This window comes from Mus musculus, chromosome 10 (genome assembly GCF_000001635.26).
Source record: "Mus musculus strain C57BL/6J chromosome 10, GRCm38.p6 C57BL/6J".
In the NCBI taxonomy this organism is placed as follows: Eukaryota; Metazoa; Chordata; class Mammalia; order Rodentia; family Muridae; genus Mus; species Mus musculus.
This window is the reverse complement of record NC_000076.6, coordinates 19659481-19803659: the sequence shown is the minus strand read 5'-3', so window position 1 is coordinate 19803659 and position 144179 is coordinate 19659481. Positions and strand designations below refer to the sequence as shown.

Genomic DNA, 144179 nt, shown 5'->3' with positions numbered 1-144179 from the left:
AAATATTGGGCACATTTTTCCCAACTGGTTCTACTGATGAAAGCTAAGGTTTTGCCAGGAAAAGCCATTGCTGAAGTCAAGTGAGTATTCTGGCGGTGAGAAGCTGACACCCTAGAATAATTTGATGAGTAGCTAGAAACACAACAGATTTTCTGGAGTGATAGGTCTGGGAGATTGTAAACAGAACAAAACAAAGGAAAGGGTTGAGATCCAACGTGGAAACATTGTCTCAAGCCAGGACTTGCCCGTGTCTACTCAGTGATAGCTCCCGATGCTTATCTGCAATTCTAGAAGTGTAGCTTTGCCGCGTGGCCAGGGTCTATCTAGCCTAGTGGGAATTGACTGTCCATCCCAGGAGTTTGTTCTCCTGGGAGAGCAGAGAACTATGCAGCGGTGTAGATGGCCGGGTTCCGTCTAAACTCCCAAGAGGAGATGATCTCTCCTAGACAAAAGGTCTATACTTAAGAGCCTGTGCCCGACTGATTATGTGACCTGGCATAAACCCCGCCCCTTCTGCCCCAGCTTCCTCTTTCTGTCTAGCCCACCCCACCCCCCACCCCCCTGTGTCCTCTCCTCATTTTCACTCTCAGCACTCTCCTCCTTTCTCTTGCTTCCTCCCATTGACTTTTTTCCTTCTGTCCCAGGGACAAAACAAATTCTTCAACTTATCTCTTAGATCTTAGTTTAGCATTTTCTCTCCTGAAGCACAATGTCAAAATCTTAACTTCAATCCTAAGGAGCCGATCAAAGAATTTTTTTTCCCTGTGACTGTGCAGTACTTCCTGTATTACTTTTTTTTTTATTTTTTATTCTTAAGGCAAGTTTCTCATGTAACCCAGGCTGGTTGCAAAATGTGCTGCATAGAGCAGGCTATCCTTGAACTCACAGTCTTCCAGCCTTAGCTTCATTTTACTAAGTTCACAAACGTGAGAAGCTCTCATTACATGTTTTGTTTTGTTTTGTTTTGTTTTGTTTTGTTTTGTTTTGTTTTGAGACAAGGTTTCTCTGCATGGTCCTGGACTTGCTTTGTAGACCGGGCTGGCCTCGAAATCATAGAGATCCACCTGCCTCTGCCTCCTGAGTGCTGGGGTTAAAGGCGTGTGCTCTCATTACATTTTTGATAATGGTGTTATTGAACTTGCAAAGGCTCATCATCTACTCAACGCTTATGCTGATGCAGTAAGCAGGTCCTGGGACTCTTCAGTGATTTTCTTTTCCCTCCCTCCCTCCCTCCCTCCCTCCCTCCCTCCCTCCCTCCCTCCCTCCCTCCCTTCCTCCCTCCCTCCCTTCCTTCCTTTTCTCCTCTCGAAGAGGTCACCACTCACCTAGGAGGCCCTGATGGACCTTGGGTTTTGAAATAGATGTTAGGCGTGTTAGATCTGTAAAATACGCTTGGAACCAGTCCCTTAGAAAGTTGTATTCGTTAACTAGTCTCCATGTGAGCAACTGCTTTTTACTCAAGATGTAAAATAGTAAGGCACAGTGATTCTTAAATTTAGGTCAGAGTTTTGCCTTCCAATTAATTCAGAAATCAAAAGGAAACTGGAGTGGGTGGGCGCTGCATACACATTGTCCAACTTGCCCCTAGCACAGGTCTCAGCTACATGGTCTAAGAAACTTTCTCTCTCTCCCCCTCTCCTCCTCTCCCCCTCTCCCCCTCTCCTCCTCTCCCCCTCTCCCCCTCTCCCCCTCTCCCCCTCTCCCACTCTTCCCCACTCTTCCCCACTCTTCCCCATTCTTCCTTTTCCCCCTGCCCCCTGTCCCCCTCCCTCTGCTCCCCTCCACCCTCTCGCCTACTCCCCATCCTCCTCCCTCCTCTCCCTCTCCATCTTCCCCTCCCCTTCCCCTCTTCTTCTCCTCCCCCCCCCCGTCCTAGTCCTATCCCTCCCCCTCTTCCCTTCCACCTTCCCCTCTCCCCCTCACCCTCCCTATTCCTTCCCTTCCACCTCTTCCTCTCTCTATTCCTCCCTCTCTACTTCCCTCCCCTTCCCTCTTCTCACCTCTGTGTATTCCTATGATATTGTATGCGCAGTGTATGCATGTGAATGTGTAGCTGTGTATGCATATGGAGGCAAGAATGGCATTTGGGATGTCTTCCTGTATCTCTTTCAGTCTTGCTGTCTTGAGACAAGGTCTCTCACTGAATTGTTATTAGACGCGTTCTCACGACCGGCCAGGAAAGACGCAACAAACCAGAATCTTCTGCGGCAAAGCTTTATTGCTTACATCTTCAGGAGCCAGAGTGCAAGAGAGCAAGCCCGCAAGAAGCAAGAGAGCAAGCCCGCAAATGGCGAAACCCCATCCCTTTTTAAGGAGAATTATCCTCCACCTAGGATGTATTACTCCCTGATTGGCTGCAGCCCATCGGCCCAGTTGTCATCACGGGAAAGGCAGAACACATGGTGGGAAAACTGCCCCTGCATGTGTGCAGACTATGTTTACCACTTAGAACACAGCTGTCAGTGCCATCTTATAATGGCAAATGTGAGGGCGGCTCCTCACAGATCCCCCTTTTCTTTTAATAAGAGCAATAGGCCACCCATATTAATGAGAGTGGAGATAGAGGTCAAATCCCCAGTGTGCAGGTAAAGGAGCCGTACACATAACCTCCTCCCAGGCTCATCACCCAGAGGGGTCCTGGTCTGGTCCCGTGTTGTTTTTCCTGGGGGAAGGACACTTGAACACTCAACCTTCTTGAAAGATGACATGTCTCCCTAGAATAGGCTCATATGTGCCGCAGAGCCTTTCTACTGCAGTGCTTAGCCTTGCAACTCTCTCGGGCTGCTGAAGCACACTCACTCTATCCCGTGCAATGAGACTAGCCTCATGGGATATAAGAGCTGAGTGGCCAGCGACCTATTGCCTAAGCATAGATAACCATATATCAGGGGAAGCACCATGTTCTAGTCCTGCAAGCGCCTGGGCAATAACCACCTTGTCTCTCCTAGTTTGGGCCTTAAGCTTACAGACCAACCAAAGAAGCAACACTAATCCACAGCGAAGTGTATCTCCAAATAATCCCACCCCCATCCATTCTTTAAAGAAGGAAAATGCTGAGGAGATCCAATTGGGTAATCCTTTGATCAGGGACAGGTCCAAGCGCTTGGAGTTGACCTGAATGATGGCAAGTCTCAATTCCCGAAGGGTCTGTTCAAATTCAGCCGTCCAATTCTGTAACATATACTGAGAAAGACTTTTTGACAAATTAGCTGCCCTAGTAAATTTAACATACTGAATGGAAATAACACACAATCCCGGAAACTTTTGTTCACAACCCTGCTGAGTTATTTGTCATAATACATCTAGTTGTATCTGGACAAGATCTATGAGTTGATTAACCAGCATGAGACCTCTCTGTATCTTGACATTAGCTGAGGCCTGTTTATCTATGACTGTAGTCACTGAGGCTGACAAAGTGTTAATGGTGTCAGTCATCTGGACCTGTCCAGACAGAGCCAAGGCTGTCTGAATTAAGGCCAAACCCAGTTCCCAGTTAGTGGTAAAAAAGCAAGAGAATACTTGAGCATTATACATCACCGTCATTGGGAGTGGAAATATCGACATTATCCCCCAACGCTGCTCTCTCATTGGACAAAATAAGGCCCAAATGCTGCATAATATCCCTTCCCCAGAGGTTAACCGGGAGTGGGAGCACATAAGGTATGAATTTCCCTTGCTGTCCTTCAGAGGATTCCCACGTCAAGGCAATGGAGCTTATAGTGGGACATGATTGATATCCTAGGCCCTGTAATGAATGAGATGACTCTGTGGTGGGCCATGCTTTGGGCCACCAATGTGTAGAAATTATACTTTTATCTGCTCCGGTATCAAGGATGCCTTCAAACTCTTTTCCGTTGATCTTAAGGCAGAGCTTAGGTCTATCATTTAAAGATACAACCAAATAGGCAGAATCATTTCCTGAGGAGCCCATTTTCTTTATCTCAGGTCCTGCAGATTTTTCCCTGGTATTATCAGGGAGGAGCAGCAGCTGAGCTATCCTATCTCCTTTACTAATAGAAAAAACGCCTTTAGGGCTTGAGCACAGGACCTGTATTTCAGGGGAATGTTGACAATCCATAACTCCAGGGTGGACTACTAAGCCCTGCAAGGTGAGTGAACCCCGGCCGAGAATAAGGCCCATGGTTCCAGGGGGCAAGGATGGTATAGGCTCCACCCTTGTGGGTCTTCCTGGGTCGCCTCTCTGACTGCGGAGGAAGGAGTCTGCCCTTTATATCCCTCACAGAGCGACACTGGTCGGCTCTATGATAACCCTTGCCACACTTAGAGCAAAGAGTGAGAGTTCCCCCCTGTTTATCTGGAGCTCTGCAATCTTTCTTAAGATGCCCAGGCTTCCTGCAGTTAAAACATGTCCTCCGATCATTTCTGCCCATGGAGCATTTTTGGGATTGAAGGATGGCAGCCGCTAAGCCTGCATTGGTGAGAGGTCCCCCAAGCTCCCGACAAACCCTGAGCCAGTCTTGTAAACCTTTGTTCTTTCTTGGGGCTATGGCTGCTCGGCACTCCTTTGTGGCTTGCTCATAGATTAGCTGTTTTATCAGAGGCGCAGCTTGCTCTGACTCTCCAAAAATACGCTCTGCTGCCTCTGTCATTCTGGCCACAAAATCTGAGAAGGATTCCTGAGGTCCCTGGATTATCTTTGTTAACTGACCAGTGGTTTCACCTGCTCGAGAGAGCGCCTTCCAGGCCCTAATAGCCGTGGAAGAAATCTGGGCATAAGCTCCCCAATGGTAGTTTGTCTGATCAGCAGAATAAGCTCCCTGACCCGTTAACAAGTCAAAAGTCCAATCTCTCTGCTCTGGAGTCAAAGCAGCTGCGTTTGCTCGGGCCTGCGCTTGTGCAGCTTTGTGCCAAAGCGCTCTCCATTCCATATATTTGCCCATACTAGGGAGAGCGGCTTTTACAACCGTTTGCCAATCACCAGGAGTCATAGCGTGATTCGCAAGCCTTTCCACTTGTGCTATAGTGAAATTAGCACTGACTCCATAGTTACGGACCGACTCGGCAAGCTCTTTAATCTGTATATACGCTACCGGAGCGTGGACACGCCCACCCTCGGCTCCTTCAAAGACCGGAAATGCCTGTTGTATTTTCCTTTGTTCCTCCTTTGGAATGAACGAGTCTGTGCATTGCCTCTCTGTCCATTGCCTCTCTGCGCAGGGCTGATGCACTACGCAGGGCGGGGGCTCAGCATAGGGTGGAGGCGCACTATGACCTTGAAGCCGACTGCCAAGAGGCCAAGCAGCAAGCTGGCCTTTGCCAGCCGCTTTTGGCTTCCTTAACTGATTAGCTAGCACTTTACCTGGCTGGTACCCTTTTTTCTCATAATGAGCTGCTTCTTCCTCCCAGTCTGTTTCCTCAGAGGAGAATTCTTCATCTGCTTCAGAGCTACTAAGAACTAGCTCCTTAAACTCATCTAGTGATGAGCACAGGCTCCTTTTCCTAGAGACCTCCGCTAATTGATCTTTCTTCTTTTCCCTTTTTCCTCTTTTTCTTCTAATCTCTCTCCAGGTATTCCTACCTGACCTTAACTTTTCCTCGGGTTCAAGACCCTTGGAAAGGCCTGTATACTTATTTTGTGCACCATGTTTTCTCTTTGCTCCTACTCTCTCTCCCCGCTTTACTTCTGATAGCTTGTCCTGAATTTCCTCTAGAATCCGCCCTGCCTTAACCACTTGATAACATGTGAAAAGGAACAAAAGGGCTTTTAACACTAGAAAAAGTTCAAGGCCAAACATACCTTATAAAGCTATTTTCCACTTTACTTCTGATAGACTGTCTTGAATTTCCTTAGAAAGTTCAAGGCCAGGCTTACCTCGTAAAGCTATACTCACTGGTACTCTCGTTCCCCAGCTGAAAAGTTCTGAATTCATACAGTTGAATCCTTCTTAACAGTCTGCTTTACGGGAACCTTTATTACCGCGACCCGCAGTTCTGGTTCTGGAATGAGGGATCTTCCTTGCGCCAGTCCCGAGTTTTTTCTCGTCCCGGGTTTCGGCACCAATTGTTATTAGACGCGTTCTCACGACCGGCCAGGAAAGACGCAACAAACCAGAATCTTCTGCGGCAAAGCTTTATTGCTTACATCTTCAGGAGCCAGAGTGCAAGAGAGCAAGCCCGCAAGAAGCAAGAGAGCAAGCCCGCAAATGGCGAAACCCCATCCCTTTTTAAGGAGAATTATCCTCCACCTAGGATGTATTACTCCCTGATTGGCTGCAGCCCATCGGCCCAGTTGTCATCACGGGAAAGGCAGAACACATGGTGGGAAAACTGCCCCTGCATGTGTGCAGACTATGTTTACCACTTAGAACACAGCTGTCAGTGCCATCTTATAATGGCAAATGTGAGGGCGGCTCCTCACACTGAATGGGAAGCTAGCCATTTTGGGTAGGCTGGCTGGCCAGCAAGCTCTAGGAATCTGCCTGCTTCTACCTAGATACTGGGATTACAGGCACACACAGTCATGGCTACCTTTCTATTCTATGCAGGTGTTGGGGGCACAACTCAGGCCCTCAGGTTGCACATCGAGCGCTCTTATCCTCTGAGCCATCAGTGTAGCTCCCAGACACACAGTTCTAATTACATACTCGAGTTTCTTCTTAAACTCTCTGCCTTCTCAATATTATTTCTTCTAGCTCCAACCCTCTGAACTTCTAGGGAAAATTCTATTTTGTCTTAGTTTCCTTTCTTGTTGTGATAAAATATCCTGACAAAGCACCTCAAGTGAAAAGGGATTTATTTGGTTCACAATTGCAAATTATAGTCCATCTGTTGCTTCCTGTGTGTGTTGAGTCCACAAAGGTGTAGGATGTTCATGAAAATAGGGTAATTTTTTTTTCTGTTACCAATCACTTTCTTTTATATCCCAATTCTCCTGGACATCAACCATGTATGTATCATCCTGGGGAAATCTGGGTTTTGGTTTCTGTGGGCTGGCTGGAGAGTCAGTGAAACCAATCTCTCAGCTCCTTGTTCAGTGAGAGACCTTGTCTCAAAAAGTAAGGTGAAGTAGAGAATGATCGAGGAAGACACCCATCATTGACATCTGGACTCTACACGTGCACACATGAGTGCACATCTGTGTGCACAGGGACACACACTCATCCACCTACGCATGCACATACACACACACACAATGCACATTCACATGCACATATACACACATAAACACAAGGGGAATAAAAAGTATTACTCTCAGAAGACATGACTTTATGGGTATAAGATCTTCAAATATGGATAAACAAGGTGTCAGAATGCATAAAGTGTTTTGGCATGCTTGTTAGATACATACATGTGTATGATTTCTTAGAATTCATACACTAAGCTACATACCTAACTCTCCTTTAGTTTTCTAAGAGTGTCTCACTAAGTTCAGGCTAGCTTTGAAATTATTGTGCAGCCCACACTAGCCTTTTATTTACTACGTAGCCCAGGATAGCCTTGAACTTTCAGGCCTGTCACAGCTCCCTAGTAATTTTATGTTTCAGCAATAATGAATTAAAAATGGATTTAAAAGCCCTCTCTGTGTGGTGTTGGAAAAGGTGTTGGAAAAGGAGCTCAAATATGAAAAATTAGCAATAGCTTTCAGCAACATCCTAGAGGGAAGGGGAGGGGAGGGGAGGGGAGGGGACAGGAGGGGAGGGAGGGGAGGGGAGAGGAGGGGAGGGGAGGGGGGGGAGGGGTTCATTGCAGGGTCTGTGTTCATACTACCCTGAACACATCTGATTTCATCTAAAATCATTGCAGGAGACTATGTATTTAATCTATACAAACCACGCTTAGAAGTTCACATGGCTTTTATTGTCAACTACTTGGGTATTAATCTCTCATGAGACTTTTTCTTTGTGTATGAATAATGATCTCACATTCTCCATCCAATTTTTCCACTGAAAGCTAATAAGATAAACTTAGTATCTTGTAAGAATTCTTTCTATGCTAAAGCTTCTAATGTCTTGTCTATCACACATTTTAATAGACTTACAATTTGCCTTTTTAATGGCACTTTTAGACAGACATGAATAGCTATTGAATTCCATCCAATATTTCATTGGTATCTATTGATAATCTTCCTTGTTTTAAAACCCATAGCTGTGTTATACTGTTGCAACAAAGATAAATGATATGCTGAACTAGTCTTTTATTAATAAACTCTAGTATACTCCACACGATATAATTCTGTTTGACAGTATTTTCAGGAAAATAAACCATCTAAGCCTGTCAAGTTGTCCATTGCTTTCTGTCACAGAGATTGTTGGATGTTAAGTGGCTCTCCTTTTTCCAGCAGCTGGCATCAGGTGGCCGATAGGACTGAGCTCCTGACCGGAGGGTAGGGAGCCAGTGCCCAGGTTGGCACAACATGAGTGAGACCAATTAGGTTTTTCTCTTGAGGGTTTAACTTATCCAGTCAGTACGTGATGCTCTCTGGAGCTGAGATCTCACGCCAGGAAGACCAGATGGCAAGCGTGTTGGGCCATGTGCAAGATGAACGTGCAGATATGCAGGAAGCCCTGGTGTTCCTGAGTGGGGCAGAGTGCTCGTGGCTTCCTGAGGGCTTTTAAGTTTTTCACATTTCCAGTGACTTCACAAGTACTCGTTGTCCCCAGATTCTCTGAAAAACTGCAGGGTCATTTCATTTGCACTGTTTCCCTTTCTTTATTTAGGGTACCTGGAGTCAGTTTCTGATAGTGCAATAGAAAGCCTTCACTGGGAACACAGCCACCTTCGTATTCACTATAGATCAAGGCAAAGTGTGCGACTCTCTGATCTCAGAACAGCAAGGAGAGGCACGCGGGGAGCGGGGGGGGGGGGTCTCTTGCCTCTTTTAAAAATCAAAAGCATTGAGCTCAATATTAAATGAACCCGAGGTGGAAGTTTCCTTCCAGCTACATAGTTCAGTGAATCTTTAAAATTAATGAAGCTTTCTTTTATATTGGACTTTTTTCTAAATGTAGCTTGGAGGAACTCTAAATTAACAAAAGATTCAATAAAAAGTAGGAACCACAAGGCAATGTATTATTGAGAAAGATATCTTAAGGCAGGAAGAACTTTTCAATATTAAGAAAATCATTTCTTCTTCAAACCAGGAGTATGTCACCCTTCCAGGATTGAATTCAGAGGGTCTCTTTGCTCCCTAAGAGGTGTCTGTGTGTCTTTTCACACCCACCAGGCTCCTGCCAGTGGGAGGGAATCAAATCTCCTCAAGGGAGGATGAGTCTTAGGTCCCCATCTCAGGTCTCGGTTGGGCACTGCAGCCAGGGCCCCGGGGGCTCAGTTTGGTTGTTCTGAGTTTCCATGCCAGAACTGGGCAGTATTTTCAGTGAGAGTATGGGTTTAGGTCTTTAGACACAGTTACCAGCTTCATCAACATCAAGATATCTTACCACATCACGATAAGACAGATTCACTCTGTGAATAAAACTGTTTTCTCTTATATGTAAAACAGAACTCTGAAGTGGATTTCTTATCACCAGCAGAAAAGAACTGCCTGCCTGCTGGGACTTCAAGATCCTATCTTTGGAGGTGACAGGAGACTGAGGGTGTCAAGCCATGCTCCTGTAGGAGCAGGTTCCATGCCAGTAACCTTTAGTAACCCTGCTGTCCCTCAGGTGTGAAAAAGTCCCTCAATGAATAAATATATGTTTTGTATTCTTTGTATTTCTTTTTTCTTGCTGGCATCAAGCTGGGGCCGTCTCCTGAGAGTAAGAGCAGTTCCAGTCTACTGAAACCAACGAAACATTTGAACTTTCTGAAGGTTCCTGGGATGGTTTCAGCTGGGATGTGTGATGAGAGAGGAAGATTTCTTCAGACACGGGACAATCATTTAAACTAACTGGCTTGCCATCGGGGTATGGTAATGACACCTTATGACCCCACCATTTGCAAAGATGGAGGAAGAAAGATCATAGCTACCTAGACAGACTCTGTCTCAAAAACTAAACAGAAAAGCAAGGAGCCACAAAGATGATTCTTTTAAAAATTATCTTTGGTCAAACCCTGGGAACACCTGTGCTACACGGTGTCTCAGATTGTGGTTTAGGTTGGGTTTCCAATAAGTGATTCAGAAAATGAGGCCTCCCTCAAGAACAATCTACAGGGTATGCACCCACAAGAGTGTGGTAGGAGGCAGGGAATTAGGAAATCAAGCAACTGTGCGAGGTAGTACAAAATGTAAGTAAGGCTTCATCCTTAAGGACTCCTTAACTGAGGAAAGGAGTAAGACTATCGGGCAGAGGACGGACATCCTGCTGGTCCACAGCCTGAGGCCATTCCTACACTAGAGAAGGGTAGGTATTGATGGGCAGGACTGGAAGCACGAGGAGAGAAGGCACTGACAGACAGAAGTGATGTCATAGATAAGGTGAATGGAGACAAACCGTAAACTGTAAGGGTATCCGAATTAACACCGCGTTTGCCTGCAAGGAATAGATACCTGAGGGAGAGAGTGGCTGAGATGTCTCCAGTGCAACATCAAATGCACAGACTGATTGGCAGCTTAGACTTTGCATCGCAGCTTCACGATGCTCTCAATGTACTCTGTTTCAGCTCTGTCTTCTCACGGTGGAAAGATGACCCTTCAATGTCCAGCCTTTCGTCCTCAGAAGAGGAAAGGGAACGGGAAGAAGACAAAGATTTTCCAACAGCTCTAGCAGACCTCTGGACTTCTGCTTGAACTCTCTATAACTAACAATAATCACATACCTTTGAGGTAAGGCATTCGGGAAGGTGGCACTTGCCCCTTGAGAAGAACCACATTTTTTTAAAAAGTGAAGATGAGAGAATGGGTAATTACTGGGTAGATAGTAGTAGCTAGCTATCCAACAGGGGAGTCCTCTCGTTTTCTACTTCCTTTCTTCTTTTTAAAAGGACAGTAGGCTATTTTTATGAGCTTACAATGAAGAAGACAGGAAGGGAGCTTGGGATGATAGGAGCCCTGGCCAATCAGAAGTAGAGAAAAGACAGTCATAAGAGCAATGAATTCAGAAGGGACTCCTTGTTTGTCTGAATATCTGAATCTTAAAACAAAGAACCACTTCATCTTTGAGCTTCTGTTTCGTAAGTGAATCTGATTGGACAGTTGGGTAGAGGAGCATAAGTCACATGATGAGGCTTATGCCTGTGGCTCTGTGTAGGCAAAGAAAAACTTATTTCATGTTCTGTTTGAGACAGGGTTTCATGTAGCCTAGGGCCAGGCTCGCTGTGCAGCTAAGGAAGGACAAGATAATCTTGAACTCTTGAGCTTTCTGCCTCTGTCTTCCAAATGCTGGGACTTCAAGTGTGCGATACCAAGCCTGATTCAGTATACTTACTGGGTTTGGTTTTTACAGTTTTAGGTATAATACACTTCTCTCCCCCTAGAACGGCCTCTTCCCAGTAGTGGGATCCATGGACTTCATTCATGAGGCAAGGGCTCAAGAACTCTCTCTTCTCATATTTTGAGACAGGGTCTCACTAAGTTACTGGGTCGTGGACTTGAATTTATGCTGAATTCCAGGTAAGTCTTGAACCTTTGATCTCCTACCCCACCCTTTCACACTGCTGAGATTAGAGGCCTCTACAACCACATAGAGCTTCAAAATATATTTTTAAGAGAAATAGTTTCATTTTTGCCTCTAAAAAAGAACAGTTGCTTATACAACCGAATGTTTTTCAAAGGAGAGAGAGAGACTGAGATTGATTGATTGAAGGGACTGTCTGAACATGGAAAACATGGCTCCGAAAGGCTTTGCCCTTCTCCCACACTTCCCCTGCCTTGTTAAAAGCCATCAGGTTACATCCCAAAAGGTGGCCACGAAGCTCTGTTCCCTTACTTGACCACTTCTTCATCCTGAGGCTAACCACTAAGGTCCAGCTATTAAAGTATTGAAGTCCAACAATCAAAAGCCACCTTTGTCTGTCCTAATTATCATGCCCAATTAAATTAAACAACCTGTCCTAACACAAGGATTCCCCCTTTACCTTTATAAGCCACCATCTTTCTATGGGCCATGTTTGTCTCCTCTCTATCCAGAGGCACCTTTTTGATCTTCTATCCCTTGCCCCCTTCTCCTTCTTCTTCTGTCCCCATCTTTGTTCCTTATCTCTGCCTTTTGTTTCTCTGGGGCAAATAAATCTCTTTTGGGTGGAGAGCTTGGTCTTAGTGTGTTTTGAGATGACTCTGAGGTCCCTACAAGGAAGTAATGGTCTAATGAAAAGATAATAATTCATCTGTGAAGACTGAATTACAGCAGGCTTAAAATTTTGTTGGGAACACACCAGAAATACTCTCTAATATAATCAAGAGGAATGTGAATCAAACAATGATTAATCATTATGATGCTTAATTTTAATTGTCAGTATGAAAAAAATCTAGAACAATCTGGGAGGATAGCTTGGGTGAAGCTATCTTTCTTATGTTAATTGATGTGTGGGAGACAGTCCACGGTGGGTGGCGCCACTCCCTAGGCATGATGTAATGACCATTTAAGTGTAGAGCTCAAACTGAACATGAATACTTTCATTCTCTCTGAGCTCTTGACCATAGACTAGCTTTTGTATGTTCTTGCCTTGACTTCCCCACGATGAAGGGCATAACCTGGAATTGTGAGCTAAATAAATACTTTCTGCCTTAAAGCTGATTCTGTCAGTATATTTCAGACAAGCAAGGGAAATGAAACTAAATCATCTTTTCAAGTCTTTGAGGGTTTTTTAAAAAAATTTTTATATCAAATTTGTTAAGTTTAATATGTTATCATTTTCAATCTTTGATATACAAATATATTTTCTTTAGATTCAAACAAAAAGCAAAAGAATTCAACAATGCAAGAGCTCCACAAAGCCAAGACTTTTGCCCTGACTCAGGTTGGTGATGATGACAGTGTATCATCATCACAACCACCACCATCAGCAGCAGCAGCAGCAGCAGCAACAGCAACAGCAATAGCAAGGAGAAGCTTTTTACGCTGGCTCTGCTAAGACCCTGTCCAGAGACCAGTTTACCAGTCGATCCCTAGTGCACATTCATATATATTAATTCTTGGTAGCCAATAACTGTTCCTTCTTAGCAAGTAAAAATTTGCTAGCAAATTATTACAAAATAAAAATGTATACATTGATGTTGGGTAACGTTTTTCTTTTGAGATTAAACTTCTGGCTTTGATAATTATCATAACATTTTGAAAGACAAATATTCACAAACTTTATAAATGGGCACCAATTTTAATTAATTAATTTATATGAGTACTCTGTCTACATGTATACTTGCATGCCAGAAGAGGACACCAGATCCAATTACAGGTGGTTGTGAGCCATCATGTGAGTGCTGGGAATTGAACTCAGGATCTCTGGAAGAGGAGCCAGTACTCTTAACTGCTGAGCCACCTTTCCATCCTGAAATCACTTTAGAGATGAGCTCAACTGATGGAATAGAACACTGTTTACATATGAAGGCTCAGATGACTCAGTCACTAACAAAACATGCCATTTTAAATTCAATTTTCTCTTGCAGTTAATGACTTAGTGATAGCAGATAAACAGACGTCTTTGTTATACACTAACTGTGGAGTCAGTTTTGTGAAGTCTCCTGAAGGCAGAGAAAATGTAAGAGGAAACATTAAAATACAATTGTACAAATTTGCATTTAAAATCAAATTCAGGCTGATGTGAAACTGGTTTGTTTATAAAATCAAATCTTTGTAGCATATTCTTCTGTAATAACGATCAGTGCAGGATCTACTGGTATTTATATTTAAAAATAATTCATCAGAAATTTATTTAGTATGGTACATAACTCATAAAATACTCTTAATGGTCGAATCAGCAAAAATATCTTCCCCAAAATTACCAAAAAATGCTTGCAGTCTTTATTTTCCAAGAGAAACTCTCATTACTTTTAATTACAGTGATTGAAAGTGAAGCTGCCAGACGAATACATTTTGATGACTTAGTGTTTACCTATGCAGAAATTAGAGAGAAATGTGATGACCAATCAATATCATAGAAAGTATTACTTAGTATACAAGCCTGTGACACTGAATGCTTTCCTTCATTGATTATGGATTAGTATCCCCTCTTGTGTGTGTTAGCACAACCACGTTGTGACTGGTCTGGAGAGGGGGTCTTTAATGAGGTAACCAGGGTTAAATGATACAGGGTGCGGTCTCTGGTTCAGTAGGACAACTGTTCTTGTGATGGGCAGAGGAAAACTCGAGATCTTTCTCTAAGTGAGCAATCGGGACAGCTGTGTGAGCATACTGTGAGATGGGGAATATTGTCTGTGAGCTGGGAAGAAGGGTTACAAAGCGATCATCCCTGTAAACTTCTGTTCTCCAGAATGGTGAGAAGTCTGTTGTTTAAGTCATTTAGCTTGTTTGTTGTATTCATTGTGGCAACCCAATCTAATGAACTTGTAGTGTGTATTAGAAATAAGGCAAACTATTAACTGTAGGATCCCTTGGAGAGTTTTGACAGAACAATATAAACGTTTACTCATTTTTAGTTAAGGGTGTCTAAATTCACTTTGTGTGAGTGAGTGAGTATGTGTGTGTGTGTGTGTGTGTGTGTGTGTACGTGTGTGACTGGAGCCTGAACCCAGGGCTGGGCACATGCTTGTCATAAAAATATAGTAAGACTAGTGGCTGGTGTGATAGATCTGCAGACACAAGCCCGACAGTCTGAGTTTGTTCCCTGTGACCTACATGGAGATGGGAGGCTAGAACTGACTCCACAAAGTTGGTCTCTGACCTCTGCATGCACACCATGGCATGCACAGGACAATAATAATGAATAATAAAACTGTAGTAAGCCCAAGACTCTTGCTATGTATTTTTTCAGGCAGATTTAGAAGATTTCTGTTAAAACAAAAGTTAAAAATTAGAATCACTGATTACTAAAAATCTCACATGGAAGCTTACTTTAATGACCTAGAAGTGAGTGTCAACTGCAGCCTGGACCAGAGCCACAGAACAAAAACTCCCTGAGCCACTGAGACATAAAATAAAATTGCATAAAATCAATGCCCTGGAACTCTCCAGCTTTGCTGTATGAAGAAGAGGGACTCACAGAGTTCACATTCTTGATTTAAATGTTATTGAAATAAGTGTGCTGATTTGGTTTGCTAGCTCATGGCAGATGAAATCAACAGTTTCTTAAGTAACAGAGTGCTTTTAAAATATTGAGATGGATTATGGATAGCTTTCAAGGAAAAAAAATCACAATAGTCTGGAGACAGCTAATGACCCATGTATCCATTCACAACTCTTGAACTTGTATTAACCCTGAGTTAAGGATGTCCCTAGTCGATCACAGAGCACACTTCAGGATACAACAGTCAAAAACTTGGTGCTTAAGGCAGAGAGTTACAATGTAGCCTATATACTATAATAATGTAAATGGAGGTTGACTGGGGTTATACAAGTCTCTAGACAGCATCAGGAAGCTGGGTGCTGGAACAGCAGGTCAGTTTAGCATCTTTGAGAATGAATTTGTCAAATTTGTACATTCTGTAATATGTGATTTCACAACCAAAAATTTAGTACCATTAAGATATTCGTATGGATTGTGCAAGGTGCACAGATCAGTTAAGGGTGAATTTTTCTCCTAGTTTGAGCAGGTGAAAGACAACTGTCATTTATGTGATTTAATTTGATCAATAACCAATTGTGATAAATCTTCATTCATGCCATATGAAGAAAGGTACAGTGAATCTTAAGGATCCCATAACCAACAAGATTTATTGTCTAAGTTTAGCTGAAGGTTTAACTAGAGACATTTTTATGTCTAAACCAGTTATTGTGCTATTCCCATGTCGAGGAATTAGCAGATTAAGTTACCTGTCTTATTTGATTTTCTCGAATTTTTTTAAGATCTTCATGTGGTCTTCCCCTGTCATATCTGATCCATATCACTCTGGAAGAGGTCCAAAGCCTTTTCTCCCTTCCTACCAACCCAAATATAGAATCTCTCTCCCAATATAGCATGTCATTGGTCCAGTAACTGGAAATCATGATCTCTCGCCCAGGAGGATTTTAATCACCAAGTTCATAACCACAACATGCATTTTGATAATTAAAGCAATCCAAAACAATTAAAGCAAGCTAAACAAATATTGGCCATTGAGACAGTTCTTCACCACCTCCTACTTTTTGACCTATGATTTAAGATCAAAAGCCTCAATGTTTTATACATATGTATACTTTTTTTTTTTTTCCATTTTTTATTAGGTATTTAGCTCATTTACATTTCCAATGATATACCAAAAGTCCCCCTTACCCACCCACCCCCACTCCCCTACCCACCCACTCCCCCCCTTTGGCCCTGGCGTTCCCCTGTACCGGGGCACACAAAGTCTGCGTGTCCAATGGGCCTCTCTTTCCAGTGATGGCCGACTAGGCCATCTTTTGATACATATGCAGCTAGAGTCAAGAGCTCAGGGGTACTGGTTAGTTCATAATGTTGTTCCACCTATAGGGTTGAAGATCCCTTTAGCTCCTTGGGTACTTTCTCTAGCTCCTCCATTGGGAGCCCTGTGATCCATCCATTAGCTGACTGTGAGCATCCACTTCTGTGTTTGCTAGGCCCCGGCATAGTCTCACAAGAGACAGCTACATCTGGGTCCTTTCAGTAAAATCTTGCTAGTGTATGCAATGGTGTCAGCATTTGGAAGCTGATTATGGGGTGAATCCCTGGATATGGCAGTCTCTACATGGTCCATCCTTTCATCTCAGCTCCATACTTTGTTTCTGTAACTCCTTCCATGGGTGTTTTGTTCCCACTTCTAAGGAGGGGCATAGTGTCCACACTTCAGTCTTCATTTTTCTTGAGTTTCATGTGTTTAGGAAATTGTATCTTATATCGTGGGTATCCTAGGTTTTGGGCTAGTATCCACTTATCAGTGAGTACATATTGTGTGAGTTCCTTTGTGATTGTGTTACCTCACTCAGGATGATGCTCTCCAGGTCCATCCATTTGGCTAGGAATTTCATAAATTCATTCTTTTTAATAGCTGAGTAGTACTCCATTGTGTAGATGTACCACATTTTCTGTATCCATTCCTCTGTTGAGGGGCATCTGGGTTCTTTCCAGTTTCTGGCTATTATAAATAAGGCTGCTATGAACATAGTGGAGCATGTGTCCTTCTTACCAGTTGGGGCTTCTTCTGGATATATGCCCAGGAGAGGTATTGCTGGATCCTCCGGTAGTACTATGTCCAATTTTCTGAGGAACCGCCAGACTGATTTCCAGAGTGGTTGTACAAGCCTGCAATCCCACCAACAATGGAGGAGTGTTCCTCTTTCTCCACATCCTCGCCAGCATCTGCTGTCACCTGAATTTTTGATCTTAGCCATTCTCACTGGTGTGAGGTGGAATCTCAGGGTTGTTTTGATTTGCATTTCCCTGATGATTAAGGATGTTGAACATTTTTTCAGGTGCTTCTCTGCCATTCGGTATTCCTCAGGTGAGAATTCTTTGTTCAGTTCTGAGCCCCATTTTTTAAGGGGGTTATTTGATTTTCTGAGGTCCACCTTCTTGAGTTCTTTATATATGTTGGATATTAGTCCCCTATCTGATTTAGGATAGGTAAAGATCCTTTCCCAGTCTGTTGGTGGTCTTTTTGTCTTATAGACAGTGTCTTTTGCCTTGCAGAAACTTTGGAGTTTCATTAGGTCCCATTTGTCAATTCTCGATCTTACAGCACAAGCCATTGCTGTTCTGTTCAGGAATTTTTCCCCTGTGCCCATATCTTCAAGGCTTTTCCCCACTTTCTCCTCTATAAGTTTCAGTGTCTCTGGTTTTATGTGAAGTTCCTTGATCCACTTAGATTTGACCTTAGTACAAGGAGATAAGTATGGATCGATTCGCATTCTTCTACATGATAACAACCAGTTGTGCCAGCACCAATTGTTGAAAATGCTGTCTTTCTTCCACTGGATGGTTTTGGCTCCCTTGTCGAAGATCAAGTGACCATAGGTGTGTGGGTTCATTTCTGGGTCTTCAATTCTATTCCATTGGTCCACTTGTCTGTCTCTATACCAGTACCATGCAGTTTTTATCACAATTGCTCTGTAGTAAAGCTTTAGGTCAGGCATGGTGATTCCACCAGAGGTTCTTTTATCCTTGAGAAGAGTTTTTGCTATCCTCGGTTTTTTGTTATTCCAGATGAATTTGCAAATTGCTCCTTCTAATTCGTTGAAGAATTGAGTTGGAATTTTAATGGGGATTGCATTGAATCTGTAGATTGCTTTTGGCAAGATAGCCATTTTTACAATGTTGGTCCTGCCAATCCATGAGCATGGGAGATCTTTCCATCTTCTGAGATCTTCTTTAATTTCTTTCTTCAGGGACTTGAAGTTTTTATCATACAGATCTTTCACTTCCTTCGTTAGAGTCACGCCGAGATATTTTATATTATTTGTGGCTATTGAGAAGGGTGTTGTTTCCCTAATTTCTTTCTCAGCCTGTTTATTCTTTGTGTAGAGAAAGGCCATTGACTTGTTTGAGTTAATTTTATATCCAGCTACTTCACCGAAGCTGTTTATCAGGTTTAGGAGTTCTCTGTTGGAATTTTTAGGGTCACTTATATATACTATCATATCATCTGCAAAAAGTGATATTTTGACTTCCTCTTTTCCAATTTGTATCCCCTTGATCTCCTTTTGTTGTCGAATTGCTCTGGCTAATACTTCAAGTACTATGTTGAAAAGGTAGGGAGAAAGTGGGCAGCCTTGTCTAGTCCCTGATTTTAGTGGGATTGCTTCCAGCTTCTCTCCATTTACTTTGATGTTGGCTACTGGTTTGCTGTAGATTGCTTTTATCATGTTTAGGTATTGGCCTTGAATTCCTGATCTTTCCAGAACTTTTATCATGAATGGGTGTTGGATCTTGTCAAATGCTTTTTCTGCATCTAACGAGATGATCATGTGGTTTTTGTCTTTGAGTTTGTTTATATAATGGATTACATTGATGGATTTTCGTATATTAAACCATCCCTGCATCCCTGGAATAAAACCTACTTGGTCAGGATGGATGATTGCTTTAATGTGTTCTTGGATTCGGTTAGCGAGAATTTTATTAAGAATTTTTGCATCGATGTTCATAAGAGAAATTGGTCTGAAGTTCTCTATCTTTGTTGGATCTTTCTGTGGTTTAGGTATCAGAGTAATAGTGGCTTCATAAAATGAGTTGGGTAGAATACCTTCTACTTCTATCTTGTGAAAAAGTTTGTGCAGAACTGGAGTTAGATCTTCTTTGAAGGTCTGATAGAACTCTGCACTAAACCCGTCTGGTCCTGGGCTTTTTTTGGCTGGGAGACTATTAATAACTGCTTCTATTTCTTTAGGGGATATGGGACTGTTTAGAAGGTCAACTTGATCCTGATTCAACTTTGGTACCTGGTATCTGTCCAGAAATTTGTCCATTTCGTCCAGGTTTTCCAGCTTTGTTGAGTATAGCCTTTTGTAGAAGGATCTGATGGTGTTTTGGATTTCTTCGGGATCTGTTGTTATGTCTCCCTTTTCATTTCTGATTTTGTTAATTAGGATTTTGTCCCTGTGCCCTTTAGTGAGTCTAGCTAAGGGTTTATCTATCTTGTTGATTTTCTCAAAGAACCAACTCCTCGTTTGGTTAATTCTTTGAATAGTTCTTCTTGTTTCCACTTGGTTGATTTCACCCCTGAGTTTGATTATTTCCTGCCGTCTACTCCTCTTGGGTGAATTTGCTTCCTTTTTTTCTAGAGCTTTTAGATGTGTTGTCAAGCTGCTAGTATGTGCTCTCTCCCGTTTTTTCTTGAAGGCACTCATAGCTATGAGTTTCCCTCTTAGAAATGCTTTCATTGTGTCCCAAAGGTTTGGGTACGTTGTGGCTTCATTTTCATTAAACTCTAAAAAGTCTTTAATTTCTTTCTTTATTCCTTCCTTGACCAAGGTATCATTGAGAAGAGTGTTGTTCAGTTTCCATGTGAATGTTGGCTTTCTGTTATTTATTTTGTTATTGAAGATCAGCCTTAGTGCATGGTGATCTGATAGGATACATGGGACAATTTCAATATTTTTGAATCTGTTGAGGCCTGATTTGTGACCTATTATGTGGTCAATTTTGGAGAAGGTACCATGAGGTGCTGAGAAGAAGGTATATCCTTTTGTTTTAGGATAAAATGTTCTGTAGATATCTGTCAGATCCATTTGTTTCATCACTTCTGTTAGTTTCAGTGTGTCCCTGTTTAGTTTCTGTTTCCATGATCTGTCCATTGGTGAAAGTGGTGTGTTGAAGTCTCCCACTATTATTGTGTGAGGCGCAATGTGTGCTTTGAGCTTTACTAAAGTTTCTTTAGTGAATGTGGCTGCTCTTGTATTTGGAGCATAGATATTCAGAATTGAGAGTTCCTCTTGGAGGATTTTACCTTTGATGAGAATGAAGTGTCCCTCCTTGTCTTTTTTGATGACTTTGGGTTGGAAGTCAATCTTATCAGATATTAGGATGGCTACTCCTGCTTGTTTCTTCCTACCATTTGCTTGGAAAATTGTTTTCCAGCCTTTCATTCTGAGGTAGTGTCTATCTTTTTCTCTGAGATGAGTTTCCTGTAAGCAGCAAAATGTTGGGTCTTGTTTGTGTAGCCAGTTTGTTAGTCTATGTCTTTTTATTGGCGAGTTGAGACCATTGATGTTAAGAGATATTAAGGAAAAGTAATTGTTGCTTCCTGTTATTTTAGTAAAAATATGGAACGCTTCACGAATTTGCGTGTCATCCTTGCGCAGGGGCCATGCTAATCTTCTCTGTATCGTTCCAATTTTAGTATATGTGCTGCCGAAGCGAGCACACATATGTATACTTAAATCCTCCCTGCTATGGAGATTACTATCTCTGTGGGCCCATATGGCAGTTCATGCGGCCCCTTTCTCTCTATGTAGCTTTCCAGGCCTAAGTCGCTAAGTCTGAGATAGGTTAGGCTCCCTGTCCCCTGCTTTCGACCTAATTTTTAAAGATCAAATGCCTCAATAGTTATCATCTATGTCTACTTACTGTATGAGCCTATTTCCAGGCTCTATTTATATTATACCAGACAGACGGAATCCCAGAAATCCCATGTGAACCATGTTCAGAGATTTTGAGAATTTGCCTTTTAGGTTGTTTTAAAGCATTTTTTTTTCTTTTAACTTTCCTAACTTCTCCCTTCTATGGTGCTTAATATCTCTGTATACTTAAGATCATTTAAACAATTACATTATATTCTCTTCTATTCTTAAAAGGAATTAAATCAAAATTTAAAATCTCTATCTTTTATTTATCTGTTGGCTGGAGGCAGGCAGCTTTTATGGTCTGCTTCTCACTGCCTTTCTCCTAGCACGGGGTTAGGGAATCAGCCAGCCTCTTTGGACAGCAGGGGCTCCCAGAAGCTCTGAGCCGAGGTTCTCTCTGGCAGCTGTGTTCTTCTATTCTAGTTTCATGGCTTGTATGTGATCCTCATAGCTAGCTGAGAAACCACTTCTCCCCTCCTCCTAGACTTATATCAAGTGTGTGTGTGTGTTTGTTCCATCCAAGAATCTCTAAATTATTTTTAATAGTGAGTTCTTGCTTACCACGTTGGGGCCATTTGTAGAGGTAGTTGGCTACACTGCTTTGGCTCCAGGAGGGTCACATGACCTGGCCAGGATCTATCTGGATTCTGGAATTGAAGACACACACACACACACACACACACACACACACACACACACACACCAATAAATTTTAAAACGCCTTGGCTAGCTCCAAGGTTGGGCAGTTCGAATTCTGCCTGCGGCTAGCACACATTTTCCTCCTCTAATCCTAGCTTAAAGCCCTCTAATTATGTATTTTATCTTTGTTGTCTTGCCTTCTTCTGGGTTGCTCTCTAGTCTTTGCTGCCCAAGACACTTCTGGGCAGCCCTTTGGGGGCCTCATTCCTTCTCACCTATATTTTGGATGATTTTTCATCTGCAGCTCTAAGTCTGATCCATCTTTCTCCAAATTATGGCGATTCTGTCTCCCTTTTTTCTAGTTCCTAGCCTTCGCACATCTAAAGGTTCCGCTCAACCTTCCTCCGCCCAGTCATTGGCTGTGTGGCAATTCTTTATTACCAATCAGAGCCAGCAGGGGGCAGGCTTCCTTTAGCCTACATGCAGGACACTGCAAACAAGTTTTTGGGTAACACAATTAGCAAGTTTTTGGGTAACACCAGCCACTATGCAAAGCAGTGAGAAGGAGTCTTTAAACTCATAAATCCTGTCTCCAGTGACATATTCCCTCCAGCAAGGCTACTCCAAAACTTCCTCTAACACCAACCGCAAGTGGAGACCAAGTCTTCAAATACACAAACCTGTAAGGGAACGCTTCTACTCAAGGCGTCGAAGTGAGTAGGACTTGAAAGATCAAAGAAGTGAACAGGATTTCTCGTGAGGTTGAGAGACTACATGTGAGGAAGGAGAAAGCCGAGGACATAGCTCAGAGTTGAGATGGAGACTTGGAAATCGCCAAGTAAACGTCAGAGAAGCCCAAACCTGTGTAGTAGTGACTTTCCTGCCAGGGAAAGAAAGCTCATTTTAAGTGGCTGGCGCACAGAGAGCCTCGTAAGTTCCTCGAGGGCAGAACACACATCATTTTGTTCCCCCATCCTCCGTACCCAAATGCGGTAGATTCTTAATAATAATAATGCATTTATTTGATTCCTAAAAACCAATCAAAGTCAGTTTGATCTTTTGTCATCTCCCAGTAGCAAGTAAAAAGAAAGACAGAAATATGCAGATGTCTTTGTCCCTCAGCCCATAGCTGCATCCTTGTACCATACAGGATCTCATGAGCTCGAACTGGCTTCCAAGTTGCTACACAGATAAGGCTGGTCTAGATCTCCTCCTCTTTTGTCCACATCCCGAGTCGAGGTGTATACCACCACACTTGATCAGAGTATGTCTTTCAACATGCTTCTCTTCAAGGAGTCAAAAGGTCTATATTGTCTAACGGGATGAGTTTGTGACAGCACCTTTTCCACCTCTTAAGGCTCCAGCTGGCTTAGTTTTTTGCATCTACCTGGCTCAGCAGGAGCGAGGGAGACCTTCGGATCTCAATCTCCATGTGCTACTGGCACTGTATGCTTACAGATCTAGGCAAGGGTTGTCACTCCCGCCAAGAAAGGAAGTTTTCCTCTTCCAAACTGCGGAGCAAAATGTCCACCCTAAAACTTTCCTGATCACTAGTAAGTTCCTGGGGAGCAGGGAGAGGCCATCTTTGTCTGGAAAAGAATTAAGATGTACTCAAAGGAAAAGATCTGCATTAGGTCAGGTTTGGATATAAGAAAAGAACACTCCAGATGGATTACAGAGCTTCTTGTAAAAGAATGCTTTCATGGTTTTAATTACTGCCCTTTATTGTGGCAATCATGTTAATTCCCCCCATCCCCCAATTTGGATGTTCAGTTTTCAAGTCTGGGAAATAGAAACATTTTATCCTTTATCAAATAGTTCTGAGGCATGAGTGATGAGTATGGGGGGGAAAAGACAACTTTAAAATATTAGTTGGCTAGAGAGCAAGAAAACCAACAAACAAGAATCTCACAAGAAAACAAGACCCAATCGCGCTCCCAAGCGTGCTCATTCTTGCATGAGACGTGTAGTACATCAGATCACCAGATCTCTGAGGTTAAACCTCAGCTTTCGCACTCCCCAGTCTCTGGTTGGCAGCATCATGTGCAAGCTGTTAAACTACAATGAAAGCATGGCAGTGGGCTTGTGTTTGTTGGCCAGAGACCATTCTTGCTTTATCTGTTCTCTTCTGAATCTTTCAGAAATAGTAGTGATTTTTTAAAAAACAAACCTAAGGTGAGCTATTTTCACCTTAGCTACATCTCACAGCAGGGAGCTCATTGTGAAAGCATTTAGCAGAGAGTAGGCTTCTAAGGCTGTGCAGGGCAGACAGAGGTGTTGCAGGAGCTAGGACACTTGGGTCGCTCTGGTTTTTATCATACTCCGGTCCCCAGTGAGGAACCGTGGTGGTAAGATAAGGCTTTCCTTTAGACCAAAACTGACCCAGAGTCAGGAAGAGAAGCAGAAACCATGGTGGGAGGGTGGGTAGCAGGTGGGCGGGTGGGGCAGTGACTAGACTCTATTCCATTTCTGAACTGAGGAGGGGGCACGGGCATTTTCATCTCCATATTAGGAAAGGCTCCAGGTGATCAGGACTTGGCAGAGATTTCTGAGAAGTCTGTGCAATCCGATGGAGTCATTTTTGGATATAAACGCCCGTGGCTTCCCCTGTGCACTTCAGGGAAGACTTAATTGCCGCGTTCTGCCTTTCTGCACTCCTCTCCCCTCATTTAACCACCCACCTTCCAATAGCACATCTGCAGGCTCTGCAGAGACGTGGCAGGCAGCCACGGATCTGTCCCACACTCAGCACTGTCTCAAATGCCAGACTTGCCGGGATTCTGCATGAGAGCAGAGGCTACTGAGCAGTTAAAGGAACGTTCTGTCAATGACTGCGCGCTCCAACGTCCTAGGAATAAATCAAAACTAGGGCCCTTCTGTGCTACAGAGAGAGACTGAGTCTGTGCATTTTACAATAAAGAAAAGGTAGTGTGTGTGTTGTTGTTCTCAAATTTTACGTATTTTTGGTGCTGGGGATTAAGTCCAGGACACTGTATGTGCCTCTTCATGGGGCTGCAAACAGCCCGTCTGTTTCCAAAGCTTAATTCTAAAGCCCAGTGTTCCGTACTCAACCTGGAAATGCAAATCCAAACCAGAAATGGCCATATTTACTCTCTCACTGGGCATGGCAGTTCATTTGAAAATCTGTGCAAACTCTGGATCCTTAGTAACTTTGTTTTCTTTCATGTATAAGGGGTGGCCTCAAACAATATTTAATGGGTTAAGACATTTGCTTATATAACTATACATTTATGTATCAGGTTATAACTAAGTCCGGCACAGTTTTCCGAAGAGAACTTTTGTTCCATATTTAACTTTAAAATAGAAGGAAATTTGTATTACTACCTGGTTCACTTGGGCTTATTGACACATTTATTTAGAATGATAAAGATCCAGTCTATGGTGCAGGGACACTAGGCAAGCTGTCTGTCACTGAACTACATCTTAGCCCCTCCAGGGCTTTTAGACCAGTGGTTGTCAAAATGTGGGTCACAACCCCCAGGCTCACATGACCCTTTCACAGGAGTGGTCTAAGACTTCCAGAAAACAGAGATATTTACGTCATGATTCGTCACAGTAGCACAATTACTGTTATGAAGTAGCAATGAAAATAATTTTATGGTTGGGGGTCACCATAACGTGGAGACCTGTATTGAAGGGTCGCGGCATTAGAAAGGCTGAGAATTGAGAGAACCGGACAGCTTCTGGGACAGGCGGAAGCACAGAGCCGCTGAGGCAGCACCCTTGGCGGGCCGCAGACAGCCGGCCACCGTCCGGACCAGAGGACAGGTGTCCGCCTGGCTCGGGAGGCGGCCTCAGCCTCAGGAGCAGCGGTCGCCATCTTGGTTCCAGGACTCCCTGGAACTTAGGAATTTAGTCTGCACAGGTGAGAGTCTGCACCACAGAAGCTGACAGCTTCTGGGAACTGCCAAAGCAACACAGCTTCTGAGAAAGGCCCTGTTTTGGGCCTTCTTCTTTGGCCAGGAGGAGGTCCAAAAACAAGATATCTGCGCACCTTCCCTGTAAGAGAGCTTGCCAGCAGAGAGTGCTCTGAGCACTGAAACTCAGAGGAGAGAATCTGTCTCCCAGGTCTGCTGATAGACGGTAACAGAATCACCAGAAGAACAATCTCTAAACAGAGTCAACTATAACTACTAACTCCAGAGATTACCAGATGGTGAAAGGTAAACGTAGGAATCTTACTAACAGGAACCAAGACCACTCACCATCATCAGAACCCAGCACTCCCACTTCGTCCAGTCCAGGACACCCCTACACACCCAAAAACCTAGACCTAGATTTAAAAGCATATCTCATGATGATGGTAGAGGACATCAAGAAGGACTTTAATAAATCACTTAAAGAAATACAGGAGAACACTGCTAAAGAGTTACAAGTCCTTAAAGAAAAACAGGAAAACACAAACAGGTAGAAGTCCTTACAGAAAAAGAGGAAAAAACATACAAACAGGTGATGGAAATGGACAAAACCATACTAGACCTAAAAAGGGAAGTAGACACAATAAAGAAAACTCAAAGTGAGGCAACACTGGAGATAGAAACCCTAAAAAAGAAATCTGGAACCATAGATTTGAGCATCAGCAACAGAATACAAGAGATGGAAGAGAGAATCTCAGGTGCAGAAGATTCCATAGAGAACATCGGCACCACAATCAAAGAAAATGGAAAATGCAAAAAGATCCTAACTCAAAATATCCAGGAAATCCAGGACAAAATGAGAAGACCAAACCTACGGATAATAGGAGTGGATGAGAATGAAGATTTTCAACTCAAAGGACCAGCAAACATCTTCAACAAAATTATTGAAGAAAACTTCCCAAATCTAAAGAAAGAGATGCCTATGAACATACAAGAAGCCTACAGAACTCCAAATAGACTGGACCAGAAAAGAAATTCCTCCTGACACATAATAATCAGAACAACAAATGCACTAAATAAAGATAGAATACTAAAAGCAGTAAGGGAAAAAGGTCAAGTAACATATAAAGGCAAGCCTATCAGAATTACACCAGATTTTTCACCAGAGACTATGAAACCCAGAAGAGCCTGGACAGATGTTATACAGACACTAAGAGAACACAAATTCCAGCCCAGGCTACTATACCCAACCAAACTCTCAATTACCATAGATGGAGAAACCAAAGTATTCCATGACAAAACCAAATTCACACATTATCTCTCCACGAATCCAGCCCTTCAAAGGATAATAACAGAAAAAAACCAATACAAGAACGGGAACAATGCCCTAGAAAAAACAGGAAGGTAATCCCTCAACAAACCTAAAAGAAGACAGCCACAAGAACAGAATGCCAACTTTAACAACAAAAATAACAGGAAGCAACAATTACTTTTCCTTAATATCTCTTAACATCAATGGTCTCAACTCCCCAATAAAAAGACATAGACTAACAAACTGGCTACACAAACAAGACCCAACATTTTGCTGCTTACAGGAAACACATCTCAGAGAAAAAGATAGACACTACCTCAGAATGAAAGGCTGGAAAACAATTTTCCAAGCAAATGGTATGAAGAAACAAGCTGGAGTAGCCATCCTAATATCTGATAAGATTGACTTCCAACCCAAAGTCATCAAAAAAGACAAGGAGGGGCACTTCGTTCTCATCAAAGGTAAAAATCCTCCAAGAGGAACCCTCAATTCTGAATATCTATGCTCCAAATACAAGGGCAGCCACATTCATTAAAGAAACTTTAGTAAAGCTCAAAGCACACATTGCACCTCACACAATAATAGTGGGAGACTTCAACACACCACTTTCACCAATGGACAGATCATGGAAACAGAAACTAAACCGGGACACACTGAAACTAACAGAAGTGATGAAACAAATGGATCTGACAGATATCTACAGAACATTTTATCCTAAAACAAAAGGATATACCTTCTTCTCAGCACCTCATGGTACCTTCTCCAAAATTGACCACATAATAGGTCATAAAACAGGCCTCAACAGATTCAAAAATATTGAAATTGTCCCATGTATCCTATCAGATCACCATGCACTAAGGCTGATCTTCAATAACAAAAAAAATAATAGAAAGCCAACACTCACGTGGAAACTGAACAACACTCTTCTAAATGATACCTTGGTCAAGGAAGGAATAAAGAAAGAAATTAAAGACTTTTTAGAGTTTAATGAAAATGAAGCCACAACGTACCCAAACCTTTGGGACACAATGAAAGCATTTCTAAGAGGGAAACTCATAGCTCTGAGTGCCTTCAAAAAGAAACGGGAGAGAGCACATACTAGCAGCTTGACAACACATCTAAAAGCTCTAGAAAAAAAGGAAGCAAATTCACCCAAGAGGAGTAGAAGGCAGGAAATAATCAAACTCAGGGGTGAAATCAACCAAGTGGAAACAAGAAGAACTATTCAAAGAATTAACCAAACGAGGAGTTGGTTCTTTGAGAAAATCAACAAGATAGATAAACCCTTAGCTAGACTCACTAGAGGGCACAGGGACAAAATCCTAATTAACAAAATCAGAACTGAAAAGGGAGACATAACAACAGATCCTGAAGAAATCCAAAACACCATCAGATCCTTCTACAAAAGGCTATACTCAACAAAACTGGAAAACCTGGACGAAATGGACAAATTTCTGGACAGATACCAGGTACCAAAGTTGAATCAGGATCAAGTTGACCTTCTAAACAGTCCCATATCCCCTAAAGAAATAGAAGCAGTTATAAATAGTCTCCCAGCCAAAAAAAGTCCAGGACCAGACAGGTTTAGTGCAGAGTTCTATCAGACCTTCAAAGAAGATCTAATTCCAGTTCTGCACAAACTTTTTCACAAGATAGAAGTAGAAGGTACTCTACCCAACTCATTTTATGAAGCCACTATTACTCTGATACCTAAACCACAGAAAGATCCAACAAAGATAGAGAACTTCAGACCAATTTCTCTTATGAATATCGATGCAAAAATCCTCAATAAAATTCTCGCTAACCGAATCCAAGAACACATTAAAGCAATCATCCATCCTGACCAAGTAGGTTTTATTCCAGGGATGCAGGGATGGTTTAATATACGAAAATCCATCAATGTAATCCATTATATAAACAAACTCAAAGACAAAAACCACATGATCATCTCGTTAGATGCAGAAAAAGCATTTGACAAGATCCAACACCCATTCATGATAAAAGTTCTGGAAAGATCAGGAATTCAAGGCCCATACCTAAACAAGATAAAAGCAATCTACAGCAAACCAGTAGCCAACATCAAAGTAAATGGAGAGAAGCTGGAAGCAATCCCACTAAAATCAGGGACTAGACAAGGCTGCCCACTTTCTCCCTACCTTTTCAACATAGTACTTGAAGTATTAGCCAGAGCAATTCGACAACAAAAGGAGATCAAGGGGATACAAATTGGAAAAGAGGAAGTCAAAATATCACTTTTTGCAGATGATATGATAGTATATATAAGTGACCCCAAAAATTCCACCAGAGAACTCCTAAACCTGATAAACAGCTTCGGTGAAGTAGCTGGATATAAAATAAACTCAAACAAGTCAATGGCCTTTTTCTACACAAAGAATAAACAGGCTGAGAAAGAAATTAGGGAAACAACACCCTTCTCAATAGTCACAAATAATATAAAATATCTCAGCGTGACTCTAACTAAGTAAGTGAAAGATCTGTATGATAAAAACTTCAAGTCTCTGAAGAAAGAAATTAAAGAAGATCTCAGAAGATGGAAGGATCTCCCATGCTCATGGATTGGCAGGATCAACATTGTAAAAATGGCTATCTTGCCAAAAGCAATCTACAGATTCAATGCAATCCCCATCAAAATTCCAACTCAATTCTTCAACGAAATAGAAGGAGCAATTTGCAAATTCATCTGGAATAACAAAAAACCTAGGATAGCAAAAAGTCTTCTCAAGGATAAAAGAACTTCTGGTGGAATCACCATGCCTGACCTAAAGCTTTACTACAGAGCAATTGTGATAAAAACTGCATGGTACTGGTATAGAGACAGACAAGTAGACCAATGGAATAGAATTGAAGACCCAGAAATGAACCCACACACCTATGGTCACTTGATCTTCGACAAGGGAGCTAAAACCATCCAGTGGAAGAAAGACAGACAGCATTTTCAACAATTGGTGCTGGCACAACTGGTTGTTTTCATGTAGAAGAATGCGAATCGATCCATACTTATCTCCTTGTACTAAGGTCAAATCTAAGTGGATCAAGGAACTTCACTTAAAACCAGAGACACTGAAACTTATAGAGGAGAAAGTGGGGAAAAGCCTTGAAGATATGGGCACAGGGGAAAAATTCCTGAACAGAACAGCAATGGCTTGTGCTGTAAGATCGAGAATTGACAAATGGGACCTAATGAAACTCCAAAGTTTCTGCAAGGCAAAAGACACCGTCAATAAGACAAAAAGACCACCAACAGATTGGGAAAGGATCTTTACCTATCCTAAATCAGATAGGGGACTAATATCCAACATATATAAAGAACTCAAGAAGGTGGACTTCAGAAAATCAAATAACCCCATTAAAAAATGGGGCTCAGAACTGAACAAAGAATTCTCACCTGAGGAATACCGAATGGCAGAGAAGCACCTGAAAAAATGTTCAACATCCTTAATCATCAGGGAAATGCAAATCAAAACAACCCTGAGATTCCACCTCACACCAGTCAGAATGGCTAAGATCAAAAATTCAGATGACAGCATATGCTGGCATGGATGTGGAGAAAGAGGAACACTCCTCCATTGTTGGTGGGATTGCAGGCTTGTACAACCACTCTGGAAATTTGTCTGGCGGTTCCTCAGAAAATTGGACATAGTACTACCGGAGGATCCAGCAATACCTCTCCTGGGCGTATATCCAGAAGATGCCCCAACGGGTAAGAAGGACACATGCTCCACTATGTTCATAGCAGCCTTATTTATAATAGCCAGAAGCTGGAAAGAACCCAGATGCCCCTCAACAGAGGAATGGATACAGAAAATGTGGTACATCTACACAATGGAGTACTACTCAGCTATTAAAAAGAATGAATTTATGAAATTCCTAGGCAAATGGATGGACCTGGAGGGCATCATCCTGAGTGAGGTAACACATTCACAAAGGAACTCACACAATATGTACTCACTGATAAGTGGATATTAGCCCCAAACCTAGGATACCCAAGATATAAGATACAATTTGCTAAACACATGAAACTCAAGAAGAATGAAGACTGAAGAGTGGACACTATGCCCCTCCTTAGAAGTGGGAACAAAACACCCTTGGAAGGAGTTACAGAGACAAAGTTTGGAGCTGAGATGAAAGGATGGACCATGTAGAGACTGCCATATCCAGGGATTCACCCCATAATCAGCATCCAAACGCTGACACCATTGCATACACTAGCAAGATTTTATCGAAAGGACCCAGATGTAGCTGTCTCTTGTGAGACTATGCCGGGGCCTAGCAAACACAGAAGTGGATGCTCACAGTCAGCTAATGGATGGATCACAGGGCTCCCAATGGAGGAGCTAGAGAAAGTACCCAAGGAGCTAAAGGGATCTGCAACCCTATAGGTGGAACAACATTATGAACTAACCAGTACCCCGGAGCGCTTGACTCTAGCTGCATGTGTATCAAAAGATGGCCTAGTCGGCCATCACTGGAAAGAGAGGCCCATTGGACACACAAACTTTATATGCCCCAGAACAGGGGAACGCCAGGGCCAAAAAGGGGGAGTGGGTGGGTAGGGGAGTGGGGGTGGGTGGGTATGGGGGACTTTTGGTATAGCATTGGAAATGTAAATGAGCTAAATACCTAATAAAAAATTTAAAAAAAAAAGAAAGGCTGAGAATTGTTCTAGACAATCACAGCTGAAGCATTCTAGCAACACTTTTCCTGTGGCAGAGCTGAAGAACTTCCATTGCTCTTATTGACAGTGGGAAGCTGGTGTTTAGTTCAGGATCATTCATGTCAGCTGTTCTCATCTGGCATCTTTATTCTAATGCATTTTGAATGTTCCTATCTGAGCTTCTGTGACATGTTATCCCTCATGTTGCTGCAAAGAGACACTCATTTAAATATCACTACTGTGTCTTCACAACTTTTGCTAGGGGCTTTGGTCCTTAAAGCTGCAGTAGCCCAAAAGCTTCTCTTCCTGAGGGTGGTGCCAATCGCAGATCAAATGTGTTTGTAATAAAATTTCCACCATTTCCATTTCAAATGATTCCAAATTTCAGTAGATAAGAATGTTTGCTTCAAAACTTCTAGTGCACTCATGAAAATCTAGGTGTGATTTTGTGTGTCTATAACATTGGTCGTGTGTCTATAATATTGATCTCGTGTGTCTATAAAATTGATCGTGTGTCTATAATATTGATCTTTGGTGCTCATGGAATTCTACGTGTAATCATCTTATGTGTCCGTCACACTGGCACTATGGGACGGGGAGGATCGAGACAAGATGGTCACTGGGTTTGTGTAAGTGAGAGCCTCTGTCTTAAGAAAATAATGTATAGTGAGAGAACTGTAAGCCAACATCCTCCTCTGGTCTCCATGATTATTCCTGCATGCAAACACACACACATGCAAAACACACAAACGCCAAATTAAAAAATTTCCAATGTCACCGGTGATGCATAAAAATGGAAACAGAAACAGCATGTGTATATTTAGAAATATGTATTTTAAAAATACACATATTTATAAAATATATGTCCCATTGCTTTGAAACATTTTTCTATTTAATGTATGGTGATTATTTTCCTCAACTCAGTGGTGGCCTCGTTCTGCCTTTGTAGATATGCAGTGGAATTGATTTAATTGTTCTTTTTATGCAAATTCCTTTTCAGATCTTTGCTACTGTGGATACAGAGATGGGCATCTTAGAGTTTCGTTTCTGAGCAATTGCCCAGTCCTTTTCATAACCTGAGTGGTGAGACAGCTTCCGTTTTACCACAGCTCTGTTCATGGCCTCAACCTGTCTGCTTCAATGTGAACTGATTTTGCTGATTCGGAAGATGGCGGTGCTTTTCTGGATTCTGCATATTAGCTACTCCGGAGGAGACTCTTCATTTGAGTTGCTCAGCTCTCTGAGCTCGAGGCTGCCTGAAGTGGCCAGAGTTATCTCGATAATCTCAAGTTTCCTGTCATCTCTCATCTCCTGCCCATCCTTGTCCTCTCTTTACACATCTCAACGTTTATCTTCCCTGCACATAAACCATGCGTTACTCCAAAATTCCAGCAAAATGAAAACAAATACAGAAACAAACAAACAAACAACAACAACTTCCCAAAACAAAACAAAGGAAAAAAAAAAAAAACAAAACTCACTTCCCGAGAAAACCCCCAACTCATTTTTCTCTTTTTGTGTAACATTTCAGAATTTTTTTTTGTATCTGATTATTTTTGTGGGTGTGTATGTGTGTGTGCATGTATATATTTGTGTGGGATATGTGTGTGTGTGCACGCGTGTGCGTGTGTGTGAATGTCTGGCACAGAGCACATTCAAAGTTCTGAGCACAACACGCAGAAGTCAGTTGTCTCCTCCACCTACCCAGGGTGCCAGGCATGGTACTCAGGCAGCCTCTCTGAGCTGCTGGCTGGCCCATGCTATCTTTTCTAAAGTAAAGACACTTACTCTTGTACCACCACAGTCAAATTGAAGTTAAGTAGCCCTTCACTGACCTCAGCACATGTGTCAGTCTCTGTGAAGGGCTCCAGTGTCTTCTCCCAGGGATGAGAGGCTAGCCTTGCTCCCACAGTTCCTCTCTCTGCCCCTGCCCCTTAGCCCAGCTGGCTTCTCTTGCTTCACAATGACTAGTTGCCATTCTCTCACACCCTCCCGAGCATGCAGAGAGGAGCCAGGAACTGAGCATGTCTGTCGCCTGACACTTCCCTTGTCCATGAATCCCTGCTTGAATTATGCTTTGGTATTGTAACTCAAAACCGTTGCCAAACCCAAGGAAGTTAGATTTTCCTTATGTGGTATTCTTTTACACATAAAATCATCTTATGAAAAACACCCAGTTAAAAAACTCTTTTTAACTTTCTTGCCTGGAGACACATCACTACCTAAAGAATATACAGTGTCCTTTTTCTATTGAACGACTTGTATCATTGTCAAACTCCAATTGCCTGCATTTGTGTGGCGTTATCACCTGACACCAACTCATATAATTTGAAGATTTATTTATTCATGCATTCTATTTGCACATATTTAACTGAAGGGCTATGGTGTGATAGCTATTATTTTAGGTTCTCGACACATGAGTGAAAAAGAAAAGATTCAAACCCTTACCATTTTCATATTGAAAAAGAATTGCCACACACAGAAAAGGACAAGAGTCGTTCTTTTGATAAAATTAACATTGTAGAAGTCAAGTGATGTGTTATATATTGAAATAATTTTAGTTACAGCTGTGATTTATAACTGTTGCTCAGCTAGGCATTGCACCTGTGAACTCAGGCCGGCTGTTGCACACTGTGTAAGAAACAAATGCTATGAACACAGAGCAGTAGGAAGTACAGGTGCTGTGAACACAGAGCAGCAGGAGGTACAGATGCTGTGAACACATAGTAGGAGGTACAGATGCTGTGAACACATAGTAGGAGGTACAGATGCTGTGAACACACAGCAGGAGGGGGACACAATCCTATCACCTTTGACTCCACTTTCACTTTTTTAATCTATAGAGAAAACGCAGAAAGACAAAGGGTCAGGACTGCTCACACTCTTGAAAGCCATGACCCCAGTGACCTCCTTCTTCAAGCCAGACCCCACCTCCTCAGCAGCCCCCTCGGTGTGAACTTAGTGCATTAACTCATTGACGAAACTACCACCATCTTGATCCAGTTGCCTCTCAGTACTGTCACTACCTGGGTACCAAGCCTTCTGCACACGAGCCTTTGGGGAAACATTTCATATGCAAACTATAACTGCCTTTAGGGGGTTCTGAACAACCGAGGCAAGAACAGGAAATGTTCGTCAGACTGAGGGGACGCCTCCGATTTATTTGTACTTCCTGGATTGTGGCACGGTTCCTGTAACGCCTAGACTTGGTATAGAGTTTGCAGATTTGTAGGGACACAATGGCTTCTTTGCCAGTTCATGGTCTTTCCTTTTTTTGATAACCCAACATTTTCTTTGAGAAGGGAAAATAGCTAAAGGAACACGCTCAAACATGGCAGATGCTGGGGCAGGGAGGGAAAGGGGTAGAGGGCAATGGTTTCTAGATGTTTCCTTGAGTCATACAAAGTTCTCGGAAGGCAACTACTGAACTGTCATGAAGTACATGCAAGGAGAGGGACTGGTTGGCTCTTTGTAGGCAAGTGTCCAAGGACAATTTCATGGTAGTTTATGGGAAACACACTTTCAAACATGGGAATTGCTTAGAAAAAAAAGAAGGAAAAGGAGAAATAAAGATCATTCCAATAATCCCATGTATGTTTTTTCATGTTATATTAGATATTTAGAGATGGGAGATGGATTAGAGACCATCTAGTTTAACCCTTTACCCTATGGGGGGTGCCTCTCTTCAAAAGTTTTAGTACAAACCAGTCAAAGTTTCATCCATTCAGTGGTGGAAAACTCAGTCTCCTGTGGTTAAGAGTCACAAACTGCCACTTAGTTATTGAAAGTTCCTCCAGACATGGAACTCAACTCTGTCTTCTAGCAACTCCTATGTGTCCTAATTCCATTCTATGATACATCAGGCTGGGTCTAATGTCCCCTTCACTGGAGAGTCTTTGCCTGTGGCACCTGTCAGAGCTTCACTAAATCAGATTCCATTCTTCTCTGTACAACTTAGACTCTAGATCCCTTTGAAACAGCTTTTGATTACCTAACAATCTCGCTGAAGTATAATGTTCAGAAAAACAAAACAAAACAAAACACAGGACTCCTAGGTTTTTAAAAATTAGGATGTAGTTGAATGCCAATAAATGTCTTACACTTAATTGTACTTTTGCTAATACAAATATCTTAATTATACTTGTTTTTATTTTTATCCTTTCTCCATTTGTTTCTGCAAATTTTCTAAATTTCTTTATTATAGGTGGGTTAAAGATGTTGTGTAGACTTAACAGTGCTGTTTAAATCTGTAATTCTGTACTCTTTCATTTTGGAAGTTAGTGGCAGTAAGCTAGCAGGAAATTTGAAATACAGGAAAACTCAAGTCATGCTCCTCAATAATGGTCACCAAGCCTTTGTACCCCAGGCCAACTTGGCACAGGAAGGGACAGCTCCCTGTATGTAAAGGTTGAACATTTCGGTATCGCTCTTCCTTGCACACTTAAATCTGTTAACAGAGATCAACTGCTAGCTCCTTTAGAAAGAAGGGATGGTTGTGTTGGTCAGTGGGACTGGAAGCTTGAGTGCCTGGAATTTTTTACTTGCTAACCTATCAATGCCTGTGAGAAGCAAAAAGGTCCCTGCATATCAAGTTTGTGTGAATCGCCACTCTCATTTCCTGCAGGGCTCAGTGCTCCTTTCTTGAATATCAATAGTTCTTAGGAGAGCCCTGATGCTCAACTTGTTCTTCAGAACAGAAACTCAGCTAACCAAATGGTCCACAGCTCTTTCTCATGTATACTTGGTCAAAAGCTTTGCAAGTACACCACCACCATAAACACACTTGTTTCTGATTAAGGAGTAAAAACAGCAGCCTTGTCATCATTCCAACTGCCTTGAGCAACACTACGGAGCCAGTAGCTAGTAATGGAACCTACACAAATGCCATTAAAGCACACCAGGGGCTTTGGGGTTCCATTCTTGTTTTACTCAAGTAAATATGCATGTATTAGGACATATAACATGTTAACATTGAAGAAAAAATAATAAAAGGAACACTCTATTTATACTTCCATAAGGAGATTATCACAATTCTGATTCCAAAGGAGAAATTGTGTTTCTGCACGTTGCATTACTCAGTTGTCCATCTTTCTTTATAGCTTTGCTGCTATATTCTTTTAGAAACAAACCAGTGAGTTAGAGTCAACCTCATACCTCTTTTTGTGGTGTTGGAATGGAAGTCTCTGTGTTTCCCTGTTCACATAAAATATTCTGAAATGTCTACCTATCACATCAGCCTAAGTAGATTTAAATAGTCCATCAATCTCTATCTAAGTCCTTGGGAATATATGGAGAGGAAGCATAGTATGTAATCTATCACAATTATATAAGGTCCTCCAGAGCAGCTTTCCGTGGAAATAAGTTTCAGAGATGCAAATGGATGGTCATAGTCCTCCCCACCAGGAGGACTGGTCTCAGTGCTCTTTGCATGAACATGAGCCAGATGTCTAACCCTGCATGCATGCACGCACGCACAACGGCATGCCGGGACGCATGCATGTGCATTCATCTGAGTACTGTCTCATGCAGAGACCACAGATTCAGAAACAGAGAGACATCTATTGAGCAGTATAAGATGGCTCATATTTCCTATGCTTCCTTGGGCAGTAAAAGGCAGATGTTATTTCCTTCTGACAGAAGGAGCCTCACCTACTGACACAGATACTAACATGAAGTTGTCTTATGATCCAAAGATGCAGCTGACATTAAGTGGGTAGCCATTCAGGAAGAACCTTCATCTGGGTTTTACTAGAATTAAAATCAAAATGAAAACCAACGGGGAATTTTACTAAATAGTCAAATGAGACTGTAGTATCAAAACCTTGTTTGCTGCCCCAGTCAGGGAGGCAACGGGAACAGCCGTACAGACATGGCTGCCTTCAATCACCCGCCCATCATGACGGTCAGCTGTCCTGAAGAAGAGTGTAGCAGGACCAAAGCTAGCACGTGTCCAGTACTTACAGGAAAAGATGCAGCCAACAGGAATCAGGTCACTGGAGAAATGTAGTGACCACCAAGAAACTATGTTTTTAGAGACTCAGTCACAGCGAAAGCACACATCCTTTGTGTTCCAGAACAACCAGGTCCCAGTGTTTGAGAATGGATTCATGTCTGAGAGCAAAGAAAATGAGACAGGCAGATTCAGGATTGATGCTGTAATGGACTTAGGGACTTACTGACATAAGCACAGTCCTGGGGGAGCTGCTCCGGGTGTTCCGATGAGAAGTAAGGGACTTATAAAGTGGTTGAGACAAGCTGACTTCATCCAAGCTGGAATGTACCTGGGTTGTCTTAAGATAGTATCAAGGACATGAGACACATTCCAGGTATAGACAGAAATAATCTCTATCATGTGCAGGGTAGTCATTAAGTTCCAGTTGTTATAGTTTGAATGTGAAATGTTCCCAGAAGGCTCATGCATGTGAACATTCAGTTCCTGGATGTGGTGCTGTTTTGGGAAGTTGTGAAACTTTCGAGCGTGAGCCCTGGAAGGCAGTCAAGAGGTGGTAGAAGTGTGGCTAGGGACCTGTCTGACTGGGCTTCCTGATCAAGGGGGCTGTAACAGGCCACACCACAGTTTTCAGCACCCTAGTTAGAGACCCTGTTCCAAGTCTCCTCTGCCATGGACCTGTGAGCTAACATAAATTCTTACTTTGCTAAGTTGCTTCTGTCAGGTGTTTTTGTTCCAGAGGGGGAGGGGAATGTTAAATACATTATTGGTTTGCTTCTTTATATTGGGAAATTATGTGGTAAATACAATCAGGCATATTGCAGGCAGTGATGACAGTTACAGCTCAGATTGCTGCAGAGAGGTCAAACCGAATCCTTACAGACTCTATAAAGGACCACTCCTCTCTGAGAACATGGCCTCACATGACCAAAGCTGGCTTCAAATTCATGTAGCTATGGTCAGTCTTGAGCTCCTGATTCCTCCACCTCTACTTCTCATGTGCTGGAATTACAGGCATAACCACTATGCCTGGCTTATGAGGACTCTAAATATCTCCAAATTTTGGTCACCATTTTTGCCATTATAAAACTAAAGTATTATGCACAGAGGAAATAATTCTCACTATACGGTCATATTCTGCTATTAGTGATACTGGTATATCAAAATGTAATCGTTGGTTAAAATAAAATAGTGCATTAGACTTTCTTGGGTGAAAGGAGCAAGTGGCAGGATAATTAAACATGGTCTCCATCTGGGGGTATAAAGATGAAAGTGTCTGGAAAGTTCTATGGCATGACTAATTTGGGTTGGGCAACTCTTTATTACAGGGGCTTCTTTGTACAGAATAAGATATTTAGTGATATTCCCTGATTCTATCTCCACTGGAAGCCATTAGCTGCCTCCCTCTGAAGCATAGCAATATGAAGATGTCTCCCAGCCAGGTGTGATGACACTGACACTTGCCTGGAGGGAGAGCACTGAGGGAGCCTATGGCATGGGGACCGCTTGAGCCCACATGCCTAACAGCAGCTTGGGTTCCGAACCTATTTCCAGGTAAACCTGGCCTGCATAGTGAGACTCCAAGATTTAAAAGCAAAAACGAAGTCTCCAGACATTATCAGTGTTCCCCATGGGACAACATGGTCCCCAACTGAGAATAATTTTTCTTTTCTAATACATGTAGAGTGGTTAAATCTATGTTGGATTTAATTACCAATAATTAAAACTATTTCCATTTCTAGTTGGTCTATGATCAATATATATATATATATAAATGTGTGTATTTTATATAATAAAAATAAAAATTATTAAAATACCCATAATCATTCTATTATTATAAATTATAGACTTAAAAAAGCTTTTTAAAAACAATTGTACATAGAAGTTAATATTGATGTAATATATGAAACCAAAGAGGGAAAGAGAGAAAAACAATCCTAAGATAATTTAGCTTCAGTTCGTCTGGAAGATGTGGGGGTGGTAATGTGCGGGCCAGAGAGAATATGATTTATGACCCAATGCACCCGGCCATGATGATCAGCTTGGTTTAATGGTCTCATTATGTTTATCACACTGGGCAGGCTTGTGCTCTGGGCTGTACAGAGAGCTTTTCCTTGCTTTCCTGATTTCCTTGGAGTGGAGCACAACCCAGGACATCAAATCTTTCTCCTGTTGCTGGCTGGGAGACAAGTTCTCTTTACCCATTCTCACCCATGGGCAAGATATGACACTTGGCTTCACTCACTTACCAGCAGTAGAATTTTTTCTTTTGTCAAAACTGTTTATTTTATTTTTTATGTGTATGGGTGTTTTGCTTCTCTCTATGTCTGTGTACCACATATTTGCCTGGTGCCTGTGGTAGACAGACGAGGGCATTAGATCCCTGAAACTAGAGTTACAGGTAGTTGTGAACAGCTGTGTGGGTTCTGGGAATTGAACCTGGGTCCTCTGGATGGACAGCTAGTCTTCTTAACTCTTGAACCATCTATTCAGCCACAGTGGTGGCATTTTGATGGATCAGTTGTTTAGAAATTATGAGCTGTTTAGTATAGATTCAATGATGAATGTTTTCATGAGTAAAAGAAATCTAATGTAGAAGCAATACATAAATCCCTGGGCTTGAGTGATGACTAATGATAAGAGTAATAGCATTGGTCAACAACTCTGACACTTCACAGCTATACTTGGTCTTCTGGGATAGACTCCCATGAGGATTGTAGAGAAGATGGCGGGGCCTGCCTACAGAAGAAATGACACATGACAGTTGCCTCCCACATCTGAGTAGTGATTTTCTCCTATAAGACTTGTTTGATTGTATGAATATGATTTAACTAATTAATCCATCACAGATTGAACATATAACTTGAAAATAATTTAATATACTGTAATACTTTCACATCCTCATAACAACAGTCTTGGCACAGGCTACTCACAGAGTAATGTTGATCTTTGGTTCACAATTCTGGGGTTTGAGTTAAAAACTGGACAACCTCTTGGTTCTGGGCCTCTTTAAGGGTAGCATGCTAGGTCAAGAGTGCACAAGAGAACCCATGGACCTAGGTCTTACAAGTCCCTTCAAGGGCATATTGCCAATGATCAAAGCCCCTCCTACTAAGCCCCAACATCTTGAGGCCCATAGCTCCCTTTAATAGCACAACCCTGGAGACCATTTTTTTTAACATATGCACCTGAGGAGACACTCACTCGAAGTTTAGCATCACGAACATAGCTAACACAGCAGCTCCGTCCACCATAAAGATGTTTCCGCTTTATGACTGCAGGGCTGACTGTGAACTGTGACTCCCTGTTATTCCCCAACATTAACAGGAACAGTGACAACCCATACCACTAGACAAGAGATCAATAAACTCTCAATATAGGAGGTATACAGTCTCTATAGAATGTATATCCCCATGAGCAAGTTGAAAAATCTAAACTGAATCCTTGTTAAGTCAGGAACTCTTGTTTCTCTGTATCTGTCTCTCTGTCTTTGTTCCCCTCTGTGTGTATGTTCACATGTTGCAAGATACTGAAATGCTGAGTACTTCAGATGTGCTTAGAGTGACAAGAGACAGAAAGACAACCCAGAATTAGAATCCTCTTCACAAAGGCAGAAAATGTGGTTCAACACAGAAAGATTTCAGCAAAGGCATGGAGTAGGAAGCAAATTGCTATTGTACTTTCAGGTGAGAAAAACAGAGTTAGGCAAAGCATACCTCTGCATCATTCTCCTACACCAAGATGGCTTTCGTCTTCGATGCTAAGTACATAAACCAGCAGAGAATAAAGACGATGCCACACAGCCATGCCCTGCCACACAGCCATCCCCTACCACACAGCCATGCCCTACCACACAGCCATGCCCTACCACACAGCCATGCCCTACCACCAACCATGCCCTACTACACAGCTATGCCCTACCACACAGCCCTGCCCTACCACACAGCCATGCCCTACCACACAGCCATGCCCTACCACCAGCCATGCCCTACCACACAGCCATGCCCTACCACACAGCCATGCCCTACCACCAGCCATGCCCTACCACACAGCCATGCCCTACCACACAGCCATGCCCTACCACACAGCCATGCCCTACCACACAGCCATGCCCTACCACACAGCCATGCCCTACCACACAGCCATGCCCTACCACCAGCCATGCCCTACCACACAGCCCTGCCCTACCACACAGCCCTGCCCTACCACACAGCCCTGCCCTGCCCTGTTCTAAGTGTTCCTTATTGTCTAGGTCTTTTCACTCTTATAACAATGAAAAGAAAATTTTTCTTTTGTATTTCACAGATAAGGATATCAAAGGACGTACTAGGCACCACAGAAATAAATAAATATTTGGTGAATAAAATTAATAAGCCAAACTATTAATTATTTTCCTCTTTGCTCTTAAAAAACAACCTATACTCTCCTACTCCTGAATTTCATTTCCAGTTAGTATCATAAATCTGTTCTTCCAAGCCACCAGATTCATTTCTACAAAGACCAAGTAGAACAGAACACTCTGATTAATAAAATTATGGTCTAAATTAAACCATTAAATCAGAAACTGTTTGGATTTGTGAATAATTTCAAAAGACCATGACCCCAGAATCCATCTCTCTTACCAGAGCTGTCTGCTTCTGCCAAACCATGACTAAGGGAATAGAATGGTATCTGTCTTCCTGAAAGAGTCTCTGTGGATTGAGTTCATAATTACACAAATGCATAAAACACTGTTGTTTCTGTAGGTCTAAAACATTGAGACATCTTTCCTTTTACAATAGTTCAACTTTATAGTCTGTCATGTTTAATGTGGTGTGATATAGAATTCCATTAAATGCTGACGAAGGTGGGAGTAGTTACTGGAATTACTAGGAAGGTGTTGCTTTATGATGTACTTCAGTTCCCACAGTAAATGGTGTCAAACTTTAATAAACCCTTCCTTACGTATTCATTTAATCTGCTTCTTTTCTATGCCCCATGTTCACTTACTACTTATTTTACTACTATATGGAGGCAGTATTCATTCATACATTTTCTTAAGAGACTTTGCAGTGTTGCCTTTCTCTGCAGAATAGTTATTAATTCAACACTTCAGCTGTGGGACATTCCTTAGTTTACAGTTACTTAACATATTTCTAGCAATATACCTCCCCCAATAAACATGGTGTTCTATTATAAAACATGACAAGTTTTTTTTAGACAACAAAGCCCCCTACTAAATTATTGACAGGGCATATTCCTGGCTACAAAAGAATAGCCACTTAAGCTCATATTCCAAAACTGCTCAAAAAATGATAAACACTGCCTCATACAAAAGACAAAAGCATGACCGTGAAACCTGAAGGACTATGCCTGACTGACTAACTCTAACACTCACTGTCACATCTGAACAATATGTTGCCCTTTACATGTAAACCACTCCATATTTTTAAGTGTCTTAATATCCTCATGATCAACTGAAGAGGAAACTTCTGGTTTGTTTAGAAGACCAGTTATGTCAAATGATGTTTTGCTGGGGCACACATTTGAAAGGATATCTTACTAAAGCAAACAGGTGAAAAAAATGTTTTCCTGAAGCAGACACATGTCAAAGGATGCTTTGCTATAGCAGAGACGTGAAAGGACATATGATGAAGGAATATAAATATTAGCCTACAGACAGTAGGAGAGGAATATTGGTTTGGTTTGCCTCACCTCTCTATTATTCAATAATGACACACGTATATTGGTTCACCTTACATAGCATTGCTAAGAACTCCACTTGTGGTAACACTGCCATTGGGAGAAACTCACCCAAGAACACCTTGTAAGGTTCCTGTGGACCCTTGCCCCTTCCAAGGACTTGGGCCAGTTGACAAGCCTTGTGGTTTCTTCTGGATTGAACTACAGATGCTGGTTAGTGTGTGGTGTCTGCCTGCCTAGAGGACTGTGCTGCAGCTGCTGAGTCATATTTGGTGTTTGCTCTGGGACTGAACTGCTGAGACCAAGAAGACTGAGCTTGCCCCCAAAGAACTATTGCTAAACAGGTTCACTTCCCCCATATCCTAATAACTTTTCTCTTCCACTACCTCTGCTGGGTGGTGGGCTAGAGCAGAGGTTGAACCCTTATTAAAAGTAAGTTGCAAAAAATTTATGCCAACAATCAACAAATTCTAGAAAAGGGTTTTATAAAATAAATGATTTTTATGAAATATTTTGAAATATGATTTGAAATATTTTTACATATATACAGTAAAAATTCAGAAAATAACTGTTAGAAAATAATAAACTGGGATCATGGTGAGCTCTTCTGTATAAAGTCCCCACCCAACCTGCAAATCTTACTCTGTCTACAACAAAGCTCAGGGCTCTGCATTTCAGAAAGTTCCTCTAGGACTCTCTGTGGATTGGGAAGAAGGTTGGATGGAAGCCAATCACATGGATGAGGCAGGGCTGACAAAGTTCATGAACAGAGAGAACAGTCTCATTGCTGACACTGATAACCTGAACACTGTTCACCCCCTGGGATGGTTCCTTCATTTGTTGGCAGTCAACAGAAAGCCTGGCACTAGCTTTCCATTTGTACATGTAACCCCCATTCCTCCATAAACCGTGTGAGACAGTTTTCATTTTCTTTCTCTGGCTTGTCAGGTGCCTGGTTCTCATAGAGTCTAGACAAAAGGCCACCCTCTAAGAGCTGGTCTCTCTCATAATGACCATAGTTCTCAGGATCACGGCCAAAGATAGGTAAGGAAGGGATACACAGCCTGCCAGTTTGAGGGTCCCAATCCACTACTGTTATAGATGTCTCTTCCTCTGGCCCATCCTCGGAGACAGTATGCTCCTGACCCAGGTGATGTAGGTCTTCAAGCTGTGGGTCCAAGTTTGCTGAAGTCACCAGTGGCTCAGATATTTTCTCTGTTCTGGCCGCCTCTTCCGGCTCACAGGACAGTTGGATTTCACCCTCCCCGTAGAAGTCACTTAGGACTTTGTATTGAGGCTCAGTGTCTGTCTCTCCTGTGGGGATGGTGCTGTTAAGCCACCCATGCTGGGTTAGGGAGGTGTCTCCGTCTCTTTGCTCAGCACCACAGACAGCGTCCATCAAATGCGAAGAGCATCCTAAATGTTGCCCCTCCACCTCCTCCCAGTGCGGCTCCCAGGCCTCATTGTGCTCAGGGTCATTAACACTGATGTCATCACTGCTTTTGTCCAGTAAATTCATATCCTTTGGAGAAATTTTAGTATCATCCAACATACTGAAGGTGATAAAATTAAGTGTGATTGTTTCAGTAGGTTCAAAGACTCTTGTGCCAATTTCATTTCTATAAATCAGTACCTGCAGAGAGAAGAGAACGGGCTTCAACTTTTCACTTTAGAAAGACATTACTAATAGCTGCCAACTTCTAGTGTCACTAGATAATGTGCAACATTTTCTGACCATCCAGTGATGGGGTTATGTTTGGCACGTAGAGAAAGCTTCGTGTAAGACTAGAGATAGTCCATTGAGTTTCCAGTTGTTATTAGACTGAGGCTGCCTGGATGACTTTCCTGGATATACTGTGGACATGAAATGATCACAGGCATAACAATGGTCATGGGAAAGGGAATAGGATAGCTTCTATTGTTACATTGACACAAATAGAGTCACCAGAGGAGAAATTCAATGAGTGCCTCTTTATGCTTAGATGAGGTTGAACTGTGGGCATGCTTGTGAGAGATTTTCTTAATTAAACCAAGGGAGGTAGGGGGGCACACTCTGAATATGGGAAGAGTCTTCCCAGACTGGGCCTTGGGGGCATTCATTCATTGTTCTCTGTGATACTTTGCTTTAAGCTCCTACCACCCTTACCTCCACCCCAAACCCACTATGGTGGGCTGTAACCTGAAACTGTGAGTGGAAACAGGAAACCAGCCCCTTGTCTCATCAATGGATTTAGTTAAGTTACTCTATCACAACACCAGAAAAAGAAATGGATACAAGGTTGTAGTCTTCAAACTGTGCTAGAAAAAAAACTCCAAAAATATAATAAGGTAAAAACAAACAAACAAACAAACAAAAAAACAACAAAAAGAGGCAATTCATCTGCTAGTTTTTTAAAATATGTATTTCTTATATTTTTTATTAGATATTTTCTTCATTTACATTTCAAATGGTATCCCCTTTCCTAGTTTCCTCTCCTAAAATCCCCTATACCTCCACCCCCCGCCCCCGTCCTGCTCCCCAACCCACCCACTACTGCTTCCTGGCCCTGGCATTCCCTTGTACTGGGGCATATAATCTTCGCAAGACCAAGGGCCTCTCCTCCCATTGACAGAAGTGGATGCTCATAGTCATCTATTGGATGGAACACAGGGCCCCTAATGAAGGAGCTAGAGAAAGTACCCAAGGAGCTAAAGGGGTCTGCAACCCTATAGGAGAAACAACAATGTGAACTAACCCCAGAGCTTGTGTCTCATCTGCTAGTTTATGGGATATTTTAAAACATCTAAATCATGTCAGAGATGCCCAAGAATGAAGAAAATTGGTAAGACCCCTGTTGGTATTCTGCCTGGACTCCATCCCAACAGTTACCTGGAGGTAGCCAGCTCTGCTCCTCCTTACAGTTCTGGTAGGCCTGGCTCACTATAAAAGGGGCTGCTTGGCCCCTTCTCTCCCCTTATTCTCTTACTCTTGCCTCTCTCTTGCCTCTTGTCCCCTTGCTTCCCCTCTCTCCCCATTCTCTTCCCCACTCGCTCCACATGGCCATGGCTGGTCCCTACTTTTCTACTCTCTCCTTCTCTCTGCTTTTCTCTGCCTCTACTACTCTCTTACCTCTCCTCCCCATGCCTTAAATAAACTCTATTCTCTACTATACCGTTGTTGTGTGGCTGATCTCTCAGGGGGAAGGGATGCCTTGGCATGGGCCCACCAAGGTACCCCCTTCCCCTACACCCAGATAAAACATATTCTTATAGCTCATTCTCTTTTTATGATCACAACAACCCCCATAGTCCAGCTACTCTGGGGGATAAGAGAGGAAAGGCCAGCTGGGACAATTTAGCCAGACCTTGTCTCAAAAGAAAAGATTAAAAAAAATTGAGAGCATAGCCAAGGAGTGGATGCAGTCCCTGTGTGAGGTCCTAGGTTCCATCTTGAATACCACAGACATGATTTTTGTTCTGTTTTGGGGTACACAGAAGGCACCTGTTATAGAGCAGCATCAGTGATGGGGTACAATCTTCTTGCCATCCAATGACATGATTTTATTTAACACTGCACAACAGGGCCTTTCACCCCATTGTTTGACAGAATTATAGGCTTTAAAAAAAATCACATGCAGCCAAATCTCTGTGTGAAGTTTCCTGCAAGAAAATTAGCTACAAAGAAGCTAACCCCAGCATCTAAGTGGAGCAGGATAGCAGAGAACTGTATGAATGGGATCAACAGGAACAGATATATGTATTACATGCATTTATATGAGAATGTATCTTTTAGTAATTCCCAAGGGGAGTAGTTTGATATTAAACATACAATGGACTGTCATCTTTTTCCCCCTAGATGGCTTCTTAGTTGCCTTTATTTTTCTAGAACAAGAGTCCAATTGGACCTAAAACATAATGGTGATCATGATGTCACAACCCAGAACCTTACTGAAATTTCTGTAGACCAAAGCCAAGCTCTGACAACAGCACCATGTTCTCCCACGACACAGCTCTCCAGTGTAGCCCCTCATGGAGAACATGGTAGACTGGCCATACAACAAGCTTTCTGGCCAGTCCACTGCCCCACCTTGCTCTGCTACTTTTTCTGCTTGTAGTAAGTGTCCTATCTCTTACTTTCATACCTGAGCTTGAACATGAGAACAGATGCCCACAAAAAGTTTCAGAGATTCCTCGTACCCCATGAGTCCTCAAAACTTATTTTTATTTTTAGCCTTCACTTATTAACTTTGACTTAATTTTTCTTTGGCTTGAACTTTGAGAAAGGCAGTGTGATCATGACTTAGCTTATCCGTTTATTCTACAACCTTATCTTCTTATAAGATTATTTCAAACTTAGGGAACTTTTAGTGTTGTATGCTCATGAGTGAGTTCAGTACAGAGACTGCTTTGTCTGGTTTTGGGGCACAGGGGGTCACACACAGGACTGCACACATTCTATGTAAGCATTCTCCTACCAAGCTACTCTCAGCTCAGAATGTGTTTTAGAGTTCAACAGCTTAAGTCCACTCTGCTCATTTAGGAAACTATCTGTTCTACCCCTCCTCTTCTCTCTTCCTGTTGTCCTGACAGTCTTGGACCAAGACAAGTACTCACCAAATTTGCTGGGTGTTTTTCCTTGCCAACATGGATGTAACGGTAAACCAAGTAGCCAATTGCGGAGAAAAGAAACACGATAACAGATGTGAGGAAGACATACCAGAAGATGACTTTAGCCTTCCATGCTGATGTTTGAACTGTTATGGAAAAAATCATGGGTTAGGATTGCAAAGTTATGATTTAAATATGGTATGAAACCTGGGCAGTGTCAAGAGGTTGTGGGTGGGTCACCTGCATCATGGGCTCAGTTTTCTCATCTATACACTGAGAAACTGAGAATTCGTCATCTCTCTAACAATGAAGTTCTTAAGGCACTGTCTACATTCACTCCCCAATCTTTACAGTAAGGATACATTAATATATAAGTCATTGGGTATTCCAAACCTTATGCCAGGCTTTGAAACTCATCCTGGCTCATGTATGTGAAAAAAAAATGGGTCTGTCACCTTAGTAATTCATAGCTCTTCAAACCCAAAAGTAACACTCTTTTTTAACAAAATCCTAGTTCCAGGCATGGGAAACTTCCCTTTGAGTTATTAGTCAGAGAAGCCCTCAAATACTATAGGCTACTCCCATTGCCCTTTGTTGCTCCCCAGAGCTTGAAGGCAAGATCCAGTTGCTGCAGATATCACACACTTTGAAAGTAGACATTAGAGAAACTGATGTTGAATTAGGTGCCTCTCTCCCGAGGACCAGTTCTCAGTATTTAAGGTACAATATAAGCTACCAAGAGAGAAAATCGATCAATGGCCCTCCCCTACTATACATCCTGCAGACCACAACAATGATCAGCATGTGACAAGTTATAATCAAGGGAGCATTGGTGGCACACCCCTCCTGGAGTATCCAACAGCCATCTAATTGGGCCTTACATTGGCTCAGTAGGGGGAATGCCTGCCTGGTATTGTAAATCTAGGTAACAAGCTATAGCTGGTAAGGTCATGGACCCTAGAGGAGAACCTGCTAATATCACTTTCTTAAACCAATATACTTTCTAATTATACTCCAAATACATACTTGTATCCTTATACCCAAAGGTAAGTGCTCTCACCCCTCACTGATCAAATAAACTTGTTTTTATAGTAGAGACCATTACAGAAATTCACGGCTGGACATAATTCATAAAACAACAGAGTGTGGAGTTCCCAACCCAGCAGATCCATATAACTAACTGATCATTATATCTAAGGCCCAGGGAACATGTTTGAAGTGGGGTGAGACAATTGTAAGAACAGAGGTCCAGGATGTGTCCTGTGAAATAGTGTCTTCTATATATGACAGGGAAGCTACACCCATGAAATCTCAAAGATATGGTCACTGAACAAGACCAGTGGACATGGAAATGTGGGTGAGGACATGTCACAAGTCCTCACCCATAAAGAATTACAGACAATCAACGGCTCCTGAGAGAGGGGTATTCAGTTTTCTCCAGGGACAAAGACCTTGGTAGCTTATTTATTCTAAAGTGGTCAGCCCTAAATATGTGTACACAGAAACAATAGTAAACTGACTCAGCAGTGTGTGTGTGTGTGTGTGAGAAAGAGAGACAGAGAGAAAGAAAGACAGAGAGACACACAGAGAGAGACAGATAGTCAGAAACAGAAATAGACACACAGAGATAGACAGAAAATGAGAGACAGAGAGGTAGAGACAGACAGACAGAGAGAATAATTTTAAAATATGATATCATTAATTTGAGAAGGAATCCTGCTGTGTGACTAAAAGAATGTCCAATAATGAAAAGGCTCAGTGAATTCTGGCTCACCATTGACCAGACCACAGAGCTGATACAGGCTCTCTCCACTGTGTCTGACACACTTGTGAAGCTTGTGTGAACTACCTGGAGGTTGGACTGGTTAACTTTAAATGTCAGCTTGTGTAGGGCATAGATATTTGACTAAACACTATTCTAGGTATTTCTTTAGATGTACAGTTTTTAGATGGATTAACATTTTAATGAGTAGAGTCTGAGCAAAGAAAATTGCTTTCTATAATGTGGATGAGTTTCATCTACTCACCGACACTCTTAGGAAAAAGAGACTGATAAGCCCAAGGAAAATGGAGTTTTGCTTCCACATGGCCTTTGGGATGAACTACTTGCTAGTTGTCTCTAGGGTTCCCAGTCTGATGCCTACCCCCTCCCCGCTTTTAAGATTTATTTATTTTATGTATATGAGTACACTGTAGCTATCTTCAGACACAGCAGCAGAGGGCATTAGATCCCATTACAGGTGGTTGTGAGCCACCATGTGATTGCTGGGAATTGAACTCAGGACCTCTGGAAGAGCAATCAGTGCTTTTAACTGCTGAACCATCTCTCCAGCTCCTGATGCCTACCCTTAAGAGTTCATGTATCTGGTTTACACAATGATGAGAGCTGACTTTAAAATCTTTGAATCTGGTTTTCAGGAGAATTGCAAGAGCTGCAGAAAGAAGAGGAAGAGAGGAAGAAAGGAAGGAAGGAAGGGAGGGAGGGAGAGAGAGAGAGAGAGAGAGAGAGGGAGAGAGAGAGAGAGAGAGAGAGAGAGAGAAAGAGAGAAAGAGAGAGAGAAAGAAAGAAGACATGTAAATGTAACACAAACCACGATCCTCTCCCCACAACATTCTTTATACACCAATAAAGTCAGGCAGTATTCGTGTCACAGGAACATTCTAATCCATGTGGATGTTGGATGCACTCGCTGTCAGACAGAGATGAAATAGCGTAGTTTCTATCCCCCTAACTACCAGCTGTAGATGGGAAACAGATGTATTATGATAGTGATAGTGAATGTGGGCATTCCCTGAAGAACTCTTCTACCCCATCAATAGTCCCCAGAGAGAGTGCTTGTCTGCCTACACAGTAATGAGGCTCTGATGCAAATACTGGGACGCACCTGTCCTGCTTTAGATGGCAGCTTAGTTCAGGTCCCAGTGTAGCCCCAGAGCTTACCAGTACACAGGGGTTATCCTGACTAAGAAGTTGGTGACAACATCAGCTGGTAGTTAGTGTGGTCTGTGATAGCACATTTGGTTCAGTGAACCAATCCATTCCATTTTCATTTGGGGGGGTAAGAAACTGCAGGAAGCAGAGATATTTTCAAGGCATAGTCCTTAAAGAGATAATATTTTTTTTTATTTTTTAAAGAAAGTAGTGTCTTAGGAGGTTTCTCTGGTGAGTGACTAGGTGGGATATTGTGGGAAACGTCAACACTAGAAATGGTGTACTTTTATCTGTCCCCTTTCTGCACGGGTGAGGAAATGCACTTTATCTTCTTGCTGGGAAGAAGCTTGTGAGATCCGTACCTAGTTGACTGAGTTGCATTGGAAATTCACTCCTACCACTTGGCACTGATCAAACTGTTAGGAAACCCAGCACTAATTCCAGACACAAAGCTGATCAACTCAGTCTGCTCATGTCCCTTCCCTGCTTGCTTGGTATTTGAGTTTTATTTGCATTATGGTAGAGAATGCTTTCTTTTCAAAGAGACGGCATGATAAAGTAACTCAGAAGGAAAGCTTTTCCTTGTTCAAATGTGTTTCCAACACTCCTCTCCTTTTCCTAGGGACTGTTTCAACTTGAAAGAAAAGAGGAAAGTAGAGTGGGAAGGGGTGGGGATAGGGGTGAGGCTGGGGCTGGGGTGGGAGTGGGGTTGTGGCAGGGGTGCAGTTGAGACGGGTGGGGGTGGAGCTGGGACTGTGGGTTCTTAGCTGGAGATGAGGCAGAAGATTGTGAGCATTTGTTAGAAGGGCGAGTCAGAGTAATGATGGATGAAGACCATTCGATAATACAGGGGACTTGAGGGTCTATCTTTTTTTCCATTTTCAGGGTTTAAGTTGAAGTTCTTACTGTGGAGCAGCCATATTAAATTAACACAAGGCAATTTGAGTGGCTGTAATTTGTATCAAAGCAGCTGTGTTTCAAAGTGTTCCCAGGACAATGCTTCACTTCCTGCCTTTGAGCTGTTGGGTGTTCTCAAAGCCTGATGTTGTTACAGTGACTATGGCTGGGAAAAGAAAGAGGCTGTGTATGAAAGTTCTTCATTGTATTCCCAAAGTAGGAAGCTATGTTAACTAGGGAGGATTGTTGCCATGAACTCCTGGGCCTTGCTGACAGTTTCTCGGTGGTGTGATAGCCTTTAATACTGACCAAGCTCAAAGGCAGAGTCCCGGATAGTTCAATGCATTTAGACCAGTAGATGTTTTTGTCATAGTTTCAATGTATTAAAATTAAAATGATTTTGATAGACATAGATTTGTTAAAAACATGATCTAAGCTCTTATTTTTTTTTCTGTTTTATGAGATCTCTCTCTTCAGATTAGCTGGAACCTCTTGCAGCTTCTCTTGCAGCTTACCTTCCAAAGTACTGATGCACTGCTTCTGAGAAGGCATCGGGAGGCGAGGGGGCCCTGGGACAAGGGACTCCACGTGGACACAATACAGAGTGTTGGGCTCCAGCCAGCTGAGGACCAGTGTGCTGTTGGTGACACACTGGGACCACTGGGGCAGAGAAGCACAGACAGAGGTTAGAGCCAAAGAGAGCATGTGCTCAGGACGGCTCCACAGAAAAGTGAAATGCAGAGATACAGCTGGATCCTTCATATCACTGTAAGCTTTCATTTTTTCCAGCAGTTTCCAAACATATTTTTAGCTGAGCAGAACACAGTTAGAGATGGACTAATTTTAGGAACACTTCTAAATAACAACTCAGGATAGAGTTCTTTCTTAGATCTGTCCTGTGTTCCTCTTGCTCATATATATATATATATATATAAACAAACATATGTTACAAATATATAACACATATGCAATATATACATATATTACAGATATATATGTATTTAGCACACATATGCATACACATATATTATATATATAATTTAAATTCCTGGAAAGTGTCTGGTGGATGATGTATAAGCACAGAAACTTCATCAAGTGAGATGTCCAATAGTGACATCATGAGTTGTGGACAGAGTGCTTGCCTTGTATCTTGTGTGATATCTCTCTTGGATAGTATAAGCTGCCATATTCTCACAAAGAGAACCAAAGCACCAGGACCACCCATGCCCATGGAAGTACAGAAGGGGAAGCTCAGAGGATAGACCCCATCCCAGGCCAGGCTCACCGTTCTTCTCGACTTAGTGTTATACACAGACACATTGTACTTCAAATTGGGGTATATCTGTTGCATAGAAACAGTGTGGTCTTGTGGATTTCTTTTCCACTTCTCTGGTGCTGTCAGGGCAATAGAGATGGACTTCTCGCCAGTTGTCAGGGCAACCTCTGGTGGGCTGACTTGAGCTTAGAGGACAAGAGGGTATAAACATCTTTAGGTGTGAACCCCTCCTCCCCTGAGGTAAAGCTATAGGACAATTCTACTGGAATCAGAGAATTAAAACCACCCTTTTATGGATGATCCTTTTACCATAAAAGCCCAGCAGCTTTGCAGGGCACATGAATTGCAAGGACTCAGTTTGTCTTGGAAAATCAGCCATTGGCTGTAGTGTAAGTAAGTGAACAGGGTTGGTGTTCTGGAAAACTTTATATACAGACACTGAAACTTACAAAATATTTTCTAGATAATACTTATGGATTACAATTTATTTTTAAATGTATTTATTTTTATGCTTGTATGGGTGGTTTTCCTGCCTGTATGTCTGTGCAACAGATTGCATGCATTGCTAGTGGAGGGAGGCCCAAAGAGGGTATAAGATCCTGTGAAACTGGATTTTGATGTGGTCGTAAGCCATGTGGGTGCTGGCAACCAAATCCAAGTCCTCTGCAAGAACTACATATTCTCTTAACAGCTGAGCCATTTCTCTAACCCTGACACTGAAATTTAAGTTCATATCATTTTCAAATGTCAAAAATATTGTTTTGATTAAAAACTATTTTAAAAATCTAAATAGCATTCTCATCTCATGACCTTTAGAAAAATAGACATAGGAGCTGGACTGACCTGAGGGCATAGGTCACCAGCCTCTGATCTGGCAGAGCACTGGGAAAGTCAACACCTCCCGGGGCCTCTGCAGCCCTTAAGCATTTCATTATGGTGGCCCTGCCAGCATCCTTCATGGTTGGGTCAGTCACATATCAGGGAATGGAAAATTATAGAAGCAAATAACAGTAAGATTCTTGTCTTAATTCTGAGTTACATCTAGAAACAAAACACAATACCAAGTTTAATGAAAAGGAGACTTAGTTGTGTGATCAGGACACCATATAAACTTCTGGGCAAACATCAACAATTTACTAATCTACAATATTTTTTTAATGCAAAGTCCCCATCAAATGATGAAATGAAATAAAAATCTGGTATTATTGGCACCTGTCTTTAATTCTGAATCTGAGAGAGACCTTAAAGTCCTTTGGCCAAACCTATCAGTCTATATATTTGACTCTGGGGTTCAGTCACACGAAGCAGCAGGTCTGGTTATTCAACTTGATGTACAGACAATAGTCAAGGAGACCCCTTCTTCTGGGAAAAGTTGCCTATGAGGACAGAATATCATACCAGAAATCCAGCCTAGCAATGCTGGAGAACGGTATTACTCACTTTCCAAGAAAGGATAGAAGCGTTCCGTCTCGGCCCATTCGGAGCACCTGGCTTCCCAAATGGCCTTCACTTTGGCATAGAACTGGTGTTCATAGTCTGAGGTCTCAACAGAAAGGTCACAGTAGGTCCTGTTGATACTCCCGCATTTAGAGGCATTCAGCCATTTCTTCTGCCCATATCTGTTAAGAAAGAAACTATGAATTAATAATGAAGTCCTTTACATGCTTTACAATGAAAAAAAAAGTCATTATATGAAATTGAATGGAAGACTTTGTCTTCAGCAAAACACAGATGCCTGTCATTCTGATATAATCAGATCCACTTTTGCTGTTGGTGATATTTTCATTAGCTGTCGGGAACATGAGTCAGAGTTTCTATAAACACCTTGCTTTTATGAGAATGACAGTGTGGATAGTGCATCCTTCAGCTACAGTAAAATGTTTACATACTGTGTGATCCGTCTCCAGTAATTAAACCTTCAGTCTACTATATACATATATGAGGCCAGTTTGGTGGAAACAAACTAAAGGAAAGTCAACCATTTTGTTTATTGGAAGAAAAATTACTTTGACATTCTCAGAAAATTTAAAACTTTACCAAGTACTAAGAGTCTAAGGGAAATTTACTAGGACGTAGAATGTGAGGGTATACCATAATCACATCGCTATTGAACTGACTACAGTGTTCATACTAATTTGTTGTTGTTGCTGCTGTTAAAATACAACATCCCAAAGAAAATGGGGAGGGAAAAATATTTTCTGCACTTCTCAGGTAAAAGAGACCTTGGCATAAAACATCCAGGCAAATGATAAGTCAGTGGGGCAAGACAGAGTTGTACTGGATGCTATTGAAGAAATTAAAGCAGGGCTATTGGGGAACAAGATGAAAGGAGTGGTTTAGGAGGTTGACCAGTAGTCTGCAGAGAATGCAGTGTGTTGGTAGTAAGAGCAGTTTGTGCGCATTGCTGTGATCCAGGTGGACGAGTGCTATGTACAAGGATGATGGCAAGGCAGTGAAATGAACCAGGACACCACAGAAACAAGAACCGGGTGACTGAGTGCATGCAAGAGATCACACAGGTAAAGATGACGCAATATCTCTTTCTGTTTAGGGCAAGTGTGTGGAATGTGATACTGTTTGCCAGGATAAAGATCACCAAAGAAGAGTGGGCTTTTGAGATTGGGGGAGGGAAGGATGGGAGGAGGGTAAACTAATACATTCAGCAATATTGGGCTGAGTTTAAGATATGTAAAAGTTCTCCAAATGCAGGAGCTTGATAATCAAGAAAGAGGGTGGAGTGAGATTTTTGAGTAAATACACAAATTGCTCATAGAAGGTTTAGTCATGGATACCCAGAGCAAAGCTCGGATCAAAACTTCAGGAGCATCATAGACTTGAGAATATCAGCAAAAGGTCACGTGGCAAAACATCAATCACAAAAGTCCCAGGAAGACCAAGTCTTGACAAGGAAGATGTGGCAACATTACTGACTATCACCAAAGTCGTTGAAGGATGTGGTAACAGAGGTCTGAAGCAAATCTCTTTCATTTCATAAGTGCCACATCTGTCAAACACGCTACAAATACAGTCAGATCTTAATCAACTTCTTGCAGATTCTCAACACTGCCTGGGGACTTTCTGATCAATGATCAAAAGAAAAATGGATCTGTGTTTACATCTACAGTTACATTTTGATTCCATTCAGGAAACATACTATCTAACACAGAGAAACAGGATTAACCAGATCACAGCCAAACTTCTCTGTTCCTTGTGAATTTAGTTACTTACCAGTCCATTCCATTATGTTTCTTTCCATAAAAGATAATATTTTTGTTACTCAAAAGCAATTTGCTTCTCAACTTTATTTTATTTTATTTTTTCTTGATCTTTTGAGGTGTGTGTGTGTGTGTGTGTGTGTGTGTGTGTGTGTGTGTGTGTTACATGGTCCAGGCTAGTCTTGAGCTCTCTGTGTAGGTGGCAATGACCTTGAACTCCTGATCCTCCTGCTTTGGGCTCATGGTTGGTTTCTTGACCTGTTAACAGGTCTTGACTTGAAGTTGGAAAAGTGTTGTCATTGTTTGTTTCTTTTGTCTTCCCCGTCTTAAACTGCCTCACTCTGCCAAGGGTAGGGCACCTCCTTACCATGCAACTGCTGACCAAGGGGAAAATTCCTGTTACTGATATTTGAATAGAAGAGCTGACAAATATTCCAGTAACGCTAATCTCCTGTGGAACAAGTCCTGTGGAGTCCTCACTGGTCTCCGGCTCTTTCTAGTGAGCATGATTAGAGGTGACATTGAGGTGACATCTTCTGGGAATTGTTTTCTGAAAGCACAAAGAGGCTGTGTTCCAGAGATAGCCAAGGTTGTACTCCTGCTGCAGTGGGACTTGGTAACATGTAAGGGTCACCCAGGTGGTACTGGTTTTGAAGGCATGAAGGGGTCATGCAGAGCAGCTGAGGCTTAGCACTGTGAGAGGCCATGGAAGGCCATTGGTGAAGGTGCAGCTTCAGTTGCAATTGAAGGCCCAGGACTGAAGGGGTCACGCAGTGTTTTGGAGATGCCAGTACCATGAGATGACCACCAAGAGCAAAAGCAGCAGTGGAGTACAGGCATCTGGAGCCTAGAGGACGATGTGTGTGCTACAAAGGGCATGGCTGGAGAAGTGACCCAAGCCCTTGGAGGAGCCCAGAAGATCATGAGTTGGATCCCAGACATTGGACAGTTGGAGATTGATTTTTGCTTTTGATTGTGACTGTGCCCTGATATTTTCCCTCTTGAAGGAAGAAACTGTTTTAGTGGAGTCCACAGTTAAGAAACTTTTAATTGTAAAAAGACTTTGAATTTTAAAAGAGATGGATATTTTAAAGAGATTGAAATTTTAAAATTATGTAAAGACTGTGGACTTTTAAAGTTATTTAGACCTAAAAGTGCCTGTGATGAGCTGAGGCTAGCACGACAGGCTTACATTTCCCACCTCACTGAATTGCATAGCAGCCCCAGGAAGTGGATGTCATTGCTTTTTGCCCAATTTTTACTGAGAAGGAAATTGAAACTCAGTAAGATTAAGGGATCCAGTCAGGTTTGCAGAAGTAGTAGGTTTATCTAAAATTGGAATCACTTCTGCCAGCACCAAAGCTGATGTTTTGGGTGTTATACCATTTTCTACATTAAAATATTTTGTGGGTGCAATTCAAGCTTTAAAAATTTTACTCTGGAAAGAAACCTTACTAAAAAGTATAGAAGCACGGAACCTGCTCAGGGTTTCCCAGTTAGGCTCACAACCTGGCCATGATCCCAGGACTGGCTGACCTCATCCAGCACTGTGCCCTGTATTCCTGTCCACCTAGTGCAAACCCAGGCATGCCAGAGCTCCTACAGGGCAAGTATCTTTTAAAGTAGTCATTTAAAAGTTGCACAATACAACTTTTTTGTTCCCATTCAACAATTTATGATTCTGGTTATTTTTAGAGCTCTTTCTGAAGCACTGAAAGTTGAAAGGAGAAAGCAAGCTCTTTGCCCCACCTAATGGAAGGAAAAGTGAGGACATGCTGGTGAGCTCTTTCTCTCTGCATGGCTGAAGCTCCTGAGATCATCCTTGGAAATGAGAATAGGGTTCAAGACAATGAGAAGGAGACGTTTTCACCCTCCTTTAGTGGTCAGAATTCATTTTCCAAGCACAAAAATGGTCATCCTATTTTGCAAATGTGCAACAAGTTTCTAAAGTTCGAACTAGCAAACATTTCAGGAAGTATAAGGGAGAAATAAATTACCCTTCAGCTCATTAACCAGAAGTATTTGGGGTAAATGATGGTGGGCATTTTATCCTACTTATAGACAGAAGGCTGATTAGGCAGCTACATAGACAGAAATCAGGTGAGACCTGATGCAGGTCAGACCTGATGCACATGTTTGTCATAAAGCAACGACTCTTACTTGGTTTGAATCTTAATAAAAAGACATGAGGTAAGATGAAATGAATTGATAAGATTTAAGTGTTCCATAATTGTGAGGCATATTAGTTCTTTATGAACCTTTAAGTAAGGAATAGTTTTGAAAACCACCGAAAAGTTAGTTATTAAAATAATGATGCAAGTCAGCCCTTTATATCCACAGTTTCCCCTCTGTGGATTCAACCAATGGTGGATGGAAAACATTGGAGACAGAATTGCATCTTTACTGGACATCTATAGTCTGGCTGCCCTTCAGCGGTATTTACCTTGGTAGCATGTATTATAATAACCTAGATATAATTTAAAGTGTATAGGAGGGTATATGTATATTATAAGCAAAGTCAGTGTCATCCTACAGAAAGGTCTCATGCATTTGTGGGGGGTCCAGAATCAATTCCTCATGGATGCCAAGAAAACAGGGAAGCTCTACAGTCATATCTACAGTCACTATTCGAGCTAGAAAAATCCTACATAGAACCCTGTTTTTCAGTACATGCCTATAATCTGATCTCTTGCGTAGTAGATAGAAGAATGTGGAGTTCAAAGCCACTGTCAGCTATATTGAAAGTCAGAGGCTAGCCCAGGCTATATCACCTCAAAAACAAGAGCAAGCAAGTAAGCAAGCAGAAAAGATTATGTTGTTTATCCATTTAATAAGACTACCCAGACCATTACTCTATGAATTCTTCTCTTCCTTCCATGGGAAAGCCACTTTCCTCTATCACTGTCAATAATTATGGGTAGGTGCTAGCCTAATTTCTTACCGTGCTTTGAATTGCCTGTTGGCTGAATGTTAGGCAAGCCTCATCTGTCACTGACTAAGAGCTGCATGAGAACTCCCAAGTGAAACCAGCAGAGGCGTCCACCCGAACCTAAGAAACCCTGAGAACTGGGAAAGAATAAAATAGTATTTAAAAGCCTGAAGTATAGGAGTGGGAGTCTAATGAGGCTTTTCTGTGCAAAATTTTAAACCTCTGCTTCTGTCAAATAATTTTTTAAAAAATGAAATCTGTTATTCTTTCTGCTGGAGTGCTTGCTCCTGTTGACTCGTGGACTCCTGGGGGCTGCTGTAGCTCATGGCACTCCTGGAAGGGCATGATCATCTTGTGCTGCCACCTATCCTCTGACACCTTTTCTTCCTGAATTTCCCTCAGTCTAGATCCCTCCCTGCACTGTGTCTGGGCCTCCACAATGAATGCCACTCACTTCAGCTCCCTTCCTGTGACATCCCGCATCACCAAACTGCAGCCCTTGGGGCCATTTCATCAGTTTCTGTTGGTGAAGACACTAACCCTTCTTAGAGTGTTAGACTAGCCCTTTTAGCACTTTAACACTTATTATTGTGGGGTTATTTTCACTCAGAGCTCAAGCAGTACAAATGTGGGGCTGGAGAGATAGCTCAGTGGTTAGGAACACAGAGAAGGGGCTGGAGAGATGGCTCAGTGGTTAGGGACACTTGCTTTTCTTCCAGAGGTCTCCAGCACCTACATCAGGTGGCATACAATTGCTTATGACTCAAGCGCCTGAGGATCTTACACCCTTTCTGGCCTTCCTGGGTACCTGCACACATGCGATATACACTCACACAGACAGGTACACCAACAAAAACACACACATAAAGAAAAAGAAATCTTAAATACAAGGCAGTTCTTAAAGCAAAGAGGTGCTGGCTTGCTTAGAGTCTGTGATTGTTTCACGTCTGGCTCTATGGTATTTGCCTGCTACGCAGTTGGTGGTCTGGATTGTGTCCTTTTCTTTTGATCTCTGGAGATGTTCGTTGTCTATTTTTCATTCTTGCTTGCCTGTGAAGGGTCATGACAGTCATGAAAAGTGTCTATTTGTGGTTGTTTAGTGGGAGCGAGCCATTGCATTGAATTCTGCACGGTTTCAGCTAAGAATGATGATTCTGTCAGCTTCGAGGTCTCAGAGTTGACGGATTGCCTTGACTGTATACCAGAGACTACTGCTTTAACCAACTTCTTCTCTGCATTCATCTCATTTATTACTCACTTGTATATGTGCCTGTGTACTTGTGTTTGCACACATGCACATACCACAATGCACATGTGGATGAATAAGAACACAACTTGCTGGAGTCAATTCTTTCCTCCCAACATGTGGGTCCCAGGATAGGAACTCAGGTCTCTAGGCTTGGTGGCAAGTACCATATTGCAGTCCCATTGTCTCAATTTCTGTAGGTATGTCCTAATGCTGTTGCCTGAACGTTAACTGTTTCTGCCTCCACAAAACAAACACTTTGTAATTTACTATAATATCAAGGAAACAGGAAATGTCTGAACTTTTTTTCAAAGGAAATAGAAAGTTTATCTTTGCCCAATTGACAGGAGTCTGAGTCTATGTTTATAAACTAGCTGCAAGAAAATGAAGCAACTTACATGAAATATTGCACAGTGTATGTGACTTCAACTCCGTGTAGACTCTCTGGTGGATTCCAATGCAGGACATTCTTCATGTTGATGGATAAGAAGGTGATATTTGTAGGTTTAGGCAAACCACAGAAGACACAAGGAACTAGAAAAAGAGTGGAGAGGATTTGGTGTTTTAATGGAAAGAAGAACTTAATTCTTAAAGTAAGTTGGCTGATCTCTAAAGATGGCCCCAGTGCCTCAGGCTGAGTATTTCTTCTCAGACTGAACCTGAGTGTGTGCTGTGACTCAGTTTATCCCAGGGCATGTAGCACATGTGACTCTGGAATTAAGGCATAGGTAGCTTTGAAGTTTCCAGTTTTGTGCTTTTAAGCCCAAGAGTGTCATGTGAAACAACAGCCAGACTGATGGAGAGACCACACTGAGGTGTCATCTGAAGGAAAGACTCCATTGTCTCAAGGTCCCAGCCGAGTGAGTCTCGGCTTCCAAAGGAAATAATTGTGAGCATGGAGGCACCACCTGCCATAGACTGAAGTTGCATGAACATCCTCAAATGAAACCAGCCAAACCATGAGACCGAGTCCCAGGCAACCCTGAGAGCAGAGAATTGACACCACGGTGGTCATGAGCACTTGGTTTGGGGACAGTTTGTTACACATCAGCAGAAATCCAGACAGTTTATGTTCTAGAGTTAGATACAAAAGCCATGGAAACAGTGGAGGCTGGACTCACTACACGGCCAGCCACTCTCCACTTCCCACCATGACTCAGCTTGTGCTCTGTGCACTAAAGCCCTCGTGGGCATGAAAGCACAGTGTCTGGTCCTACCCTGCCAACCCTCAGCCTTCTCTGAAGTGGGATGACAGCTGCCTACCCAGTGTAGAGACTGTAGGCTTCTTTTTAAGATCCAAGCAGAATCAGGCACGACAATTGTATGAATCTCTTGCTCGTACTGTTTAGATTTTAAAGTTAAGTGAGAAGTCTGGAAATGTTTCCTTTATGGTTGTACACCTGAAGTGTTATTTAAGCATCAATCATTTAAAAATACATAATTACGGTATTAAAGATGAGAAATAAAATTTCTGATAGATAATATTGAAAAGCTAGAGTTTTGGAGGTTGGAGTTTTAGATTAGATTTACTAAAGTATGTAATGAAGCTACAGACAGAAAAACAGTCAGTGCAAGGTAATTTGTTGTTGTTGTTGTTGCTGTGTGTGCATGTGTGTATAGTGCTAGTGCCCAGAACCAAGGAGGTCAGAAAAGGCACTGAATTCCCTGGGGTTGCAGCTATAGGAAAATGTGAGACAAACCCTGTGGGTGCTGGGAACCAAATCTCTGGTCCTTTGCAAGAGCAGCAAGGGCCATTAACCACCTAGCCATCTCCCAGACCCAAGATTTTATTTTTAAACACTAGAATGTTCACATAATTGTTCCCTAAGCAAAACTCTGTCTTTAGGAATCTATATATAGGAATCCTCTGGAAGAACTAATCAAAAATTGAGAAGCTACCAAAAACAATAGGAAGGGTACATTTTTCTGAACTGGGATGGCCTTTACTGGGTAAAGGCTCTTACAGCCAAACCTGAGGACCTGAGGTCAATTACTGGGATGCATAAGGTGGAGGGAGAGAACCAACTCCTGGTGGTTGTCCTCTGGGCTCCTGTATGTACGTTTGCCCCCTAAGATGGATCAAATGTAATACAAATGAAATAGGCTGATACTTTTTTGAGTGCAGGACAGGGCAGGGCAGGCATGGCAGGGCAGGGGTGGAACCCTAGGCCTTGGCGATGCTGAGCCCCACATCACTGAGATCAAGGATGATTCATGAGTTAAAAGAAACGAGAGAGTTTAGTGTTTACATGTAGGAATCAAAGCATGAACTTAAAACTGGAGAGATCGCAACATATTGAGTGCACTCCACCAGTTTTTGTGAGGAACTTATCCTTCTGTAGATACACGTTCTAATCTGTGAACCTGGAAAACATGAGGTTTGGATTGTTTGCAAATGAAGGTTAGGAAATAAAATTTAGCACAGTCCCTGACATGGGGGTCCACTCTCAGCGAAGTCCCACGATACGTATGTGAATTAGCTGGGGCTAATGTCAAGGAAAGGAATTAGCTTAATGCTTGCATTATCCTTGGCTCACTGAGTGTCACGTGATGAATTACAATGGCACAAGACAAATAAGGCAAAAGTTATTTGTTCTAGAATTAAACCATGCAATGTGACTCAGGTCTCTAAGCAAAATAAGCTCTTTCACAGCTAGGTGACTGGGTGTGTGTATTTATGTGTGCACATGTGCAGCATTTGTCATGCCTCCTGTTTTGCATCCTGATCGCTTTTTTTTTAATACCTCAGTATTAATTTTAAGGAGAAAGTTAAACACCCAAAGAGAGGCGCTGTCAGCTGAAGCGATCTTTGCACAGTCTGTGGTGGGAGAGTCTAGAAGGACCAGCTTGCCCTCACAGCATTGATAGTATACAGTGAACAGTTGGTGGGGATTCAGTATCGTTCCATGGATCAGGAAGTCCTAAATGTTAATGTGTTCTTTGAAGAGGGAACAAGGAATGTAGAGAGGCAATGCCGTTGACTGAAGTAAGTCCCATTACTTCAAGATAAAGGAACTGTTTTAATAAAAGGAGACCTGTAGGATCCTCTTAGGTCTACACTGATGCTGTCACACATTTTCAAATGATCCTAGCATGGGAGGGATCTTAGGAGAAATAAAACTAACTTGCACGGTATACTGTGATATCCGTGGCGGACGAGATTGTCTAAACTTGGCTTATAGATGTAACTGATAAGGACAGGGGAGAGTCTGATTTGTGGCAACGTGATTTGAAGATACAGATCCCAGATAACTTTAGATTTTAGCTCACCGTTTATACAGATAAGTGTTGTGTTCTGTAACAACTTGTTTCTACTTGTCTTTTAAAATAAGTAAGCAATCAACACACCCTAAAGATACCTAAAATAGGCCAGGCATGGGTTAAAGATTTAAGAAACATTTTGAATTAAGAAATATTTTAAATTATAAAGAATGAATTGCTCCTTTAAATTAATTTTGGTGGTTGTTACAAGGAAACAAAACATTTCACTCTTCTGAAATGAACTATATACTCTGGAATACACTATCGATCATTATGTTCACTGATCAACAGATCTCTCTCTCTCTCTCGCCTCCTCCCGTGTGTGTGTGTGTGTTTGTGTGTGTGTTCACATAGGCATGTGGTATATGCATGTGTGTGTCCACAGGTACACTTGATCCCCTTGCCACTATTATTATTATTATTATTATTAATTATTGAAGAAAATGTTCTACTCTGAACCTGGATCTCATTGCTTGGCCTAGACTGTGGCCAGGAGGCCCTAGGATTCAGTTGTCTCTGCCTGTGCCTTCTTTATGCTGCAGTTACAGCTGTGTGCTGCCATGCTGGGATTTTCACATGGGCAGTGGGGATTTATTTATTTATTTATTTATTTATTTACTTACTTACTTACTTACTTATTTAGACAGGGCTGTGTATCTCTGGCTGTCCTGGACTCATTTTGTAGACCAGGATGGCTCAAACTCCCAGAGATCCACCTGCCTCTGCTTCCTGAGTGCTGGGATTAAAGGTGAGTACCACCACACCCAGCAAGTACTCCTGTTTGCAGCAAGCACTTTATCTACTGATCCATCTCTGAAGCCTCTCAATAGACTTCATGATTAATGTTTTGTCATTGTTTAGATGGACTTTCACAAATGCTGGGCTAATTATCCAAAGGGTATCAAACTCTGATGATGATGGGTTAACTAGAGAGAATGAATACTATGATAAGTAACATTAAAACAAATGATTCCCTTTTATTTTGTTGACTGAGAGAGAGAGAGAGAGAGAGAGAGAGAGAGAGAGAGTGCACTTGTGCCATGGCATGTATGTAGAAGTCACTGGATAACTTTCCTAGAGTTAGCTGAAGACACTACATTCTTTGGTTGCACAATGTGAAGGAATAAATCTGAAAATAACTGGGAAACGCCCTCTCTGCTGGCTAGCATTTACAGTGTCACAGGTGCTAATAGGCCATGAGGGGTGGTGGTACACAAAAAGACACCAATGGTCTTACCCAGTGCTGGACCTGGCATGCTCCAATACCAGCATGACAGACCAGATGTGCCCACAGGTGTGTTGGTAGCATGACTGTTAAAGCAATAACCCTACTTGCTGGTTGTACCTGAGATCTGCTCCATGGGAAGGAATTTAATTCCTGTACTGCAAATGTATCAGAAGCACATAGCTAAGGCCCTAGGAGGGGGACCCACTTTTGCTATTTTGCTTACTGGTCATGTTGTCAAACTACCTTCTGGATATTTACATCATTGGATCAGTGCTGACTTCAGCTTCTTTTTTTTTTTTTTTTTTGCTGTGGGCAGTGGTTAATGCAGAGAGACTCACCCCTGGAACGTCGCAGAAGAGGAAGTAGAAAGAATACAAGAGGAAGTAGAAAGAATACAGGAGGAAGTAGAAAGAATACAGGAGGAAGTAGAAAGAATACAGGAGGAAGTAGAAAGAATACAAGAGGAAGTAGAAAGAATACAGGAGGAAGTAGAAAGAATACAAGAGGAAGTAGAAAGAATACAAGAGGAAGTAGAAAGAATACAAGAGGAAGTAGAAAGAATACAAGAGGAAGTAGAAAGAATACAAGATGAAGTAGAAAGAATACAAGAGGAAGTAGAAAGAATTCAAGAGCAGGAGGTGGGGAAGGTTGATTGAGATGTGACCTTCCAGACAATGACACTGTGGCTCCCCTGAACTCACCGCTGCTGAGGCAGCCTGCACAAGACAGCGCAAGATCGATCAGTCCAAATGCCAGCATGGACAGAGGGCTCATCAGGTCCATCCCTAGCTGAGGAGTTATTGACAGCTGCTGGCTGCTGGGGGAGGGACAGTCAATTCTCTGGGGAGTATGGAGTATGGCTATGTTGCCCTGGTGGATAGCCCCATAGCCATGCGCATCCAGGCACTACTAATTGAACTGAGTATGTCATCCAAGGGAAAAGAAGATGTGAAGAGTTAGGGGAGGGTATGTGAAGAGTTGGCGGGTGGGTAGTACATATGGTTAAAATCCACTGTGTGTGTGTGTATATATATATACATATATATATATATATATGTATATATATATATATATATATAATTTGCACAATGTAATTCATAGTATGCATTAAATGAAATTTAAAATTATTATTATTATTGTGTGTGTGTGTCATGTGTGCATATGAATATGGGCATGCATGCACCTTGGTGCATGTGTGGAGATCCGAGGATCATTGCAGGAATTGGTTTCCTTTCACTGTGTAGGTGTCAGGGTTCAAACTCAAGTTGTCAGGCTTGTGTGGCAAATGCTTTACCCACTAAGCCTCCTCATGGTTCCTAAATATCCTTACCATGTCATCCCACTTCTTTCAAAGAATATGTACATTATAAATACTGTGCATTTTGTATATGCCTGCCCTGCATGGCATATACATGTAAATTTCAGCAAATCACGTATCACCATGATTACGGTAGCCAGCCCCTGAGGCATGCTTACACACATGAAACTACTACCCAAAGCTTACCTGGGAAGGGCTGTGTAACCAATACAAACGTCGGAAACTAAGACTTCCAGGATCAGGTTACAAGATGCTCTGTTTGTTGTTCTTTCCTTCATTGCTTCCTTTATTGCTTGCTTGCTTTCTTTCTTCCTTCCTTCCTCCTTCCCTCCCTTCTTTCCTCCTCCTCCTCCTCCTCCTCCTCCTCCTCCTCCTCCTCCTCCTCCTCTTCTTCTTCTTCTTCTTCTTCTTCTTCTTCTTCTTCTTCTCTCTCTCTCTCTCTCTCTCTCTCTCTCTCTTCTGTTTTCTCTCTTGGACTGTTTCTTTTGGGCAAAGTGAGCAAATGACTAGCAGGTCTAAGGAGAGGCCAGTGCAGTAACTGTGCCAGCTAACTCTTACTGAAAATCTGAATGACATCACCTTGACACCTTAGTAATCACTGGAACAGATCCTCTGGCCCTGGGCTAGTTTTCAGATGAGGACAGCCTTGCTGGTTTCTTGAGTAGATACTTACAAGGTACTCCTAGCCACTACTTTGAGAAGCCTCTACTGCCTCCTGGTCCTCAGAAACTATGTGAAATAATGTGAAATTCTTTTAGATGCTCAATTTGAAGTAATCTTTACACAGCAAAAGAAAACAAACTTAAAATTGATATAAAACTGAAAGAAAATAGGGTACTAATTGCTGAATGAAGAAAAAAAACTGAAAGGAAGAAAATGCCCCCTTCATGGTCAGTTATAAGTGAGCATACGCATGAAACTTAGCTAACCTTGGAAGGGTCTCGTTATTACTTCTATTTATCTTTATGAAGAAACTTAAGTACCAAATGAAACTAGATGGTGCAGGACTTTAATCCCAGTCCTCTGGAGGCAGAGGCAAGCAGGTCTCTGAGTTCGAGGCCAGCCTGTTCTACAGAATGAGTTCCAGAACAGTCAGGGATACACAGAGAAATCTTGAAAAATCAAACCAAAAACAAAAGCAGCCAAACCAAACCAAACCACACACACGCACACACGCACACGCACACGCACACGCACACGCACACGCACACACACACACACGAAAAGACTAGAAACTTAGCATCATTTTAATAACAAATGAGAGCCTTAGGAAGTTTTTTTTTTTTTTAAATAAGATGGTTCGTTAATACTGTAAATATTCTGACGATGTTTCAGAGTGTACACCTCTTTAGTAGAAACATATTTTAAAGTAGACATTGCTGTCTACCTTACTATTTTTCAAAGGAACACAGCAATCTCCAGTTCCCCAGAATTGTCATTGGGACTGACATTAATTGCTTTATTGCTTAGGCAAAAAATATATCAGTGTTGGGTCATCTCCTTGTCAATGGATCAATGTTTTATCCAGGGGGTAGCCCCATTATGAGCAAAGTAGGTCATATCTTTTCTCTCCATCTCTCCAGGATATAGAATCTATTCCTTGTTGTGACATGGTGTAGTGGCTATTCCTGGTTGTCAACTTGACTATATTTGGAATGAACTACAATCCAGAATTGGAAGGCTCACCAGTGACCCTTATCTGGAAGCTTGGAGATCCTTATCTGGATCTTGGTTTGGAGATCTTGAGCCATAGTGGCTATGGATTCCAGAAGATTGAATCTCGGAGTTTAAGGAACACACCTTTAATCTGGGTTACACCTTTTATCTGGGATTAAAGGTGTGGTGGAACACACCTTTAATCTGGGCTACACCTTCTGCTGGAGACAATATAAGGACATTGGAAGAAGGGAGTCTAGCTCTTGCTCTTGCTCTTTTGCCTGCTTGCTGCGTGAGACTGAGTAACTGCTAGATCCTTGGACTTCCATTCACAGCTGCGACTGAACCATTGTTGGGAATTGGGCTGCCAACTGTAAGTCATCAATAAATTCCTTTACTATCTAGAGACTGTCCATAAGTTCTGTGACTCTAGAGAACCCTGACTAATACAGAAGTTGGTACCAGGAGTGGTTCTAGAGTAACAGAAGTACAAGGATGAATCTTTTAAAATACTGGAATTGGCTTGTTGATCCACCAGCACTTTCAACTATTGAAACCTCTCCAGATTCTCTCCCTCCTCGGAGCTCAGAGAATTTTGAAGACCCATGGTTGAAACTATATTCCAAACTTAAAGAAGCTAATGCCCTTGATTTTCTTAATGAATTAGGTGATTCAGTGCACAAAGCTTTCTACAAGATGGGGAAAAAATCGGAAAATGATTTTACTGGCTGGCTGCTCTTAGTATCTGTGGAAAAAATGATGAATGAAAGGAAGGAGTTGTGTGATAAAATTGAAAGGCTCCAGACACAAGTAAAAGATCTAAAAGTTGCTAAGTGTGTCCTTGAAGAAAATCTTCTCTCTTGTAGCAACAGAGCTCAAGTTGCAGAAAATCAAACGGAAACTCTCATTGTAAGGTTGGCTGAACTACAGCGAAAATTCAAGTCTCAGCTTCAGAGTGTGTCAACAGTTAAAGTAAGGGCTCTAATTGGCAAAGAATGGGATCCTATGACATGGGATGGGGATGTGTGGGAAGACCATGTTGAAGTTGAGAATTTTGAATCTTCAGATTCTCAAGGGTTTGCCCCACCTGAGGAAGTAGTACCCTCAGCCCCACCCCTTGAAATAATGCCTTCCCCACATGAGGAAATTAATTTTGCAGAGTCTGATAAACCAGCAATGACTTTCACTACTGATGTTTCTCAAGGCCCACCAATAGTTTCTTCTAGACCTGTAACCAGACTCAAAGCAAAACAGGCTCCTAGAGGGGAGGTAGAAAGTGTAGTCCATGAGGAAATTCGCTACACTACTAAGGAGCTTAATGAATTTGCTAATTCATTCAAGCAGAAACCTGGTGAATATGTGTGGGAATGGATTTTAAGGGTGTGGGATAAGGGTGGAAGGAACATAAAACTAGAGCAGGCTGAGTTTATTGACATGGGTCCTCTGAGTAGAGATTCTAGGTTTAATACGGAAGCTCGCATAGTTAAAAAAGGTGTCAAAAGTTTGTTTGAATGGTTGGCTGAGGTGTTTATCAAAAGATGGCCTACTGGAAATGACTTGGAGATGCCTGATATTCCATGGCTTAGTGTTGATGAAGGGATTTTAAGACTTAGGGAAATTGCAATGCTAGAGTGGATATATTGTGTAAAGCATAATTGTCCACAATGGGAAGGTCCAGAAGATATGCCCTTCACCAGCTCTATAAGACGCAAATTGGTGAGAGGGGCACCAGCACATTTGAAGGGTTTTGTTCTTTCCCTTTTCCTTGTGCCAGATCTTAGCATTGGAGATGCTTCTGCTCAATTAGATGAATTAAATTCACTGGGTTTAGTTGGATTCCGAGGTAACAAGGGCCAGGTGGCAGCATTGACTCGCCGGAGACAAGGTGATCCTAGTTATTTTAATGGACAGCGTAGACAAAAGAATGTTTATAATAACATACCCAGTAATGGTCAGCACAGGAGAGGTGAAATTTATAATTGCATGACTCGGTTGGACCTTTGGTACTGGCTAATCAATCATGGTGTTTCCAGGAATGAAATACATAGGAAGCCTAGTGCATATTTGTTTGATCTGTATAAGCAGAAAAATTCTCAAACAAATGAAAGAAAGGCTACATTAGATCGTGGTAAACAGCCCAATGAAAGAAAGGCTACATTAGATTGGGGTAAACAGCAATCTCGGCCAGTGAATCAGTTTCCAGACTTGAGACAGTTTGCAGATCCAGAACCCCTTGAATGAAGGGGTGGCCAGGTTTCGCTGAGGAAGGATCTTGATAAGACACCCAAAGGTTTTGCTTGTTACCCTTTCTCCAGTTCTTCCCCAGAGGGACCTACGGCCTTTTACAAGGGTAACTGTACACTGGGGAAAAGGAAATAATCAGACTTTTTGGGGTCAGCTGGATACTGGTTCTGACTTGACACTGATCCCAGGGGATCCCAAGAAACATTGTGGCCCTCCAGTTAAAGTAGGGGCTTGTGGAGGGCAGGTGATTAATGGAGTTTTGACTGATGTCCGACTCACAGTAGGTCCAGTAGGTCCCTGGACACATCCTGTGGTGATTTCCCCAGATCCAGAATGTATAATTGGGATAGATATACTCAGAAATTGGCAGAATTCTCATATTGGTTCCCTGAACTGTAAAGTGAGGGCTATTATGGTTGGAAAGGCCAAATGGAAGCCTTTAGAGTTGCCTCTGCCAAAGAAAATAGTGAATCAAAAACAGTATCGTATTCCTGGAGGAATTGCAGAAATTACTGCCACTATCAAGGACTTGAAAGATGCAGGGGTGGTGGTTCCCACCACATCTCCGTTTAACTCTCCTATCTGGCCAGTGCAGAAAACAGATGGATCATGGAGAATGACAGTTGATTATCGAAAACTAAATCAGGTGGTAACTCCAATTGCAGCTACTGTACCAGATGTAGTTTCGTTACTTGAGCAAATTAACACATCTCCTGGCACCTGGTATGCGGCTATTGATCTGGCAAATGCCTTCTTCTCAGTACCTGTCCATAAGGACCACCAGAAGCAATTTGCTTTCAGTTGGCAAGGCCAACAGTATACCTTCACAGTTTTGCCTCAAGGATATATTAACTCTCCTGCCCTGTGTCATAATTTAGTTAGAAGGGATCTTGATCGTTTGGATCTTCCACAAAATATCACATTGGTGCACTATATTGATGACATTATGCTGATTGGACCAAGTGAGCAGGAAGTAGCAACCAGTTTGGACTCATTGGTAACACATATGTGTATCAGAGGATGGGAAATAAATCCAACCAAAATTCAAGGACCATCTACCTCAGTGAAATTCTTAGGAGTCCAGTGGTGTGGGGCATGCAGAGATATTCCTTCTAAGGTGAAAGATAAGTTATTTCACCTGGCCCCTCCTACAACCAAGAAAGAAGCACAACGTTTAGTGGGTCTATTTGGATTCTGGAGACAACACATCCCTCACTTGGGTGTGTTACTTAGGCCTATTTACCAAGTGACTCGGAAAGCTGCTAGCTTTGTGTGGGGCCTGGAACAGGAGAAGGCCCTTCAACAGGTCCAGGCTGCTGTGCAGGCTGCTCTACCACTTGGACCATATGACCCAGCAGACCCGATGGTACTTGAGGTGTCTGTGGCTGATAGAGATGCTGTTTGTAACCTCTGGCAGGCCCCTGTAGGTGAATCACAGAAAAGACCTTTGGGATTTTGGAGCAAAGCTCTACCATCATCTGCAGACAACTATTCTCCCTTTGAAAAACAGCTCTTGGCCTGCTATTGGGCCTCAGTGGAAACTGAACGTTTGACAATAGGACACCAAGTTACTATGCGACCTGAACTACCCATCATGAGCTGGGTACTATCAGACCCTGCAAGTCATAAAGTGGGACGCGCACAGCAGCAGTCTATTATCAAATGGAAGTGGTATATACGTGATCGGGCCAGAGCAGGTCCTGAAGGCACAAGCAAGTTACATGAAGAAGTTGCTCAAATGCCTATGGTTTCTACTCCTGTTACAATGCCATCTGCTGCCAAACATGTGCCTATAGCCTCATGGGGTGTTCCCTATGATCAACTGACCGAAGAGGAGAAGACTAGAGCCTGGTTTACTGATGGCTCTGCACGTTATGCAGGCACCACCCAGAAGTGGACAGCTGCAGCATTACAACCCCTTTCTGGGACAACCTTGAAAGACACAGGTGAAGGGAAATCTTCACAGTGGGCAGAACTTTGGGCAGTACACATGGTATTACAGTTTATTTGCAAGAAGAAATGGCCAGATGTACGATTATTCACTGACTCATGGGCTGTAGCCAATGGATTGGCTGGATGGTCAGGGACTTGGAAAGATCACAATTGGAAAATTGGTGAGAAAGACATCTGGGGAAGAAGTATGTGGATAGATCTCTCCAAATGGGCAAAGGATGTGAAGATATTTGTGTCCCATGTAAATGCTCACCAAAAGGTGACTTCAGCCGAGGAGGAGTTTAATAATCAAGTGGATAGGATGACCCGTTCTGTGGACAGTCAGCCTCTCTCCCCAGCCATCCCTGTCATTGCTCAATGGGCACATGAACAAAGTGGCCATGGTGGTCGAGATGGAGGTTATGCTTGGGCCCAGCAACACGGGCTTCCACTCACCAAGGCTGACCTGGCTACAGCTGCTGCTGATTGCCAGATCTGCCAACAGCAGAAACCAACACTGAGCCCCAGATATGGCACCATTCCTCGAGGTGACCAGCCAGCAACCTGGTGGCAGGTTGACTACATTGGACCACTTCCTTCGTGGAAAGGACAGCGTTTTGTTCTTACTGGAGTAGATACTTATTCTGGTTATGGATTTGCCTTTCCCGCACGTAATGCCTCTGCTAAAACCACCATTCACGGACTGACAGAATGCCTTATCTATCGTCATGGTATTCCACACAGTATTGCTTCTGACCAAGGAACTCATTTCACAGCCAGAGAAGTACGACAGTGGGCCCACGATCATGGAATTCACTGGTCTTACCACGTTCCCCACCATCCTGAAGCAGCTGGTCTGATAGAAAGATGGAATGGCCTTTTGAAGACGCAGTTACAGCGCCAATTAGGTGGTAACAGCTTGGAAGGCTGGGGCAGAGTTCTTCAGAAGGCAGTATATGCTTTGAATCAGCGCTCGATATATGGTACAGTTTCACCTATAGCCAGGATTCATGGGTCCAGGAATCAAGGGGTGGAAAAAGGAATAGTTCCACTTACTATCACTCCTAGTGACCCTCTAGGAAAATTTTTGCTTCCTGTCCCCATAACTCTAGGTTCTGCTGGCTTAGAAGTTTTGGCTCCAGAGAGGGGAGTGCTCCTACCAGGAGCTACAACAAACATTCCATTGAACTGGAAGCTCAGACTTCCCCCTGGTCATTTTGGGCTTCTAATGCCCTTAAACCAACAGGCTAAAAAAGGAATAATAGTGTTAGGAGGGGTGATAGATCCAGATTACCATGGGGAAATTGGATTACCTCTTCACAATGGTGGTAAGCAAGATTATGTCTGGAGTGTAGGAGATCCCTTAGGGCTTCTCTTAGTACTACCATGTCCTGTGATTAAAGTCAATGGGAAACTACAATAGCCTAATCCAAGCAGGATGACAAAGGACGCAGACCCATCAGGAATGAAGGTATGGGTCAATCCTCCAGGAAAAGAGCCAAGACCTGCTGAGGTGCTGGCTGAAGGTGAAGGAAATACAGAATGGGTAGTAGAGGAAGGTAGTTATAAATACCAATTAAGGCCACGTAACCAGTTTCAGAAACGAGGATTATAAAGTAATATGAATGCCCATTGTAAATTTACAAATGCGTTTGCGATTGTACGAAGGATAGTTATATCATGTTAGGCGTATTTACAACCTTGTTATTGTTTCATGTGAACATGAGATATTATTTGTGTCAAGTTGACAAGGGGTGGATTGTAGTGGCTATTCCTGGTTGTCAACTTGACTATATTTGGAATGAACTACAATCCGGAATTGGAAGGCTCACCAGTGACCCTTATCTGGAAGCTTGGAGATCCTTATCTGGATCTTGGTTTGGAGATCTTGAGCCATAGTGGCTATGGATTCCAGAAGATTGAATCTCGGAGTTTAAGGAACACACCTTTAATCTGGGTTACACCTTTTATCTGGGATTAAAGGTGTGGTGGAATACACCTTTAATCTGGGCTACACCTTCTGCTGGAGACAATATAAGGACATTGGAAGAAGGGAGTCTAGCTCTTGCTCTTGCTCCTTCGCCTGCTTGCTGCGTGAGACTGAGTAACTGCTAGATCCTTGGACTTCCATTCACAGCTGCGACTGAACCATTGTTGGGAATTGGGCTGCCAACTGTAAGTCATCAATAAATTCCTTTACTATCTAGAGACTGTCCATAAGTTCTGTGACTCTAGAGAACCCTGACTAATACACATGGCCTGCTGATTTCCAAACTGTTTTTATCAGAGCACATTAAACCATGCTAACCATCTTCTCTCAAGCACAGAACATTTTGTTTCTCTGCTCATAGACTGTGTATTTCTAGAAGTGGATTCTGCCCAGCAGCTGCAGATTGGTAGTAACTTATCTGTCTCTATCTGCCACACCTTTTGTTAATTATGGAATTTTAATGACTTGTGTTTGGTCAATGACAATAAATGGCTCTAACTACAATGAAATTTAAGCATTCTGCAAAGGGTTATGAGTATCCTCATAGCTGGTTGCTCTCTTGCTCCAGGTCTCATTTCAGTAGATAAGGGTTCTTTAGAGACAACTGAAAATGGTAAGTTCAGAGACTGTTTTAATAGTGGATATAGTATGAACAGAAAACTCAATTTGCACAAGACTGTTCAAACCATATAGAGTGTAAAAACCTTCATATCTTATAGTATTTAGTTGATGGCAGGTGAATGCGTATTAGAAATAGTTGCTAAGGTTTACAATCCTTACTGTGCCTTCATAATTCTGTGCGTTTTATACAACCAACCCACTCTCCACAGAAGCCCTGTGGTAGATGCTATTATCATCCTAACTATACAGATAAGGCAACTGACACATAAAGAAGTTAGCTGCACAAGTTCATGCAGCTACTATGAAGAGAAATGGACTTGAGAATCACATAACCCTTATAAACTCACTCAGCTACCACCCTTGCAAAGCAGTTACGCACAGAAGTCAGAGCTTATGGGAAAGCATGTATATTCTATGGAATTGTTATATAAAATAATCTAAGTGTTACAATGATTTGATACTGACCCGGTCAACACATTAAGAATAATAATTTTAAAACCCACACTATTTATATAGCAGGAGGCTCTTTCATTTTCTGTCACAATACCGACTTTCATGTCCTTCCACATCTGACCCTGAAGAACGCACATAGGAGATGTACTGGAGGAATGCATATCCCAGTGAGGTGACGGCAAAGGTAAGCTCTCTTAGAATATTGTGTTTGAGTTCACTCTAGTTTCTTTTACGTTGATGATCTATTCACTTGAAACCATAGTAAATCTATGTACTTTTATAACTTTCCCCTTCACTTGAGCTCACAGCCTTTCATATAGAACACACTATGGTCACTTCCACCTGTATGAATGAAAAATACTGTTTCCTTCCATTCCATTTATTCATTTGACTTAATTTTTGGCACTATAGTTTGAATTGTGTCCTCCCCCTTCCTAGATACATTGATACCCTAACTCTCAATGTCTCTGGATGTGATCCCATTTGGACATAGGCAGGAATTCCATTAAGACGAGGTCACTCAGGAGCAGCACAGGCTTCAAGACACCAGGTGTCTTTATAAAAGACAGCCACGTGAAGAGAGAACACAGAGAGGGAACCGTGTGACATGGTGACCAAGGCTGGGATGATGCATCTGCATGCAAGTCCAAAACTCCTCAGGACTTGAAGAAGTTAGGGGAAGGTGGGCGCAAATTATTCTGGAGGCTTCCAGCAGGAGCACAGCGTGGCCAACACCTTGATTTTAACTTCTAGCTTCCAAACAACCAAGGAATAAAACCTGTCATTTCAAGTCAGGAGCTGATGCCAGGGGCTTACTCTGTGGATATCTAAAGGTGGCTTATCAGATGGCTGTCTGCCCTTGTACAGCCTCTGGCCAGTGGAAATGAAGATAGCACTAAAACGTTAAGGTAATTAATTAAACAAACAGGTACATTCTTATCCAATGGCAATCAGACTAGAAAAGGGTGTATGTTATAATTGTGAGTTACAGAACATACCTTAAATAAATAAATTTAAATCCTTGGACAAGGGATTTAAGGAGAAAGCTAGGCTTGGATGGGAAAAGCCATCCAAGAAGGCAGGGCTCTTGAAGCTGTCAAAACACAGATGTTGCAGTGCTGGAAGATGTTAAGTCCTTCTAATCTCTAAAACCCTGGGAAGGCACCTGGATGACATTTGAAGCTCAACGAGAAAGTGGTCCAATCTTCAGCAGGAGTTTGTTAGAAGTCTATTTATGTCCAAGTGGCTGACCTGGAGTGAGGTTTGAGTACAGGTTCGAAGGGGCTGGATAGAATAGAAGAAGAGGCCAGTGAGATTATCCCAGCGTCAGCCCAGGGAGCAGGCAGGGTTTCCACCTCCATGCAAGCTTGGGGGTAATGCAAGCTCAACGTCATGTAGAGCTGGGCCAGAGAGCTTTGTGGGATGAACAGGTGAAGATATATCAAGGGGTCATTGTCCCTTCGCTTGTTTCAATGATACAAAAAATAACTAAAAGCAGGAGTAACGCTTTTTTAAAAAGATAAGAAAAATACTTGACAAAGGAAACATGAAGTAGGGAGATAGCTCACTCAGTAAAGTGCTTGCCATGCAAGCATGAGAATCCGGGTTCAATCCCCAGAGGGCATGCAAAACCGAAGTGTGGGGTTCTTTATAGCTGGACTTGTGGCTAGGCAACCTGACTCAACCAGTGAGCCCAGGTCCCAGGAAGAAATCCTATCTCCATAAACAAGGTAGACAGCTACTGAAGAATAACACTTAGTCTCCACATGTGTGTATACACATCTGTAGGTGCACACGCACACGCACGCACACACACACACACATCTACATCATCCTCCCAAAGGAAAAGTAAGTTGATAATTAGTAATTCTCTTGTGATTAAAAAAAAAACTACAAAATTTTTGGGAAAATTTCAAGTTTGGAAGCTTGAATGTTCCCTCTGAATAAATGTCCCAGTTGCAATGAGTTATGTTTGTAAGCTCATACTGCTAAGATAATTTGATCAACGTTAAATTAAAATACGTCACACCTACATCATTAACAGGAGCCACTCGCCAATGTAAACGTTATAAAAGACATAATCTGTTTCCGTAGATTATAGCCTGAAAGCACAATCCGACTCTTTGATCCATAGATGTCACACTCTTAATTCTAAACTTGCTGAATCAGAATTCAAGGTTACAGATCTAGAGGGTACATGGGTCCTTTGTGGCCAGCCCTGGTCTCTCTCTTTGCTGTTTTTCCAAATGCACCACGTTCACCAGCCACATCTAATTATAAAAGTCTGGTCTTTTATGTCCTTAGATATTACTGCTCTGTGTCTGCTATGTCTTTTGGAATTAAAACCCTACCATTACTCTACCTGGGCATCATTTACTGAGTACCAGCTTGTGCTATGGTTTTAGCAATCTTCTTCTTCTTTTTTGTAAAGACAAATCTTATTTTTGTATTTTTTATGTATGTGAGTCAGTTGTTACTGTCTTCAGACATACCAGAAGAAGGCATTGGATCTCATTACAGATCCCATTACAGATCTCATTACAGATGGTTGTGAGCCACAATGTGATTGCTGGGAATTGAACTCAGGACTTTTGGAAGAGCAGCCAGTGCTCTTAACTGCAGAGCCATCTCTCCAGCCCCTTAGCAATATTCTTATGGCGTGGGGTCTATACCTCACTGTGGTCTTCATGCCACTGACCATTCTGGACAACAGACATGTATCTGGGTGGAAACTGGTCTTTACAAGAAATATGGAACTCTTCAGACTCATGAACATGTCAGAACTATAGGCTTCCTTTTGGATTTCTTGACTATTGGAGGGGCTAGATCCCTTTGAGTTTTAGAAATTAAAAAGATCTCCATCTCAACAAAGCTGTAAGGGATCGGCAGGGAAGTGTTTGTCAACTTAATGAACTTGAAAATTAAAAACTGGTTGCCTGTACTTGTGAACTAACTCATTTATATTTATAGACCTCCCGGTGCCTATTTCCCTCCTCTTAGACTTTGGTGCCAAATGTGCTCCCATTCACATGCTAAACTTGAATGCTCAACGTTCTATTTGAAAGTGGGGCTTCGGGGAAGTGGTTAGGTTATACAGGCTGAGCTGCGTGGATGCTGTCCATCTCCTTCCTTCTTCCTTCCTTTTCTTTCTTTCTTTCTTTCTTTCTTTCTTCCTTTCTTCCTTCCTTTCTTTCTTTGTTCCTTCCTTCCTTCCTTCTTTCCGTCGTCTCTCTCTCTCTCTCTCTCTTTCTTTCTTTCTTTCTTTCTTTCTTCCTTCCTTCCTTCCTTCTTTCCTTCATGTCTCTCTCTCTCTTTCTTTCTTTCTTTCTCCCTTTCCTTTCAAGATTTCTTTATTTCCTTCCTTCTTTCTCTCTCTCTTTCCTTTCAATATTTTCTTTTCTTTCTTTCTTTCTTTCTTTCTTTCTTTCTTTCTTTCTTTCTTTCTTTCTTTCTAGATTTATTTATTTATTTATTTATTTATTTATTTATTTATTTAATGTGTATGAGTACACTGTAGCTGTCTTCAGACACACCAGAAGAGGGCACTGGATCCCATTTTGGTTGTGAGCCACCATGTTGTTGCTGGGACTTGAACTCAGGACCTCTGGAAGAGCAGTCAGTGTTCTTAACTGCTGAGCCATCTCTCCAGCCCCATCCTGTCCCTTCTTTTTAAAGAACCCCCCCCCAAAGAGATACATTTTACCTTTTACTATGGGAAGATGCTAAGAAAGTGGTGGACTCTGCATTAGAAGGCAAGTTTTCACCAGACCTACTGGTATCTTAATCTTGGAATGTCTAGCCCCAGTCTGAGGAGCTATGAGAAATCTGTTTCTGCTGTTTAGAAGTCTCCTGCCTGCAGTGTCTTTCCTTGCACCCTGAGCAGATGAAGAGACTTGGTTTTTGAAGGAACAAGGAGCTCAGTTTAATCCACAAAACAGCTCTGAAATGGAGCCCTGCGCCTACCCTCGGGTCCTTCCAAAAAAGAAGGTAAAACTGAGCCTTGCGACTCTAATATAGTTTCATTATTCGATTGGCTGATTGACTGATACTGTGGTAACTGGGGTTGGACCCAGGGCTTTACACTCTGCTGCTCCACCCTTCAGAACGGGTGAGGCTACAGTCATCCACGACTGTGCCTGGGTCTGTTAGGTGGGTTTTATAAAATGCAGCTGTTACAATGCTTCTAAGAGTTGTCTGCGATGCGTTGTCTAGGTATGGTCGAATAATATGCGATTTTGTTTCCTCATGATCTCAAAGCTAATACCAAAACATTACTTATGTTTCAGTTTAGAGGCTGGAGAGATGGCTCGGCAGATAAGAGCACTTGGGGCTGTTGCAGAGGACCAGAGTGCAGTTCCTATCACCTACACCAGGGCAGCTCAGAACTGATTATAATTCCAGCTCTAGGAGATCTGATGCCCTTATCTGGGTTCTGAGGGCAACATGCAGCTGTGCATGTTCAGGTGCATGCCTGCATGTGTGTGAGAGATAAATACATACTAAATAAATATTTTTTAAATGTTGCAGTTATTTTAATACTTGAGAATAAAAGGTATTTTCATTTTGCTATGCTTTAGAAAGTAAGAAGGTATAGATAGATTCATGCCTGCTGTACTCTCAAAAGATGCATCTCTCCAAGAGAAAGCACAAAGAGCCAGCATGAGGAGATTCTGGGGTTCCTCATAGTTTTCTCCTTTGAAGTTTCAACATTCTTACATTTATATTAAGGATTACATGTTCAACAAGCAACGGGAAACAGACTGAAACAAGGAAGGGCCAAATGCAGCCACTTCTGGGGACTATGTGAGACCAAGCTGCTAAAGCCCGTGACTACCTACAAAAATCTCAACCTTGAGGACATCCTGCCCAGTCTTGCCCAGGGGGGAAAAATGTTCCCAGCTCCCCGAGCCCATTCTGTTTCTCTAAGCTGGCACAAGAAAGGATCACATGGCTCTGAGTTACTTAGCAGAGTGGGACAGCATGTCTTAACGCCTTTGAGTACACCATATGACAAATGCATGCATTGTTGGGAGGCAAGCCATGCAGCGACCTGTTATGCTGACAGAACCATGGCATTGGTGCAGACCCCAGACTCACTTGAGCATCTCAGCTGTGGTGAAACTGCTTGAGCCACCAAATCTTTATAGTTTGATGTATAGCTTGAAGTCACCTGGGTGTGCTTATGTGGCACACTGGAGCAGCATGACCTGCAGATGCCCGGCAGCTCTTTGATTATCATTTGAATGAAAGAAGAACAGCCCATGATAAGTGGCTGGTTCAGACTGTAAACTCATTTCTCAATAGGGAAACACCTTAGTAGGCATGTAAGGAAAAACACAACACAATGCGAAACAAATCTCTCAGCCCTGAGTGAGTTGGCTATTTGTAGGAAACAAGGTTAAAGGCACTGAGTACAAAATGCACCAGAGGGTGATTAGCCTATTTCAGGAAGTTAAAAGACATAATAACTCCATCTTAATCTCCAAAGAACAAAACAGGTAGGACTGCTTTCAAGTGAGTTATCTGAAACACTGGTGTGACTTCAGGGTGCTGGAAACCAAGGAGTTTTTCTGTTGCAAATTGTAAACCATTTACCATGAAATATATTAGCAGCTTTCTCTTCCTCTCCCAGCTAATTGCATACTAAGTATCCATGAAAAGTAAGTCCTAACAGTGTTTTATGACTGAGTACTTAACTGGGAAGAAATACACATATTACCTAACTGTATGCTTTGGTGTTAACATCAGTTCCTTTGAACTTGGTTTTCTTCCAGCCACCCCTGCTGTTCTTTCTGAGTCCTCTCTGTTTTACTTGTGTGTGCCTCAGTTTCTCTGACTTGTCCATTATATAAGGCACTGTGATTTATTATATCCCATTGGCTGCTGTTAATTGTTTTCACATGCGCAGGTTAGGGACGTTCTAGATGCACACTGGAGCCTACGCCTATTTTTACCACTCAGTAAGCACACTCTAAGCAAGTTACTTAACTTTTTGTCTCAGTTTCTCCACTTGCAACAATGTAACAATCAACCCGCCTCTTGGGCTTGTTTCTAATTAAACAATATTCTTGGCAGAGCATGGCACGAAGAAAAAGCTGAATAAAATAATTGTTAGCTTGGCATTATCCTCCATAGTAACTATTCTCATTTTATAGCTGGCTGGATAGGAGCTTAGGGAGGCTGTATGACTAGCTCCGAGGAATTCAGTTCTTTGGCAGATGCAGAAGCCCAAGTGTCCTTGGCTCTGTTTGCTAGGATACTCACCCACTGCCTTCAGGAATACTCCAAAGAACAGTGTTGTGGAATTAAAAAATATGGGATCAGTCTATTTTGCATGTTAAAGAGGGTAGTTTCTAAGGGCAGAAGAAAGTCAACAGGATAAATTACTTCTTTGAAGTTTTTGTGGTGGAAAACCATAATCATAATTCATTTAGTGAGGCATAGTGGGGGGTTATGATGGGCTAAAAATAAAAATTATGATAGGCACTGAGGTATACACATAAGGTTCCCTTCTCGCATAGCAGATATTCTGAGTCTGGGACATTACCCATCACTATTTATGATTGGGAAACCTGACCATTAGCTATCATTGGAACAGAGATTGCTATGGTAATCTACAGAATACTTGAGCCCCAAATAATGACAGAAGAGACAGGGACAATGCAGTGACATCGATGCCTATGACAGTGATAATGATGCTGTAAGCATCCCTCAGTAGGAAGGGAGAGGAGGGTGACAGGATGCTCACCCAGAATTCCACCCACCACACCCTCCTGTCTTCCTGCTTCACCTGGTCTTGGAGCTGTCAGAAAAGATGAGTACATAAGAGGTGGGAGGTGACCTGAAGTACCAGGGCTGCAGCTTCCTTCAGGTGGTCCCCTGTGCTGGGATGAAGGCTGTTTAGGGATGCTTTTGTTTCCTAGTCACCTACTCTCTGGTAAGTAAACCCAAGACACTCACTGATTCATCGAGGTGGACAGTTTCTACAGCTAGTCAGTGGTTCCAAATCTGGAATGACTGCTCATGTTTTCCCCACAAAACATAGCATGACACATCCTTCTGTCCATAGTGTACATTTACATGGGTGAATGGAGGGTAAGTCATGCAGGGAAACAAACAATCAAAAAAAAATCTTGGCGTTATTCTGTTTAGTCACACCTCAATATGCAAGTCTATGTGCTTAAACATGCTTTTATGCATTTTGAAGCAAGTAGAATTTCAAATAGAGACTTGTTTCCCTTCCCCCCTCCCCCCATGAATATCTTGGAATCTACCCATCAAAGACGTCTCTTCAAAACAGTTTAAGAGGCTTATGCCTGTCCTGATGGTACTGATTAGCTTGGGGCATCTGGGGTATTGTTCCTATTAGTAACAGTGTTTTTAGAAGTAGCTGCTAAACATGTAACAACAGCAAGAACAACAATAACAACGGCAGCCGTAACAACAAACCCAGTCTTTGGATTCAACAGTGCTTTGCTTTTGCACAGTGTAGCATTTTACAGCTGACTGTCCAAGGTTCGTAAAAGTGGTATGAATGCTTTGGAAACTGCAGTTTGCTCCCCAAAGATTCAGCTTAGTCACTAACTGAGATTCCTGGACTCATGTATGTTGCACACTACCTGCAACTCTGAAGAAAAGGAATTTAGGATACCCTCTCTTGAGAGGTTCTGTGCACAACCTGCCCCAGGGGCCTCCTTGGGAAAGGCTGTGGTTAATCTGAATCTACCGACTCTGTCGTCTGCTACAGACCCTGCCCCTTTGTCACTGCATCTCCTGGATTATCTTCCCTTCCCTTCTTCTTTAGAAAAGGAGCTTTCTAAGAACAAATGACCAATTTCCCCACACTTTAGGATGTTAAAAAGAATAGTAATTCTTAAACGTAGGCTGGTGTCTCTAATCCTTGATATATGTCTCTGAGAGAAAAATCTGCCAGCAAGAATACAGTTGAAGGCCAAAACATCTGGGATCACTACAGTGTTGGAATGAACTGTGATTGGAAGAACCAAGTTCAATTGATAGACACCTTTTAATATCAGCCCACATCTTCAATTTTACTTTTAGCTCCCTTTGAAACTTGTTCTTTCTGTTCTCAATCCTAGAGGCAGTACAATTCTTCACCTACATCACCATTGTTAAAGTCTTCAGAGAGCCAACGAGAGAAAAGTGTGGAAAAAAAAAAACAACAGAAAAATGTGAGGGAGCTTTAAAGTCACAATATATTGAGAGTTGGAAATAAAATATGAAGTGATTTAAAGATGGAAAGGACGGACAAAGGGCAGCAGAGGGAGAGAGGGAAAAACAGACTCCTTCTCACCCCCATTTGTATCAATGAATTGTAATGAAGAATTCCTGTCTGGATTCAACACACATACACACCACACTCACACATACAGCGTGTGCATGCACACAAATACACACATACATGCATGCATGCACGCACACACACACACAAACACAGACAGACAGACAGACAGACAGAAACACACACATTCTCTCTTTCTGTCTCTCTGTCTCTCTCCTTAATTTGAAAATCTGATGATTTAGGGATGGTTCAATATATACAAGTCAATAAATACCACGAGCCATATAAATGGACTGAAAAACAAATAAAATCACACAGTCATCTTAACAGATGCACACAAGATCTTTGACTGCTGAAATGAAGCACAGTCCAAGCCTTGTACCATGTTGTTTTAAGTTTCAAGAAAGTCACCAATAGAGTCTACTTCTGTTCACTCTTGATTTAGATTTTGAGGAAATGAAGCTGACAGACAGATTTCAGTCTGTCTAATTGAACACCATGGAGATATCCATTCCAAACACTGTTAGACAGGACATTTCTATAGACCAGTGATTCTTAGCCTTCCTAATGCTGTGACCCTTTAATACAATTCCTCATATTGTGGTGACCCCAACCATAAAATTATTTTTGTTGCTACTTCCTAGCTGTAATTTGCTATGGCTATGAATTATAATGTAAATATCTGTGCTTTCTGGTGGTCGTAGGTGACCCCAAGGAGGTCAGGACCCACAGGATGAGAGCCACTGCTCTAGGGTGACTCCCCTCTGTAGTGGCAAGCTGGTGCCTTGTTGTTTCTGAGAGTGAGCGGGATGAGGGCAGACCTTTTTAGAGTTGAATTATGCCTCGGGAAATCTGTAGAGCTAGGCGCAATAAAATGAATGGGGCTCTACTTGCTGTGTATCCCTCGAAGAAGGCTGGCTTACCTAGGTGCTTATACTAATTTGCAATATTCAAGAAAAGGAAAAAAAGTCAGTATAGAAGTAGGCAGCTAGATATTTCATGGAGAGGAATCCACAGCCAGTAGCAGTTCCCTAGAGTTGCCATGGTAATGTACCACAAAGGGGGTGGCTGTAAGATATAGAGAGGAACTTTTGGAGGCTAGACATCTCAAATCAAGGTGTCCTCTGGCTATTCTGTCCTTAAAGGTTCTTGGGAGGCCTACTCTCTCATCCCTTCCAGTTTCTGGGGCTCATGGGTTTTCTGGGCTTATGGTGGTTGTAACTTCAACCTTTGTACATCTTCCATGGGACCTTTCAGAGTTCTCTTGTCTTCGGGTAAGTGCACCAGTCTGGCCTAAATACAGACGACTGGGTAATGAGGTATTTTAAGTTATACCCACAAAGACTCCGTTTCCAAATGTATTAAGGGGCCATGGATGGCCTGGGTTTCAGAGACCTTAACACCAACCATCTACTGCTGTGCTGATAGAGTTGGGACTTTCCCAGAAATAGGATATAAACTGGGCCAATGAGCCACCCACTTCACACTTATTCATTAAAATTAGCAGGGCCTTTCAAGAACTCTGTTGACTCAGGAAGTGGGACATGGCATCTTTATTAAAAACCACAGCTTAGCACATGCACCCTTCCCTAACTGTTTGTGGTTTGATTCAGTGTATTGATGCGACAGAGAACTGCAGAGCACAGTGACTTGTTCTGCCAATGACCTGGAGGTGGGTCTGTACCCACAGGACTCCTAACTCCTACCCACCGGGTAACCACCACTTTCAGAAAGAACATCCTCTCTGCCATGCTGCCGTTTCTTTGTTCAGATGTGTTTTGTAAGTAAGAAATGTATGTGAAAAAAAACATTAGTACCAGGTAATTTAGAGATAGAATTCGCTTAGTGTAAGATTTACCTTCCTTTTGGTCTTATGGAAATATTTAAATTAAAAAGATTAGTGTATATTAAATTGTAAATATTTGATGTAATATTTGCATTATATTTGTATCTTATTTCTAAATATTTAGGTCTATAAATATATAAATCTATATTATATAATATATTTATGATATATGAATATCTGATGTAATATATAGAATTAAGACAGGAAACTTTTATTTGCTGAATTTATATGCATTTTTCTTTTTTTTATATGCATTTTTCTAAAGGCACCTAATATTTCTTTTTCTGTTAAGACGTGTTTATCTTCCGTTGCATCTTTCCTTCTGATCTACGTAGGAAGAACGTGACATGGTGCATTGTCCTAGTTCCCTTTGTACCATGGTGACAGGGACACCCAGCAGAAGAATTTAGGAGAGGAAGGTATTCTTTTGCATCAAGATATTTTGGAGGGGTTTCTGCTTATGGCAATGGGAGGTTGGAGGGGGGAAGCAGCTCTTCCTGTAGAGGCAGAAACATAAGGTAGCTGCTGTCTACCTGGCACAGACCAGGAAGCAGAAACAGTAGGCCAGAGCCAAGGACAGGAATCTGTCCCCAGGGATCGACTTCTGCTGACCAAGCCCACTCCCTAAGCAGACAGCCTTTAGGACAGGCCTACAGACTGGGAAGGAGCATTCAAGACATGAGCCTCTGTGGGACATTTCAGACTCCAACTGCCACCAGCATACATTGTAGTAAGACCTTTCCTACAGGAGGCTCGCCCTTGCGCTCTGACTAGATCAGATGTCCTGTTCTATGTTTCTGTAGATCTTTTTCCTCAGTTCTGGCATTTGCACCCTAATATTTCTGTCTTTCTCCAAAGACTACATGAAGAAAGAATCTTTTGCTTGTCAGTTAGGAGTCTAGAACAGTTCCTATGTGTGTAAGTGAATGATACTGAATGAATGAATGAATGAATGAATGAAAAGACACCAAAGAAAAATTACTTAAAAAATTACACTGAGGATATACTTCATTTTTTTTGAGAACACAAAGTGGAAGTATAAAACACTAAGTCCATTTTGTATAATCTGACCACCTCAAATTCTTCATTCCTCTGTACATGAAAGTCTATTTTGCACTTAATATCTATGAACTATTAAGTGCAGAAATGCAGCAATATCTTTTCTTTGTGCATACACACACACACACACACACACACATATTGGTTATTTTACTTGTTTATATTTCAAATGTTGTCCCCTTTCCCAGTTTCCCTCTGCAAGCCTCTATCCTCTTCCCTTCCTCCTTGTCTCTATGACTGTGCTCCCCCCCCCCCCACCTACCCATATCCCTCTATGCTGGGGCAATGAGCCTTTACAGGACTAAGGGCCTCCCCTCCCATTGATGCTAGATAAGGCCAACCTCTGCTACATCTGAGGCTAGAGTCATGGGGTCCTTACATATGTACTATTTGGTTGGTGGTTTAGTCCCTGGGAGCTCTGGGGGATCCAGGTTAGTTGAGGTTGTTGTTCTTCCTATGGGGTTGAAAACCCCTTCAGCTCCTTCAGTCCTTCCCCTAAATCTTTCCTTGGGGCTCCTGTGCTCAGTCCAATGGTTGGCTGTGAGTATCTGCATCTGCATTGGTCAGGCTCTGGCAGGGCCTCTCAGGGAACCCCTATTCCAGGCTCCTGTGAGGAAGTGCAGGAATCTTAGGAGCTAGCTGATGCAGATGCTGATGCTGATGCTGATGCAGAAAGGTGAATGCCATCGTCTGTGCTGAGAGCACACTGTGGCACTCCTGTGTGCTGATGGTGTGGAAAGTAAAACAGAAGCCCTCATATCTACTCTCAGCTTTTGCAGTGCAGTGTGGTTCCCAGCCTGACACTTCTGCAAGACTTCCTTTCAGCGGTGGACACAGACCACTGGAGATACTAAAGAGGAGAAGCTCCTGTGTATGCAGCTGGGAAGCAGTCCCCCTTTTCTCACTATAGAAACCGTCTTGCTGTCTGTGTATAGACCTTGGGGTACATGGTAGATGTTGAGAGTTGAATTGTACTTGCCAAGAGAAGTAACTGAAATTCTGACACTCCCCCCCCATCCCCAACCAGTACCTCACAACCTTAATTGGAAACAGGACCTTTCCAGTCAATGCTCACTTGAAATTCTTACAACATGGGAAGGCACGAACACAAATGCAGACAGACACACAGAATCTTCAAGAAGACCATGTGGAGGTACACAGAGAGGTGGCCACTTGCAGGGGGGATCAGACAAGGTGGTGATTGGGACAGTATACTTAGGAACACTTGACACTGTCAGCAACTGAAAGCTGGAAGCTGGTCTTGTAGTAGAACCCCCACCCCCTCAGTACTTAGGAAGAGTGAGCCTGCCAGCACCTGGTGCCTAGACTTCCAATTTCCACAACCGTGAGCAATAAAGCTACGTGTTTTTAAGCCACACAGCTTGTCATACTTTGTTATGGCTGCTCTAAAACAATTAATGTGGTTATCTATTTTCTCTGAAAGAATACCTTGTTTATTTAAGAGAATTCTGTAAGAACTGCCAGGTTAATCGGAAGCAAGAAGGCGGAGGCAGATGTAGGGAGAAGTAGGGAAGGGGGGAATTTAACTGGTGAAAACATGTAAACAAGTGTGCCGAAAGTATTCATTGCAGACAAAACGTTTTCGTTCTTTAATTGTGTGGAAGGAGACTGACTCTCCATCTACAGAGGAAGCTGGGGAACATACCTATGAGGAAACGAAGTGTGACTGGGGCAAGTCTGGGCAGTACAGGGTATTTATTCTCATCCTCTGTGGTACACAGAACTGGCTACACAGCACAGGGAGTGAGTGGGTAGAGTCGTGAAAGCCGCCATCTTGGTGGCTCAAGATGGAATGTGATAACCGCCCTCAAAAAGCAGGAAGAACTCTGTACAGATAACATTTAAAATCATTTAAAACTTTCCTTTCGGAAGAGTGCCTTGGTTGTACAAACACCCCACCCTCACAGACATCAGGAATTCTAGAGAGAACAGTAAACCATACTTTCTTTCTCTGTAGCTCAAAGAGGCAAGCAGCGAGTCACCTCTGCTAGACAGGCAAAAGTGTACTAGTATGCAATTCTGCGTCTGGCCAGAGTTTGTCTCACAGAAGAGAAAATAGATGAGAAGAGGGCCCCTGTAGGTTGCAGAAATTATGGCTCAGGAAAGGACAGCCTGGCCAGGTTTCTCATTTAGTAAGGTAGCCATCCCATCAAACTCTGCAGGAAGTCAGCCCAAGAAGTCACAAATGTATTCGGAGAAACCATGAAAATAACACAGCGAAAGGGGGCGTGACACAACGTCATGTAAGAGGCTGTGAACAGAGAGTGCAGAGGCTGCAGTTATGGTAACTGCCTCCTGGATCGGAACACATACTCCTTATCCTGTGGGACCTTTCAGCTCAAAATAGACACAGAGAATGGATGAGAACAAGGAGCACGTGTTGTGCTGTTTATGGAAGGCCTTTTTTACTGTGGGCAAGGTATCTTGCCTGTCTGGGTAGCGAGTTTCCTGTGAGACTTGCTCAAACAGGGGACAGGTAATGAATTACCCCTGATGTTGCAGGGGTAATTCAAAGAAGCAGCAGTTGGGTAGGATGTCCAGTTAAGACCTATGAAGTCTGGCTTTCCATTTAGGAGATTAAGGGAAGACACAGTGAAGTGGAGTTAGCCAGGGTAGACGAGGGAGGGCCATTCTATCAGAGGGAACTGCGAATATGGATCCTGGACATTTGGCTTGCTCTGGGAACTTGGTAAAGACAAGAAGGGGAGTAATTAAAGTAAGGAGAGAGAGGGAGAGAGAGAGAGAGAGAGAGAGAGAGAGAGAGAGAGACAGAGAGAGACAGAGACAGAGACAGAGACAGAGACAGAGAGACAGAGAGAAAGGGAGGAGGAGGAGGAGGAGGAGGAGGAGGAGGAGGAGGAGGAGGAGGAGGAAGGGGCAGGTCACATAGAACCCTGCAGGATTTAGAAAATTGCAAAAGCCATGGAAGCCTTTGTGGTGTTGAACAGGGCCATGCTGTCTGAGGAATTCACTGTTCCCACTCCTATAGGCTTAAAGCGTCTGTTTACATAATGGTGATGATGGATCCTCTTCCTTGCGGAGAGACAGAAACGACACACAGAGAAGATGACACAGGCATGATCTTTAGGATGGAGGTTAATAGCCCATAGGATGAATCTGGTAAAACCTCTGCCCAGAGAGGCAGGGAGTCATTAATAGTGTTACGCAATGTAACCCTTAGGGAACAATGGGGACATTCAAAATTCCCGTAGTGGTGTACCTTAAATGAAACATCAAAATGTGTATAAAATGTTGATGCCACATGCAATGTTGTTTCTCTTTGGGTGTCCTGGGATAATTCAGCCTGATCCTATCAACACTTGTATAGCTCTGAATTTTGTGCAAAAGCAGTCCCAAAGTTAAACTATTATCTATTCATGAATGCTAGTGTTATACAGTTCTTAAAAGTCCATATTCGCGCAGAAGTGAAGATTATCCATGGGTTCAGTGGTTAAGTGTAGGAACGGTATCCAAGCACCTACTATACCTTCTAACTGGTTTTCCTGTATTCATGAAGTACGTGTGGAGGTCGGTCCCATGCTAAATGCTGGGTCTCATAGATCAAAAAAAGCCCAGTGGTGTGTGTGTGTGTGTGTGTGTGTGTGTTTATGTGTGCGTGTGTTTGCTTTAGATTTTGCTGTTAAGTTAGGAGTATTGCTGCCTTCTAATATCATTTTGCCCAGTTAGTGAGCAAGTTTTATTTCTCACATTAACACCAAGCAAGTTCAGTATGGTAGCTCTATTGCACTCACTGTATGCAGAGATCTTCCCGTAATCATTCATATAGATGTATATGTATATGTGTGTGTATATGTGTGTATACATATGCTTGTCTCTCATCCCCCTTGATGACCATACTTAAATCTCTGTCTAGACCTTTTATAATAAACTTCAACTGTGCTTTAAAAACAGAAAATGAATTCATATCAGGGATATTTGAATAAGCCTTTTCACATTTGGCTTATCTTGGATTATTAAAATATAACCATATACTTGCATAAATTTAGAACTTAGAAAATAATCTTCTTGTATAGACTACACGGTTCAGAAACCGCTCCAAGGCCAGCGTGCATGCTTCCGGCCTCTGAAAGGTAGTGAGCATCATGTTTTCTCTGATTGAGGTCTCACTTTTTTTCCCCACTCGCTGGTTTTTCCAGGCTGGAGCACAGGTGCTTGAATCAATTTTATAAAATTACAATTGATATTTTGGGAAGCTTTGTGGCTGTTGTCTTTAATTGAAACCGTGAGATACCTTGCTGAGATACCTTGCTTTTTAAAGAGTATGTTTTTATATGGCAGAAAAACAGAAAGAAGGAAAAAAAAAGAAAGAAAAAGAAACTTTTAAAAAGTGAATCAGCTTGGCTTTCTGAATTCCAGCGGTTACGGTTTAAACTTTAAAACAACAGAGAAAATCCTTCTAGTGCTTTATGTCTTACTGTTTTATGCTTTGTTATTTCTCAGAAGTACGTATACGCACACGTCAGGATTGCCAGGAAAACGGGATGTGGCTTACCCTTTTGGGGCTGATTTGGCTTTTCCAAACTCTGATCCAAGCTCCCACAGGCTATGAATCTTGGACTTGCCAAGGTTTTAGTGCGAGCCGCCCCTTGCCATCACTGTCACCAGTTTCGAGGTACAAGTTTTGGGCCACTCAGGAGGGCTACTACCACCCCTGTACCCCCCAACCCCAGCTCGGATTCAGCAAGCTGGAGCCCGGCGTGGACCCTTTCAGGCTCCTGCCAGGTAGCCCTTGCCGAGAGGAGCGACTCTCCTACCTGCGCGTCCCGAAGCGGCCAGCAGCAGAAGCAGCGTGAGCAGCAACAGTGGCGGCGGGTCCGGGTGGCCCGGCGCCGGGGTCCCGGGAGTGTGCATGGGCTGTCAGTTCGGGTCACATCTCGGGAACGCGGCGTGGCCTCCCCGGGGCTCCTCTGCAACAGCGAGACCCGGGCGATGGAGCCCAGAGTCTGCTGTGCACAACCAGCTCCCCCTGCAGGGAGTCCACGCGAGGGTGGCTGTCTGGGTTTCAGTTCTGAGTCCACACAGGCTTCAGGGGGTGATGGAGAAGCCGATGAGCTCTGACTCAGTACAGCAGAGTCTTATCATTCACTTGAAATGTCAGGTTTCATCCCGGAAGAAGCTGGAAGGGTGAAATAGGTACATATTTCTCAACTTACTGTTAGGCATGCTGCTTACCCTAGTCGAGATTTCCTCCCCACACCCCGAAGTCAGGTATCTTTGCATTTTACAGAAGAGCAGATGCAACCTCAAAACACAATAGAAGTCTCCCAAATGGGAGAGGGCCATCCCCCAGCTAAGAGAAAGAAAGGAAAAGCCAGGGAACACTGTGACAGAGATGTGCAAGCAGACCTCAGGGCTCCTCCTTTCTAGGTAGCTGTAAACATTAAACACAATGCGAAAAGAAACAAATTAACCATGTACTTCAGGCAGACTCTCTCTTTCCTCCATAGACTCCTGTTGCAAATGCACAAATAAAGAGAAATAGCCCTAAAATTGAATCAACAGACATCTAGAAGAGTCTCAATAACTAAAAGAAAACAAAACAGACGAACAAAGAACCCCTTTTGTGGTGGAGGCAGTCAGAGATGCAGCCGTTTTTAGAATGCCTTACACTCCTGTTTTCACTCCTGTTTTTTTTCCGGCTCAAAGAGTCCTAAGAGTCTTGGATTGGATTTGAAGGCTTCTGGAGGGTTAAAGCAGACCCTGCTATTCAGTTGTGCTTCTAGTTCACACCGGTAGGGGGCCCTGGAGGAGGAGGGACAGGACCTGTTAGCTGTCCTAGTTTCCAGCTTCTTCAGATACACGAAGAATTTGCCTCGCTGGCTGGACCCAATTCTCATGGGTCCAAATCTCCATTTAGTGAAATTCCTTTATCTTCTGTGTAGTCATGTCTTCCTTTTGTTTCTCCAGCCTTAGGAGTGGAAACTGCAATCAGTAGCTACTAGTTTCAAACTTCGACTTCTTTTCTCAGTGATCGGTTCTCTGACATCTGCCTGTTAACTGTCATGTTTCTTTCCTTTCCTGCACAAACTGGGCTCTTACTGATTCATATGTAATCCCTGAAAAAAGTAAGAAGACAGTATGATAGCAACATATTCTTTTTATATCAATGTTAGGACATGTATGCATTTCTGTTTAAATATGACTCATTCATAGCCTTAAAGGAGCTAGCTCAAGCAGACAGCTACCTTGCTTTTTCAACTTACACACATATTTCTTGGGAGATAGTCTACAGCCTGTTCTCTTAGGCTAGAGATTGGAAGACAGCCAGACCCTGCCCTCTCTGGTGTTCTTTCTGATAGTACTCATGGGTAGCCAATCCAAGGTTCACTTGCAAGGACTGATCTTTCTATAGTAACAGATCCCTTATGTCTCTGCGAAGGCTGAGTTTGGCCCTGGGACTTCCTAGGTTCGAACTCAGTGATGTTTCCCATGCGCTGGAGAGGAGAGTTTCACATCTTATTTTAAACCTGTTACCCAGAGCTCGCCTTAGGGCACTTCTTTAACATCTTTTAGTATTTTTTTTTCCTTTGTACTCTTACGTTCTAACTTCCAAGCATATCTGTTAATTCCAGGTAAAGAAACAGTCCTTCCCAGGTTAAATAAACTCGAGTGTATCCTCCAGAGATCTGAGAATTAACACAATCACATAGGTAGTTTCTTCAACTTATCTATATTACAACAGCGTGTCACCTTTTATCACAGTGAAATCTTAGCTTGGAGTCAAATGGACTAAGAGTTTCTGGGTTTTCTATAAAACAAAACAAAAACCAAAAAGACCCTCATGAACTAGTTAGCATCACCCCACAACTCCCACTTCCAAGCACGAACACCACACACACACATACGCGCACACACACACACACACACACACACACACACACACATCAACAAAATACATATTTTCCTATTCCATTTTAAGTCCTGAATAGTTTCCAGGCATGTTTAGCTTTGTCAACTTGACACAAATTGGGCAGAGAGCCTCAATCAGGAATTGTCTGCATTGGGGTGACCTGTGGGCATATCTGTATGAAACTGTCTTAAGATAATTGATGGAGAAGACCCAACTTACTTCAGGCAACGCAATTCCTTAGGCAGGAGGTTCATCCCTGTATAAGAGCAGAGAAATTGAGCTGATGCAAGCAAGGAAGCAAGCAAGGGAAGAAGCAAGCAAGGAAGGAAGCAAGGAAGCAAGCAGGCAGGCAGGCAGGAAGGAAGGAAGGAAGCAAGCAGGCAGGCAGGCAGGCATATATGCATTCTTTCCTGCCATCTTTGTGGTGATGTGGTGTAGCTTGCCAATAAAAGTTTCTACCTTGGCTTCCCATGGTGATGGACCTTAACTTTGAATTGTAAGCTGAAATAAATCCCACCCCCAAGCAGCTGCTTGCCAGGGTATTTTATCACAGCAACTGACGTGAAACTAGAGCACCCGGTATGATATGTAATATTAATATTATGATGTTAGTGATTGCGTCACTTGAACCAGACACTACACTAAGGATTTGACATATGCTGCCTCCTTTAACTCCAAGAATCCTACGAAGTAGTCACATTACCCAAGTTTCAAAGAAAGCAGACAGGCTTGAATATGTTTCTTCTTTAAGAGCAACAGGAGTGGAACTGGAGCTCTGCTACGCTAATTTCAAAGTCTCTTTCTTTAGCACTTTTCTTCTTTGCCGTTTACATTTAAGAAAATGAAGTGAATAACCTTGAAGATTGAACTCTATAGGTGAGCAGGCCAATCAAATGCTTACAGTTGTTGATTTATGTTTCTAGGTTGTAAACTGCATAGTGAGTGGGAGAAAATGTGTCCTTTCCTGAAAATCAAGTACAGCCAGAGGCAGGTCTGTGTGAATGTGACTGCTTTTAAAGTCCACTTGAGTGGCTCGTAGTTACAGGAGAACCTCGGTGAGAAGGAGTTATTTGTAACAGGTTGAGGGTGGGGTACAAATGCAGAAAAGAGTCTTCGGGAGGTGGTCAGTAAGCATCCAAGCCCTCTGTGGTTCCCAGAGTCTTGTCAGTGTCCTGTCATTTGTTCTGTGTGGGATTTAGAGAGCCCTAGCAATGCTTCTGTTTTATACCATCAGCTTAAATGCAAATTTTATCTAATATCTAAAATCCTATAAAAATTCTGTCCCTCCAACTCTTCCACAAAACCATTTTATTTAATCACTTGTCTTTTGGGGAATAGGCTATGCTTTTCTTTAAAAAAGGTAATTCTTGGATATGTTCAGTGGCCGATCACTTCATTAGCTTCTAGAGGGCTTCATTGTTCAACCCCAGCCCTGAAGCAGAGTTGTAACTTGAAGCATAATATACAAAGAGGAAAACGGGCAAAGGAGTTGTAGCTCTCTGAATCCTCACAAAGTAAACGCTCTGGTAAGCACCACACAAGGCCACGGAGCCAAAGGTTCCCACACCAGGTACCCAGTTAACAGCTCTCATCTTAGAATAGTTCAGTGGATTCTCTCAAGTCTGGCTTCTTTCACTTAACTCTACACTTACAAATGTGTGGTGGTTTGAATAAAAATGGCCCTAAGAGCCCATCGGGAGTGGTACTATTAGGAGGTGTGGCCCTGTTGGCGTAGGTGTGGCCATATTGGAGGAAGTAGTCTCTGGGGACGGGCTTTGAGGTTTCCAAGGCTCAAGCCAGGCCTAGTGGCTCGCTGTCTTTTCTTGCGGTCTGCTGATCCAGATGTAGAACTATTAGCTCCTTTTTTTTTAGCACCATATCGTCCTGAGTCCCCACCATGCTTCCTGCCATGATGATATTGGACTACTGAACTTCGGAACAGTAAGCCAGCCCCAGTTAAATGATTGCCTTTATAAGAGTAGTTGTAGTCATGATGTCTCTTTACAATAATAATATCCCAATTAAGACAAAATGTTATTCATGTTGGGGCCGGAGAGATGTCCCTCTGACCAAGAACGCTTGCTGCTTCTCTCAGGTTTGGTTCCTGGCGCCAGCAGGGCAGCTCACTATTATCTCCGATTCTAGGGATTCTGGCGCCCTCTTCTGGCCTTCATGGGCACCAGGCATACATCTGGTGCAATACCTACAAGCAGGCAGGCATTCATATGTATAAAATTAAAATCAGTCAATTTTTAAAATGTATTTTAAAAAGTTATCCATGTTGTTGCTTATAGCTATAGAAAGATCCATTTTAGGACCACCCCTCAGGTCACACACACATTCAGGTTTTGCTGATATAGTTTCTAGTTTGGGTCTTTTAGCCTTTGGACCCTTTTGACATTCTTGCATATTCCACGTTCGCACGTATGTGTATTTTCATCCTCTGTATAATTAAGGATGCAATTTTAACTTAAATAATTTGTGCCAAACTGGGCTTCCAAAGGCACAGTACCGTCTTGCGTTCTCATCAGCTATGGAAGACAGTTCTTGCACATCTTTGCCTGAGTGTCCCACTTACTCCGTAACTGCGGATATCTTAAAGGGCAGACTCCGTAACTGCGGATATCTTAGAGGGCAGACTCCATAACTGCGGATATCTTAGAGGGCAGACTCCGTAACTGCGGATATCTTAGAGGGCAGACTCCATAACTGCGGATATCTTAGAGGGCAGATAACGCTATGCGCTGTGGGTTTCATTTACATTTTTTCTGGTGTCTGAATGACACTGAGAATTTTTTGAAAGTTTTTATTTTTAACAGTATCATAGTTGTATACAGTGCACTGTGATTTTGTTCTCCCTGCATTGCCAGACTTTATCCCCCTTTCCCGCTAACCTCTCCCTTTTTCCTAAGAGTACCCCTCCTCCTTTGGCGTCAGTCTCTGTATCCAGATCTCATGCAGGTGTTCACAGCTGCTGTGTGTTTGTGACTCTAGTGGCCACATAGTGTCAAGCAGGTAGCATTTTATAGCATTCTTTTCTATCCTCTGGATCTCACAGTCTTTCCAACCCCCTTTCTGCAATGTTCCTGGTGTCTACAGTAGGTCATACAAATACCCAGTTTAGGACTTTGACCAGCTGTGAGTTTCTGCTTTGATTCATTGACAGAAGAGGTCTCTCTGACTAGAGCTGACAATTGCATTAACTTAAGGATATAATCACAAATATTTAGAAAGTAATTTAACTCTATGTCCATTTTATGAAACATCAACAAGTCACAATAGTGATTTCCCGGGAGGTGGGGCTACTGAGAGCACGAGGAGCCCTCTGGGGTTCTAGAAACAGCCTGCATTTTCATCTAAGGTTGCTACCACGTTTGGGTGTGTTTCAAAATAAAATATTGAAATCAGTGTGCTCTATGTATATTATCTATCTTATATCTTAGTGTAAAATAAAAAAACCTAATTTCAGCTGGCTGATTTGTAGGAACGAATAAACGATCAGATTGATATGAAAACGTAAAGAGTGGGAAATAACTAAAGTAGTTAAATTTTTCAATACTTAAACAACGTAAAAGGAATTGCTCTGCTGACCAAAAAGATGAAGAGTTGCATATTAACGTAATAATGGATAAATAGGTAAATAGATAAATAGGTCAGAACACAAATAAACCTATTCACAATTAGGATGTCTTTTTGATTCATTCATAATTTTCTCTTCTTTTTATTGTTAGTATGTTTCTTTTTTTAAAAAATGTATTAATTTATTATAAACACAGTATTCTGCCTGCATGTATGCCCGCAGGCTAGAAAAGGGCACCAGATCTTGTGGTTGTTGGGGAATTAAACTCTAGAACAGCATCCAGTGCTCTTAACCTCTGTTGCAGTCCCCTGTTAATCTGTTTTTTTTTCTTTTTATAATAGAATATTGCTATGTATCCCAGACTAGTCTCTGACTTTTGTTTCTCCTGTGTGAGCATACTAGGTTCCCGGATCATTGAGATGTACTACCCCTTTCAGCTTCCATAGCCTTCTTCTCTTTTCTGAGGCAGCATCTGACAATCTACCCAGGCAAGCCTTGAACTCAGGCAGCATCTGACAATCTACCCAGGCAAGCCTTGAACTCCTAGTGTTCTGAGCTGGCTTCAAACTCTGATCCTCTATTTCAACTTCCCAAGGGCTTTGATCAAAAGTCTGTACTATCACATCCAGCATCCTATGAAATGTAATGTCTCTATTTATTCTTCTTTTAGCCTAAAAGCAAAACTGACATCTATTCCCACACCTATCCTGTTATTCTTCTGAGATAATGGGATGAGTTGGGCAGACACGTCACATATCACAAAACACATCACACTGCATGAAACACATCACACTGCATGGAACACATCACACAGCATGGGACACATCACACTGCATGGGACACATCACACAGCATGGAACACATCACACTGCATGGGACACATCACACTGCATGAAATACATCACACTACATGGGACACATCACACAGCATGGAACACATCACACTGCATGGGACACATCACACAGCATGGGACACATCACACAGCATGGAACACATCACACAGCATGGGACACATCACACTGCATGGGACACATCACACTGCATGGGACACATCACACAGCATGGGACACATCACACTGCATGGGACACATCATACTGCATGAAATACATCACACTGCATGGGACATATCACACAGCATGGAACACATCACACTGCATGGGACACATCACACAGCATGGGACACATCACACTGCATGGGACACATCACACAGCATGGGACACATCACACTGCATGGGACACATCACACAGCATGGGACACATCACACAGCATGGGACACATCACACTGCATGGGACACATCACACAGCATGGGACACATCACACAGCATGGAACACATCACACTACATGGGACACATCACACTGCATGGGACACATCACACTGCATGGGACACAACACACAGCATGGGACACATCACACAGCATGGGACACATCACACAGCATGGAACACATCACACTGCATGGGACACATCACACTGCATGGGACACAACACACAGCATGGGACACATCACACAGCATGGGACACATCACACAGCATGGGACACATCATACTCCATGGGACACATCACACAGCATGGGACACATCACACTGCATGGGACACATCACACTGCATGGGACACATCACACAGCATGGAACACATCACACTGCATGGGACACATCACACAGCATGGGACACATCACACAGCATGGGACACATCACACAGCATGGGACACATCACACTGCATGGGACACATCACACTGCATGGGACACATCACACAGCATGGGACACATCACACTGCATGGGACACATCACACTGCATGGGACACATCACACTGCATGGGACACATCACACTGCATGGGACACATCACACTGCATGGGACACATCACACTGCATGGAACACATCACACAGCATGGGACACATCACACTGCATGGGACACATCACACAGCATGGGACACATCACACTGCATGGAACACATCACACAGCATGGGACACATCACACAGCATGGGACTAGAAGCTAGATACCGTGAGAAAGCTGGGGATTCTCAAAGCTACTCACTGCTTAACCGTTGCTCTTTTCTGCTCAGAGAAAGAAAGAAACCTCCCTCTTCAAGGTGAATAAATTCTTTAGATATTGAATAAATTCTCCAGAGAAGGCAAAGTATAAAGTATCTCCCTGGAATTCTATAGAGGAGATAGTTTTGGGAATTCTATAGAGGGAATAATTTTTATTTCCCTCAGCATGGAAACAGTTGGTGCCAAGTCTAGCACCTTAGGACGTGAGAAGGTAATGAGTGTGCTACAAAGCAGATAATCTGTGACGGGCTAATTCCATTTGTTTAGAAAGACAAACCACCTAGGATCATGAAAACATGGAGCACTGGCTCCCGGGTGCTATTGTAGTGTGCTCTAATGCATTCATTTCCTGCTGGCAGGCGCTCGGTTCTTTTCTCATCATTGATCTGTGTGTGCTCTGCATTCAGATGCTTTGCTAGGTGCGTGTTAGTCATCTTCCCAGTTCATGGTTTGCCTTTATTTTTACCCTGACATCGGCAAGAGTAAAAAATTTTAATTTTAAAAATGTTCAATTTTTGCTACTTTATCTTATTGACTTACGGTATCCCATCAGAAGAATTTTTGCACATCTCAAGATTAGATTATTTTTTCCAAGATTACTTTTAGCTTTTACAAATTTGATTTATAATATTTGGTGAGTTCTTGTGAGTAGAGGTTAATAAAGATTAAATTTGTGAATATATGTCCCGTTGTTTCTGTTCCATTGTTAAAAAGATCTTCCACATTTAATTATTCTAGCTGTTTTTAGTATATGGAGGTACTTTCCCTCTTTCCTTCTTGGGAGATTTGAGTTTCTAAAGAATTTGTTCACATTAAAGAAGGGTTCGTTCCCTCTCGCAGAAGGGGGAAGTAATAGCTAACTAAGCAGCAGGTAGCTTCTAGGATTCCCTCCAAATGTGCTTATCATTTAGGGCTCTATTGGTGATACAAGGTATGCTGATGATCCATGAAAATGGATACATGTGATACTTGCCTACTAACATGGATACATGAAATGGATACACATACATGAAAACTGATACACCTGCTATGTATCTACTAATGATACATGAAAGCTGAAAGTTCTGGATTTGTATTATTCTTACTGGTCTATTTGTGTATTGTGCACCACTTGTATTTTAAAGAAACCTTTTCCTTGTCTGTGGTGCTGGGGATCAAACCCAGGGACTCTACTACTAAGCTACACAGTGACCTTCTTTTGTTGTTGTCTTTGTGCCTTGTATACAGAAAAGTTGGGAGGGCCATACAATGTTTCTTGCTCCACTTACACTTGCTCCACTTACAATCTTAGTTCTATTTTTAGTTACAGAAAAAAACACCCAGCTGTGTCAGGAGGCAGGAAAGGGAATGATGGCCAGTCTTTGTATTAGGAATTCAGACTCAAGGTAATACATTATAGACTGATAACCCACGGCCACTATTTATAGCAATTTACTACGAGGAACAAATGGAAGTCAGAAGTGCTGAGTGCAACCCAGCAGCTCTCCCTAAGCACATTTAATAGGGCAGACAGAAACAAAGGCAGGCATCTGATCCTTCTTTTTTTGACAGGTAAGGGCATTTTAAATATCACGTGTGTGTGTGTGTGTGTGTGTGTGTGTGTGCGCGCGCGCACGCGCGCGTGCATGTGCACACACAAATACTTCACATTCATTGTGTACTATTTTTACTTTAGTATTTTATTTTTTAAAATGTTATGTGTATGAGTGTTTCACCTGCATGTATGTCTGTGCATCATGTGCACGCACTGCCCTTACAGATGAGAGAAGGGCATCGGATTCCCTACGACTGGTGTTAAAAGCAGCTGTGAACAGCTCTGTAGGTGCTGAGAACTGAACCTAGGTTGTGTGGAAGAGCAGAAGTGTTCTTAACTTCTGAGCCATCTCTCCAGCCCAGGGAACTGGCATTTAGTAATGGGAAAGGGTAAGAGGTGCCCGTTTCCTTCTCCTTTCTCCTTACTGATGCATAGCTCGCATGCAGTAAAGTCCTCATACCTTAAAGGCACAGTGTGCTCAGCTCCACAGCAAGATGGAGAACGGTCTAGTTCTCCGAAGCCTCTCTCTGGGTCCTTTCTCCTCTCATCCTAAGGAAACCACTATCCCAACTACAAGCTCATTATAACACTAACAAAATACAAACTGGTATCTTTGCAGAAGCTGACAAGTTAATCTTGTTGTTTTACATGAAAATTTAAATAACTCAGAATAACCAAAATATCTTTAAAATGAAGACCAAAGGGAGCTCACATTTCCTGATTTCAAAACCTATTGAAAAGTGCAGGGAGTCGAGACAGTGCCGGCTTGCATGACATGTACATGAGCGTCTACTGATGACTATTAACAGTCCCCTGCTTTCAGTAGTGATGGAGATTCAATATTGGAAAATAAGAGTCCTTTCAGCAAGTGGTTTGGGACCACTGAAAACCTAGCAATCAGGAGATGAAACTTATGCTACCTTCGTACACATAAACATTCAGAGAAAATGGGTCAGGGACTGAATGTGAACACTGAGATAAAACTTGGACAAGGAAACATGGCCAATCGTACAATTTTGCATTTGAGAATGGTTTCAGAGTATAAACAACAGAGGTAAGGATGAACAAACTATACACTATTAAATTAAAATCCATTTATTTATTTATTTATTTATTTATTTATTCATTGACAACATCAGAGCCATGAGGAAACATCAAGTGAATGGGAGAAAATATTTGGAAACTGTATTTCTAGTAAGGAATTTGCATCTAAAATACAGCTAACTCTTACAGCTCAATAATCAAAAGACAAATCAATAAAAATGCCATAGGGTCTAAGGACAGCTTACAAACAAGGAAGATGGGGAATAAGCATATGAAAAGATTCTTAACATCTTTAGTCCTCAGGAGGATGTTATTCAAATTTGAGATATCACTTCAAAGTGTAGTGAGAAAGACATGCGCTAATAAGTAGTTGAAAGGATTTAGAGAAATCATATCTCCTACACATTACTGTGGAATATATAAAATGGTATGAACTCTTTGGAAAACAGTTGTGAGTTCTTCAGATGTTTAAACAAAGTCAAGAACGATATGATCCAAAAATCCCAATGCTGGGAATATAATAAAAAACAAGTAAATGTCTATATAATATTTTGTACCAAAATATTTGTAATGGAATTATATATAGTAGTCCAAGTTTGGAGATAACCCACATTACCGCCAACTGATGAATGGACAAATAAATTGTTGCCTACCCTGCGGCAGAACATCACTTGGGAATGGGTGAGCCTTAAAAACCCACTAAGTGAAAAGGGCAGTCACAAAGACACACATTGTATGTCTCCATTCATGTAAATTGCCCACAATAGGATCATTTATAGGATCAGCAAATAGCTGTTTGTAGGATCCTGAGTCAGTGGAGGGAGGCTGAGAATCGGGCATGGCTGACAGGTACAGAGTTTCTATCTGACAAGGTTCCCGGATTGATTGTGGTGGTTGGTCAACCTCAAAAGGATGTTGAAAAATCACTGAATTACGTATGGATGACCCACATAGCATGCGAGTTATATAAAATGACCACCAAAAAAATTGTACTGAGGAAAATGATCTATCATCCGTTACAAACAATCAAGGTTTATTCCTCTAAAATCAAAACTGTCTTAACATTAGAAAAAAAAAATCAGTCTTTTGTATTCAGTGCAAACACAAAGGAGAAAATGCAGAGGACTGTTGTGATAGATGAGAAGAGCAGAGATGTTCACGACTCTGGAATGGAAGGAGACGTCTCAGACCTGAGATTGAGGTTCTTAAAACAAAAATACTATACCAAATGTATAAATAATCAATGAGTAGATACTGAAACATTTCAATAAAGCCAGGAACAGAGCCAATGTGTTGCCTGTCATTCCTTCTGAACTCAGTAGAATGCTAGCCACTCTGGCCATTGTGGTAAGACAAGAAAAAGAAAGAAAGGAAAAAGAATTAGAGATGATAGGGTGGAAGGGGGAGGGGAGATAAACAGGGCAAGAGAGAACAAAACACAATATAGATTATAGTATATGGCATAGATGCATGAAAATATCACACTGTGGCCCATCGTTTTGCATGCTCACCAATGCTTGCCTCCTCCCAAGGATTAGAACCATGTCCTCACGTGTAGGTGTAATGACTATTGTGTACAGTAAACAAACAAACAAACAAACATCTGTGTGTCTGCACACTTCCAATAGTAGTGTGAGCATCTACAAAGTTTCTAGATTTGGATTCAATGTTCAGCAAGCCTTTGCACACTCATCCTCCTCTAACAAATGACTAGAAAACTGTAAAGTGCCTTTTCAAACAGCATGAATGATGCCTAAGGCCGGCAAAACCACGTCTCCTGGGAAAATTCCATAGAATGACCCGTGGTTATGGACTGAGGGTTCCACATCTCCCACAATTTAGTCATACAATTTTTAAAAATGGGACAAATGTTTTGGCAAAATCTAACAGTATGTTTTGGCAAAATCTAACAGTGTTTCTAAAATTGAAGTGTAAGTAAGACAGTTTTCTGAGGGTTTAGAAATTCTACCCCCCCCCCCACACACACACATCTATAAATTACCACAAGGACATGCAAACAAGGTCAGTGAATCAGGAGACACAGTCTCATGTTATCAGCCTTTGATCGCTGACAAGAGGGCACTTGGGTTAGCGGGGAAAGGATCTGCCGTGAATGGCTCTGGAAAAATTGGGCAATTACTTCATTTTACTCTGCAAATAGAAATTATTTCATAAAGATTAATAAGTCATTATGGGTTAAATTTTGTCCTTCAAACTCTTATGTTGAAGCCCAAACTTCCAGTTCTTAAGAATGGGATGTTGTTTGGAAGTGGGGTGCTGTAGACATCATTATGTTAGGATGAGATCATGCTGGACTGGTGTCAGGGCCCTAACCTGTGACCTTATAGAGAAGACATTGGGACAGACACAGACATTGGGGTATGAAAGAATATGTGCACATCATCTTTACCTTGTATTATGTTAAAAGTATGCTATATATATTCTGGATACACAGATGCATATTTTAATATCCTAGACACTAGGAAATGCTGTTCACTTAACTACAAAGATATTTTCAACAAAGGGATTTTGGTCAATTCCTTGTTGAGGCTGAGAACTATTCTGCATAAGAGAATCAGCTTTTCTATCAACGAAGACAGCTCTGGAAAGGTTCATAAATGGCATTGGGTGTAACTTCAGCTGCCATCAATCACAGTGAAGAAAGAAAGAGTGCAAGGGAGGAAGGAAGGAAGGAAGAAAGGGAGGAAGGAAGGAAGGAAGGAAGGAAGGAAGGAAGGAAGGAAGGAAGGAAGGAAGGAAGGGAAGAGAGAATCTTTCAGTACAAGAACTGCTGGCAGTAATTTAGCTGATGCAGTGTTTGCCAGGCATTCTAATTAGTCAGTGAGCCAGTGTGTCGGGGAAAAACAAAACCCTAAAGATTCTTCTATTCTGGTTTGGCAAAACAGAGCACAACATTAATTATTTGCTTTGGCCCAGATCTAGGCATAGCTGGCCTTTCACTCAGAGGCCCTACCATTCCCTCATCTAAGAAATTTAAGGAGTTGCTATCTGAAGAGTTTTGAAAATGGTTGGTTGGCACATAAATCATTTTGGAGATTTGATTTCAAAAGGAGCCTACAATCACTAAAATAACATTGAAGATGAATATAATTGGGAAACTATTATCAGAATATCATGGCTTACTATAAAGCTACAGGTTGGCAAAAATAAGATTCCAATAGAATTAAAACCTGATACGATTCTAGAAAAAGATTCATAAGGGAGTGAAGAAACAAGCAAAGCCCAGAAGAAGATGTTTACAACACACATGCCAATGAATGCAGAGAATGTGATTCTCCCACAAATAACCTAGAAAACCAGAACTACCTGACTTAGTAACTTTTCTATTGCTGTGACAAAACAGTGTGCAAAGACAACTCGGGGAAGACCACTTTTAATTTGGGGCTTCCAGTTTCAGACTGTTGCTGTCATGATGGTTAGAATGAGGAGCATGGCAGCAGGCAGGCAGACATGGTGCTGGGGCTGTAGCTGAGAGCTTACATCTTGGCCCACAAATATAAGGCAGAGAGAGAGAGACAGAGAGACAGAAAGAGTCAGAGACATAGAGACACACAGAGAGGCAGAGACAAAGAGATATAGAGACACACAGAGATATACACACAGAGAAACAAAGACACACAGAGAGACAGAGACAGAGAAACAAAGACACACAGAGAGACAGAGACAGAGAAACAATGATAGAGAGACACACAAAGAACGAGACAGAGAAACAGTCACAGAGAGAGAGAGACAGAGACACAGATATGGAGAGACAGAGACATAGGGAGAGACAAAGACACACACACACACACACACACACACACAGAGAGAGAGAGAGAGAGAGAGAGAGAGAGAGAGAGAGAGAGAGAGCGCTAAGCATTTAGTAATTGAGTCTTCAGGGGCTATTCTCATCCACAACACCACACTAGTATAAAAGTGGTTAGAAGCTTGAGCAGGCACCTTTCAAAAGAAGAAATCAAATTAGAAAACAGGTCTCTGGCATCAGTTGTCATTGCCAAATGCAAATCAAAGCACAAAGAGATATGAGTACATCCCCATTTTGGTGGCAAACACTACTAAATGTTGTAGGGTAGGGGACACTTGGAACCCTCAGACGTTTCTGGTGGAAGCAGGCCATTGGTAGCACTAATTCATCGTCAGCTTCATGGACAGTTGACCTGAACTGTTGCCCCAAAGGCAGAAGAGTCCCGAGAACAGCTCACTAGTTTGCTCTCAACATCCTGAAATTTTTTTTTGTTTTTTTTGTTTTTTGTTTTTTGTTTTTTTTTTCCATTTTTTATTAGGTATTTAGCTCATTTACATTTCCAATGCTATACCAAAAGTCCCCCATACCCACCCACCCCCACACCCCTACCCACCCACTCCCCCTTTTTGGCCCTGGCGTTCCCCTGTACTGGGGCATATAAAATTTGCGTGTCCAATGGGCCTCTCTTTCCAGTGATGGCCGACTAGGCCATCTTTTGATACATATGCAGCTAGAGTCAAGAGCTTCGGGGTACTGGTTAGTTCATAATGTTGTTCCACCTATAGGGTTGCAGATCCCTTTAGCTCCTTGGGTTCTTTCTCTAGCTCCTCCATTGGGAGCCCTGTGATCCATCCATTAGCTGACTGTGAGCATCCACTTCTGTGTTTGCTAGGCCCCGGCATAGTCTCACAAGAGACAGCTACATCTGGGTCCTTTCGATAAAATCTTGCTAGTGTATGCAATGGTGTCAGCGTTTGGATGCTGATTATGGGGTGGATCCCTGGATATGGCAGTCTCTACATGGTCCATCCTTTCATCTCAGCTCCAAACTTTGTCTCTGTAACTCCTTCCATGGGTGTTTTGTTCCCAATTCTAAGGAGGGGCATAGTGTCCACACTTCAGTCTTCATTCTTCTTGAGTTTCATGTGTTTAGCAAATTGTATCTTATATCTTGGGTATCCTAGGTTTGGGGCTAATATCCACTTATCAGTGAGTACATATTGTGTGAGTTCCTTTGTGAATGTGTTACCTCACTCAGGATGATGCCCTCCAGGTCCATCCATTTGCCTAGGAATTTCATAAATTCATTCTTTTTAATAGCTGAGTAGTACTCCATTGTGTAGATGTACCACATTTTCTGTATCCATTCCTCTGTTGAGGGGCATCTGGGTTCTTTCCAGCTTCTGGCTATTATAAATAAGGCTGCTATGAACATAGTGGAGCATGTGTCCTTCTTACCAGTTGGGGCATCTTCTGGATATATGCCCAGGAGAGGTATTGCTGGATCCTCCGGTAGTACTATGTCCAATTTTCTGAGGAACCGCCAGACTGATTTCCAGAGTAACACCCTGAAATTTTTAAGCTTAGCATCGAACTCAATCTTTGGGAGCAAAAGCTTAGAAGACAACGGGTCATGGAGCAAGGAGCTGAGGAAGGAGGGATGAGCAGCTGGGGTATCCATCATGGTTGGTTCCGGTTGCTTGTTCTCAAGTCACATGAGCACAGAGAGAGTCCTGGTGGAACCAAGGGCTGGGGCACTCAGTGAGATTCACAGGGGGTGAGTGGTTAGCAGAGTTGGGGTGGGGGTCTCTGAACACCACCAAATACCTTGGTTCACCTACTGTGAATGCAGAAAGAAGGCTGCCATCTAAGGACACACACACACAGACACACATACACACATACATGTTTCTCTTAGTCCTTTTAATACCAATAGACTAAAAGAAGTATGTGTTAACCTAGTGTAAACACTTCAAGAACTGAAATTTATAGTATATTTGGGAACAAAATCTATTTTCATGTGTAAGGTATAGAGTATGAATTACAGAATTTAAGGATTCCACTAACAGACTAAATATCCTTATATCTGCTTCTAAGATTTCCCCTGCACAAAATAAAGATAGATGTTAAAAATTTAAGCTATTATTTAAGCACTATAATTTTTCTTTATTTGGAGTGACACTAAATAGCAGGTATATACTATATACTATATACTGCATTGGAAGAGATAGCGGGGCAGTGGAGAAAGACTTTTAAAAAAATGTTATCTCTAAGTTTTAGTATTACTTTTTCCTGACTTTTGAACAAGTGCCCTTGGATTTTCAGTTTACATTGGGACTTACAATTATGTATCTGATTCAGTTTATGAATCAGTAATTGTAACCATAAATGTATACTCAATAAGAGTAAATGTTTACTTTTATCAGGAACCATTATAAAATGTTGATAACATAGTTTTCAAAATTGCAAATAAGAAATAACCCCAATGCCCGTGAAAGAAGTCAACTGTGGCATATTCATGTGGAGTTCTAAATAGCAAAGAAAGGTAAATTATTCCTATGCATATATGCATGTATACACATATAATATGTATATATAGGATATGAGATAGTGTATAGGTTCAGAGTATAGGCTACGTGATACACATGACTGAAAAGGGAGAGGGAGCCTGAATGAGACCTCTGAGGAGAGGAGATGCTCTATATCTTGGTCAGGGGTAATAGCTGATTCACTGAAAAAGTTGAACACACTGTACCCTTAAGTCATGTGGAATTGTGAGATTAATTATATGTGAGATGTGCATCAATTAAAAAAGAAGCAGGAAGATTCTTTTTCTATAATTAAATACTACTGTATGATGAATGTGAGCCGTGCATGTGTGCATGCCTGTATGTGCTTGTGGGTGTGTATGTGCATGCCTGTGCACGTGTGTGTGTGTGTGTGTACATGTGTGTAGAATGTCCTTACTTAAGAAGGAAGAATCAGGTGCTTGCCTCGCCCCTGTGAGATGTGCTGGGGGTGGGGCGCAGAGTGGAGCCCCAGCCTGCACATTTGATTAAGAGTCTCCTTGGTCACTGTTGCAAGTTGCTTAGTTACTGGAGCACTCGATGTGACTCTTAAGTTGAGTTCCTAATCCAAAGCTGACCATTGTCAATGGTCAGGCTCCTGCAGCACCCTTTCTCTGTAACTGAAGGCAGAATTACAATTGTCAGGTCTACTGATCGAGACTGATCGAGACTGACGGTCTGACTTTCAGTTTTCTCAGGGAACTTCATTCTGTGCCACACTTTAGTGCTTGCCTGGAAGCTCTTCCCTCACCTGACCCTCACCTGATTCTGGTTTCTGCTAAGTATTCTCAAAGAATCTTTGACTGGTCACACACTCAAACAGCACCAGCCCTCTGGGCAGACTCAGTGATCTTACCTTATGCTGTTTTTCTTAGCTTTTGCCACAGCTTGTCTGTGCATGTGTGCCTGCATGTATGTGCAGCTCTTTGTATACATTACATCCTGCCTTTCTAATGAGAATATAACCTGTAATTCTCTAAGTATTCCTACATTTCTTGTAAGTGCTCAGTAAACATTTATTGAATGATAGATCTCATTTTGAAAACTATAGGCTCTAACACTCCCAGGATCATAGGATCAGAGGTGAGGAGGACATAACATCTGCCCCAACACTGGGAGTAACTGGGACTAGTGGGACATAGGCACACAGGAACTCTGCCCAACCAGTGACATAGGTTCCTTCTGGTCTGAGCCGGTGACCTGAGCAGACCTTGTGTGCTAACTCTGCAGCCAGTCCTACAACATCCAGAAGAAGCTCCACTCCCAGGTGTTCTAACACACCCAGGATCCCAGGAGCTTGGGCACACCAGGATCTCGGGGTCCCACAGGCAGCTTGACTCCCAGGAGCTCTGGCACACCCAGGATTTCAGGATCCCAGGATCCCAGAATCCCAGGATCCCAGAATCACAGGATCCCAGAGACATCTGAACTCTGAGGAGTTCTGACACAGCCAGGATCAAAGGAAGGACAGGCTCCAGTCAGACAAAGCCACGACAGGCAGCACTAGAGATAACCAGACGGCAGGAGGCAAGCGCAAGAACATAAGCAACAGAAACCAAGGTTACTTGGCATTATCAGACTCCAATTCTCCCACCATAGCAAGTGCTGGACACACCATCCCACCAGAAAAGCAAGACTCGGATCTAAAATCACTTCTAATGACAATGATAGAGGACTTTAAGAAGGACATAAACAACTCCCTTAAAGAAATACAGGAGAACACAGGTAAACAGCTAGAAGCCCTTAAAGGGGAAACACAAAAATCCATTAAAGAATTACAGGAAATACAATCAAAGAGGCAAAGGAAATAAACAAAACCATCCAGGATCTAAAAATGGAAATAGAAATAATAAAGAAACCACAAAGGGAGACAACCCTGGAGTTAGAAAACCTAGGAAAGAGATCAGGAGTCATAGATGCAAGCATCACCAACAGAATACAAGAGATGGAATCAGAGATACAAGAGACACAATCAGAAATGAAAAGGGCCTCATAACAATGAAGTATATCTTAAAATAATTATCCCGTTTGCTGAATATTAACAGTTGAAAATATTAAAACATGTTCTACAAACGTCAAACAAGAGAAAGCTATAAGAAAATATAATTTTGAGTCATACATTTTTAGAGATTTAGTTTTATTTACTTCAGAATACTCATTTGTTTTTATTTTATGTGTATGGGTGTTTATTTTACCCTGTATTTATGTCCAGTCACCATGTGGCCACAGTGTCCAAAAAGGCCAGAAGAGGGCACCATATTCCCTGGGACTAGAGGTATGTGGTTCACTCCACACTGGTCTTCTGGAATATCAGGTGGTGCTCTTGACCACTGTAACCCCATAAAAATCATGTGTACAGTTGCTGTATGTACATATGTGTACCATGCGTGTGCCTGGTGCCTGAAAGTCTCATAAAAGGGTTTTGAGACCCCTGGAACTGCAGTTATGAGTGGTTGGTGTGGGCTTTTATGAGGATGCTCAGATCCTCTGCAAGAGCAGCAAACTCTCTTAATCACTGGGCCATCTTTCTAGCCTCCATTTGTCATGCTCGCAATGTATTTTAAAGCTCTAGAGAGGGCAGAGTGCTTATACTGTAAGTGTAAGCTGCCGGGGGACATGGGCAGGAAGCATCGGAGAACCTGTTCTGCAATCATCGTCTTCCTGGAATGCCTCTTTCCCGGCTTATGAGGACAGGGGCGGGCATCAGCTTCTGGGGCTAAGCATCAGCTCCAACATTCTCAGAAATGGAGTGCCTAGCACAGCAGAAATGTGACCCATCGGCCACTGGATGTCACTCTCTGCTCATACTCCCAAGTCTGGCTGTCCTTCCAGGCTTCTGCAATGTTCTCATAAGAAACACGCCAGAGGGCAGAGGTTCACCTGTGCAGGACCCCCTCAACATGGGATCGTCTGCAGTTCCAAAGTGAAATTGATTTTTGATTCTCAGCAGCGTAGACAGAGAAGAGATGAGTGGGCTCGAGTGGGCCTTTCCCATCTAGGCACTTAGGTGGTGCTCGGACAGAGCTCTAGGATCTGTCAGTCAAGAGGCGGCAGGCTCACTTACAGGGTCACAGCTAGAATCAAGGACTGCTACTCACGTTAGGTTCACATCCGACATGGCTTGCATGTAAACAGAACACCGGAATCCCTTCATCGGAAAACAGAACAGGAAGTGCAAAAATGGGGCTCAGTGACCAGTGTGAAATTGGGCCAGCTTTTTTTCTTGGGAAGAACTTTTTAACAGCAGAGGTTACCACTTGAACCAGAAGAGACCCTAGCACCAGTTCCTTGAGGGTTTCCACCTATGTGCACGGTCTGAGAGTTCCCCCTTCCTACCTACCATGGTGACACAAGCTGCTTTGACCTCTATCTATTACTTACCCCATCATCTTTGAGCCAATGTACCTACTTATCATTTAATCAAGGTTTTAACAAGTCTGGAGCAATTTGCTACAGTCCCCGTGGGGCATCTCCTCTGGAGAGGGTATTTACTCTGTTATTCAACATGACAACATTCGTTTATCGGATGCTGTTTTCTGAGTTCCATACACTGGTAGGTTGAGCAGGGACACAGTCCATGCAGTACCCGTTACTGAAGAATTGAAGTATTTCCGTGTTGAGATCTTAAGGTAGAGGGCACCGATTGCTTTGTAGATATCGTCAGTGTGTGGAGATGGACTTGACTTTCCCATGTGGAGTAGCTTGACTTACTCAGCTACTCTGTGTCCAGAGGCAGCTTCATGAGGTCTTTGTGCCTTTGAAATAAGTCCTGTGGCAGCCTCGGGGAAGCTGTGTGAAGGCTGTTCGTGAACAGCCAAAGAGTTTTGTTTTAAAGTTAACTCTCACCCTGGAGTGTCTTTCAGAGTTTGTCCTTGTGCTTAAGATATAACGCCCCCAACCCCATCGCAGTGGTGACTTGGACGATGGCCGCTTCTACGTCTCTATGAAGCAACACCTTTTTCTACTCTTAGATTTACTGCCAGTTCGAACTTCCTCTAACTGCCCGGCAGTTTCTGCATCGGGACTTCGGTAAGCGAAGCTTCCTCTGACTGTTTTGCTCTTTTGTAACGGCTCTCACTTCCTCTCTGCCACATGCACACTCAAGTGTCAGTTTGAACTCTGGTGACTTCTACGGTGAAGCCGGAGCTGTGCATTAGTCAGCTGCGCCCCAACCCCCATTCTACAGTCCTTATGACACTCATGCCCGTGACACTTCTCAGATGCCCCCAACAGCACATTCCTTTCTGTAGCAATCCCATGGCTAGGGGAGTTTGCCACTTGACCCCTATAGCATACTGCTATCAGTTCTCACACTTCTTTGAGGGGGTCTTCATTGCCAATTGGCCAGCAAATAATCTATCTATAAAATACCGCTAAGTAACTGTTAGGATCATTTTTGAAGCCAAGTGTCTTTGGTTGGGTCCCCGGAAACAATTCTGAAATGGAGACTTCTGGGCAGTGGTTTAATTAACTGGTAAATGCTCTGAGGGTCAATACCGGCAGGGATGAGGGAGTAACTGTGTCAGAGGCTGCATGCTGACTTGATGCAGAAGGTGGGGCCAATCCCACTCAGGTGCTGAGGATCTGGGGGTGGGGCACCTCCAGTTGGTCCTGCCTGAGTTGCCCCAGTTGATGCCAGAGGCTACGAAGAGGAGTGACCTGGCATTCCTCAGTCAGTGAGACCACAGCTTAGGGGCAGTTTCTTCCAGGCAAAGGCAGAGCCTTGAGGACACACCCAGAAGCAGTCAACTGGCTGTGGGAAACAAGGACATGCAGTCTGAAGTATGCTTGCTCCCTTCCCAAGTACTGTCCTTTTTTTCTGGATCTCTTCTGAAGTGTGTTGAAATCCTTAATTTATCTCTTTGCCCCATCTTTTTATTTCTAAAATAAATGTTTCTGTTAGTATTATGTTATATTAGATGTTCTATTTATCTAAAATAAATATTTCTTTTAAAAAAGATTTCCTTTTAAACAAATACTCCCAGAAGTAATAGAGTGAATATGCACTTTGGAGTGAAATAAAAACTGGATTAAAAAGAAATGTTTTTCTAGTGGTGCTGATCCACACTGTGAATTACTTTACTCTATGATTCAAGTGGTATTTCTAACCAATACACACTTTCTGGTTTAACAATAACTTTTCAAAAAACTGTAAACGAAAATCTTATCTATTTGTATGTCAATGGTAGGTTTCTGCCAATAACATTTGCTAGCAAGAATCGTTTTTTTAAAAATTTTATTTATTTTTTTGATTTGCATGTTGATTTTTCTTTTTTATTAATTAATTTATTTTTTTACACTCCATATTTTATTCCTCCCCCCATCCTCCAACTGCTCCACATCTCATACTTGCTCCCCACCCCCTGTCTCCATGTGGATGCCCCCATCCCTCACCCCACCTGAACTCTAAACTCCCTGGGGCCTCCAGTCTCTTGAGGGTTAGATGCATCATCTCCGAATGAACACCAACCCAGCAGTCCTCTGCTGTATATGTGTTGGGGGCCTCATATCAGCTGGTGTACGCTGACTGTTTGGTGGTCCAATGTCTGAAAGATCTCGGGGTCCAGACTGAGACTGTTGGTCCTCCTACCCTTCTCCTCAGCTTCCATCAGTCTACCCCTAATTCAACAACTGGGCTCAACTCTTCTGTCCATTGGTTGGGTGCAAATATCTGCATCTGATTCTTTTAGCTGCTTGTTGGGTCTTTCTGAGGGCAGTCATGCTAGGCCCCTTTTTGTGAGCCCTTCATAGCCTCAGTAACAGTGTCAGGCCTTGGGGCCTCCCCTTGAGCTGGATTCCACTTTGGGTCTGTCTCTGGGCCTTCTTTTCTTCAGGTTCCTCTCCATTTCTATCCCTGTAATTCTTTCAGACAGGAACAATTATGGGTCAGAGTTGTGACTGTAGGATGCAACCCCATCCCTCACTTGATGTCCTGTCTTCCTGCTGGAGGTGGGCTCTATAAGTTCCCTCTCCCTACTGTCCGGCATTTCATCTAAGGTCCCTTCCTTTGAGTCCTGAGAGTCTCTCGCCTCCCAGGTCTCTGGTGCATTCTGGAGGGTCCCCCCCTACCTTTTACCTCCCAAGGTTACCTGTTTCCATTCTTTCTGGTGGCCCTCAGGGCTTCAGTCCTTTTCCCTCACCCAATACCAGATCAGGTTCCCCTCTCCCCACAGTTCTCCCCTTCACCCCTGCCAGGTCCACTTTCCCTCCCAGGTCCCTCCCTCCCTCCCTCCTCTCTTGTGATTACTTTCTTCTCTCTCCCAAGTGTGACTGAGGCGTCCTCACTTGGGCACTTCAGTTTGTTGAGCCATTTGAGTTCTGTGGACTGTATCTTGGGTGCTCTATCCTTTTCTTTCTTCTTTTTTTCTTTTCTTTTCTTTTCTTTTCTTCTCTTTTCTTTTCTTTTCTTTTTCCTCTCCTCTCCTCTCCTCTCCTCTCCTCTCCTCTCCTCTCCTCTCCTCTCCTCTCCTCTCCTCTCCTCTCCTCTCCTCTCCTCCCCTCCCCTCCCCTCCCCTCCCCTCCCCTCCCCTCCCCTCCCCTCCCCTTCTTCCTCTCCTCTCCTCTTCTTCCTTTTCTTTTCTTTTTTTATGTTGGAGAGAATGTGGAGAAAGAGGAACACTCCTCTATTGTTGGTGGGATTGCAAACTGGTACAATCACTCTGGAAATCAATCTGGAGGTTCCTCAGAAAATTGGAAATAGATCTACCTAAAGACCCAGCTATGCCATTCTTGGGAATATACCTTAAAGATTCCACCATCATGCCACAGGGGCACGTGTTCCACTATGTTCATAGCAGCCTTATTTGTGATAGCCAGAAATTGGAGATGCCCCATGACAGAAGGATGGATACAGAAAATGTATTTCATTTACACAACGGAATACTACTCAGCTATTAAGAATGAGGACATCCTGACCTTTGCAGGCAAATGGATGGAACTAGAAAATATCATCCCGAGGGAGGTAACTCAGACCCCAAAGGACATGCATGGTATGTACTCACTAATAAGTGGATATTAGACAAAAAAAAAGGGGAACCTTTTATTCTTTTAAAAAATATTTATTTAGTTCAGAAGGACAAGCAAGCAAAATTATTGAGAATTACAAGAATTAATTTTTAAGGGGTTGTCCCATGGATCAACAGTTAAGAGTGTTTGCTGCTCTTCACCTGACCTGAGTTTGGTTTCCACAACCGTGTTCAACAGGTCGCAACCACCTGTAACTCCAGCTCTAAGGAATTCTACACCCTCTTCTGGCCTCTGAGGGCTCCTGCAATCCCTTGTGCATATACTCACACATATGTAAATTTAAAATAAAATACATTTTATACAAAAGAATGCTTTTTACAGTGAATAATGGATATCCTAGACCCATTTGCCCTTATATTATGTAGCCTATAATTCTTAATGGGGTATTTATTTATAGTTTCCTATGGTCTCAGTTCTGCTGTACACATTGCATGAGGTCACCTAGGTAACTATGGTATCTGGTGTCCCTGTAACTTACTTAGTGCCATCTTGAGATCTCAGAGCATTATGCTTTGACTTAGAATCCACTCACTGTTTTGACTTAGCTTCTCCTGTGATTCCAGCTGCCCCACTATTCAGACTCTGGGAATTAGCACAGGACTACAGGGGGAAGAGCCTGGGGTCCAGAACAAACCTCACTTTTCTAGTGAGTAAAGGTGTACTCACGTCCATCTCATGTGTTGTCTTAAGATCCGTTAAGAAACTCCACGTTAACAAGCTTTGAAAGTAGGAAGATGTCTCCATTAAAAGTATTAGTATTAAGCAAGAAGAGTAAATGGTGTTTGTTGGCTCTGTGGCACCAGGTACTTCATATGGGTGTTGCTAGGCAACAGTATGTAGTTCTTCCCACATTTAAGGGTAAGGATTCTGAGGGTGGAAGGCTGAACTTCTTGATGGAGTTGGTGGAGTTTGGATGAGTGTCCCTGAAGCACCCCTTTGTAAAGGCAGTACTGGGTGTTGCTAGGAATCTTGGGAGGTCTTTAAGTCACTAGAGGCTTGAAGTGAGCCTGTGGAATGAGGTTTCTCAGTCTTGTAAGAGTCTTGGTTTGAGATGTGGATGTTAGCTCCAAGGGCTGCTTCTGTTATGTGTGTTACTATGGGCCTGCTAGATGCTGCACTTGGTCTCTGACTCATGAGTAGCCGTGTCTGTTGTTTCCACAGAGTATTAGGACTATAATAGGATTAATATGAGGAGGAAGTGCCTGAGCCACGATTCACACCCAGCTCTTTTAATATGAAGCCCCACCTTCTTTCCATTGTACCCAAACTGACTCTCAGTTAATTGTGGTTAATCAGAAGTTTTCTGTGGTGAAATTGTCTTTCTATTCTGCTTTTCTCTCTGAGAATCACCCAGGCAGCATCGCTGAAGCTGTAGGCAAGGGACGATGACTACAGTTTATAATCCATTGGTAATAGCAGTGCAGAATTCTGTTTCTCAAGCTCACTTACAGCGAGGACTCTGGGGCATAGGAACACAGTTCACAGTTCTCTACATCTGATCTGAATCTTTAGACAGGAGAAATGGTGTGAGAGTGAGGTCCATTCCAGAAGGCTAAGACGTACAAATGATCTGAGCTGTTGATTCGGCTGAGGTAATTTGACGAGCGTGAGCTTGCACGTGGGCCTATAATAGGGTTCATCTTCATAAAACCCCAAGCTTTATGGATCTGAAAGCACTAACTCATGTCTTAGGAACACTCTGTATAGATTATTATCATTCCTGGTGTACTGCCTGCCCATCTGCTTATGGGTAGGAATTACAATCAAATGTAATGACTCTGCTCATTTCTAGGCTCAGGGAAGAAATATGAGAGTACCTGAAACCCCTTCCATTTTGTTGAAGCAGCACTTTTTTAAAAAATACTCTCCCAGCATAATAATGAAAAATGCAGTGTGACTTTGTTGGCTCCCTACTGATCAGAGTTGGAAAAATTGATGGGATGTGCCCTTTGTCACGTTGCTCTGTGAACGGTATCAGTGGCCTCAAATGCATGGCAGGACATTAGCAACACTAGAGTGGTTGCTACCTTGTGTCTTGTCCTGGCCTCTGCTTCATTTCAGTTTCCAGACTTAGCAAAATCATGGGGGAGGGGTAGATCTAACAACTCATTAGATCACCTGGTACTGCCTTGTGGTTTTATTGGTTGAAAAGGGGGCAATGGAAGACAAAATAATCAAATTTCCATACAGGGCCTTCTTCTCTGATGGTCAAATGTGGACCTTTCAGTTGCATGTAAAGAATACATTTGTAAAATTCTCTCACCTCATTCTTTTCCCCAAACAGTTTCATGTGACCTCATGATCTACCCAGGTAAAAAGTTTAGGTGGATTCCATTTAGTGTAAGAGTTACACATTTTACTCTCTCTCTCTCTCTCTCTCTCTCTCTCTCTCTCTCTCTCTCTCTCTGTGAGTGTGTGTGTGTGTGTGTCTGTCTCTCTGTCTTTTTTCTTTGTCTCTGTCTCTCAAAAATTGAATGTCCTATTGCAAACAGAGGTTAGAATACCGAGAAAATGAAAATAGCATTGTAATTTAATGCCTATTGGGTCGATCCTGTTTCATGGCAACAGATTATGACCAGAGCTACGGGCCCCTGAAAGAAAGGAATAAATCCATCATGATTCCAAAGCTAAGAATCAATCCCTAATTTTCTTTGCAAAAATTGATTGGCATCTGTGATGTGCTGGCCAGGCACTAGTCTCTGAGACACAGGAATGAGCAAGCAGACACAGGGCTTTCTCTCATGAGATGAGCAAGGTGCATCTCATGAGAGACACTCAGACAGTTGAGCCTGCAATGGTGGTGAGCCCATGACTGCTGACCTCTGGTGAATTCTGGGAGAATAAGGGAGGGATGAAAAAAGCCAGTTTGCATCAGGATTCCTTAAATGAAATCTTTTTTCACAGTTTCAACATTGTCAGAAAAAAAAAATTGTAGAAATCAACTCTCTCTGCCCCCTTCTTCCTTCCCCTTGATCCTCACCCCTCCCCAGCCTCTCCTCCCTATTCCCTTCTCCTACCCTCGTCTGGCCATTTTCAACAATTGCTTGTTGGTGTTTCATGTGGAAATAGCTGTAGTTATGATACTTTTATTTAGTTCTAAAATCATGGATCTACCTCCCAAGATAATATTTTTTAAAATCATCTTTTATGCTTTTATTTTACTTTTGAGACCCACTTTTATACTTTGTCTTATTTACACTGATATATTTTTTAAGTGTTGCTAACTTGCAAGATTAGAGGTCCAATTTTCAACCAGGGTTAAAGAACTTAAAAAAAAAAAGTGTTTTGAGACATCCAATCTTCATGGGTGTCTCACTTATTTCCATGCCTTGTGACAAAAGCAAAATAAAGGAGAACGTTTGATTCAGTTTCTGGGGATGGTCCATCCTGGAGGGGAAGTCCTGATAAAATGCAGAGCCTGAGGCAGCTGGTCACATCTGCAGCCAGGAAGCAGAGGAAAGTTCACCCGAGCGCAGCCAACTTTCTCCTGTTTTATGCAACCCAAGGAAAGCTGCAGCTTACTAGTACAGTCTAGTGACCCACTAGTACAGTGGGTCTTCCCAGCTCAATTAACCTAACCGAGATAATCTTTACAGCCATGCCCAGATACCCTAAACTATCATCCCTCATAGGGATGTCTCCTAGGTGATGCTGGATCCTGTGAGGTTAACGGTCAACGCCAACTAATCACCACAATGGGTCACTTTAGCTAAGCCACAGGGAAGGCAAAAGACATTAGTATGGGGGAGAACTGAGATGTAATGAATGGATCCAGTACAGAGTATTGTGTAAGCTGAAGTCATTGAATTACAGCTATGAATTTAATTTTTTTCAAAAAATACTTTAAATACTTTAAAATATACCCTAACTATTTTAATATTCAAAAGGTTTCGGCATATGGATTTGGGGAGGGTGAGAAAATATTCAGATGCTAGTAGCAAAGAGTTTCCATCCAATCAATAGAAAGCCCCAGCTCCAGTAAACGCTGTTGGGAACAGATGAAGGCCCCTGCTCTATGCAGCCCCTCCCCCAGGCTGGCTAAAGAGTTCTTCCTCTAACAGTGGTTCTCAACCTGTGGGTTACAACCCCTTTGGGGGAGGGGGATCAAATAACACTTTCACAGGGGTCACCTGTCAGATATTATGCATATCAGATATTTAAATTATGATTCACAACAGAGACAAGCTTGCAGTCACGAAGTAGCTGAAAAATAGGTTTGTGGTTGGGGGTCCCCACATGAGGTCATAGCATGGGGAAGGTTGAGATCTCTGGTCTAGAGTTTCTCACCGTTAGGATGGAAAGTGTGGGCACAGAACCTGGCACTGACAGTAGTGTGCCCTCCTGGGATGTGGTGGTGTATATCCCATCTACAAACCTCTTCTTAGCCCCACAGAGTACCCACAGCAAGCCTGAATTGTGACCCTTCCTCAATCCACAACACTATGTGGAATATATAGAAACACGTTACTATGTCATGATTTTAACATTTTTTATTTTGAGAGTATGAGTTTATTCCCTGCACGTGTGTCTGTGCATCAGTTGCATGCAGTGCCTGTGGAGGCCAGAAGAGGGTGCTGGATCCCTTGGAACCTGAGTTACAAACGGTTGGTGAGCCACAAAGTAGGTGCTGGGAATCGAAACCCAGGTTTTCTGCTGTTAATCACTGAACTATCTCTCTAGTCCGATTTTAACTTTTGAAAAGCACTCCTAGGGGCTGGAGAGATAGCTCAGTGGTTAAGAGTACTGTCTGCTCTTCCAGAGGTGCTGAGGTCAATTCCCAGCAACCACATAGTGGTCCTGCCACATTAGGAAAAAAAAAAAACAAAAAACACTTGGTATTTGAATTCCTATCTGCCTTGTTTCATCTTGGAAGTGAGCCAGCCCTGGAAAATGAGTGTTATCTCTACTTTCTCACTTGGGGGTCTCACAAGCCAGCATTACTGCAGAAGGCTGGGCAGCTGACCTGGTCATGGCTCAAGGCACAAGCCCATATGGAAATCATGCTGAGCAATGTCCTACACACTAGACACCACTAGTAACCAAGTTGTTACCTTGGCGTCAGTATTACCTTTCATTCTGACCCCAGCTGGAATGGAAGCACAGAGCACATTAGCTCTTGAAGACCACGGGAAGCGGTCACTAGGATGGAATTTACAGAGGTGTGGGGATCTGGTCTTCCTGCTGTCTACTGTGTAACTTCTGCCTGCTGCTTAAGCTGCGGTCTGCTGAAGAGGAGCTTTGTGTTACCCAAAGCCAAGAGAAACACACAGTAGCAGGCCCACTATGAAGAGAGGAAATCCACATTTTAACCAGATACCTAGTGTGTGTGTCGAGGTGGGGAGGAGTTCTTTCAAATGCCTGTTGAAGTTTAAATAGCAAGGACCAAAAGAATTAGTAACTAACATTACTAAAGGGGTGCAGTATTTCTCTTCCAACTTATGTTTTGTAGTTCATCTTGTAGCGAATTATTATTTTTTTAAGTCATTTTATTTCTTATAAATTACTTTAGGTCATATTTTATAACAAGCACGTTGTCAATAGCAATAAAATGATGTCAACATAGAACCATTTTTCAAGTACACAGCACAATTGCCATTTTAAGAGGGTAAGACTAGCACGTCTAAAGATATACATTTTCTACAGCAGCAGATGACCTGTTTGAGCAGCCTGCTCACCTTCTACACCAGGAGAGTCCAGGATCTTGGTTTCCAGTCATGCTTTTGTTTCCCTGTAGCACCCATGGCCACCAGAGCACCTCTAACGGGGATACAAGTGTTCATGGGAATCACACGACAGCCATGTTTTCACTTCTGACAAAGCAGTGAGAGCTACAGAAAGATGTGACACATTTGTTATCCATTTTAGCAAAGTGTCAAAGCTCAAGTGTTCCCACACACACTTCAAGATACTGTTGGAAGCTAATGTCTTCCATTCACATGGCACACTGCCATCAGTGAAGCGCCTTCCCCTTTATTACCCTGTCTCATCATCCACTGGCCGACAAGGCGAGTGACATTAAGCTTTCCTTACTGATGAACAGGGCCAGGCATCCTGAGACTGACTTGCCTTTAGGGCTCTAAAATTACAAATAGTACCAAACTCTGTATAAACGTTACTCTTTCCCTAAAGGCGTTCTTACAATAAAGTTTAATTTATAAGTTAGGCATATATGATGATGAGAAATAATTATTACTAATAAAATAGAAAAGTTATAGCACTATAAATTATATGGATCTTTCTCCCTCTCTTCTTCCCTCTTTTTTATAATCCCATCTCGTTCTGTTTTCAATCTGCCATTTCAAGGAAGCATCTTATAGTATTTCTTTGGAATATTCAAATTGCCTAGATGTGCACAGATTAGCATCCATGTTTTCATTCTTTTTCTGTTGCTGTGATAAAATATCATGACCAAGGCAACTGTGATGGTTTGTATATCCTTGGACCAGGGAGTGGCCCCATCTGAAGGTGTGGTCTTGTTGAAATAGGTGTGACCTGGTTGGAATGGGTGTGTCGCTGTGGGTGTGGGTATAAGATCCTCACCCTAGTTGCCTGGAAGTCAGTCTTCCACTAGCAGCCTTTGGATGAAGACATAGAACTCTCAGCTCTGCCTGTGCCATGCCTGCCTGGATACTGCCATGCTCCCACCTTGATAATAATGGACTGAACCTCTGAATCTGTAAGCCAGCCCCAATTAAATGTTGTTTTATTAAGACTTGCCTTGGTCATGGTGTCTGTTCACAGCAGTAAAACCCTAACTAATTCAGAAACTTATAAAAGAAAAATTTTATATGTCAAATTTCAACAAATTATAATCAGAATTATATTTTATTGATAAATACATATTTTTAAATTTTTCAAAATGTATTTTATATCTTATGAATGTGAGTGTTTAGCTGTGTCTATGTGTATACAACATATGTATGCCTGGTACCCTCAGAGGCCAGAAGAACGTTGAATATTATGGAACTAGAGTTACAGCCTTAGGTGGACAGTTGTGAACCCATGGGGTGCTGGGAACAGAAGCCAAGTCCTCTACAAGAGTAGCTAAGTGCTCTTAGCTACTGAGACACCACTCCTGTTATGATAAATATATTTTTAAAGAAAGAAAAGGAAGAAATCCCTCTTCAGAACTGATCAGCCTGAGAATTAAAGGGATTACAGACCATCTGGGGTGACCTACATCCACTTCCCTTCATTATTATTTGATGTTTAGACAAGGCTTAGCTATTTACAAATGCTTTATAATAATTTATTATTCTGGTATGCTTTATGGCTGAGGGTTTGAGAGCACTCCCAGAGATTAATTACAAAGGTAGAGGCCCAATAAAAGATTCATTAAACTCTGTGGTGTGAAAAGATTTGCCCAGTATCTCTTGTGGGGGAGGCACTCAGGAGAGCTCACCCAAGATCCAGGAAAAGAAAGAAACTTAAAGTAAATAGATTTATGTTTCTTAATAAACAATATGATAATCGCAACTTTTCTTTTCAATTTGATAGCATTTAAAACTGGTTTTATGAGACAGGAGAGATTGCTCAGGGGTCATATGTACTTGCTGTTCTTCCAGAGGACAAGTGTGATTCTCAGCACTCATATAAAGTAGCTCACAACTGCATGTCACTCCAGCTCCAAAGGACTCAACACCTTCTTCTGAGCTCTTAGACACAAACACATAGATATTGCGTGTGCATATGCACACACATAGAAACACACACACACACACACACACACACACACACACACACATACACAGAGAGTGACAGAGACAGAGAGTCAGAGACAGAAATACAGAGACAGACAGACAGACACACACACATAATTAAAAATAGAGAAATCTTTTAAAAATGATTTTTGTTTTAACCTTTAATTCTAATGTGCCAGTTAAAACCTATTCATCATAACTCTACAGTCTCAGAAATTATTCCTCTTCCCTCTAGGGCATGAATCTGAACACCTCCCTTTTAACTAAAAATCTATCAATCTGAAATATATCTCTATCTCCTAAAAATATTTTGTTGCTGTTGTTTACTCTTTAAGCCAACAAGTAAAGGGTGACAATAAAAGTAGATTTATGAATCTAGTTCCAGAAAAGAAAGTAGTAAATATAAATCTTTAGATATCATTGTAAGAAAAATCAGTACAACTACATATGCCTTTAATATCTATCACAAATTATGATAACAAAGTAGACAAGGAATTCCAAAGTGTGTCGGCCCCTGCAAAGACGACATCATAAAATCCCACTGAACAGAACAGCCAAGGCCATTAGGAAAGTGGTATTAAAATGGATGGAAAGAAATCTCTGTGGGTCAATTGAGTCTGGTCCATGTGTTTTTACAGAGTTGTGAAATCACACAGCATTCTGTCACAGTCTACTTTTATTCATCTCTAGAGAAGCCTTTACCAGGACGTTCATGCCTGCAAAAGAAGCCTGGGAATTCTCCACGCTTGTGAGAGTCAAAGCAAAAGAGAAATAAAGGACCACTGCATAGCAACTGTGGAAGATCGGAAGGATGAAATTCAAACAGTTCTATCATTGCATAATTGATCCCCCAAAACCACTAACGAATTCCTACTGCCAAATTTCATGATATGTACAAAATTGTCACCAGGGCACTGGGGACTGTTAGTCATGTGTTTATTTAGCATGCAACAAGCCCTCCATTTAATCTGGGCATAGTGGATCATGCCTGCAATCCTAGCGCTAGGGTCTAATGTCATTTTTGTTTGCACAGTGAATTTGAAGCCAGCCTGGGCTAGAGACATTCACAAGAGGCCATCTTCCCCATGCTGTTGTAAAATCATAGTGATTGATGACTTTCAATGACTTTGGCTTTGTCAATTTGTGATCCATTTGTGACCTATAGTAGCACCTTAGTTCCTGATGACTATTTTCTCGGCCATTCTCCATGTGAAGGAGCATTTTGCTGCCCTCCATTGATATACAAGAAAATGAACTTAATTAGTAAGTAGTCTGTGTCTTTCCAAGAAATACTAGTCCTATTCAATTCAGTTTAAAAAAGGAGATTTATTCTCAAATAAATTTGAGTAAACTGTTTTATGATTCTTGCCTTGGTGATTCACACTGGCAATTTTAAATTTTCTGAACCGTCTGGTGATAGAGAAATTCATTTGATTATAGATTTGGGGTTGTACTTTGTTTTGTTTTGCTTTCATGTAGCATTTGCTAACATTCCATGGAATTAGGGTTTATAAAAACCTCTACAAATATACTTAGAGGAAAAGAAATCAGTTGAAAGTCCATTCTAAGCATACCAATGTGCAAAGATTTAGTATACAGAAAACAGTGCAAAATATCTTAGTACTGCATGTTGATTGCTATCCTAGTTTGCCTCTCTGTTGTTGTGATAAACACACTGACCAAAGCCAACTTGGGGGAAAAAGGCTTATGTCAACTTAAAAGTTACAGTCCACCAAGTCCTGGACCTTGAACTCAGAGATTTGCATGCCTCCATCTCCTGAGTGCTGGTATTAAAGGTCCTAAGCCTTTACTGTTTCACAAGATTTGTATAAGTTCTAGATTGAAGCTCATTCCAGATATAGTCAAGGTGACAAACAAGAAGAGCCATAACAATCCATCATCATATCTCCTTAAGTCCAAAAGAAGACAATAACCTGGTCATATTAATGCCTAACATGATGTAACTATCCTTTGTACAACTGCAAACACATAAATGATAAGCTTAGCTGGGTAAGATCTCATCACTCCCATAATCTCTTTATCTCCTTGAACACAGGATTTAGTTCCATTCCACTTCCTGGTACCCCTTTAATACTTGAACCATACATCTTGTATTTTTCTTTCCTAAGCTTTCTATAGTTGATTAAAGTGATCTTCACGGGAGTGAACCACAGGGCACGGTCTATTGAGATTTCCTTTGTCAATGCAACCAATCTAAATCTCTTCACTTCAGAATCAGGCAGACTCTTCACACAAAGGCAAAAAGCAGCCACATTATTCACCAAAATACCCCCCCCTCTCTCCCTCTCTCCCTCTCTCTTTCACTCTCTCTCTGCAACATATTAAAGCTCTTCTCCTTTGAAACCATTTGAGCCAGGCCCCCACAGTTCAAACCAATCTCAGTACAATTGTCTTCCATGTTCCTACTAGTATGGCCCATTCAGCCCCACTTAATGCTCTCCACTGCTTTCCTAATCCAAACTCTCCAAATCCACATTTGTCCAAATAAAATCATGGTCCTGCCTATCATATCAACACCCTACTCCTGGTACCAACTTCTGTCTTAGTTAGAGTTTCATTGTTGTGAATGAAGTGTTAGAGTCCATGATATATTCGTTTCTTTAGGCGAACAAACTATTATAAATTTCTCAGCTTCTAACAAAAAGAAATTTATTTATCACAGCTCTGGAGCTAAGAAACCCAAGGTCAAGGACTCCACAAAGTCAGTGCCTGACAAGAGCTGGCTTCCTCACAGAATTGATTTTTCTGCTCTGTGCTCTCAAGACTGACAGGGTGAGGTGTAGCTCTAAAGCATCCTTCCTAAGAGCACTAATCCTGTTTGTGAGGTGTCCACTCTCCTATGTAATCTCTTCCCAAGGCACCGCCTCCAAACCCTGACTCCATTTTGGCTTTGAAAGCCGTCTTACAGTAAAGTCAAACCAGGTTCATTCCTATTTATGATTAAGCCTCTGATTCTCAAGGATTGGACTATTCTCCACCTGATACCTTAATTACAAATGGTTCTCATGCTGGTCTGAGTAGGTATGGCCTCCACAGATTCATGTGTTTGAATGTTTGGCCCATGATGAGTGGCACCATTAGTAGGTGTGCCTTTGTTGGAATGGACATGGCCTTGGGGGAGGAAGTGTGTCACTATGGGAATGAGCTTTGAGGCCCTGCTTAGTGTGTAATTAATGTCCCCTTCTAGGCCTGTGTATGTAGAACTCTCAGCTCCTTTTCTCACACCATGTTTGCCTGCATGCTGTCATGTTTCCTACAATGATGATAATGGACTGAACCTCAGTACCAATAAGCCAGCCCCAATTAAATGTTTTCCTTTATTAGAGTTGTTTGGAGAGTAAGGGAACTTCCAATGTCCCTTGCAATCTGACCACCTGCACCATCTTTCCTCCTTCGCAATTTCCTTAGGCACTAGATGGATGAGTTGTCTCAAGTTACAAAACCAGAAGTCAAATCTATGTGGAAAAGGTGGGGGTTGGGGAACATTTTCATGGTATATGCACACTGAAAATATGTACAGCTTATTGTACACAGCTTATTATATAAAGTTCTTTATACGTAGTTTATGGTATTGAGTTGCAGATTCTTGTTACAGGAAATACAAATGAGAGGTTGGAACAGTTACTGTATCTACAATATGGATTCTACATAAAATCTTTTTCCTCCTGATCCCAGATGCTGGCTGCCATTGGGCCCCAGGCACCTCTGCCCCCATATCTACCTTTTCCTTCTACATCTTCCATGTTTCCTCTTTCTAGGGCTGTTGTGACAAAGTACCACAAGTAGAGTGGCCTAGACCAGAATGAATATACGATCTCCCTGTCCTAGAGCCTAGAAGCTCAAACATGGTGTTGCTATGAATGAGCTCTTCTGGAGTCGCCAGCGAGACTCTGCTCCCTGTCCCATGCTTAGCTTCTGGTGACAATTGCTGACAATCTTTGATATTCCTTGGCACCTGGCAGCATAATTCCTGACTTTGCATGTACGTTCCTCATCTGAGTGGCTGCTTCATCCTAGCCGTTCACGTTATAAGGACAACAATCATGTTGGACTAGAGGCCCAGCCATTTCCAGTGTGATTCTCAACTTTAATAGTATTCAAAAATTTTTAATCAAAAAAGAAAAATAAAAGGTATGTCCTAGATACTGGGACTTAGAACTTCATTATATGAATCTTGGTAAGATAAAATTCAACCCACAGAAGCAATTTACTTAACTTTTCAGTGTCTCAGTTTTCTCTCTTATGGAAATATCTTAAGGTTTTCATTGCTGTGAAGAGACACCATGACTAAGGTAAGTCTTATAAAGGCAAACATTTAATTGGGGCTGGCTTACAGGTACAGAGAGGTTCAGGCCATTATCATCATGGAAGGAAGCATGACAGTGTCCAGGAAGACATGGTGCTGGAGAAGGAGCCAAGTGAGAGTTGATCAGAAGGCAGCTAGGAGGGGGCCTCAAAGCCCACCCCCACAATGACACACTTCCTCCAACAAGGACACACCTACTCTAACAAGGTTACACTTCTCAAGCATATTCAAACCACCATAAGAATCTACATGAACCACAGAGATGAGGCAGAGATTCAGCCATTTATAACATGAAGCAAAATTTGAGATGTCCCTAGCATGCAGCAAGCCATCGCCATTCTTCTCTCCCACTATGACTACAAATACTGTCCCCAGAAAGATCTTTTTGTTTAATATTTATATGTTGATGCTCCTGCCACCTCACTATTAACCACTATTTTTTTATACATATAAAATAACATAAAGAAATATATGCCAAGTATTAAAGTCTTGAGGGGTGCTTCCTCTGTGTTAAAAGTAGTCCTGATGGGCTGAAGAGATGGATCAGCAGTTGAGAGCACTTACTGCTCTTGTAGAGGACCAGGTTTAGCCCAAATTGCATATGCACATGGTAGCTCACAACTGTCTATAACTCCAGTTCCAGGAGACTTGATGCCTTTTTCTGGTCTCTATAAGCACCAGACATACATGTGGTGTACACACATATAGGAAGTAAACACAGACATAAACTAAAAATAAACAAGTAGTTAGAAGCCTTCATGGGACATGTTAGAAACGAACAGAACAGCATAGGAGAGATTTTAATTCTTCTTTTAACACCCCTTTTGGTGTATCTAAATTTCTCAATCTTTAACTTTCATTTCTCACCTATCAAATTATGAAGACAATGAAGTGGTTATGGTGATCAAATGGACTATAAATGAAGTATTTGTCAAATGCTCCAAACAAATGAGTAATGAATATTGTAAAATATATAATATGCATATATGCGTAATATTTATGCATATGTATTATTCTATGAGCAAAGACTTGTGCAAATCATTAAGACCAAGCCTGTAACTTTTAAAATTAGGGAAAATTGAGCTTACTAGGTCATTGTTTCAATGGGCAAGTATACTGTCTAGTTTTCCAATGATGACACATCCAGATCTGGCTTTCAAGAGAACCACTGCTGCAGATGCTATGTGCCTATCATCAAGGCTGGCTTTAAGCACTTTACAGATTCAATGCTATCCCCATCAAAATTCCAATTCAATTCTTCACAGAGATAGAAAGAACAATTCTCAACTTCATATGGAATAATAAAAAACCCAGTGAAAAAATAGTGAAAACAATTTTCTACAATAAAAGAACTTCTGGGGGAGTCACCATCCCTGACCTCAAGCTTTATTACAGAGCAATAGTGATAAAACTACATGGCATTGGTACAGAGACAGGCAGGAAGATCAATGGAATAGAATTGAAGAACAGAAATGAACCCACACACCTATGGTCACTTGATCTTTGATAAAGAAGCCAAAACCACACAGTGGAAAAAAGAAACGGTGCTTGTCTAACTGTCAGTCTGCATGTAGAGGAATGCAAATCGATCCATTCTTATCTCCTTGTACAAAGCTCAAGTCCAAGTGGATCAAAGACCTCCACATAAAACCAGATACACTGAATTAATAGAAGAGAAAGTAGGAAAGAGCCTCAAACACATTGGCACAGGGGAAATTTCATGAACAGAACACCAATGGCCCAAGCTCTAAGATCAACAATTGACAAAGGGACCTCATGAAACTGAAAAGCTTCTGTCAATAGAACAAAATGGCAACCTACAGACAAATGGGAAAAGATCTTTACCAACCCTACATCCAATAGAGGACTAATATCCAAAATATACAAATAACTCAAGAAATTAGACTCCAGAAAACCAAATAACCCTATTAAAAATGGGCTACAGAGCTAATCAAAGAATTCTCAACTGAGGAATCTTGAATGGCTGAGAAGCACCTAAAGAAATGTTCAACATCTTTAGTCATCAGGGAAATGCAAATCAAAATGACCCTGAGATTCCACCTTACACCAATCAGAATGGCTGAAAAAAAAAAAAACTCAGGTGACAGCAGATGCTGGAGAGGATGTGGAGAAAGAGAAACAGGCCTCCATTGCTGGTGGGATTGCAAACTGGTACAACCACTATGGAAATCAGTCTGGTGGTTCTTCAAAAAATTGAGCATAGTACTACCTGAGGACCCAGCTATACCACTCCTGGGCATATACCCAAAAGATAATCTACCATATCACAAGGACACATGTTCTACAATGTTCATAGCAGCCCTATTTATAATAGCCAGAAGCTGGAAACAACCCAGATGTCCCTTAATGGAAGAATGAGTACAGAAAATGTGGTACACTTACACAATAGAGTACTTACTATTCAGCTGTTAAAAATGAGGACTTCACAAATTTTGCAGGCAAAATGAAATGGTTGGAACTAGAAAAGATCATCCTGATTGAAGTAACCCAGACCCAAAAAGACATACATGGCATGCACTCACTGATAAGTGGATATTAGCCCCAAAGCTCAGAATACCCATGAAACAACTCACAGACCATATGAAGCTTAACAAGAAGGCCAAAGTGTGGATGCTTCGGTCCCACTTAGAAGAAGGAACAAAATAATCACCGGAGGCAGAGGGACAGAGGGACCTGGTGGGAGAGGAGGGGGGAAGTGGGGACAGGATCAGGTATGGGAAGAGACAGGAAAGAAGTCCAGAGGGCCAGGAGAATGAATAGTAATATGTAGAAGTGGGGGTGGACGGGAAATGGGGGTGGAGGGACAAGTAGAATGTCCCAGATGCCATGGTTGTGAGAGGTTCCCAGGACCCAGTGGGGATGGCATTAGTTGAAATGCGCAACAGTGGGGAGATAGAACCTGAAGAGAGCACCTCCAGTAGATAGACATGGCCCCCAATTGAAGTATGGGGCCACTCACACATCTCAAAAATTTTACCTGAGAATTGCTCCTGTATAAAGGAAATACGGGACAAACATGGAGCTTAGACTGAAGGAAAGGCCATCCAGAGACGGCCCCATCATGTGATCTATCCCACCAGCAGACCCCAAACCCCAACACTATTGCAAATGCCAAGATGTGCTACCAGTCAGGAGACTGGCATGGGTATCCTCTAAGAGGCTCTGCCAGCACCTAAGACAGATGCAGATAATCACAGCCAATCATTGGGCTGAGCCTGAGGACCTCAATGGAAGAGTTAGGGGAAGGACTAAAGGAGCTGAAGGGGATTGCCACCCCATAGGAAGAACAATACTATCAACTGGACCCCTCAGAGCTCTCAGAGACTAAGACACCAACCAAAGAGTATACATGGGCCATTCCATGGCTCCTGGTACACATGTAGCAGAGGATTGCCTCATCTGGCCTCAGTGGGAGGGGATGTGTTTGGTCCTGTGGAGGCTTGATGCCCCAGAGAAGGGGGATGCTAGAGGGATGAGATTGGAATGGGTGGGTGGGTGGGTGAGCACCCTTTTAGAGGCAAAGGGGAGGGAGATGGGGGGGGGTCAAAGGGGTGACTTGGTAGGGAGACAACATTTGAAATGTAAACAAATATAATAATTAATAACAAGTAAAATAAAAAGAAAGGAAATATGGCCACAGGGGGTCACTCATGTGCTGTGCTCTACCAAGAAGTAAAATTGAGCTCTTCAATGCAGTATTATGCCACAACTTTCCTATTCTGAGCTAAGAGTATGATTCCGTTAAAACCTTTAGACAAATGGTATTTTAGCTTGAAGAAGGTATACTTTTAATGTACAAAATGGAACACCCACTAATCTCTTCATAAAGATTCAAGTGCTGTGGTAAGTGTGTGCTTGAGGAAATGGATATTTTCATTAAGCCCGGGCTATGGTCAATATTGCTACTGCACATATCACATATAGATTATTAGTTTAAAAGGAGAATATATACCCAGACAGCTAATATTAGAAATCTGTTAAGCATAATAGAGGATCACTTTGATGTTTAGAATGGTACTTGTATAACATCTTGAATATAATCCTTACAGGTTGTAGCTCATTTTCTTGTGGCTTTGATTTATCTTTAGCATTGTCATGAGTAAATGAGAAATAAGGGAGTTATTGACACATGTAAGTCAAATAACACTGATCTCTCAGTGTTCTATTGCTGTGAAGAGACACCATGACCATAGCAACTCTTATAAAGAAGAACATTTAATCGGGACTTGCTTACAGTTTCTGAGGTATCATCCAGTATCAGCATAGTGGGCAGCATAGATGCACACAGGCAGACATAGTACTGGAGAGGTAGCTCAGAGTTCTACATCTGGATCCAGAGGTATCAGGAAGGAGAGAGACACTGGGGCTGGCTTAAGCATTTGAATCTCCAAAGCCCTGCCCCTATTGACACACTTCTTCCAACAAGGCCACACCTACTCCAATAATGCCATATCTCCTAATCTCTGATAAGTAGTGCCATCTCGTAATGGCCGGGCATCCAAATACATGAGCCTATGGGAGCCACTTCTATTCAGACCACCACAGTAGGTCAGTGTCTGTCATTAGGCCCTAACATTTGTGGTTCTAGACACTCTTTATCATTCTTATTTGGGCAGAATCCAAAGATGGGGAGAAGACAGTTCTTTTTTCCTGAGTGGTTGTCAGAGACATAGGCCTTTTTCTATTTTTTTACTAGCTGTTAGAGAGAAAGCATATAGCCAATGTGTATAGCCAGCAGATGGTCTCATTTGGACTGTGCATGCCAAAGGCCTGGGGCCATTTAGATATCATTTGCTGCAGATGTGAGACTCTCAGCAAGTACCCAGGATCTGCAGAGTCCAGCAGGATGTTGTGGGGTTTTGCTTATCTTGGTTTCTGCTGAAGGGCATGGTTTGCCCCAAACCTCTTAGAACTATTTTGTATCTTTCTAATAAACTAAATTTTATTAATAATTGTCAGGAAGTGATCTGTTTTCTGCAAGCTTATAATTCAAGTTGATATAAGTGTGAAATTTTCTGGTTAAGAGGGATTCTAGCTGGTGGAAAGTGGAGCTTTTCCTGAATTTTATTCCACAATACAATAATGGCTGTAAGAGAAATTGGATATTTAAAAGAAAATGACTACAACAGTATTTTCTAGACTGAGAGGACAGGGATTTGGCCATCTTGCCTGGGGGTTGAATAGAAGGGTGTCTGAGAATATCTGGGAAGCCATGAGCTGCGTGGAAACACTCACTAGGGCTTGGCTTCTTTTCCTTCCAGCTTTGAAGGCTGTTGCTCTCAAGCTGTGTTTCCTCTTGGACCAGTGACTTCATCCCTTAAACCTAAACAACAGAAAATGTAAATACCTCTGAAATCCCTGGGGATGAGACCAGTGGGCGCACTGTATACTCACGGGCATATACAGACTCTTCTTTACTAAAACATAGAGTCCTAAGCATAAATCACCGAACACTTCTAACATAGCTGCTACACCGCATCTGATGGCCGATATTAGATGACACTAGAAGGATCATTTGCTCTGTTTCTGAAGTTAAATATCTGTTTTTCAAATAGCCCACTGTGGCTTCAAACCTTCAACTAATACCAAACTACTGCCTCAAAATACCAACCAACTTCCAACCGGTTGCACTTGTTTCTCCAAATGAATATTATTTCTTGATCTAACACCAGCCTGACAGTGTTCTCGAAGAGAGCACCCATTTTCCTAGCATGTCTGCTCCCTAGACGAGATTAGATGGGACAAAGACTGTCTAGTGTGGCTGGCCATGGGCGTGTCACATCCTATTATGAAAAGATGTTTGCATCATCTGTATTCTAGGTTGATGACAGCCTACCTTGTAAATCATGCGATTATACTTATAATTATGTTTGTTGGAGAAGTGGATCTGAGCTGAAGTGATTGGTGGCAAGGGAAATCCATTTACAGTTTTTATTAGCAGCAAAATCTAAAGCCTTAAAAATCACAATGGTGCCCAACTATATAGAACCAAGGTGATGTTTCTCATGTTATCACTATTTTAAGCCACTTGGCTGACTGTTTGGGGTTACCTATGTCTTAATGTGTTTAGGAATTGCTTTGCTTGTGTCTATAGTTTTGCATTCATCAAGATGCTTCTGACTCAAGACCCATGATTCCAAGCTGGTGTTTATAGATGTGTTTGTAGAATTTAAACTACCAGTTTAAATGAGATGATAAAATGAAGGACTTAGTTCAAACACTTTTGCTTTTTAAAACTATTTCCTTGGTAAAATAATGTGTAATAGTATATTTTAGTTAAATATTTTCAAACTCACTTTTATAGCCTTATATAAATCCTCTCTATGCCAGAGAAAATATTAGTGAGCCTTCATCTACCAACACTAACATGCATACCTCTATCCTGATGTGTGACTGGAATATGGTTAAAAACTAAATAAAGAAAAATGAAGGTACTAGTATTTAATAAAGAGAGTAGATTTAGCATCATAATAGGAAAAACTCACAAACTACTCCTTCTTGCATAACTAATATTTATAAGTCACTTGATGAGCCATTTTGAGATCGCTCTCTTCGTAGCCTGTGTAGTTAACAGCTGGGGTATCTAACAGTAGTGGCTCAGTCAAACTTCAGGGTCCAGATTTGGATGTTTGGATCAGTGGTTTATAGGCATAACTTACCTTCAGATACCAGAGAGTTTCTTAGTAGAAAAAACAAAAGCAGAGCAAAGAAGTCCTGATTCTAATTTTTCCTCCTGTATGTATATGTATATGTATATGTATATGTATATGTATATGTATATGATGTATATGTATATGTATATGTATATGATGTATATGTATATGTATATGTATATGTATATGATGTATATGTATATGTATATGTATATGATGTATATGTATATGATGTATATGTATATGTATATGTTGTATATGTATACACACACACACACTGGCAAGACTGCCCTACAAATTTTGGCTTCTTTTTAGCAAGGCTCGTTACAGTATCACAGCAAGAGGTTGCCTGGATTTTCTGTAGTGTGCTCCAGTGGCTTCAGAGACGTACCCATCAGCATATACTATGTTCTTAGAAGAAGACAATGCCACATGGATGGTGTGGTCCCTAATAGAAGTGACCGTCTACCAAGATTTTACATGCAAAAGTTAATGTAAAAACTCTCAAAAGATGCCACTTTTTATAGTATATCTGAGAGTTTGAAATAGCTTGCAATTCTGTATGAAATGGTGAGAGAAATACTCAGAATAATACTAGTTTGTCCTCATAAAAGTACTTGTGTTAGCTTGGATTTAATAATAAAATACCACAGCCTTAGTGGCTTCTAAAATACATTTTCCCTCCACAGCTCTAGGGATTGGACAGGTTTTGAGTCTGCTGAGACCCCATGTCCTGGTTCCTGGGTAGCACTTTCTTGCTGTGTCATTCTCAGAGGGTAGAAAGATGAAAGTTCACTCTTGTGCCTCTTTGCTAAGAGTATTAATTTCATTGATGAAAGCTCCTTCTCCATTCTCTAAGGGTCTCTGTAGTATCCTGGCTAAGTGTGTATCTTCAGTATCCTCCACAGCCCGGGGATTTGCTTATCCCCCAGCTAGTTGCTCTATTTAGGAGAATGTGAAACACCTGTAGGATGTGGATCCTGATTGGCAGAATTAACTCACTGGGGGTGGGCCTTGGAAGATGATAACCAACCTCTGGCTCTGATCCCACTCTCTCTCTGCTGCCTAGTCAACCATGATGTGGCTGAGTCGGTTTCACCAATCTCGATGCATAATGTTCTGCTCAAGCATCTGGGGCCAAGAAATGATGAACTTCTGAAACCATGACCGAAATTAGCCTTTCCTCTTCTGTCTCTGTCAGGTATGATTACCATAGCAAAGCACAGTTCCACTTCCTAGTATTGTCACCTTGAAAGTTAGAATGGCAACATATGAATGTTCCCCTTTTACGAAACACAGATTTGTTTCCCATGCAGTAGAATCTGAATATCCTTTCTCCTCCCTCAACCACTGCCAGCTTCTCCTCACTTCCTCTCCCGCCCACACCCTTTCCCTTTCTGTCTCTCATCAGAAAAGAATGGGTTTCTAAGAGGTAACAACAAAATAAAATATAAGAAGATAAAACAAAACCATCATATTGAAGTTGGACAAGCCAAGCCAACAGAAAAATAAGAGTCCCAAAGCAGGCCCAAGAATCAGAGACCCACTCGTTCACCCAGAAGCCCCACAAAAGTATTAAACTGAAAGCTTAGGATATATGACAATAGCTTCTTGTTTAAAATTTTATTTATTTACATCCCAAATGCTGCCCCTCTTCTTGTTCCTCCTCACAGAGACTCTCCCCCTTTCACCTCCCCTTCTCCCCTGAGAGGGTTCTCCCTGTCCCTGTATCTCCACCAACCCTGGAACATCAAGTCTCTGCCAGATTAGGCACATCCTCTCCCACTGAGGCCAGACAAGGCAGCCCTGTTGGTGAACCGATACCACAGTCAGGCTACAGCTTTAGGGAGAGCCTCTGCTCCAGTTGTGGGGCTCGCATGGAGACTGGGCTGAACGTCTGCTCTGTACATGCTGGGTCCTTGTTTCAGCCTATGAGTGTTCTTTGATTGGTGACTCAGTCTCTGAGAGCTCCCAGGGGTCTAGGTTAGTCGTCTCTGTGGGTCTTCCTATGGGGTTCCTGTCCCCTTCAGGGACTTCAATCCTTTTCGCAAAAGCGTCCCCGACCTCCATCCAATGTTTGCCAGAGCGTGGCTGTGAAGCTTGGTCAATCTGCATTTAAACTGGAGCCCAGATCAGTGCCCTGGAAGCTGAACTCAGGGAGTCTAGGCTTACTCTTTGGTGAAGCACAGAAATGTAAGCCAAGTTCAGGGAGTTATTTCAAAGGTCAACGGAGAATGGAAGTAATACTTAAGATCCAAAATAGGAATCCTTACATGTCAGGCACAGATGAGAGCTTTACCAGATAACACACCCACAGATGAGTGTCCATGAAAAAGCTGTCACATGAAGTCAGACAAAAGAATGTGCATCCACTCCTGTCACTGCAAGTTCTTCTGAGATCATATGGTTTCATATTTTCTTTTCTTTTTTTTCAATTTTTATACTGTATTTTTATTTTTTCTTATTTAAATACATTTTATACATCAAACATATTAATAATATTGATTATTTTGAGAATAAAATAATTCATAAAAATTGCTCAACTTTTATACTCATATCCCTTCAAACCCTAAAAATACTATTAATGAATACTTAATACTATCCATGACTGAGGATCCTATATCTAATGTTGAATACCAAATTGTTTCAAAACATATAAAATATCCTTTGGGGGCTAAGCATATAAAAGAGCATAAAATATTAAAGATGAGTAATTAAGAAATATATTCAAAAGCCCATATATGATACCACCTGACATAGTGAGAGAATATTTAAATGCATAGTATATCTGTGTACATTGTCTAATAGTTTACTTTAAAAAGATTATCAGTGTTTCCAGGAGAGATATTATTTTATCAGTAAGTATATTTTAAGAATTTCAAAATAGCAAAAACTCTTAGAAGTTAAACATTAAGAAAATGCTAAGAAACCCTGTCTCAAATAAAACAAAAAAATGCTAATTTCAAGCACAGTGAGAAAATTATCAATAATATTTCCATGATGTTTGTAAAACATGATTTTAATATTTCCAACTGTTAATATTCAACAAACAGAATAATTACTTTAAGATATATTTCATTATTATATCTACTTTTTCATGTCTGATTTTATTTATTTGGATACTGTCTCTTGTCCTCTGGTTAGTCTGGCAAAAAGTTTATCTATCTTGTTGATTTTCTCTTAGCACTGATCTCATTGTGTCCCATAAGTTTTGGTATGATATGTCTTCATTTTCATTAAATTCTAAAAAGCCTTTAATTTCTTCCTTTCTTTCTTCCTCGACCAAGTTATCATTGAATAGAGTTGTTGAGCTTCCATGTGTATGTGTGTTTTCTGTTGTTTTTGTTGGTATTTAAGACAAGTCTTAGTCTGTGGCGATCTGATAGGATGCATGGGATTATTTCCATCTTCTTGTATCTGTTGAGACCTGTTTTGTGAACAATTATATGATCAATTTTGGAAGGGGTACCATGTATGTGTGCTTTGAGCTTCAGTAAAGTTTCTTTAATGAATGTGGATGCCCTTGCATTTGGAGCATAGATATTCAGGATTGAGAATTCATCTTGGTAGATTTTTTTTTCCTTTGACCAGTATGAAGTGTCCTTCCTTATCTTTTTTGATAACTTTTGGTTGAAAATTGATTTTATTTGATATTAGAATAGTTACTCCAGCTGGATTTTCAAGACCATTTGCTTGAAAATTTGTTTTCCAACCTTTTATTCTGAGGTAGTGCCTGCCTTTGTCACTGAGGTGAGTTTCCTGTATGCAGCAAAATGTTGGGTCCCGTTTAAGTATCCAGTCTGTTAGTCTATGTCTTTTTGGGGGGAATTGAGTCCATTGATGTTAAGAGATATAAAGGAAAAGTGATTGTTACTTCCTGTTATTTTGTTGCTAGAGGTGGAATTCTTTTTGTGTGGCTATCTTCTTTTGGGTTTGTTGAAAGATTACTTTCTTGCTTTTTCTAGGGTGTAGTTTCCCTCCTTGTGTTGGTGTTTTCAGTCTATTATCCTTTGAGGGGTTGGATTTATGGAAAGATATTGTGTAAATTTGGTTTTGTCATGGAATATCTTGGTTTCTCTATCTAAGGTAATTAAGAATTTTGCTGGGTATAGTAGCCTGGGCTGGCATTTGTGTTCTCTTAGGATCTGTATGAGATCTGCCCAGGATCTTCTAGCTTTCTTAGGCTCTGGTGTGTAGTCTGGTGTAATTCTGATAGGTCTGCCTTAATATGTTACTTGATCTTTTTCCCTTACTACTTTTAATATTCTTTCTTTGTTTAGTGCATTTATTGTTCTAGTTATTATGTGACAGGAAGAATTTCTTTTCTGGTCCAGTCTATTTTGAGTTCTGTAGGCTTCTTGTACGTTCATGGGCATCTCTTTCTTTAGGCTGGGGAAGTTTTCTTCCATAATTTTGTTGAAGATATTTACTGGCCTTTTAAGTTGTAAATCTTCCTTCTCGTATATACCTATTATCCTCAAGTTTGGTCTTCTCATTGTATCCTGGATTTCCTGGATGTTTTGTGTTAGGATCTTTTTGCATTTCAAATTTTCTTCGATTGTTGTGTTCATGTTTTCTATGGTATCTTCTGCATCTGAGATTCTCTCTTCCATCTCTTGTATTCAGTTGGTGATGCTTGCATCTCTGAATCCTGACCTCCTTTCTAGGATTTCTAACTCTAGGTTTGTCTCCTTTTGTGATGTTTTTATTGTTTCTACTTCCATTTTTAGTTCTTGAATGGTTTTGTTCATTTCCTTCACCTCTTTGATTGTGTTTCCTATAATTCTTTAAGGAGTTTTTGTGTTTCCTCTTTAAGGGCTTCTAGTGTTTACCTGTGTTCTCCTGTATTTCTTTAAGGGAGTTCTTTATGTCCTTCTTAAAGTCCTCTATCACTATTATGAGCAGTGATTTTAGATCCAAATCTTGCTTTTCTGGTTTGATGGTGTAACCAGGATTTGCAATGGCGGGAGAATTGGGTTCTGATGATGACAAGTAACCTTGGTTTCTCTTGCTTATGTTCTTGTGCTTGCCTTCTGCCACCTGATTATTTCTAGTGCTACCTGATCTTGCTATATATGACTGGGGCCTGTCCTTCCTCTGATCCTGGTTGTGTCAGAACTCCTTAGAGTTCAGCAATCTCTATGATCCTGTGATTCTGGGATCCTTTGATCCTGAGATCCTGGGTATGTCAGTGCTCCTGGGAGTCATGCTGCCTCTGCAATCCTGAGATCCTGGTGTGACCAAGCTCCTAGGATCCTTGGTTTTATGTTTTTTTTTACTTTTATTATATATGTGTATATATATATATATATATATATATATATATATATATATGGATGTAATGTTGTATATATGTCTGTGTACACGTGTATAGTACAGAGACCAGAAGAGGGCAATAGATTCTCTGAGACTAGATTTATAGATAATGGGTGCTGGGAATGGAACCTGGGACTTAAGAAAGTTGCCAGTCCTCTTACCTGCTGAGGTATAAATCTAGCTCCAAGAAAAATATTTTAATGAGAATACAATAACCTAAAAGACACACTTATATGCTTTACAAAATTCCTATAATTGAAAAACATTTTGATGTTTTCCACTTTTGTGTGTTTTATTATTAGTAGCAATAATACAAGAATAATAATTAATAAAGAACTATTTCCTTTCTTTTCTATCTGGGCTAAAATCTTTTTGCCTTTGGTAAGCCCAGAAATACTACTAGTCAATCAAAATATGTGAATGTTTTAAAGCCATTTGGTTTCTAAACTGGCTTCCCTAATTTATTGATCTCATTCCATCTGTGTCAAACTGAATATTATAATTAGATATTTTTGTAATTCATACATACAATGACATTTTAAGATTGGAAAATTATTAATGAGCTGAAAAATAAAAATGAATGGCAATTAAATTTCCTCTTCCAAGAACTGTCTGTGTTTTTGGTCTGGTATTTTTATTGATTTCTAAGTCTTTAAATATTAAGAATATTAACTCTGTTTATCATCTCTGCTTCAGAGTTCTCATCTCATTCCCTCTTGAATTCACTTTATGATGATTTTAAGATTCGCAAAGCCTTATGTATGCTACAAAATATTGAAATTTTTGCCAGCATGACCTCTTCCATTGCTTTATGCTCTAAAATCCCTCTACTTGCCAGGGAAATAGAAAAGTAAGCGCTTCCTTTTAAGTTTAAGTCAATAATATTTTCATGTTGTTGATTATTGGGTTAGCTTTGAGTTTCTTTGATGGTTTGAGAAGAAGGACAGCATTGCCTTTGACTGAATCATAGAGATAGGCTCATGCATCCAGGTCCCAAGCAAATGAACAATGGATTAACTGTACAAAGGAGATACGTGTAGCAAGGTGCACAGCTTTAGATTTAGCTCAGCAGTTTCTCTTAAACACAGTGAAGTCTCTTGTCCTTTTTCTTAGCTATACAAGGCAAACCACAATGCTTCCACCTTATTTCAGTGCCTCTGAATATATAAAAAATATATTCATATTAAATAAATAAATAAAATATATTATATAAAATATATACATATGTAATATATAAAATATATAAAAACTTTGATCTCTCTCTCTCTCTCTCTCTCTCTCTTTCTCTCCCTCCCTCCCTCCCTCTGTAGCCATCATTATGTACAGGTGAGTGAAGATTCTTTCTGTGAGACAAAAGGCTTGCTGGCTTCATTTCCTATCACATTGTAAGGTAACACTGCAGGCAAGGATCCTGACTGAAATGGAGAAGTACAAACAAATAAATCCCCAGCCAATGCTTGATTGGAATAGATATATGGGAGTCGGGGGCAGAATTGACCAGCTGCTGGACCATATGATAAACACAGAGAATCATGGTGTGGTATAAAAACTGGGCATTTATACGGTACAGCTGGCTATGCATAATCTTCTTCTAATTTATAAGGCAGGAACATCTGCTCTCTAGCTGCCTCTCTTTCCAATTTTCTAACAGCCTTACTCTTGAGCCTCTAGTCAGTGGATCAGCCCCGTGATACTGCAGGGAAGAAGGGAAGACCATCTTCAGGAGAAAATTAGGGTCCAGAATCCCACCTGTCAGAAGCATCAGACAGGCTCAGATTCATGATCTCCTGGATACTTGGTCATATCTTGACACAGCATTGTGTTTTGTTCTGTTTTGATTTGATGTTAGAATGGCATTTTGAAATTACATTTTCACATGAAGAATCTTGGGCTGCCATCACTGGATAGGGTCTTTTTGTTCCTTAGTCCACAAGAGGAAGATTTAGGCCAAACTAACTTCTGATTGCTTCCAGTGAGAGTCACTATTAGTTTCTGTTTAGTTCAAATCAGCTGGTACTCACTGAGGACTACACAGGCGAAGGGGAGTTGGGCATGATGATGCTCTCTGTGTTGGTTAATCGTCTCTGTCAGTCTAGCTGGAGTTAGAGTTGCCCATGGAAACTCTGAGTCTATCTGTGGAGGCATTTCCACAAAGATTAAAGTGAGGCGGGAAGACCTGCTCCGGATATAGGCAACATTATCCTATGGACTGGAGTCCAAGACAGACCAGCAAAGAGAAAGCAAGCAGAATCTCAGACTCTGCCTCTCTACATCCTGAGATGGATGCACGTGTCAGCACTTCATGCTTCCATAGCTATGCCTTCTATGTGACAATGGTCTGGACACTCAGATTTGAGCCCAAATAAACCTATTCACTCTTAATTTGTTTTTTTTTTTTTCTTCCCAGTAATGCTGTCACAAGAAGAGTAAACAAGAAACCTTCTTAGCTCAGAACTGCTTACCACAGCCCTCTCACAGGCTTGTCTTCACTCACTGGCCTTTGCTTCTTTTCCCATGTTGTCTCTGTTGCGCACCGGGAAAGGGTGTTTAGATAGTAATAGAATCCCATTTGTATTGCCTCTCTTTTAACTCCTAGTGATGGGTAGAGGCTTGGAATATTTTTAAAGAGACCTCTAAGATTCAAAGGAATAAAAATCCTCATTGTAGAATTGCATCTTCTAGGCCAAACAGGTAATATAATGAAAAGAGGAATACTCTCTTACCTTTCAGTAACGCCATTTTGGAAGAAGCCCATTGTCCTAGACATTAAGAGGCATCAGTATTTATTCTGCCATCAGTATAAACTCATGATGTTGACTGTCCTACCTAGCCTCTCTGAATCTGTGTTTCTAGAACTTCACAGTGGGTTTAAGATCTCCAACTCATATAAAAAATACCTCTTAAGATAAGACATTGGACAAATATTAGTGACTACAATTTGATATTTATGAACATGTGGAATATTAGGTTTATAATAAGATGACTTAGTTACCATTCTCAGTAGGTATTTTTGAGAGAGAAGAAAGTGAAGACTGTAGAGACTACTGGGATAATAGCAATTATCCAGGGAAAAACCTGTATCTTTGGTATTCCTGTCTATTTAATGTAACTGGAAGTTATGTAAGCTATCATAATGAAAATGGAGTCCCTTATATGAGCAACAAAAAATAAACAAAGCAGAGACATCACAAAGCAGGAACTGTCATTCACGATTTCCTGATAGCAACTTTCAAATCACTGTCAGAAACACAATCTACCACAGCCTTTTACACACACACACACACACACACACACACACACACACACACACACAGGGAGAGACAGAGAGAGAGAGACAGAGACAGAGACAGAGACAGAGAGAGACAGAGAGGGAGAGAGAAATAGACACACACACACAGAGACAGACACACATAGAGAAACAGAGAGAGACAGACACATGCACACAGAGACAGACAAACACACACTGACAGACACACACACAGACCTACACACACAGAGACAGACAGACAAACACATACAGAAAGACAGACACAGAGACATATACAGAGAGAGAAAGAGACAGACACACACAGAAACATACACACACAGAAAGAGACATACACACACAAAGATATACACAGAGAGAGAGAGACACACATTCAGACAGAAGCAGAGACATACATATAGAGAGACAGACAGACAGACAGACACACAGACACACACACACACACACACACACACACACACACATACACACAGAGACATAGAACAGCTTCCCATTACTCAAATCTGTGAATGTTTTCATAGCTGACTATGGCCCATGTACTCCCATTCTAATCAAAAATAAATATTACTGTTCTTTCAAGAGTTTCCTCTTGATATTTAAGTTGATAAAAACATGTTCTAGGTACCCACCATACCAACTTTGTGTTTGAACACCACCATATACCCAAGAGAAAACAAAACAACTGAGAAAGCAAAAGATTTCTTATGCAGATGTTAAATGTTTGAGGACACTAATTTCCAATATACTCAGCGGCCTTAAAGTTCCATCAGTGATCTTCCAGTATAGTTCCTTGATCTGAGAACACACCGACTGAGTGTATTTCTTTGAGTTTTTTGCTCCCTATCCGTGGGATTAGTAGTGTATTAACAAAGCCTGTGTTAAGTGGTTGAAACAGTTTGCACACACCGAGCCAGGGCCCTGTTGGGGTCTTCTCATCCTCTACTTCAGCCATCTCCTTTTTTTTTTTTTGGAACCCATCCACTTGTCTGAATATCCACTATTATTCCTTCATTGGTGTTCCCTTGACTGTTGGCATAATAAAGTGACAGGAAACACCATAGATGCTCACCAAAGGGTCGTAGGCAGAGAGTCTCAAGTGGGGATGGCTGAGTTGTAGAGTTGGCCATTCTAGGTGATTCTTACCATTGCGTGAATTCAAGACAAATAAATTTAACAAACATGAGAGCAGAAAGGTGCTCTTGTGATCATTTGAACCAGTAGATCTTAAATCGGGGCTCAACCTGGGTCTCAGTCATTGTCTCTGGACTTGCTAGAGATACAAATCATTGCAGAATGAATGGGCCTCTGGAGTGGGCCTGCTTCCTGCGCTGTAACCCACTTCTCGCCCAGATCCTTCTCCTCTGGCTGTGCACAGTGTGGGAATTCAGGTGGTAGAGGACTAATGCGGCCAATAGTCTTCAGCTCCCTCTCTCTTCTCTCAGGGTGGTAGTTATTGTCTGCAGATAAGGGTTCATGTTTGTCAAGGTGGGCCGCTAACTGAAAAGAGGCTACCGGAGAGCCATGTCCTGTGGTAAACCAAGTGCTGATAATGACACTTTGGTAAGAAATCCCCGGGGAATCCAGACACCAAGACGACCTGGTTCCCTCCAGACAGCAGAGATGTTTCACTTCCCAAGCAATGTCAGCTCTGCTTCCGGTGGTTAGGTGCTGTTCACTCTTCTTGATGTAAGACTCTTCTAATTACTGCCATGGAAGAAGTGGCTGAAATAGCCACCTGTGGCAGATGTTGCTGCAGTTTAAACATGCATCTTTCTGTCCCACTGGTGGGGAAAAAAAAAAGCAGGGGTCAGCAGACAGTTCAGCCAGTCTTGCTCCCAGCCTTCCTGACCTTCAATTGGTTGGCTCCAATTTTCTCACTGGTTCTAATACAAGCAAAATATGCTCTGCCACAAAATATTTAGTATACTCTTCTTAAAATAAGAAACAAACTCAGAAAAGTTTAAAATTAGCAAGATCATTATGAAGGTTGCACAAAGAGCTCACATGTACTACACATCTAGTTTTCTACTTTTAGCATCAGATGTTAAGGTATACTTGTTGTAGTTGATGACCTAAAATCAATTATTACCTAAAGTCTCTCCTTTTCAAATAAACACAGCTTTATTTTTACCTAGTGCTTTGTTGTTGTCGCTCCTGGCTATCATTCAGGATAACACGTTAAAAGGAATTAGCGCGTGATGTTTGGGGCCCAACCTAGCACACTGAACTGCTACAAGATGGTGTTCTCTGATGCTATCAAAAGACCTTTGTCTGATTCAGGAGTCTGTCT

At 41.9% G+C, this 144179-nt stretch overlaps 1 protein-coding gene, 1 long non-coding RNA gene and 1 other non-coding gene across 7 annotated transcripts; 1 reads left to right on the top strand and 2 right to left on the bottom strand.

Annotated features, from left to right (window-relative positions):
* Positions 1-20699: 20699 nt before the first annotated feature.
* Gm25256 lies at positions 20700-20806 on the bottom strand. Its single transcript, XR_003949136.1, has one exon. It is a non-coding gene; the product is annotated as a U6 spliceosomal RNA (small nuclear RNA).
* Positions 20807-43606: 22800 nt separating this feature from the next.
* On the bottom strand, positions 43607-91987 carry Il20ra (interleukin 20 receptor, alpha). Of its 5 annotated transcripts, XM_006512726.1 has the most exons (8): positions 91939-91987; positions 90930-91291; positions 60622-60757; positions 54274-54452; positions 52843-53018; positions 52073-52217; positions 47735-47874; positions 43623-44774 (listed from the first exon to the last, which is right to left on the bottom strand). In XM_006512726.1, the coding sequence occupies exons 2-8, from the start codon at positions 91024-91026 to the stop codon at positions 44007-44009; spliced, it is 1641 nt and encodes a 546-aa protein (XP_006512789.1). In that variant the 5' UTR covers positions 91027-91291; positions 91939-91987; the 3' UTR covers positions 43623-44006. The 5 variants fall into 5 exon arrangements, with proteins under 5 accessions (NP_766374.1, XP_006512789.1, XP_006512792.1 ...); NM_172786.2 differs by lacking the exon at positions 91939-91987 and having other exon boundaries at positions 43607-44774; positions 90930-91073; XM_006512729.2 differs by lacking the exons at positions 60622-60757; positions 90930-91291; positions 91939-91987 and adding an exon at positions 53677-53874 and having other exon boundaries at positions 43659-44774; positions 54274-54343.
* Gm33332 lies at positions 84853-141711 on the top strand. The gene is made up of 4 exons (XR_380146.2): positions 84853-85008; positions 134378-134509; positions 139935-139950; positions 141032-141711. It is a non-coding gene; the product is annotated as a predicted gene, 33332 (long non-coding RNA).
* The last annotated feature ends 2468 nt before the right edge of the window (positions 141712-144179 follow it).

Coding starts and splice junctions, on each gene's coding strand:
- Il20ra (XM_006512726.1), bottom strand. CDS start 91,026: ATGCACACTCCCGGGACCCCGGCGCCGGGCCACCCGGACCCGCCGCCA. Junction 54,453..60,621: donor TACACTGTGCAATATTTCAT/GTAAGTTGCTTC, acceptor CTTTCTTAACAG/ATATGGGCAGAAGAAATGGC. Junction 52,218..52,842: donor ACACTAAGTCGAGAAGAACG/GTGAGCCTGGCC, acceptor TCTCTGCCCCAG/TGGTCCCAGTGTGTCACCAA.